Here is a 133,205-nt window from a genome sequence, read left to right as displayed (position 1 = left end):
GATAAGTCGTTGCTGGGCATCGGCATCCGACACAAATGGACCGGGGCACGCATGCAAAACCTCTGCAATCGCTTTCGTGACCTCGTAATCAGTTGCTTCGAAGTCTACGTTTCGAATGATGAACTCCATGAAAACGACAAGGGCACGCAAGAAGCAAGAGTAGATGGTTGATCGATAAGCTCAACCACGGGGTGCCACTGGAAGTACAATAAGTTCGGCTGCCAAATATAGACGAACCCTGGTAATCACTGATAACTAATGTGGTCTGAACTAACAAACGCGATCGAAACATCCCCAGCACTGAAATGTGGTTTAAGGCAAGACCGCAGGATAGGCCATGGCACATTTCTATCTCTAAGCTCGACAGTATCCAATGATCGACTCTTAAGTAGCATTTGCTACTTGTACGGTATACCTGCAAATGCCTCAGGTCCCAAAGGGATCGTATCAAGTATTCTTCCGACTTACCATTTTGTATCTGAGCAAATGACATGAGCATGTCTGTTGAATGATCGCAGGCAAGAATCACGTACCCGTTGGAACTCATCATAAGCTGTGCTCCTCACATTTTCATGAGCATTGCGGATGATTCCCATCATCCATTCGGCAGCTTGACGCTCATTCAACCCGAGCGCAAATCGATCTTTGAGCCGCTTGATGGTGGGTTCACCCTTGAACGACGGGAGACCGGTTCCCAACATGAGTTGGACTGTACTGACGAGCTGATCTGCATGAGGCCGGATGGCGAGAAAAGCCTTCACCGTCAGATGCTGAAATAGTTCGTAGCCTTGAGAATATCTGCCACCCATTAGAACCACCATCTCGTGGGTTAACTTGAAGGAGCTGGGTTCAAACTTGACTCCCTGCAAAATATAGTCAGAAGATAGATATCGTCGTCAAACGACGATAGGGACTCACTCCAGGACGTGGTTATACAACAAACAAAGTAAGCGAGCATGTCAGCGACCATGAAATGAAAAACTCATCTATATCGAACAGGAATCCAAAGTCTGTGATCAAGCTCAATGTCAGTTGCCGTACTCTTAGACAAGCAATACTTACCGATATGCACGATGTGCCCTTCGCCATCAATCATAATGTTCCCATTGTGACGGTCCTTGATTTGGAGGATATAGCAAGCAACGGAGTAAGCTGCCATAGACTGAATGAAATTAAGGCGAGCGCGCTGGAACGCAACGGTCTCTTCTCCGCCGTATTTTGAAGTAAAGAAGTCTAGCAAGTCATTTACTGTAGCTCTTCCCATCTCATCTCGAGATGTAGCATTCGGCACGACGTCGATGACACCGCACTATGATAGCACATAAGATTGGTCCGGTGTCAAAGAAAATAAGAATGTGCTCACTCCAGCGGAAGTCGCGGTAACCCTGTAGGGGAAGAGATAGAGGGTCAACCCGATACTAGTGAAGATGTTTTTGAACATCGCGATGATCTGTAAGGCTAATACATCTTGTCGGCAGTCGTCCCCAACTTTGAAGATAGCCTGTTGCCAAACGTCATATTCCTCGCGTTTCTCAAGTGCACCGTCCAAAAGAGACTCCGGGTCGGAATCAATGATGACGCGCTCCTTCTTCACTTTAAAAGTAGCCATAAACGGTGCCTTCGGTGAAGTTTGGTTGAGTAAAAAATAGGCGACATAATGGTGTACAAACCTTGGCATGGCTTTGAAGCGGGCGACCGGACTTCTTGTCGATGTCAATAACAATACCGTCTGGGTTACTGGGCAGGTAGACTCCGACGTCGACAACTATCTTGGCCATCTCTTCGTCAATTTTTGCCTGCGAAAATACATTAAATTATATCCAGGATGATCACTGAGGGTCTCACCTTTTTCTCTGGTTTCGACCTTTTGATGAAAGGCTTCAGCTTCCCAGAAATCGAGGTGACCTCGTTGAAAAATCCGAATTCCCGATCGTAAAAGGCGCGGGCACCACCAGACAGCGACTCCACCACCATATCAGTCATCCGATCTAGCGCAGGTTTCATAGGATCCTCCTGATCTAGCGTCAGCGGAGCAGAAATGAATACACGCGTCGAACTCACGATCTCGGCAGCATCGTCCTTGTAGCAATTGGCTTTCATGTTCCATATGATCTGGTGGCAGAAGAGCTGAGAAACCTTTGCGGTTTCGAAAATGAATTGTGCGATATATCCTAAAGCCACCATTCAGAAACCATAACAGCAGCAGGTGACATATACACACCAAGGTCATCAAACCGAAGAGCCTGGACGACTTGAGGAACGAAAAAGAATGTCAAATCGACAGGATGTTGCTTGAGGACTCGATGTGCATATTGTAACAAAAGCGGATCGTTGCCGTGCCGTCGCTCGAAGAAGGTAACAGCGATCACAGGAGTAACAGGCGCCCACGCAATAATATACTGACAAAAGCGTGAACTCTCGAATCACAACATAGCAGATAGGAAATCACCTTCAGCTCTCGTCTCTGTCCACCTCGGAAGTGATCTCCGATCAAAAATCGGAGAGCTTCTGGGGTGTCAACCACCTGGCTGGCGTTGGAACGAACCAGATTCTGCACTTCGGCATGAGCCGCTGGGCTTTTGAAGCGCTCGGTCAGATAGACCGCTATGGCTGGGTCTATCTCCCACACTGTTCGGACTACGCCAGGCCAAGTCGACTGTCGAAATTACGTGAGTCCCCATTCGCAGATTGAAGGAGGAGCTTACCTCAAGCGTATTACGCTCTAGCAGGGAATGAGGGTCACTGCCTCGTTTCGCTTCGTTGCTGGGATTGGCCCAGACCGTAAGCCTGAATATCTCATTCTCTATCAGAAGGCGGAGCGGCTGGTTGATGCTTTGTAAGCGCTTGGCATAGACTACATCTGATCAGTTCAACACGAGGAAAAGAACGATCGCTGTACTCACGGGACGTCTTCAAAGCAGACTGATGAGGAGCAAGACTCGAAAGAGAGGCCATATTCCTGATCGAGTCACCCTGCAGATGCACAAGGAACTCAGACAGGACTTTGATGTCAGCATCAACCTGCACTCGATTGGCTCCAAAGGACCACCTGAGCGGCATGAGCGTTTGCACAAGTACGGATTCAGGGACTATACTCACTGCGGACGAACAGCAAACCACGAATATGCCGTGTAATACAGACTTTCGCGCAACATACACTCACAGACAGCATCCAGATGAGAGCTCTTTAACGTTTCCAGTCCGAAAAGAAGGAACGTGTAGCGTAGCTCTCGAGCCAACGGATGAGTGCTGGAAGAACTGTCAATATGGCTGCAAACAATTAAAACTAATGAGGTACCTGAATAACTTGTGCGCTCGCGCAGATCGCAAAACAAGTCCCTGGATGAGGAACATCACAGTTGAGCGACAGTATCTAGCCGCTTGCAGTCGACTGAATAACATCTGTAAGACCAAGGTATGTGGCATGAGTAATCGACGAGCATGAGTCGTCGCTCGATCGATTTCGTCCTTGTCGGTTGGACTGTAACTGATGGGATGGTAGAAGGGGTCAACACAGCTGTGGAATGTCAATCACTCAGAAATTTAGAATGCACAAAATCCGACGCACTTGGAAGAAGCTGAGAACACGCCCTTCCGTTCCTTCACAGTCCCAAACCAAGACGTGAGCACTTCACACATAATAGCCACTTCCATGTTAGGACGCTCCGCGATGACCCACGTCCACGTCTCAATACCAGCAGCGATAGCAGAGGGCGTGAAAACCTCAAACGGCAGAGCGACGAGGAAATAGATCAAGGTGTAATCGCACTGCGAATAGTGAGAACAGATGCCAGAAGCATATCAATCATAGCCTCACCTTCTCCAGTGCTATGAGAATGGCTGCGCAACGGGATAAAAGACGTTTCAGATCTTGAACAGTTAAAGAACTGCGTTTATTCCGTATGTCGTTCATAGTGTCGGCCATCTTATCCTTGAAAGGCTGGACGCCAGTGCATTGCATTTGAGGAGCTACTTTGTCTAGCGAATCTTGATCTTGCAAACATTAAAAGCAATAAAGGCTCAAGGCAGATCGACTCACTTTTACGAGCCGCGAGTCGCAAACCAGCGACCTCTCCCGAAAAGTAGCATTTACTCGCAAGTTGACCGGCAAGAGCGCGGGCACGATCAGACTTCCAGTTTGATAAGCTACACAGAGAGGCTGTGATGTCAAAATGATCAAATACTGAAGCGTGATTTCAGACTGAACGCCTACAAAGTTGTCGGTGCACAGGACCAAAGGCCTTAGCAAACGTTACTGCAACAGAGGCTCCTAATTCAGCAGCATCTGCACCGATGAGTGGTTGCGTAGCTGCAAGATATTTCTGTACCGAGAACATGAGTGAAAAGGACTGCAAATGACAATGGTAAAAAACGAACCTGAAGCGTCGACTGGAGCTCGATGGGAGCCCGACTAAGTGCAAGTTCAAACCACGTGTTGGCATTGCGCTGCAGCTGCCCAAGGATGTCGTTTCGCACTTTATAGTCGTCCGTGAGCTGAAGCGTGATGCCGGTAGACTCGGAGTGGAACTCGTACACCGGGTTGTACTGCAATAAAATTTAACATTAGCTACTCGATCAATAGAATCACACTTTTATCACCTCGTCCGTAAACTCGTTTTCGCATGCGTGACGCAGAAGAGTAAGACACTCAAGGATTGCATACACCAGTGGCGGGTCGCACATGAGAGAAGGAAATGAGGTGATCAAGCTGAATAGGTATTTGGTCGCGACGTCCCGAGCACGAGATATGCGATGGGTGCTGGCTACAAGCAACTTGCGAAGCTCCTCCGAGAGGTGGGCTGGTAGTGCCTGTTCCAAAGCTTGGGCATTCATCTCCCCAATGCATCCACGAACCACCTGTTGACGATTCAGTTCAGCGTATTATATCTGAAGATGAATATTACCTTGTCCGCTACAGACTCCATGCATACACTAAGATGGCTCTGTTGATTCAGGCTACCATTTGTGAAATATGACACCAAAGACGACGGGAGACCAGCGGCAGACCGCATGCTTTCAACGTCATGCATCATCAGCAAGAAGATTACCTGTCCCGGGGACAACGAGCGTATTTCACTCGTGCGATGCGGAATATGGCGTGTAAGGAACGACCGATGCTTGGAAATGACCTGTCAAAAATCATTAAGTACACGCCCTTTCCAAACAACGCAGCACCAACAGAATGCGCATATTCATGCCGGATGACAGTGCTATACTCGATTTCGCTCGCTGCGTCATGAGCATTTTCGAGTACAAGAGTTGGCGTCTTTGTAGCAATTTTCGCCAGCGCAGGCATGAGCCACGTCATCGCGCTCCGCTCCTCACCAGATGTGAAGTAAAAGAGAACGCAGAGGAACCACATATTCCGGAAGAGGCCAGTAAGCTCTTGGGAAGCGGCCAGGTGTGGGGAGTAATCCGCATGGGTAAGAAGTGCTTCAATCGGCAACAGTAGAGAAGCCAGCTGCTCGATCATCTCTTCTGTCTGAATCTAAGGTTCAGCACAAGAATACAATGTATGAGCGAACTTACTTTGACATGTCGGTCGGACGTCGCTACGTTCTGGATAGCAACGCCTTTATCCCCGAAGAGAGTGAGCAACTCAACCAAGTATACATCATACAAATCTGGTCTTTGGTCTAGCTCCCGCGCAAGCCTCGTCTGGGCGGCTAACACCTGCTATCCATCAGCACGCGTACCACACACACACACGATCCCCTGCATACCATGTTATTCGAGAATCTCGGGTCCTCCAAGTTCGTAGCGCGATTAATGAGGGAAAATGCACGCGCAACGTCTACAAATGACTCTTCGGGAGCTACGAGCGCGAGGTCGACAAGGTTATATGCAATCGCAGCTTCGAGAGTCGCCTCCGAAGTCCGTAAACGCTGCAGCAGCATCGAGATTGTTAACTTAGTGACCTCCTCCTGGCCCGCCGTGTGGAACTCGAGCGCAAGGCGCGTGACAACGGAGATAGTTGTGATGCCGATGAGCCGCTTCTCTTCGTCTGAGCGGCCGTGCAGCCCTGTTTCGTCGCTCTGGAAAGTGATGTTATCGTTGGGAAAGGTGATCGAGGAGGTGTAGAGGGGGTTGGAAAGGAGTTGGTTGGAAGAAGAAGATTCGGTTATTTCTTTGGAGGTCGCAGCGATGTAATTGAGCAGAGAGTACATGTTGGACATGATAGAGTCATCACCAGGTGATAGCTGGGAAGGCATGAGTGTATTGACAGAACTGGGTAAGAAAAGGCGTACCTTAATACAAAGCGCAAGGCATTTGGCAGCCGCTGTCAGAGGTGGGGGTGCGCGCTTCTCGGTATTGAATGCAAACTCGAATATTGAAAGAGGCGAAGTGACGAAGCGGCGGAGATGGATTGCAAAAGACGGAGCGATCTCCGGGAAGCTGTAAAAGATGAGCTAGGGAAGCGCTGTGGGTGTCACAACCTGACTAACCTTCGTACAAGTACTGTAGTAGCTTTGAGCGCCGATTCCTGAACGAGATTGTCCAGGATGGGTGGACTGTCACTCAATAGTTGTGTCAGGCGAGTGTGTAGACTCTCATCCAGCTCTCGAAGCGCGACTGAGCAGACGGATGCTAGTTTCTATTCATGGATTATGGGTCAGATAACACTTGGCCAATTTAAGCAAGCGAAAAGCGCACCAGGCTCTCGGACATGGTTTCCCATGCATACGTATCAACAGGAGGTTCGGTGTCCATACCCTCGATCTGCTCCAGCAGATCACTAAAGCACTGCAGTGCATCCCTAATGACATTCGTCAATCCTTCCTTTGTCTCCTCATCGTTCTCTAGTCCCAAATCCTTGGCAGGGCATTTCATGAGGTTCACCCACGCTTTGTTTGCCGCCGCCGCTTCGCGCACCTGACCCTTGTGCACCAGAGGAGTACTCGCGAGGGCTTGGGCGAGCACAGTCCATTGCATCTCCATGACACAGCATACGATAAAATATCCGCTCAGTGGGCGTCCGAATGCAATGTACCGAGATATGAAGGTGTGGCAGAAGGCGATGGAGGTGGCGTCGGTGTCAGGATCGGCGTCGGCTTCTTGATGTATATCAAGTAGGAGACGGTTGATTCGTTCAAGGATGGGAGTCGCAACAAGGGATTGGAGGGAGTCGGAAAGAAGGCGCCATTGAGAAGCGGTCCATGGGTAGAGAGTAGAAGTGATGGCACGGTAGAGTCCGTGGACAGAAGGTGTGAGGTGTGTAAGTACATCTATTGCTATGGGGATATCAGAACGCCTGCATTGAAGGGTAGATGAAGTCCTTACAACCGGAATCCTTGAGATTTTGAACGATGTCAGCGACGAAATTGATAATGGACGTGACAGCTCTGTCCGCGTGTTCTGGGTGTGCGCCGCATATACGTAGAAGGGCAGAAACGGTAGAGAAGACCAGCTGGTCAGGGAGAGCCCACTCTGTTGGACGGTCAGGGGCACTAACCACAGTACTTGAAAGATGACATACCATCCCATGAGAGACATGGGTCAAAGTCTACGCGTGGTACGTCGCGCAAAAGATCCGTCAATACGGGAATGAGAGTATCAATGTAGTTGAAGATATGTTCCTTTGGAAAGTTCGCGACAAGTTCCCCAAAAGCAATGTTACAATGGGCCCTCGCCTCGGACTGCACCCTCATTATAAGTCAAGGCACAGAGATTGAGTGGACACGTACCATGAATGCGCGAGGTTCAACATCCATTTCCACAGAATCGCCATTGGGTAGACTGCGTTCTTCATCTGCCAGCTGGGCCTTGGATTGAATGAGTTCACGAGTAGTGAGGAGGTCCTCTTCTGTTTCCGTTTCAAGGGTAGCAAGGTCGGACAGAATTCGCTGGCGGATGTTCAACTCTAGGCTACCATAGCATTATCAGAGGAAGTATGAACGTGAAATTGAGTAACGCACCAGTCCATCGCCAGTCGTGCTGCAGTGCAAGAGTTAGAGTACTGACGAAATTGGAAAGTGTAATGTAAATGAGACAAACTGGTATCCTATGTTGGGCAGAGTCTACTCGAAGATAAAGGCACTATGGCCGAGTGGTTAAGGCGAGAGATTCGAATACGTGATATCTCTTACGGTTCCCGTGCGCAGGTTCAAATCCTGCTGGTGTCGTTTTTTAATTCAGAAATCTCAACCAAACATGCGCAAATAGTAGAGACGGTCAGATGACTCAGTGCGCCAATCACTCCAAGTCACAATCATGTATAGTACCTGCAGGCTGCAGCTGGTGAATGTTAATGACCTTTGTCCTTGCAATACTACGCAGCATGAGCACCACTCCACCGGTTCTTTGCACCCAACAACGGTCAGGTTTCTCGATGCCGTCCTTTTGTCAAATTAACCCACCTCAGCCGCATCGATAACATTCCATGCATATCGACGATATATCAGTCCAGCCAATCGATAATGGGCGCTTCCGAACGCGTGTTCGTCGTTTGTGTAAATATCCTCTGCGCGAACATGCGACAGCCGCCTGTTCGCCCTGCGTGCCATCCACCACTTTCCTCGTTCCCTTTTGCACCAAACAACCTCATATTCAGCCTCGTCCTTCCAACATATGACTGAGAATAATCCTCCTTGGAAGAAACGCTTGAATCCGTTGAAACTATGCCGTTCAGACTCTGATTTGTCAGGGGGGAGAGGCAGGAGGGCAATCAGTGATGTATGGACTTTCGTCTTTATAACCACACATTGTTTCTAATTTATACAGCCGTCCTCTCTCCCGCCTTCGAGGAATGCATCTCGCAACCGGATTTCCAAGTTCATCGGCAAGTTCACCAAACGTTCTGCTTCCAGCGCTCGACGTTCTCCCAACCCTGAAACCACGGCTGCAATTTCCACTCCACAGGATATCCAGCCCCTTGAGGTAATCAAGGCATGTGGAATCTTAACTCTGTGCATGCCCGTGTGCAATGATTGCTACTAAGTATTGCTACAGGATCCTTCACCACCCATTGCTCGCACTCCCGAACCAAATCATGACCAGTCTTCAAATACAGGCATTACCAAGGTGAGTTCGAGCAGCCTTGTCTCCGTCTTTCGATAATGTAATAATGCCTGTAACCAGGCAGAATCGCCACCTGACGTGAAGCTTGTGATAGAAACGCTCGCGCATGCCCAAACAGGTGTCGCAGGCATCGGCCACGTTCCAGCAATTGCCCAAAATACTTTTTCAGCGGCTAACAACTTACAATCTATTTCCGATACAGTCGACACATTCTCCGCATTGCTTGGACCCTTGAAGTTGTTCAATGACATTGCCAATCGCATTGGAGATGTACGTGCATCTATCTCTGTTTTGTACGCGACTAATACTCATCTGTAGGTCCATCCCTACGCGAAAGTGGCGTTGAGCATCTTCACTTGCGCGTCCAAGGTGGGTTTCTTTCAATACATTACCCTCACAAATTAACGGAGTTATTCGTGACAGATGATTCTCAATCAGGTGGACCGCGATGACGCTGTTTCCAGTCTGCTCTCGAAGATTTCTGAAGTGTATGCCTTCATCACGAAAGATAAGGAATTGGCCAGGATTCAATCCATGCTAGAGATATCTGGAAAGATTGCACGACAGACGCTCGAGTGTGCCGACTTCGTCGTCCATTACTCGGAGATGAAGAGTTTCTGTGAGTCGTTTCCACCACAGCGTCGCCCAAGACTCAGTCTCTTTTCACAGGGCAAAGACTTGGCAAGCACGTCTTCAACGAAACAGAGGCCGCGATTCAAAACCACAACGAGGTTCTTGATAATCTCATGCAACAGTTCCGAGATCGAATGGCTCTTACCACCATCGAAATTGTCCACCGTATCGGTACGATTAAGTTCAAGTTCTCTACGAGCCTTCTCTGAAATTTGAAACCTATGATTTAGCCGAGGACCTGGACGTTAGCGGCATGAAATGTGTGGATGGTGCTGGACGGAATTCCTTCAAGAATTGTCTCCCGGGCACCCGGGAAGACATTCTGTCCGAGATCAAGTGCTGGATTCGTAGCACGGGGGAGGACGTGCCGCGCGTCTTATGGTTGTCTGGCACGGCGGGGAAAGGCAAATCGGCCATCGCACACACCATAGCCAACTGGTCTCATGAGCGCGGGGGAATGCGAGCTTGTTTCTGCTTCGATCGCACAAGGGAAGCCGAGCGCCTTCACGACAGGATATTCACTACAATAGCACGCGACTTGGCCGATTGGGATATTACCATGCGGGGAGCATTAGCGCGTGCAGTTCATGATGTCAACGAGCTCAAGAACACCGTAGACATCTCAAGACAATGGCAGGAGCTAGTCGTAGGACCAGTCGGCGAGGCCTCAAAAGCAATCACTGCACCTGTCTTGATAATCATCGACGCGTTGGACGAGAGTGGCGACCCCAAATCCCGGGAACAAATTCTCCGTCTGCTTGGTGGCGACCCGGACACGTCTTCCGCCCAACCATCCCAACTTCCAGAAAACTTCCGTATCATCATAACTTCTCGTCCCCTCGAAGACATCGGGGATACCCTGTGTACCCCGTCACATGTTCATCATATTTCCATGGATGAAATCTCGGTCGAGTCCGCAGAACGTGACATCCAGTCTTACATCTCCACATTGCTGAAAGGCCCGCGCCTCACGTTTGACGATGGACACTTCAAGAGCCTTGCTGAGAAATCCGACGGCCTGTTTGAATGGGCTCGTCTCGCCTGCGATTATATCAAGCGTAACACAATTGGCTTTAGTCCGACCGAGCGGTTCGAGGCTGTGACTACTGGAACATCTGAAAAAGGAACACCTCTATTGGATTCTATATATACAACCATCTTGACAGAAATAATGCCAGAGCATGAGCGCGAGCAAGCAATCGCCAGGTTTCGCTCTGTGATGGCGCAACTTATTGCATCGCCTGAACCGGCCCCCATGGCGGTGTTGACCGCAATGCGGCAGCATTTTCCACGTGCGGAAGACCATTATGAAGTGGATTGGGTGATTAAGCCGATGGGCTCGCTTTTGACCGGGATTACGGATTCTCAGACTGTCATTCGTCCGCTCCATGCATCCTTCTACGACTATCTCACAAAAAATTTGCGGAGCAAAGACTTCTTCGTTGACACGACATCGGTACAGAGCGACCTTGCCTTCGCCTCCCTTCAGGTCATGGACTCGGAGCGGGGGCTTCGCTTCAATATCTGCGCCTTGGAAAATTCGTACTTGCCTAATTCCGCTGTCCCTGACTTGGAGAAACGAGTAAAAGAGTCCATTTCGGCCGAGCTATCATACTCGTGTCGATTCTGGGGGACTCACGTGGCAGCTACGTCCTTCGAAGCAACACTCGCTAAGGAAATTGAAGCTTTCTTCAATGGAGAGCGCCTCCTTTGGTGGCTGGAAGCACTGGCCCTGATGAAATGCCTCGGTGGCTCGGTAGATTCACTCTTGTCTATCGTGGGTTGGGTTGCGGTGCGTGTCTTAAGTTTATTCTTCGTGTAATAGATTCTTATGAGTGGTGGGGTGATCATAGGGTGATGCCGAGTACACGCATATCGGCGACGCTGCCAGGGACACGCTGCGCTTCGTTCGAACCTTCGCGACCGCCATTCTACGCAGCACTCCCCATTTATACCTTTCCGCCCTGCCTTTCGCTCCAACTCAGTCGAGAATATTTCGTCAGTTCGCCGCAAAGTTTCCTTGCACCCCGCGCATTGTTACTGGCCATGTCGCAAATTGGCCTCAGATGGAAAAGATACTCCACACGAATGACTCAGTTTACTCAGTTGCAATGTCGCCAGACGGAAAACGCATCGCGTGTGGTTTATTCTACGGAACGATCCAGGTGTGGGATACGGAGACTGGCGAGGCATCATGTGCCCCTCTCCAAGGCCATACTTACATCGTTCCATCTGTAATATTCTCGCCGGATGGCCATCGCATCGTGTCAGGTTCATGGGACAACACAGTCCGGGTGTGGGATGCGGCGACTGGCAAGGCATTGGGTGCTCCCCTCCGAGGGCACACCAACTGGGTCACGTCTGTCGCCATCTCGCCGAATGGAAATCACATCGTATCTGGTTCTCAGGACAAAACAATCCGGGTGTGGGATATAGGAACCGGCTTGGTATTAGGATCCCCTCTCAAAGGACACACTAGGCCTGTTACATCTGTCGCAATCTCACCGAACGGAAATCATATTGTGTCCGGCTCAGTGGACAAGACCATCCGGGTGTGGGATATGAAAACTGGCAAAGCGTTGGGGGTTCCTCTCCAAGGGCACACTAATGATGTTCAGTCTGTCGCAATTTCACCGGATGGGAAACACATTGTGTCCGGTTCAGACGACAACATGATCCGGGTGTGGGATATGGAGACTCGCGAGCCATTTAGTGCCCCTCTCCAAGGCCACACTTCCTCTGTTAAGTCTGTCACAATGTCGTCGGATGGACACCGCATCGTGTCCGGTTCTGACGACCAGACGATCCGAGTGTGGGATATGAAGACTGGCAAACCATTAGGATCCCCTCTCCAGGGCCACTCTAGTTATGTTAAGTCTGTTGCCATTTCACTGGATGGAAAGCGCATAGTCTCTGGTTCAAGTGACATGACGATTCGGGTGTGGGATGCCAACATCATTGCAGGGAAGGCATTGGTTGCCGCCCTCCAAAGCCACACTGACTCCGTGTACTCTGTCGCAATCTCGCCAGATGGGAAGCGCATAGTGTCCGGTTCAAGTGACAAGACAGTCCGGGTGTGGGATATGGGGACTGGCACGGCCTTGACTTCCCCTCTCGAGGGACACTCTGACCAGGTTTGGTCCGTCGCAATCTCGCGAGATGGACATCGTATTATATCTGGTTCAGCTGACAAGACCATCCGGATATGGGATATGAGGACTGGCGAGGCATTGAGTGCGCCTCTCCTAGGACACACTAGCGTTATCATCTCTGTCGCAATCTCGCTGGATGGACTCCGGATCGTGTCTGGTTCATTTGACAAGACGGTTCGGGTGTGGGATGTGGAGGCTGGCGAGGTATCGGGTCGCCCCGTCGAAGGGCAATCTGGCTATGTTCGGTCCGTTGCAATTTCATCGGACGGAAATTCCATAGTGTCTGGTTCAAGTGACAAGACAATTCAGGTGTGGGATATGGGTTCTGGCAAGGCTTCGAGTGCCTGTCTCCGAGGCCACACTGACCAAGTCCGCTCTGTTACAATCTCGCTGGATGGCCGACGCATCGTGTCTGGCTCATGGGACAAGACCATCCGGGTGTGGGATATGGGGACTGGCGAGCCATTGGGCGACGCTCTCCAAGGCCACACTGCCTCCGTTAACACTGTTGCAATCTCATCGGATGGCAATCACATCGTGTCCGGTTCAGCTGACAGGACGATCCAAGTGTGGGATATGGCAACTGGCGAGGCAGTGGGTGCCCCTTTCCGAGGGCACACTAGCTTCGTTATTTCTGTCGCAATCTCGCCCGATGGCAAATACATCATGTCTGGGTCATCTGACAAAACTATCCGGGTATGGGATATAGAATTTCTCAACCGGGACCACCCTTCCACGCTTGCAATATGTTTTTCACCTAACCCAACCCACGCTCTTCATTCTGCCTCCTCTTTTCGCCAAGACTCTTCCACCCCAGCCTCTTTCATTTCGAACGAGGAGGGATGGGTTGTCGGTCCCGAAGGCCGGCTTCTTCTCTGGATCCCACTCAATTTCCATCCGGTGATGTATGCGCCAGGCAACACACTCGTGATACCCAATCACGCCTCGCAGTTTGATTTGAGTTATCTCGCGCATGGCACATCTTGGCACGAGTGTCGGACACAGGACGCATGTGCTTTGTTAATTGACTGATGATCGTGATTCTACACAGATTTCGTACAACACATGTTTGCCTTGTTGTGGTACCGTCCGTTACGACTTTTTTCTGCTTCATTTGCTACTTACTCCACGATCATGTACTGTAGAACACTCGCAAAGTTCGAATTGATTGCGGTTTCATACTATTCTCCCCATGGTTACTATATCTCTAGGCTCGTTCTCCCGTTTAGTATCTCCTGGATCAACCATAAAATTACTGAAATTTAGCCATGTCTCTCGAGGACGGTCATTTTGTAATCAGTACCATTCTCACCATTTCTACCCTCGTCTGAAAAATTGCTCGCCGAATTCTTGAACGCACTCCCAACAGTCATAGATATCACCTATACGACGCTGGACAAATACTACTCACGAGCAGCTTAGGGCAAGCATAGCCGGCTGCTGGTCCGCAATCAGCCTCTCCCGAGATTCTTGTTGAATAACTCGCTCACGACGTGCGCGCACCTCAAGAATGAGTGGGAGGGAGAGCTAGGCGGTTGGGATCGGGTAGGAAGTGAAGCGCGCAGGAGGCCATCTGTGAGCAGGAGAAGGTGACGACAAAAAAGTATTAAGTAGGATGGTGTGCTTCGGGCATCGACCAGCGTTTGGAGTTTCGTTCCTGTAAGAAAATAGTGGTTGTAATATGATACGTTAAGACAGGGTGCAGAGCTTCGAGATGAGACCAATTGCAGTCACACATATCTTTGAAACACACAGAATCTCTGTCATGATGTTTAGTCACGCCTACTTCAAAGGTTAGTGGTGTAGCAACGTGATCAAGTTAGATTTCGATCTCGATAACGGGAGCAGTGGCATAGCAGGGTGGCTGCCGTATTCGATTGGTGCGAGGGCACGCTACGACAGATCCACATAACGTCTGGACAGTAAATTTGTTGGAAAGGGCATACACGATGGTATCGGCTCGTTCACGTCCCTATAATGTGAATGATACTTATCCCTGAAAGAATATCATCAGCCTCCATGCACTACAACTAGAAGAAATAGTGAAAGACGGCCTACTTACATCAGTGGTATGTGGTCCTGCTGCAAAACGGCACTTTGAGAACATGGGTCACACGGAGGAGCTAAGCCGTTCACTAGGGCACGCGTTCCCAGAATTCTCGAGTCCATCCTCAATCGGCTGAGAACGTTGCCTGTGGGATGGAAAGGCGAGGGAAACGAGCTCTTCTTGGCAGATGGTGAATCGCAAGCCCGCGAGGCAGGAATAGCCCGTATTTCTAGATGTGCTACAGATGGAAGGGATCAGTAATTTGGTCCTGAATGAAAGCTAGCGACGGCAGCGTCAGAATTAATCAAGGCAAACACAAACGCACCTACACGAAGCGGTCAAACAAGACTTGACAATAGGGGAGCTCAAAGTTGAACCCCAGGGAAAACTGGACATGGCCAAAACGGCTAGGATAGTGCAAAATATTGTTTAGACATATTAGTGGTACTCAAAATAAGATCCAAAACTTTTTGGAAACTCGCGTAGAGCACGGCTAAACCCTTCCAACACGGCTAAAGTTTAACAGAACATGCTCGGCACGAGTCGGCACAAAGTCGGACCTTTAAAACAACACTTGTGATTTTTTTCAAAGCGTGAATATACATAGGGGAAAGTGTACTTTAGAGAGAATAGAAAAAGTAACCGCGATCTAGTAGCTTCAAAACGAGTAGCAGATCCTCCAACATACTTGTATTTCAAATGGTAGTAGTAATACACTTGTAAAAAAAACTAAGGCCCCGCCCCAATGAAATCAGCCGTAGGTAGGGAGCGCCAGATGGAACAAAATAAGTGCTGAGGGGAAGAGCGGGGGGGAAGGAGAGGATAAGCGTTGGGAGGGATATGTGGGGGGCAGATTTGCGCTGGGCTAGGTATGCGTTTGAGGGGCGGATGCGTGATGGGGCAGATTTGCGCTGGGGGATGGGGCTGGGTATGGGCTAGGGGGCAGATGTGCGCTGGGGGCAGGTATGCGTTTGGGGGGGCGGATGCACGATGGGGGCTGGGTATGCGCTGGGGGCTGGGGCTGGGTATGGGCTAGGGGGCAGATGTGCGCTGGGGGCAGGTATGCGTTTGGGGGGGCGGATGCGCAATGGGGGCTGGGTATGCGTTGAGAGGGCAGATGCGCGATGGGGGAGGAATATCTGCATGCCTCCACGGAGACGCAAGACTGAGTGAAGGGTAGACTCCTTCTGGATGTTGTAGTCGCTGAGGGGGGAAGATCTGCATGCCTCCGCGGAGACGCAAGACTGAGTGAAGGGTAGACTCCTTCTGGATGTTGTAGTCGCTGAGGGGGGAAGATCTGCATGCCTCCGCGGAGACGCAAGACTGAGCGAAGGGTAGACTCCTTCTGGATGTTGTAGTCGCTGAGGGGGAAAGATCTGCATGCCTCTGCGGAGACACGAGACTGAGCGAAGGGTAGACTCCTTCTGGATGTTGTAGTCGCTGAGAGTACGGCCATCTTCAAGCTGCTTTCCAGCGAAGGTAAGGCGCTGCTGGTCAGGTGGGATGCGTGTGGGATCTGGATAAGAATAGACAGCGCGAGACGAAACATCGGAACTTTCCGCAACTTTTAAACTCCGCTCAAAACTGCGTCACATATACACGCAGATAGGAGTTTTGATCCCACACGCACCATAGCCCCCCACCATAACTATGCCTCGCCCATCCACTCGTAAAGACCTCCTGAATATTGTCGATCAGGCTGCACTTTCCGTGGCTAGGTTGCAGTATCAGGATATGCTGGACGACTGGTCGGACTTTGAGTCTGATACCGACTCCGACTCGAACTCGCTTTCTGCTTCAGGCGATGATCATGACGACTCTTTCAGCCTGTCATTTAGCTCCCCATCCCCCCAATCCCCCCTCTCTCCCATCTCTCCCATCTCTCCCCTCTCCCCTGGGACGGGGATTGCGGATTCTTCCAGTGACGAATCCGATGACATCGCTGCACCTTACGACAGGCTCCAGGACACCATCGCTGCTCTTCGTGATGAGGTCAAGAGGGCACGTGTACTCCACAAGCCTGATGAGCCTCCTCCGCGAGCATCTCAACTTCACATGCTGGTTCACCACGAGGAACATCGCCCTCACTTGTTTCGGCAGAAACTTCGTGTCAACCCGGAGATCTTCGATGATATCCTCGATCATATCTCTAATCACCCTATCTTCCAGAACCAGTCCAACAATCCTCAGCTCCCCGTCTCCATCCAGCTTGCCATTTTTCTTAATCGTGCAGGCCACTATGGCAATGCCATTTCTCTCGAGGATGTCGCTCAATGGGCAGGCGTGAGTGTCGGGTCAGTGGTCAATTGCACTAATCGTGTGATGGTCGCGGTGCTCGATGCCCATGATCAGTTTATCTGCTTCCCAGCAGGTGACTCTGAGGATAGTGACCTGGCTCGCAAATTTGCCGAGTCACGTACTTGTCCAGAGTGGAGAGGTGGTTTTCTAGCCATTGATGGCTCAACCATAGATCTGTTCACGAAACCGGGTTATTATGGTGAGACATTTTATGATAGGAAGTCGAAGTATTCCCTTGGCTGTCAGGTAACATTTTTTTTGTCATCTTCATGTGCAAAAATTAATTTGATTCTAGGCAGTCATCTTACCCCACAACCTCCTGATCGTTGATTATTCTCTCGGTCATCCTGGGAGCGTCCATGACGCATTCGCTTTTCGATCCACTCGCCTCTATAACGAGCACGCTGATCTTCTGCCTGATGGTCATTGGGTTTGGGCGGACAGTGCTTATCCATTGGAACCATGGTGTATTCCCCCTTTCAAGAAGCCTCGCAATGGACGGCTGACGAAGAACCAGAAGACATTCAATTATCACCTCTCTAAGGTATGTTTTTTTTTTGGTGGTTTTCAATTGATTTACATTTATTTAGATTCGTGTTCGTGTTGAACACACATTTGCTGTTTTGAAGGGACGGTTCCAGTCTCTTCGAGAGCTACGGTTCAGAATTCAGACCGAGAAAGACCTCGAGTTTGCTGTGCAGTGGATTAAGTGTTGTATCATCCTGCACAACATGATCATCCGCTTCGAAACCGACCATCACAAACAGGATGGAACATACGAGAGTTCTCTAAAGTGGGCTCGTGTAGAGGGCGAAGATTTCATTCCTCAAGAGTATGAGGCTCCAGATGGTGATGAAGTAGTTGGTGACAGGACATATGATGGCACTCCAGGTCAGGCTACTCGTGCAAGGCTAATGGATGAGCTCTTTGACAGTCCTCAATCTAATGCACAAAGGAGAGCAGGATAAGGATCACATTCACATGTACTACTTGACATGTACTACTACTAAATGTACAACACATATGTACCTATGTAACATCAACTTGAATCAGATACTAGTGTAGGAGAAAAACATACATGCAACAGTGAGAACACAAAAACAACAACAAAAGAAACATATGGTAGCAAGAACAAATGAAAAAAAAAAAAAACGAGACGAAAAAATCATACACCTCCATCTGACCTGTTGCCCTGTGTCATCTGGTGGAACTGGATCTTGAGGCGGAGGTTTTCAGCCTCCTTATCAAGCACCAGTGAATGAGCTTCGTGCACTCGAATGTCAGTCTCGCGAAGACGGATCTCAGCATCCTGCTTCTCTTGCTCACGCTGATGGTTGGCGGTTGCTAACGAGGCCTCATGCTCTCGCGCGCTGCGTAGATACTCATACTTCCTCGTGTCGCGATGGTGTTCGGTCTTGGCGTCGAGCTTCGCAAGGAAGCGCTCTTGCTTGTGGTCGTGGCGTGACCTCGCGTCCGAATGCAGGCTCTCGATCTCGTCATGGACGTGGTCGATCTGTTGAGCGACGTCGGACTTCGCCTTCTTCTTTTTGGAGCCGGCACTCGTTTGCTGTGACGTTTGCGGGGTGGGGGACATGTTGTAGTCAGACGAGGAGGTGGTGGTGTTGCGGGTTGTCGATGACGGTGTCGACATGCTGCGGGACATGTCGGTCGATGCCTTGCGTCGGCCCCCACGAGAAATCGGCCTCTGCGCCCCAAAGGCTGCCCGACTGTCGTAAAACGACGCCGGGGACTTCGGGGGCAATTCGAACGGGTGGGGGGGGTGAGGAGGAGGGGACGGGGAAGAAGGCAACTGGCGCTTCTTACCCGCAACCCGGGAAGGGCTGGTGTGGGTGCCAGCGTCAGCGTCCATCATGTCGTCATCGTCGCCGTCGATGGGGGCGGAAAACAGACCAGCGCTATTATCAGCGCGTCCGAAATCGTCGGTGATGTCGACGTCGTCGGAGTTGTCGAGCCCGGGAAGGTGGAACGGTGGGCACACGTTTTGGGGGGGGTATGGGTTGGGTGGCGGATCCGCGCTGGGGGCTGGGTATGGGTTGGGGGGCATATGTGCGCTGGGGGCTGGGGCTGGGGCTGGGGCTGGGTATGGGCTAGGGGGCAGATGTGTGCTGGGGGCTGGGGCTGGATATGGGCTGGGGGCTGGGGCTGGGTATGGGCCAGGGGGCAGATGTGCGCTGGGAGCTGGGGCTGGATATGGGCTGGGGGCTGGGGCTGGGTATGGGCCAGGGGGCAGATGTGCGCTGGGGGCTGGGTATGGGCTGGGGGGCAGATGCGCGCTGGAGGGGCCAGCCCCAGCAGAAGCACCAAAGTGCATGGAGGGGCCAGCCCCACCACGTGGTTGCACGAGGGAATATAGGGCTGCGGCGTGGTCCACGCCCGGCTTAGACAAATGTGTCTTTGCCGCCATGGCGGGATTGCCGTGCCAGATTGCGTCAAGGTCCTGGTACCATGGAAGGTCCGCACATACGACTTCTATAAAAATAAATCAGCCGTTAACTGGGGGGGGGGAAGACGAACTCACGTAGAAGATTTTGGGCAGATGGCCCATCAAGCGGCATGATGCCAGCGCCAGTCGCAGTGAACTTGTTCTTGTGCTTCTTGTACTTATTTCTAAGGCTTGATGTATTTGTTAGTGTATGCGTGAATAAAAAAAAAAAGAGAAGACTTACTTTGTGATGCGATTGGAGACCGAATCGCTGAATTTCTTCTGATTTTGGCGGTATGCGGAGCGGTACTTGATGTGATCGGCGAATATGAGGTGGGCGATGGCGCCATATACGTCCCCTTTGTCCCTGTTAGAGGGGGCGTCATTGTCGAGGGCCGCTTTCTTCTTCCCCTCGGAATAGAACAGGATCCGGCAGTCAGTGGGATGGGTGGTAAGGTAGTTCACCAGGATGTCAGTGAGGGCATGTTCACTTTGCCACTGGATTGACATCCTGGGTCCAGATGTTTCTGGAGGGAGTCCTTCGGAGGGGGATTCTTGAAGGTCCATCGTCGTTGAGCTCGCTCGAGTAACTCGAGCGTTGGCTCTGAGCCGTGCAGAACGGCGAACACGTTGGCGGGCAGCAGGCATGGATTAAAACTCCGCCGTGCCATGCCGGCCTGACTTTCAATAGTCATCAAGCCGATACCTTTAGCCGTGTTGGAAGGGTTTAGCCGTGCTCTATGCGAGTTTCCAAAAAGTTTTGGATCTTATTTTGAGTACCACTATTATTTATGCCACAATATTGTGTAATCTTCAGTGCCACTGTATCGTCTCCGATCACATCGTAAAATCATTACATCATCGTCGATTTGCATCGCGTTACTCGTGTCGTCGATCGCGTTTTTTGTCGACGCACAGTGTCGATGTTTTCACGCGTCGTTCGTCGTCACACAGCTTACTAATTTGTAGCACCCCAGAAGTTGAAATGTTTGGGGAATCTCATTGAAGTCCCCCCAAGTACTGTTCTTCTTCCCCACCATCATCTTTCCCGCAGCTTGTCCCGCCCCCGCCACCTTCCTCTATTGACAGTGAGCCCGTGGATTCAGGTATGTTGTCGCTGCTTTTCGGAAATGGTATTGCCTCACTTTTTTCTCTACAGGCTTACTACAATGATCCTGAGATTGTGCTAGGCTCTAGCCACCGGTGGTAAGTTTGATTTCACTCTCATTTTTAATAACTTATGTTCACTCGTAGCAGGATTCTTATTGCTTTCCTCATTTCGCCTGCCTCGTTGCCCCACAGTCATCTGCTCTCGCTCGCCTCATTGCCTCACAGTCGTCTGCTCTCGCTCGCCTGCTTTTGCCTGCCTCATTGCCCCGCATTTGTTCGCTCTCGCTTGCCAGCCTTGTTGCTGTGCTGTATTTGCTGCTGTCGTGTTGATCTGTCGTGTTTCGCATCGTCATCGTGCTTTCTGGTCGCATATTGAAGCATTTGTATCAGTAGATTATAGTACAATTCACGTGAATACAACCAATTTTATTTCACACATGCAACTGAAAGAAATGTGGTGAAATATGATATGAATATTTTCAACATACCCTACAATACTCGAGAAGATCACAACGGATGCAAAATATTCTATTCGTCTCCACAGCGAGTCTCCTATAGCGAAATATGTTGCTCCCAAATTCGTCATATTTCACGCGATTCCAACGGTTTAGGCTATATCCAGTTTTCCCTGGGGTTGAACGCTCACGTTTATGCTTATCGTTGCTTATGCTTACACCCCCCATCGCACGCCAAAGCTGATTATGTAATCCTAAGCAAATTTTGATCTCTGTGCAGCCACAGTGAGGCCGCTAGTACCATTGCACAAGTTCCATTGCATGATCAGTATCTCCATATCTGTTGTCCATGGTCCTCCGCACCCGAAACTTAATGAATGCAAGAACATATAATCCCTCGTACTCAGCAGATACAAGGAGAAATTTTTATTTATTTATTGAGTCTAAGTAAGATTAAGGAGGCATGTCTCTAGTCACATGAGGTAACCTACAGTGCCGCATCACCACACAGCGGGCAAAACGAACGCGAACATCTTGTGCTTTGACGGTGGTTGTACTGACACACAAGCTCGTGTTTTGGAATACCTGGTGATGACGGCGCCGGTACAATATGGCAGTACAATCCTCCATACCTGGAGGCAATGCCATTCAAATGGTGAGGGAGGGGGCTCATTTAAGGAAGCTCACCATCACCAAACAGCGGGCGAAGCAAATGGCATGGTGTTGACACCGGGAGATATACCTTAGCGCTTACAAAGTACGTGGCACGGTCTAACTGTCAACAGACTTCAAATGGACGTATTTTGACTTGTTTACTCAACAGTACAAATTAGTGATAATGGGGGGGTGTAAGCATAAGCAACGATAAGCATAAACGTGAGCGTTCAACTTTGAGCTCCCCTAGTATTGTGCTGGATGGCTGTACATGTTGAATTGTTGCTGACGTCCGCAACCAGGATACGTCAGTTATGAAAAAAGAAGGGGACAGCTGAAGCAAGAGGCATGCGACCCGTTAGTTCCAGAAGGACCCCGGCTGCTCCCTATACTGTATGTCCGCAAATTTTCAAAATTTTCCTTGTGGGGCGCACCACTTTTGAGGCTTGTGGGGCGCACTTCGGACATGCTTGGTTCCCAAAACATACCAAAAAAGGAAATTTTCCGCAAAACATTGCGTGCTACTGGATTCTAGCTATGTACGCCCACGGTTCTGCTTCTTGCGAGGCCGTACGGTGAACTGCGATGCAATAATATCGCGCACTGTCACCATACCAGCTGTTTCCCATCTACAGAGAAAGATAAATATATGTTTTACAGCATTTTGTAGAATAAAAACTTGCCGTTCAAAAGCCCACGGTTTCAGAGCGTGATATCGGCCATCTGAGACGCTCCGCGTGGATGTTCCGAGATTGTAGATGAGTTCTTTGATACTGGCAAGTGTTCATAAATGCCCTGAGCTCCTCCCAGTGGTCTGCGGAATGCTGAAGTGTCAGGTGCTTAACTCCGAGGATACTCTCAGATGCTGGTCCTTGATTACTGATTGTCAGAGCAACTTTTTTCAGCTCGTCTAGGATGTTTTGCCAGGTCATAGCACCACCTGTACCTGTAGTGTTGAAGCTTAAAAGTGTCAGATTAGACACAAGCCTTGATGCAAAAATGACTCTAAACTAGAGAGAGTGAAGCATCAAGTCAGAGACACTGCCTACCCTGCTAATCCCTTCCACCATGAAGCATCAAGCTGGAGTATTTTGGTATGTTTTATTCCGCAATTTTGACTTCCAAATGTGGTAATTCACAAAACATATCCTATTTTGGCCCTTCCTCATGTCTCACTTAAAAATAGATTGCTCCTGCCTTCCCACATCATTCCCACACCCCGCATTTTTGCACCTACTGTGGGAATTACCCCACAACACCAAAAACATCGCCCATTTTGGGAATCTCCACAATATCAATTATTCCCACACCCTTCCCACCTCATTACAGCTTCACCACTACACTACAATAGATCCCCTCTTGTATCTAAGTAGTAGTTTGGTATATATGTGTATAATATTATATAATAAACCACTTTTTTTATTTATTTGTGTGATAGGTTCCCCTCTAGAGTCCTTTCAAAATGATGTAGGATATAAAACATTTTCGCACTTTTGCTCCTTTGATAGGGAAGTGTTCTAGGGCATTCAGAACATGTCTAGGAGTGTATATGAAGAGATTCCCCTACCTTTTTGAGCCCCTGAAGCGCCCTACATCAATAGATATTGCATATGTGCAGGAAAACACACAATATGGTCCCATTTGTTTATTTCTAGGTGGGTAAACTTGGAAACATGATCCCCAGCATCTATTTAACAATAGGAAAAATGTATCAGGAGATCAGGACCATAGGACAAGACCTTATTGCATAGTGTACTCCCCCTCTCCTAGTGGTTTTCCCCTTGTGAAAATTTTTCTTGCAGGACCAGATCTCAAGGAGGGTAGGGGGACTATTTCTATGTATATCCTCAGTAGATACATCATATAACTAGCCCATGACACCTACAGGATCCTTCTACAGGAACAAAAACTTGACAATTCACATTTTTCACAAGTTTCATGTTTCTGACTATTCTATTCTTGCATAAATTCTCCAATCTGTTCATATATCATTAGTATAGGATATATAATTGCTTTTGATACCAGGATCAGCTCAAAATATGCCATGGTTCTGAGATAGTGTATATACTTGCTATGTATACTGATAAGGAGCCCATACCTTCATATCATCATCATTTAATGATCAGACCCCTGGACTACATTTTACATATATTCAGTATTGTAGACCCAAAGCCACAGCAAGATCCACCCAGAATTGAGAGCTAGGCAAGTGAAATAGATAAGAAATTGAGTGTGGGAAAATTCAAATGCCCAAAACATCGAAAATGGTCAGTAAGTGTATACATGGCTATATGCTACCAATTCAAACATTTCTATACCACATCCCTCCCAGCCGATGCTGTTGTATAGATATATCCTAACTGGACTATAACCCAAAAAGTCCGATACATCTTCTGGTATTGTCATCCACTATCCAACTAGATGTATCCCATGTGAGAATCCTCCTACGCTTACAAATTGTCGTTCTACGGGGGTTGAATGCCCTAGATGGACATTTGCCAGCTCACCCCCCATTTGCGTCCAGTGATCGCCAGCCGGCCCCTTCTCCCTTCTTCTTCCAGGTGGACATGATCTCAACAGGTGATCTTCTTAGACTTGTGCCTGTGCGCTTATCTCCGTGTCGGGGCACCTAGGCACTCGCGACTCCATACTACTACCATCAAACAGATGAGGCTCAAAAGTGATCTGTTGACTTCCGAAGTTCCGTTAAGTGTATGACAGTGTAAGCACCCTTATTTATGGTTTGATACTGACTTCAATGAGCATCCTGTAGACGTACAACACCATTTTTTTGATGTCCACCCACCAGAATGTTCTCGCGGACGTGAGTGGTGCATGCAGGAGCCAAATTCCTTTATCATGATGCAGCGAGTTTGTACATCAAAAGCACAAGTTCACACCTACAGGTGAGTAGTGTAGTCATAATACTTCGCGTGGAATAACACTCATTGTTATCATTTTGGCTCTGTGATAGGATCGGCTTCCTTGTTCGTTTTGATCAACTCGAGCCTATGTTTCAGTCTTGGTTCACGCTCATGGGCACTCTCGGCGGTGCACGCAAACCTCACGAGTCACAATATGAAAACCACAATTATTCAGTGTGTGTGAGTTCACTAAGTTGTCATCTCATGTTTGTCTACAGCGCAATTTTTCCTCACAGGTGGACATATAAATCACCACGACAAACCACTCTGTTATTTTTTCGGCTGCCTTCGGAACAATTCAGATGGCCCTTGAGCAACTTGCATGCTCATCCACAATTTCCTTGCAGTTGGTGCTCTCGTGGATCGTGTCTACATACACCAGAGGCGACAATTGAAACAGAAGGTGTATAGATAAGTAGTAGTGATTTGCTATTTCTCTACCCGAGCTAGATAATCCCACTTGCCCGTGCTTGTTCTCTACTATCAGAATGGGTTTGCACATCATCTAAATGTTATTTATTGGTGCCGGTGACTGTTAGCTTGAGACGACGCACATTTTCAAGGGCGAAGTAAGTCAGTAACACAATGACTTAAGGGCTATGTACATGATAATACAGTACATCAAGTTTATAGAAATCAATGAATTTTGCATAATGGCGCATAGGCTCTCATCCACGACATCCAAGTCAGAGAGTTGTGACGAGCTTGCAGTATCAATCATTTGTGATCATAACCCTAAAGCATTTTTGAATGAACTTTTGTGGGACTTTTATAGGACCGAAACTACTGCACCAAACACGGCACTTTGAAGCTTTGATTCATTGAAAGCATGTTCAACTTGGCCTAGGGAAACCTCACTAGTCTTTTTCTCCACACCATTAATTTGTTTTGCTTGCCCACTCTTAAACTTTGATGGTAGTGCACTTTTCTTTTATAATTAACGGCATCCCGGTCTAAAAACTCGAATTCTAGGCTGAACATCGACTGCTCATGCATCATAGGCCGTCGCTGACTACCATCCACTGGCAACCACACAATCCTTTCCAGTTTCCAACATCTTGATGTGCCAGTGCTCGTTGCTGGAATCCTGTTTTTCACCTCCACCCTCTCTCCCTCGGCCTGGCCTTCTCCAAACCTTCCTCCCCGAACCAACCTAGCTGCTACTAGTACCTCCCTCCTACAAGCGCCACCTCTCACCACATGCTGCTGCAGAGTCTCAGGTACTATGGCATAAGTCCAACTATTTGTGCCACGTCTTCAGTGTTCGAATGCCAAACCGAACGCGAACTGAACGCCCTGAACGCGTTCGAACACATCCAGTCCAACATTCACTAAAATCGCTGAACCGAACGTGACGTCCAGTTCAGCGTTCACCGATTTTGCTGGTGAACCGGACTGAACCGGACTTTTCCATCACTACTCGGAGTCAGTCGGACAGACCACACCCAGCAGCCTTTCATGTTTTTCTCCACCCATGTATGTTACCCTTTCTCACCTTTCCTCGCTCACTCTCACTCTTGACCACCTTCGCTGACCTTTCCTCGTGCTATATCCCTGTGCCACCTGCCGCTGCTTCATACCATCTATCACGACATTCGTTTGTCGCCCACTATCTATCACGCTGCATCCGCCTTACAACCACAGGCCTTCCTATACCCACCCAACAGCCACTTGCCTTCTTCCATGCCGGGCCATCACCTCCTCCGCCTTCCCGCAGCTAAATGGGAGGGAATGCAGTGCCGAAACCAAGCCATATCAAATAGTAGTATTTAATGACTAGTATACACACATCTGTGCCTGTAGTACTGATTGGAATCATATTCAACATGTATTCATAATACTACTATGAAGGTCCCCTTTTCTTTGGTGGTCCCAGAACAGATGCTCGAGCTCGCTGTGCGTGACAGCGAGCTCGAAGGTTCGGGCGATGGCCGTGTGCCGGCAGCATTCAAATGCATGTCACCAATACTGGTAGGCTGACTACCTTTTTTTCCATGCGGCTTCGAAACACTAACACCTAAGGCACGTCGCCGAGATCTAGATGCCCACTCCGGCGAGATATCCCTAGATAGTCATTGTCCTACAGTGGTTGAATGATGTATTACTATACAGAACAGATGTATCCTGTACAGTGGATAACTACAATATAGGATGTATCGGACTTTTAGGATCATGAGCCATAAGGATGTATCCTTCTACCTGTATCCTGTGTCCCTCCACCAACAGTCTACCATCAGGGAAGTATGTACTATAGGTTCCTTAGGTAGTCTACTATATATCCTACACATTTTTAATAAAATCTTCGACCTATGTGATATACAAATGTGACTTTGTGTGAAAAGATGTCAATTGTGACATTTCACACATATGTTATTTTGCTTGTCAATCAGTCAATCCTGGATGGATCATTCTAAAACTTTAGGGCTGTTATAAGGGGTATATAGGTGAGGTATCCCAGGTGTCCGATCACTGATGACACTCTGTATTACTATATGAGCTTCTTATCAGTAGAAAGACCCCCTTTACCTCAGATCCCAAGTTTATGCCATAGATCTTACTGATCCTTAGCATAATAAACATATATACATTGGAAAATGATTGTCTCTGAGCAGCTTAGATGATTTGTGTAAGAGTAGGATGGTAAACCACATCAGAAATGTCATAATTGTAATGTGTCAAGTTGTTGTTCCTATAGAAGGATCCTGTAGGTGTCATGGGCTAGTTATATGATGTATCTACTGAGGATATACATAGAAATAGTCCCCCTACCCTCTTTGAGATCTGGTCCTACAAGAAAAATTTTCACAAGGGGAAAACCACTCGGAGAGGGGGAGTACACTATGCAATAAGGTCTTGTCCTATGGTCCTGATCTCCTGATACATTTTTCCTATTGTTAAATAGATGCTGGGGATCATGTTTCCAAGTTTACCCACCTAGAAATAAACAAATGGGACCATATTGTGTGTTTTCCTGCACATATGCAATATCTATTGATGTAGGGCGCTTCAGGGGCTCAAAAAGGTAGGGGAATCTCTTCATATACACTCCTAGACATGTTCTGAATGCCCTAGAACACTTCCCTATCAAAGGAGCAAAAGTGCGAAAATGTTTTATATCCTACATCATTTTGAAAGGACTCTAGAGGGGAACCTATCACACAAATAAATAAAAAAAGTGGTTTATTATATAATATTATACACATATATACCAAACTACTACTTAGATACAAGAGGGGATCTATTGTAGTGTAGTGGTGAAGCTGTAATGAGGTGGGAAGGGTGTGGGAATAATTGATATTGTGGAGATTCCCAAAATGGGCGATGTTTTTGGTGTTGTGGGGTAATTCCCACAGTAGGTGCAAAAATGCGGGGTGTGGGAATAATCAATAGGTCCTGGAGAAGCCAGGAATTTAGAAGCTGTAGAAGAAGTATGGAAGCATATACTAGAAAAGGTAGTAGCCAGTGAATCCTTGGTGGATCCCAGCTCAAACATATTATGCATCGTGAGAAACCTTGAAGCATCAACCTACACATGTCAGAGAACTAGACATTTTTTGCATCAAGGCCTGTGTCTAATTGTACACTTTTATGCTTCAATCTGACAGTATAGCCTGTCGTGTCCGGTTCAAGTGACACGACGATCCAGGTGTGGGAGATGGCAACTGGCGAGGCAGTGGGTGCCCCTTTCCGAGGGCACACTGATTCTGTTTTTTCTGTTGCAATCTCGCCCGATGGCAAACACATAGTGTCTGGGTCATCCGACAACACCATCCGGGTATGGGATATAGAATTTCTCAACCGGAACCACCCTTCCACACCTGCAATGTGTTTTTCACCTAACTCAACCCACGCTCTTCATTCCGCCTCCTCCTTTCTCGAAGAAACACTATCCCCTTATGGTCCGAACGAGGAGGGATGGGTTGTAGGTCCCGAAGGACGGCTTCTTCTCTGGATTCCACTCAATTTCCATCCGGTGATGTATGCCCCAGGCAACACGCTGGTGATACCCAACAACGCCTTGCAGTTGGACTTAAGTTGCCTTGCACACGGCACGTCTTGGCATGAGTGTCGGACACAGGACGTAGCGTCATCTTCGTGATAAAGATCTGTCAGTCACTCCATGGGCATGTGCTTTGTTAATTGACTGATGTTCGTGATTCTACACAGATTTCGTACAACACATGTTTGCCTTGTTGTGGTACCGTTCGTTACGACGTTGTTCTGCTTCATTTGCTACTTACTCCACGACCATGTACTGTAGAACGCTCGCAAAGTCCGAATTGATTACACTTCCATACTCTTCTCCCCATGGTCACTATATCTCTAGGCTCGCTCTCCCGTTTAGTATCTCCTAGATCAACGATAAAATTACAAATTGACTTGAAATTTAACAATGTCTCTCGAGGATGGTCATTTTGTAATCAGTATCATTCTCACCATTTCTACCCTCGTCTGAACAAATTGCTCACCAACTTCTTTAACGCACTCCCAACAGTCATAGATGTCACCTATACGACGCTGGATAGATATTACTCTCGAGTAGCTTAGGGCAAGTGCGGCCGTCTGCTGGTCCGCAATCAGCCTCTCCCATGATTATTGTTGAACAACTCGCTCACGATGTGCGCACACCTCAAGCAGGGTGGGAGGGAGAGCTAGACGGTGGGGGTCGGGGAGGAAGTGAAGCGCACAGGAGACTGTTTCTGAGCAGAAGGCGACGACAAAAATGTGTCAAGTAGGATGGTGTACTTTGGGCGTCGACCAGCGCTTAGATTTCATTCCTGTAAGAAAATAGTGGTTGTAATAAGATACGTTAAGACAGAGTGCAGAGCTGCGAGATGAGACCAATCACCGTCACACATATCTTTGAAACACACAGGCTCTCCGTCATGATGTTTAGTCATGCCCACTTCAAAGGTTAGTGGTGTAGCAACGTGTCATGACCAAGTGAGCTTTCGATCCCGATAACGGGGGCAGTGGCATAGCAGGGTAGCTGACGTATTCGATTGGTGTGAGGGCACGCTACGACAGATCTACATCACGTCTAGACAGTAAAAACTTTGGGAAGGGAAATTGCGACGGGATTGGCTCGTCCTCGTACCTATAATGTGAATGATACTTATCCCTGCAAGCATAGCATTAGCCCCCGTACACTACAACTAGAAGCAGCAGTGAAAGACGACCTACTTACATCAGTGGTATGTGGTCCTGCTGCAAAACAACATGGGTTACACGGAGGAGGTAAGCCATTCACTAGGGCATGCGTTCCCAGAATTCTCGAGTCCATCCTCAATCGGCTGAGAATGTTGCCTGTGGATGGAAAGGTGAGGTAAACGAGCTATTGTTGGCAGATGGTGAACTGCGGGCCTGCGAGGCAGGACATCAGTAAACCGGTGAGACTTAGATATTACTTGATATTGTCAGATTTTGTAAGCCCAATGCTTCTTACCTGTATATTACGATACAAAGTAATATAAAGCAATCTAAAGCAATGTAATCGCCCCAATTCAGGATCAGTTCGGACCCATATATTGCTTTACATCACTTTACATTACTTTATATTACTTTGTATCACAATATACAGGTAAGAACCACCTCGGCTGGGAATATCTGAGTCTCACCAGTTTACTGATGGAATAGCCCGCATTTCTAGATGTGCTACAGATGGAAGGGATCAGTAATTTGGTCCTGATTAGAAGCTAGAGACAGCAGCGTCAGAATCAAATAATCAGGCCAAACACAAACGCACCTTCACGAAGCGGTCAAACAGGACTTGACAATCATCAGTAAATTCGCACAATTCTTGTGCTCGCTTGTTTCAAAAATTGAGACTTAATTTCACTTGTTCACTTGTGCCAAGTTACCAAGGAGGCGGATGTTGCACAAAAGCCGAAAAGTATTATAAAAGCACAAGTCGAACACACAAACATGAAAAGTAACTGATGAACGACAAAGTCGGCAAGTATAAAATTGTGTAGTCAATGATACCGTGCTACGAAGTAGTAGGCTGCGCAGCGGTCATGATGCTATCTCGAAGGCGTGGTGATCGGCGTATTTGTTAACGTAGAACGAGCGGAAAGCATCATAGGAGTGATAATACTTGAGGGAATTGGGAATGAAATCAGAACCATAGACAGGGATTAGATGTGCTGCGCGGTAGACTGTGTCAATATAAATCACGGCGAGGTTTGGGGAGTCGTCGTCATGAACACTGGGACGCACTATCCACATGCCAGTGTCCTCGTCAGCGCAGTCGCCGACCTTGTCAAACCACTGAACGAGAGCGCAGGGATATAATTCCCAGTCATGTTTGAATGAAAAGAAGGACTTGATTCTTGCAACTTCAAGTCCTCGCATCCCTTCAGCGCCTGGATCGGTGTTAATGAATACACAGTCGTTATGGGCGTAGACATTCCGCCAGAGTGGACACGCGCGAATCTGTTCACGTCGCATGCCGCCAACACCGCTCGGATCACTGGGGGCATAGAACGTTGCAGCAGCAGAATTGAAGACGTGGAGTTTGCCCTCATGTCGAGGGCAGCTAGCGGCAGGTACATCTTCGGGGTCTTGGGGATCATTAGGCAAGAGTTGAGAGAATAAGAAGTATCGGATGAGGCATTGGAGGTGTGGTACATCAACCTCCACTGCTAATTCTGCTACCGTCCGTGCCCGTTTACGTTCTGTGAAAATCGTGGTGAGTATTGAGAACAATTATATCGCAATATCACTCACGGGGGGTCTTTGCAAGCTGCACATCAGCAAGTACAGTCGGACCATCAACAGCTTCACCGTCGTCAATGCCGTCTTCTGTTGGCAGTACAACAGGAGGAGCACCTGCCAGCGCCGGTGGTTGATCTTCATGCCCTACAACTGTAAATAAGTATGCGAGAAGACAAGTAGATATGGAAGCACTTACCAAGAGCGGCCACAGCTCGTGATAACACTGAGCCAACGAGCATCCCTCGTGTCGCGAAGTCTACACGAGACGCTGCGAGCTTGTCGAGGCGTTGGTTGGTCAAAAGCATTTGACCGAGGGCGTTGTTCCTGCTGGACCACCGCCAGGGATTTTTCACAGCTTTGATATGCTTGGATTCCGTGATCGACGAACATAATCCGTTCGGGGCGCCATAGAGTCGGATCATGTCTGCATAATGGCACATTGAGTGCTGGCGAGGGAGCGAGAAGTGAGGGACTGTGCCCGTGGTTTCGAATATCTGGCAGTAGTGGTGAAACCGAACCAACGAATCTTGAATTTGAAGCATGGTACCTTCAGTGACGACGTTGCGCCGAACGAGATAGCAAAATTCTAATAGTGCGCGAAATGCACGCACCATATCTCGAGGTACGTGGCCTTCGATAGCCGGAAGGAATACCTTCATGAGTGATTTTGAGTCGTCACCCGTCCACTGTTTGAAGTCGCGGCCTTCAGGGAATCGCTGGAGGCCAGCAAACGATGCTACAGCAGCAATTCTGACTTTTCATTAGACAATATCATTAAATTAATTAGATGTCACGTACCTGCGATCTATGTCGCTCATGATCTCGTCTCCTCGTTTGGTCCTGTGTGTGATTCTAAGGTACTTTACTACCCAGTCCACGAGATGGTCCTTGAAAGCGCCTTTGATCAGTTGGTGGAGGAGATCAAAGGACAGCAATTTATAAATATCGGCCCGGGGGAAGTCGTTTGTGAATGGCTGCATAAAATAGATTAGTATGTAATTAGAGAGCAGGTGGTTCCACTCACGACGACAACGCTAATGATACCATACTCGTGCCATAACGTGTCTGAATGGACGTTCTCGTGTATCATGAGGTCGGTGTGTTCCCGACAGCGATGCATACCGCCGCCATCAAGGTTTGTTCGAATCGTGAGACATCTACAATAATAGTCAGTAAAAGTTGATAGTGAGTGCGGGTGATTGCAAGTTCAAATACTCACTTCGGGCACCAATTTTTGACGGTGCAGGATAGCACCAGTTGCTCCTCGTAGTCTGCTATGTAGGGTCCCAGACCGTATATGGCGCGTCGAAAATGACCGTCTGGACAGCGCACGACCTCGTAATCGGTCATCGCAGGCTTGAGACTGGCGAGAATTAGGGAGAGCGAGCGGTGGAACAACTGGCGATGAAAGGTACGAAAGTGTCGTCATGAGTATATTTCCTATTAGCTGTAGAATAGATTAGATGAAGAAGCAATGAGAATTCAAATGATGACACTTACTTTTGGGTATAGAGAGGAAGCCAATGATAACGAGAGCATCGCGGTGTGCGCGCCGCACATTGTTATGTACATTACCGATTGATGCATACAATGGATAGTACGCGTTGTTGCCTGTACCCACAGAGACGGTGGTCTTGTCGCTACCGAGAACGATGGGAACGAACATCGAGCCATGCGTGTTGTGATCGTTCGATATGTCGTCCTGACAAGACGTTAGTTAAGCCCAAGATATAACAACAGATCAAATACTCACAGCCTGCTGCCATGCCCAGTCTCCAGACATGAAATCTTTCCATCGGCGCGTGTTATCCGACGTGTCGTACTCTCGAAACGGCGCATAGTCAATCTCACCCTTGTAGGTAGGGTTTGCTAGCATATTATGCGCCATTGAGCGGGGGTCCCTATACCAAACTTCGTACTCTCTGTCCATCCATGGTGGGACATTGTCCTCAGGGCGTTCCCCCGCGTATTGAACTGAGAGACATTGCCAGGGGACATCGCCAAGTTCTGTGGCATCAATGACCTTGTGCAGATCCTTGTGATCTGCGAACGGAGGGGAGTCGTCGTGTTTTGCCAGCGTCACGGCCATTAAATCGAACAGGAAATCCGAAGCCGCATGAGACATATGACACTGCTTGAACATGAATTCCGTCGTCGCAAATTCTATGTCGTTGCGATACGGGCTCCAATCGTGAGGAGACTTTGGTGGTGGAAGAGTTGGTGGCACGCCGGGTGGCAGAAACACACCGTCGGCTGTGCATGGTCGTCCTGAGATCATACTTAAGTTGGAAGGAACAAAACAACAGACTGGAACGTACCATTGAGGAGCGAGTGGTACGTGCGATAGTATCGCCCACTTGCATCTGTGAACTCTGCCTCTGGGGGGTTTGGATCCTCGTCACCAGCCATTGGAACAGGCTGTGGCGGCGGTGAGAGAGGTGGCGGCGAGAAGTCTGGAGGTGGCGGCGAGAAGTCTGGAGGTGGTGGTGAGAAGTCTGGTGGGGGAGGCGAGAAGTCTGGTGGGGGAGGTGAAACGTTAGGAGGTGGAGATGGTAACTGGTGCGGTAGGGGAAGATCCTCATGGGGCGGTCCTAAAGCAGGCGCAACATTGTGATTTGGGCGGACTGCACCCATATGTTGAGTGCGGCCTGAACGGTTTTGAAACCAGCGTGTACAGCCGGCAAATTGACATTCAAGCTGAAAGATGTTGTGAGTAGGGCGGATACTAGGCATAGTATTGGGTAGTACCGTGAATCCAGGCTGGACTGTTGGGATGTAAGATACCTAAGAATTTCGAAGGCCAACAAATTAAATATTTGGCGCCCACCACTAAGATTAAATCTAGACTCACCTATAATTACATATGCCCAACCAGCGCCGTTGTGAAGGAAATGCGTGCCGCATAAGAAAGGTATGAATAGCCACTGGAATGGAAAGGTTTTGGTGAATATTGATCCCCACATTGGACCGGAAAAGTGTTGGTAAATATTGATACTACTCACTTGGACCGGAAAAGTCTTAGTAAACATTGATGTATCTGCGTTGGAAAAGTTTTAGTAAACATTGATGTATCTGCGTTGGAAAGGTTCTGGTAAATATTGATACTACTCACTGGACCGGAAAAGTCTTGGTAAACATTGATGTCTCTTCGTTGGAAAAGTCTTGGTAAACATTTGATGTCTCTGCGTTGGAAAGGTTTTGGTGAATATTGATCCCCACATTGGACCGGAAAAGCTTTGGTAAATATTGATGATACTCACTGGACCGGAAAAGCGCTGGTGAATATTGGTGTCTCCTCGTTGGAAAAGTGTTGGTAAATATTGATATCACCGCACCAGCAAGGCTTTGGTGAATGCGGGGGGTGGATGATGTTGCGCCGAGAAATTGCCGGTGATATTGATGCCCCAAGACTAGTACATTACATTTACTAGTAGGGTCAATGTATTATTCAGAGTCAGCTTTGGCTACAAATTTTGAAGACATGACAAAACTCACCTTTGTCTCGTACTCGTAACCCACCGCCTTTGACTTTCTTCAGCCTCCCAAGCCCTTCATCAGCATAATGTCCCAGTCTACCACAGTTCCAAACCGTATGGCGACTCGTGCTAAAAATGCTACTCAACATCCCGGACACATTGTGACTGCGGGTCGTGTAAAAAGACGTACCGTTGCTCAGAAAGCTGCTGATGACCAGCGTGAAAAAGAGGAAATGGAGGCAAGTGAAGCCGCTGTTCAGGAAGGTTATCAGCGTATTGCTACTTTGCAGGCAGATGAAGATGCTGCACGTGTTGATGCACCTAAGCCCAAGCGTCCCCGCGCTGTCTTCTTACTTGAGGGTCTTATGTGAAATCAGTGTAAAATGTAGTGACAATCACAACTACACTTAGATAAGACTAGAAGTTGCCAGCTCCTCAAGTTCATGGTCAACGGATTTTCTACTTCTCGGTTGATAACGTGTTGTTTGTGGGTGGTCAAAGAGTAAACAAGTTACCTTTTTGTCTGAAGAAACTATATGGACTGATTTCTGTGATTTTGTTGTGTATGAAAAATGATAGGTATGTTTCACCCTAATAGGTCATGTCTCAACCTATGAAAGTATGTCTCAACTTTGTCGTGTTCTCCTGTCTCGTATTTCTCTTCCTGTAAAAGAGAGATGTCCTTGATAAATATATGTAGAGCTTGGCTCAGTAGAGTAGTGATGAGTAACTTGGTTATTCTGGATAGCCTCCCTGTGGGCTCTTTAACCTAAAATTACTTTGTTGAAAATGATAGTACTTGCACCCTTACTATGTCTTGCCTTGATCTCACTCTCAGTTAGTGGGATAGGTTTAGAGTATAAGTTTTGTCTTAGTCTTACTTCAAGGCACTTGGTTTGCCTGCACTTTGACCATGTCTTGCCTGAATCTCACTCTCAGATTAGTGAATTAGGTTTAAAGTGGGAAGTTATCAATGTCTTCAAGGCACCAATGGCCTGCACTTATGTGTAAAGTGGGAAGCTATATTTTGCATGGGTGTAAAATGGGCTCCTTTTATACCTTTTTGGAGGCCAGATTACTAAGCATGATTCATCACATGGATTGGTAAGAATGTGCTTACAAATCCTACCATTTGGTGTGCTGAGTCAGCCTTTTTACTAAGTACATTATAAATACACTGTTATCTTACAAAGCATGATGAATCAAAGGTATGAGTCATCTCATGGATTGGTAAGGTGTGCTTACAAACCAAGCCTTTTGGTGAGCTGAGTCATCCTATTTACTAAGAAGATTATAAATACACTGTTATCTTACAAACCATGATAAATCAGTGACAAAACATGATGAGTCAGGCTTGAATCCTTACAAATCACCTCATTTCCCAGTCACATGACCTGATTACAAACATGATCAGTCAGCTAGTGAGAAAGTCTGATGAATAAGCCAAGGAAAATGGAAAGAAAGAGAAGGTTACAGAATAAAATAGAAATTCATAGAAATCCCCGTGTATGATACGAGAAATGAAACACGAGACATGAGACTTCAGAAACAGACTGATGAATCAATGAAAAATGATAGAATCACTTGGTGATATGGTAGGGTAAACCTTCCTTATCTTTTGTATAACACACATGTCATGGTATGGACTGCATACCATGCATGACAGCGCACGAGCTGCAAAAAGGGTGCAAAGGCCACAGAGACCTCAACATTAACCACAGATCTCGGGAAGCCTGGGGCAGGCGCAGAAATCGCTGCTGATAAGGTTGTTGCCACCAAAGGCAAGGCTGGTGGTGGGTGTGGAGGTAGAAAGGTAGCAGCCAGTGCTAATGTGGAACACCCTGCGAGTGGTGAAGAGTTGAACATGCCAGTGCCAGGGGCAACCAGGGGGAAAAAAAAATTCAAGCAGGTAGTGAGGGATGCGATTCAAGCAGTTGTAGACGCTGGTATCAGTATCAATGGATCAACGATAACAAAGGCACGTGATGGAGATAACACGTCTGATATGTGAGTGTCTTACCTTAACAGTCACAATGAAGCTCCTTCTGACTGAAACCGCACTTTTTTTCTTCAATCTTTCAATACTCAATGATGATGCTAAAAGCCCCAAAAAATTTGCACTCGCTGGACGTATCCCAGGTTGGAGGTCAACTATTCCGGCCACCATATCTGGGCCAGCCTCCAAGGCAAATCCATCTACTGGCATGTCTTCCATCCAGCGGTCCAACATATCCAGCTCCGCTCCCCTTTCTAAACTCACAAAGGGGAGCACTATGAGTAGCAACAGCGCACCCCCACTCACACCCATCAGTACTCCTGATGCCGAAGGCCACACAGGGTCTACTTACTCAAGTCTGTTTGCAGATGACGAGTTTGATGACGACGAGCCCTCAACAGCTTTTACGAACCAAGGATTTACGGTGAGTCTAATCCCATTTATATTCTAATTCAATGCAATTTTAACCCCACCACAGGGTATTCAAATTAGTTCCAAGGCCTTTGAGAAGGTGGTGCCTCTGAATGTTGCACATCACGACGCAATCCCGGTACCTGATCAGTTCGATGCCATCGAAAATTTCAACAATGACTTCCTCATGCATTCAGATATCGACAACGACTTCCTCACTGGCATGCATTCAGATATCGACGACAACTTTGGGGCAGATCCCATCGCGGCCGATTTTACACTGCCTACCTCCCTAGTAGACTACAATTCCGATTCCGACTCTGAGCTACATTCTTCAGCCCGTGAATCTGACCTCGAGCCCCCACCCCTCGCACAGAAACCCAACTCTCGTCGCCCTGTTTTAGCGGACTTCGGCTTGCAGCCAGCAAGTCAAAAGTGGAAACTGGCATATCTTGATGCAGACGACGACTTAATGACACCATCATCTGAAGTTGAATTTGTGGAGAGGCCCGATGCCATTATCCGAGTCAAGACCGAACCTACTGAACCAGTATCTCTGCACCGGCTGACGTCTGCGGTAGGCTTCTCATTCCTCATTAGTATGCTAACATTTTACTGACTATGATATGTAAGACTGGCGTCACTGCCACACTCAAAGCCCCTGCAGCAAAGCGGCTGAAGTCCTCCATTCCAGACACTCAGACCGCTACCCCTTGTACCAGCGCTGCGTCATCCAAGGCAACAAAGCCACCAGTGGAGGTCCTCCGTCGTTCTCTCTACAGGACGCGCCACCTTCCTGATGGATATTCGACGGGAAACAAGTGGAAGAGAGAGTTCGTCCCGACTGTCCTTCGCTGTGTTGGCGATCTCGAAGAAGTATGGACCATTACTGACATAGATTTATGCCATGTCCTGCAGTCAGTCTGGAATGGCGTCTACAAGGGTAAAATTCAACACACGGTCACTGTTGATGGGCCCGTTATCTCTGTGGTAGGTGCTTTTTTGGATGCTACTGAAATCTGATTGATTTTTTTTATTAGAGTCTCCAGCGGTTGTCGGATTGGCACAACGCCCTCTCCCAGTCTGCCCTCATTGTATACGCACTCTTCCTGATCTATCAGGACGATCTCACTACTGATGAGGACCGCCAAGACTTTTCACGCACCCTCATTAAGGACTATGCCTTCTTGTATGGGGAAATAACAGACGACGGAGAGAGGTTGTACCCATTCAAGTCTGATCTTATCTTGCAGGTCCTTGTGCACCACATGACTTCTTCGCTTAATGCCATCGACTTGACGCTGGATACTAATTCAGGCCTGGGGAAAGGCATTCTTTCTCTTGTCACGGCAGCAGTGTGTTTTTTTTATCTGCTCATATAGCTGGCTCATTCTCCGCGTTTCAGGTCGAACACGCTGTCAAGCTTTTGGCCGAGGGACGCATGATCTTGAGCGACATTGACACCACCCGCAGAGGCAGAGGCAAAGCTCCCCAGGCACATAACAAATCCACAGGCAAGGACAGCACTATTCCACTGGCGTTTTCAGATGCCAATTATGGCCAGATCACCCGGTCTTACTTAGCCGCTATCGAACATCAGCCAGAGTCGGTCCTTCTCGAGATCTCGGAGCTCGCACTGAGCATTGCCATGAAGAGGTCTGGCATGCCAACGGACATGAACGGCGAGGAATCTCAGGATGAGCGCGCTCTCATCTGCTAGATGCAAGTGGTGCGCTGTCCTTCATTTTATAGTCTAGCTCGCGGCTGACTATTATTTGTTATCAGTACTACTACTACTCTACTACTATGCACCCTCATTCTTCATGTGCTGTCTTGTCATCACCACCGCTACTGATATTAATATTGTCGTCATGCATCCCCTTCGTCACGCCGCATCTCAATTTCTCATTTTTCGCTCCATATTATGACCTTGCACTTAATCATACTTGGCAGTACTTGTTTTATACTTGCTTGCCCTTTTTTGCCTGTATCTTACTTTTCTGTGTACCGTTTAATTAGCTTGTCTGCTTGTCTAGCTTTAAATGCATTGTTTTCGTCATGTTTTCTCAAACCGAGTGTGAATTCAAGTACACGCAATTTTAATAAGGAGAAATAAGGTCACATGCTTGTGTCTACTTGCTACTACTTGCGCCGCAGTCCATTCTCTTGAGCAAGGGTGGAAAAAGGTAAAATAAGTACAAAAAAAGGTGAAACAAGAGGAAGGGGTCTACTTTCCGAGCTTGTGCAGCTTGTGACAAGTGGACATTACCTGTCCTTGTGCGCAGCTTGTCCGTCCTTCCGTGGGAAAATAAGTGGGACAAGTGACGGAAAAGGCAATCAAGCAATGTGAGAATTTACTGATGATGGTATTGGGTTGGATGGCTGTTGAATTGTTGCTGACGTCCGAAACCACATTTTGTTGGGATGGAGGATGTCGATGATATCGATGGGAGACGAGGACACGTCAGTTATGAAAAAGGAAGATAAATGATACCTACACGTTTGGACGGCACATTGAAGAATGCGAAAGACGGGGATAGCTGAAGATGACTAGAATGAAATTTGTCATCGACAGATATGATTCTATTATTATCCTGAGCTATACTTACTAGATGACGTTCACCAAGCGGGGGGCAGACATCAACGAGGGAGCGTAGTGGAAGGGGTTTCGGTGACAAGCAACGGCTGTACAGGTGAGCTGCGTCATATGGCTAGATTTTTATCTTAGATGTTTTGGTACCGTGCCACTACCCGCATCTCCTTTCTTGCCAGTTTTCCTCGCGATCCCAGACATTTATATCCAGCCATATAGTACTGTCATATGTATCAATTGATTGCGCGTGAATCGCCCCATTCACGCGTTCATGTGCATCTCTCAAATGTGGGAGGTGCCAACACGTACACTGATTATACCCTGAACTCTCGCACTGTACAGCCACGCGGACTGCACGTTGCTTGTCGAAGAAAAAAACAAATATGAGGAGCTTTCACACAGAATTCAACTGCGGGCCCGCAAGGTAAGAATTGCAGACGCAAGCCTGCATTTCCCAAATACATTAATGATTCAATCAAATCTTCCTCGGGGCATAAGGTATAAGTGATTTGGTCCGACTGCACGTTAATGGGTCAGAAACAATCAAACGAATATGGGACGCGATCACGCCTGCAAGAAGCGGCGCAATGGACCATAAACGGTATCACTTTGGTACCAGTTAAGATCGTTTTTGAATTGAGAATCCACGTCTTTAGACTTTGAGGCTGAACGACGGAAGACGACGGGAATGACGACAACCATCACATGTAGAAATAAACATGTGCTTCGTACATGCAACGTTCGGGTTTTACTAGCGAATGAATGAGGGAAGACCTGTGCTTTACGATCAAGTGCCAAGACACGTCAGATTTGAATGCGAAAACGATTGGACGGCGCGTTCAAGATGTGTGAATACATGAGAACGAAAGAAACCAAAGATCAGAAAGCCAAATATGAGTTACCCAACCTCCTTGATGATGGGGGGCAATATAATCCCTTCGACATGATGGGCATCAAGAACCTAGAAATCGAGCCATGCAAGTACCATGAGTGAATCAAGAATGCTAGTCGTCTTCTCCGCGCTCTAAAAATGTGACGGAGGAAGGGTGATCACTAACTGATTGTGAACCTACGGCGGCGCCTGCTGACGTCGTTCAGCAATGAGACTAGTTTTGGGTCAGCGAAATGAACTTGAAGAGGGACATGCAGACTTACGAATGTGGGAAGGATAGAGTGCAGATGGCGAGCGAGCATCGGGAATGAGGGTCAAGGGGAAACAGGATCTGTATAGCTGGTCAGTACGATTCTGCATACCGATGAGCCGGACCAAAAAGCTCATCATCGTAATGAATGCTAAGGGAAAGGAGGAGGGGCTCAAACTTACAAAGGCGTGAAGAGGATTGTGCTGCTCTTCTGCGATATCGGGAGGTGTTGCAGTTGGTATGCGGAGAAGAGAAGGGACAAAGAGAGAACGTAGGATATTGAACTATTGTTAGTAGATGCAATGAATGAGTGGAATATAGTAGAACGTACACGAGCCTGAGAAAGCCATGCAGGAAGTGTAGTAGACAATCACATCGAGACACTCTGCACGCGACCGCATTCAAATTGTTCACAGGAGCGTTGGTCTTCTGCGACTCGGGAGGTCATCGCATAGGGAGAAGTAGTAAAATTACACAGAATTAAACGTACATGACTAAGACACACACAAGACGCGTTGCACGTGACCGCGTTCACGTCAAGTTCAAATCAACTCTTCCTCAGATCCTGGTATTCATAAATTTTCTCAGAGTCTGCGCAGTGCGGCGTATGTTGCTACAACAACTTCGACTCTACTAGGATAATATCAAGGACCTTGTCGATCGTCTCCAGCTTCGCAGTCAGTCACAACAACTACGTTCCGGGGAAGACCATTTACGCCGCTCAATCGATGTCACATAGTTTTTATGGCAGTTCTTTTCCTTTCATATGTCAAGACCCATTCATACGCCACCAGTGGTTGAAGTCGTAGTCCTTACGCGAGTTTACTGTAACGTGGATCATCTCATCTCTCGTTCTTGGTTTGATAATCTGAGACTTACAACGTCTTGCTGCTCCAAATTACCAGAATACAGGAAAGACGACGACACTCGACGTCCGCCTATAGAGTAGCCTGCCATATCGCAGGACACAGCCTAAACAGCACATGGTTCGAATTAGTTGACATTGGTTCGTTCTCAGACGTACTGCATTCGTGCAAAGTGTACTTTTGCTCCTACTCATGCTGGTCTTATGGCAGGCTGAGGATACCTTTGCCGCGGCGAAGACGCTTGGAGCGTATTGAACAACTCCACCTGGAACGCGCAACCAGTAACGTTCATGATGGCGGGGCTCACATTTGTAGTCAGCTCAATGTACACTCATCTACCTGCAAACAATGATTTATAACTTCTGTACAGACTACGTCTGACATTACCAGAATATGCTGACTCTGTGCTCATGCATGTAGCCGACTGAATGGAGAAGTGTCCATGAGCCTGCTGGTAAGTGACCGTTGAACACCAATGGGATCGAGCTTCTATTCCCTGCCTTCCTTCCGAGCAATGAGAGAAGATACTGAGACGATGACGGTTATCAATCTACCAGTGAGTCATCACGCACTACGCGGGTGGTACATATTCATGATAGGATATCCCCAAAGATGAGTTCCTGAACACACGGACTTCGTGGCATTTGCTGGTGATACGGCAGGATTTGGCCGCTGTTCCACCACAAACCATCTGCACAGGTCGTGCGGTACTGCACCATGACACCAGAATGGGAAAAGTATCACAGCAAGGTAGTGCGTGCATAGAAAGTTCTGGAAGAACGTGTCATCTGCAAAAAACGGTTCTGTGATATGGACTCATCGATTTCGGTTGTGTGCACTACCCTCATTGTTGGCATCTTCAGGTTGAACTCATGCCAAAAAGTGGAGTAGACTGGTGCAAGCGCATAAACTCTTCCTCTCATTCGCACCAACTCGTCGTGTGCGGCTTCCGCTGTAACGCTGATCAAGCGTCCGTTCAGCATGTCTCAGGATCGCGTTCAATGCTATCTGTGAGTAAACATGTTCTAGGTACCTGTGATTAATGCAGCGGTCACGATCAAGCTGGCAAGGTTCTGCTCCCCATCACTCACACCAGTCAATACCCTGGCTCTGGCCCATCCTCAGCCACACGTCACATTCGACGATGCTCATCTGCTACCCACATAACCAAACACATTCCAGAAGCAAGCGTGTCAAGTGACTGGCAACAGTGACCTTCACGTTCGATAATGAAACTAGGGAGGTAGTGATCAGATTGAATGTGGTGCGAAAGACGACTTGTAAGCATTGAAAGCACGATGATAGTTCTTGTATAAACAGGCTCGCCAGTAACTACATGAAGCTTTCACTCACGCTTCGTGGTGCTGGAATTCTGTCCCTTGATTCTGCCCCTTGTTAGAAGCTGGAGGTAGAAATGTCAGAATCAAATAACTGAGCTCAACACAAACATGCCTACACGAAGCGGTAGTCTCAAATGGAAACAGGACTTGACAATGATATTGGGCTGGGAATTGTTGTGTTGACTTTCGATGCGACCAACATGTTGTCCACGATTAACATTGTCGCTATTTATACTGTGCATGTGGATGTTTCCCTCTCAAGGTCGTATGTGACTGACTATGATGCGTAGGCCCAGCCTATACAAATATTGAGCATTGAGCATCCCGATTCCTGCGTCCAAGGTATGCCTGTCCATATGATACCTTGATGACAGGCGATCAGCGTTGAGGCAGACTGCGGGTCTAGGACACGCACTGGCGAGTTGTTCTCTCTGAGCGTAGGGACTGCTGTTCACTCTGTCGTAATGTTGCCAGATAGAAAAGCTCGTGCGCTATTCGGGTGTTGAATCTGTAGTTTGTCAATTACTAAACAAATTAATTTATTGTCGATATCCAGCACGACTCGCAACACCTCTATTCTCTTTGAGGTTTGTTGTGCATGGCACGCCGTGGCGCACGGCTGGAGTTGGATTTATCTCGCAAGTCACATCTTGGGTGGATAAACAGCATAATCAATAGTTAGATTGAAAGCTGCATGTATTGAACCTATAAAATACGTGCAATACGTGATGGTGGCATTAAATATGCCCACTCCTTGGTAGATGTCGTTGGGCAGAGACTTTGTGTGGTGGAATCGTGTCTTGAGAATGCTGATTGGAAAGATAAACGGTCCAATACAGAGCACAGGAGAAGTTCCTACCGTGGCTGGAGAGTTTGTCGAAAGGCGGAAGGTAGTACTTCATGGAGAGTGATAAGCGTTGCAAGTGTGGGTTGAGGAGATGGAGGGCAAGTTCAGAGTGGTAGGCGGGACGCACCATGTTCAGGAGTGTTAGGTTGGACCCTGATGGGGATTTCGGTGCGGGAGAGGGGAGGGGTGAGGTCGTTGATTGGGACTTATTTGACTGGGGGTTGTGTTAATATGTCTGTGTACGGAATGAATTGGAAGAGGGGAACGTACCTGCAGAACAATAGAGGACTGTGGGCTCCATGAAATTGAGAGTTTAGACTCGAGATGATCAACGGAGGAAATGGTGATCAAAGATGTTCTCTCCGTCATCTCCACGAGCGACTAAGTTCGACGGCTGAGAAGAAGAATGAAAAGATATTATTGGTATACAGACCGTGGCAGGGTACAGGTCCGGAAGAGAGAACTGGATCTGAAGTCTGTAGCGCAAAGAGACTAATAATGAGCATCGACTCACCATGATCCATGTATTCGCCAGCCGAATTTTCATCATCTAAGTTATCACAGTGTAGTCTCAGTTGGGATGGCCGCTGCACTCCCCGCTGGCATCCGTCTTCTCGCATACTGCCTTATGCTTCTCAATCTACGCCGTGACCATCAGCAAGGAACTGGGAGAACACGTGGAAGTGTTTGTTTGGCGGCTGCACGAAGGGAATGAAGGGGCTTGATAAGGATGAGCACATGAATAAGATGGGGCTGGTATTCGGTGATAGAATCGGGAGGTGGTCGAATGTGATAATGAGAGGAAACGAATAGAGAGAACGGGATGATCGACTACGGGGGAGTGAAGTATACGCGGGGAAGTCAATAGGAAGGGAAGGGAATTGCGTTGAACGAAGACGGGGTATGTAACCCCGTGAAAGAATTGATTCCAAGGATGATGCGAAGAAGCCTTTATCGGTAGATGGGAGTCGACACGAGGCACCTAGGTCCATAATTCGAGGAGATTTGTTGGTGAGTGACGAAGTTTGTTAAAGTTCATACGCGTTTTCTCAAGATCTCGAGACGAGCTGCACGTGACCACGTTCATGTTCACGTCAAGCCGTTTGTTAGTACTTGCTATAGTCTATACTACTAGTATAGTACCTGCAGCTGGTGAATGACCGGGACCTTTGTCCTTGCCATACTGCGCAGCATGAGTACCACTCCACCGGCGCTTTGCACCCAACAACGGTCAGGTTTCTCGATGCCGTCCTTTTGTCCGATCAACCCACCTCAGCCATCGATAACATTCCATGCATATCGACGATATATCAGTCCAGCCAATCGATAGTGGGCGCTTCCGAACGCGTGTTCGTCGTTTGTATAAATATCCTCTGCGCGAACATGCGACAGCCGCCTGTTCACCCTGCGTGCTATCCACCACCTTCCTCGTTCCCTTTTGCACCAAAAAATCTCATATTCAACCTCGTCCTTCCAACCTATGACTGAAAATAATCCTCCTTGGAAGAAACGCTTGAGTCGGTTGAAACTATGTCGTTCAGACTCTGATTTGTCAGGGGGGAGAGGCAGGAGGATAACCAGTGATGTATGGACTTTCGTCTTTATAACCACATTTTGTTTCTAATTAATACAGCCGTCCTCTCTCCCGTCTTCGAGGACTGCATCTCGCTGCCGGATTTCCAAGTTCATCGGCAAGTTCACCAACCGTTCTGCTTCCAGCGCTCGACGTTCTCCCAACCCTGAAACCACGGCTGCAATTTCCACTCCACAGGATATCCAGCCCCTCGAGTCAATCAAGGTGTGTGAAATCTTAACTCCGTGCACGCCCGTGTGCGATGATTGCTGCTAATTATTGCTGCAGGATCCTTCACCACCCATTGCTCGCACTCTCGAACCAAATCACGACCAGTCTTTAAATCTAGGCATTACCAAGGTGAGTTTGAGCAGCCTTGTCTCCCTCTTTCGATAATATAATAATGCCTGTAACCAGGCAGAATCGCCGCCTGATGTGAAACTTGTGATAGAAACGCTCGCGCATGCCCAAACAGGTGTCGCAGGCATTGGCCATGTCACAACAATTGCCCAACATACATCTTCAGCGGCCAACAACTTACAGTCTGTTTCCGATACGGTCGACTCATTCTCCGCGTTGCTTGGACCCTTGAAGGTGTTCAACTCCATTGCTAATGGCATTGCCGACGTACGGGCATCTATCTCTGTGTTGTACGCAACTAATACTCATATGTAGGTCCATCCCTACGCGAAGGTGGCATTGAGCATCTTCACTTGCGCGTCCAAGGTGAATTTCTTTTAATATTATTACCTTGAGAAGTTCACGCAGTCATTCATCACAGATGATTCTCGATCAGGCAGACCGCGATGACGCCGTCTCCCGTCTGCTCTCAAAGCTCTCTGAAGTCTACACCTTCATCACGGAAGAGGAGGAATTGCCCAAGTTGAAATCCATGCTGGCGGTATATGGGAAGATAGCCCAGCAAACACTGGAATGTGCTGATTTTATCAGCCATTACTCTGAGACGAAGAGCGCCTGTGAGTCGATCCCGCCGCTTCTTCTCCTGACACTCAATGTCTCTTGCACAGGGATAAGGCTCGGAAAGAACATTTTCGACGAAACGGATACCACGATCAAGAGCTACAACAATGTTTTCGACAGCCTCATGCAGCAATTCCGGGATCGAGCCGTTCGAGACACCGTTGTCACGGTCCACCGCATGGGTAAGTGTTGATTTTCAGGTCTCGTTGAGCATGATTTGACATTTGATGATTCGTAGCCGAGAGTCTGGACCTCATCGGCATGGAGTGCGCAGCGGGTACCGGAGTCGACATGTCTAAATGTTGTCTGCCAGATACTCGACAAGACCTTTTGACTGATATCAAGGATTGGATCGGCAGCACCGAAGAGGGCGTACCAAGCGTCTTATGGCTGTCTGGCCCTGCAGGCAAGGGCAAATCAGCCGTTGCCCACACGATCGCCAACTGGCATACTGAGCGTGGCGGTCTCGGGTCGTGTTTCTGCTTCGATCGCACGCAGGAAGCAGATCGCCGCCAGGACAAGATATTCAGGACCATCGCAAACGACTTGGCAGATTGCAACCCTATCGTGCGGCGAGCCTTGGCGCAAGCCGTTCATGATAAGAACGGACTCAAACGCACCCCAGACCTCACAAGGCAATGGCGGGAATTAGTTGTAGGACCAACAAGCACAGCGTCAGAAGCCATGGCTGCACCCGTCCTGATGGTGATCGATGCGTTAGATGAGAGCGGCCCAGCAAAGTCCCGGGAACAAATTCTTCGTCTGCTTGCTGGGGAGCCAAACGCCTTTCCTTCCCAGCTATCCAACATCCCAGCACACTTCCGTATTATCATCACTTCCCGTCCACTGGAGGATATTCGCGAAGCCCTGGGCACTGCATCACATGTTCGTCGTGTTTCCATGGATGACATCTCGCCTGTGTCCGCAGAACGTGATATCCAGCTCTACATCTCCACCAAACTAGCAGGCCCGGACAGTCCGTTCGATGATGGGCACTTCAAGACACTTGCTCAGAAATCCGACGGCTTGTTTGAATGGGCTCGTCTGGCCTGCGAGTATATTAAGAGCACCAACATCGTGAGCCGGGGCCCGATGCCCCTTTTCCGCGCTATTTCTGAAACGTCCGCCAAAGGAGTATATCTATTGGATGAGATGTACCAACTCATCTTGGGAGATATCATGCCAAAGCTCAGGCACCAGGATTCGATCCCTATCTTTCAGTCTGTCATGGGTCAAATTCTTGCATCATCGGAACCACTTCCCATCACTGTGTTGAACGCAATGCGGCAGTATTTCCCATGCAAAGATGACCGGTACGACGTGAACTTGCTGATGGGGAAGCTCGGCTCCCTTGTCTCTGGCACCTCGGATTCTCATACTCCCATACGTCCCCTTCACACGTCATTCTACGACTTCCTCACAGACAAATCGCGGAGCCAAGACTTCTTCGTTGATACGTCATCGGTACAGAGCGACCTTGCCTTCGCCTCCCTTCGGGTCATGGACTCGAAGCGCGGACTTCGCTTCAATATCTGCGCCTTGGAAAATTCGTACTTGCCTAATTCCGCTGTCCCTGACTTGGAGAAACGAGTAAAAAAGTCCATTTCGGCCGAGCTATCATACTCGTGTCGATTCTGGGGGACTCACGTGGCAGCGGCATCCTTCGAAGCAACACTCGCCAAGGAAATCGAAGCTTTCTTCGATGGAGAGCGCCTCTTGTGGTGGTTGGAAACACTGTCTCTGATGAAAAGCCTCGGCGGCTCTGTAGACGCACTCTTGTCTATCGTAGGATGGGTTGCAGTGCGTGTCTCAAGTTTATTCTTCGTGTAATAGATTCTTATGAGTGGTGGGGTGATCATAGGGTGATGCCGAGTACACGCATATCGGCGACGCTGCCAGGGATACGCTGCGCTTCGTTCGAACCTTCGCGTCCACCATTCTACGCAGCACTCCCCATTTATACCTTTCCGCCCTGCCTTTCGCTCCAACTCAGTCGAGAATATTTCGCCGGTTCGCCGCAAATTTTCCTTGCACCCCGCGCGTTGTTGCTGGCCATGTCGTAAATTGGCCTCAGATGGAAAAGATACTCCACGCGAATCACCGGGTTTGCTCAGTTGCAATGTCGCCAGACGGAAAACGCATCGCGTGTGGTTTAGAGGACGGAACGATCCAGGTGTGGGATACGGAGACTGGCGAGGCATTGTGTGCCCCTCTCCAAGGCCATGCTTTCGTGGTTACATCTGTGACATTCTCGCGGGATGGCCATCGCATCGTGTCAGGTTCATGGGACAAGACAATCCGGGTGTGGGATGCGGAAACTGGCAAGGCATTGGTTGCTCCCCTCCGAGGGCACACCAACTGGGTCACGTCTGTCGCCATCTCGCCGAATGGAAATCACATCGTATCTGGTTCTCAGGACAAAACAATCCGGGTGTGGGATATAGGAACTGGCGTGGTATTAGGATCCCCTCTCAAAGGGCATACTAGCCCTGTTACATCTGTCGCAATCTCACCGAACGGAAATCATATTGTGTCCGGCTCAGGGGACGTGACCATCAGGGTGTGGGATCTGAAAACTGGCAAGGCATTAGGGGTTCCTCTCCGAGGGCACACTCACTGGGTTCAGTCTGTTGCAATTTCACCAGATGGGAAACACATTGTGTCCGGTTCAGATGACAAGACGATCCGGGTGTGGGATATGAAGACTCGCGAGGCATTTGGTGCCCCTCTTCGAGGTCACACTGCCTCTGTTGAATCTGTCACAATCTCGTCGGATGGACAGCGCATCGTGTCCGGTTCAAAAGACCAGACGATCCGAGTGTGGGATATGAAGACTGGCGAAGCATTAGGATCCCCTCTCCAAAGCTCTAGCTTTGTTCAGTCTGTTGCCATCTCGCAGGATGGAAAACGCATAGTGTCTGGTTCGGCTGACGAGACGATCCGGGTGTGGGATGCCGACGTGATTACGGACAAGGCATTGGTTGCTGCCCTCCAAAGCCACACTGACTCCGTCAACTCTGTCGCAATCTCGCCGGATGGGAAGCGCATAGTGTCCGGTTCAAGTGACAAGACAGTCCGGATGTGGGATATGGGGACTGGCAAGGCCTTGACCGCCCCTCTCAAAGGACACTCTAGGGAGGTTCTGTCCGTCGCAATCTCGGGAGATGGACATCGTATTGTTTCCGGTTCAGATGACAAGACCGTCCGGATGTGGGATATGGGGACTGGCGAGGCATTGAGTGCGCCTCTCCTAGGACACACTAAGGCCATTACCTCTGTTGCAATCTCGCTGGATGGACGCCGGATCGTGTCTGGTTCAGATGACCAGACGGTTCGGGTGTGGGATGTGGAGGCTGGCGAGGTATCGGGTCACCCTCTCGAATCGCACTCTAACCGGGTTTGGTCCGTTGCAATTTCATCAGACGGAAATTCCATAGTGTCTGGTTCAGGTGACGAAATTCAGGTGTGGGATATGGGGACTGGCAAGGCCTCGAGTGCCCGTATACAAGGCTACCCTGCTTCTGTCCTCTCTGTCGCAATCTCGCCGGATAGCCGTCGCATCGTGTCTGGCTTAGGCGACACCATCCGGGTGTGGGATATGGGGACTGTCGAGCCATTGGGTGCTCTCCAAGGCCACACTGCCTTCGTTAGATCTGTTGCAATCTCATCAGATGGAAATCACATCGTGTCCGGTTCAAATGACAGGACGATCCAGGTGTGGGATATGGCAACTGGCGAGGCAGTGGGTGCCCCTTTCCGAGGGCACACTAACTCCGTTAAGTCAGTTGCAATCTCGCCCGATGGCAAACACATCGTGTCTGGGTCAGACGACAAAACCATCCGGGTATGGGATATAGAATTTCTCAACCAGAACCACCCTTCCGCGCCTGCAATATGTCTTTCACCTAACAAAACCCACGCTCTTCATTCTGCCTCCTCCTTTCTCCAAGACTCTTCCACCCCAGCCTCTGTCACCGCGAACGAGGACGGATGGGTTGTCGGTCCCGAAGGACAGCTTCTCCTCTGGATCCCGCTTAATTTTCACCCGCTCATGTATTACCCCGGCAACACACTGGTGATCCCCAATCACGCCTCGCAATTCGATTTGAGTTGTCTCGCGCATGGCACGTCGTGGCACGAGTGTCGGACGCAGGAGGCAGTGTCATCTTCGTGATAAAGATCTGTCGGTCACGCCATGGGCATGTTCTTTGTTATTTGACTGAAGATTATGATTCTACACAGATTTCATATGACACATATTTGCCTTGTTGCTGGACTTCGTTATGACTTCGTTTTGCTTCATTGGCTACTAACACCATAATCATGTCCTGCAGAACATTTGCAAAGTTCGAATTGACTATATTTCCATACTCTTCTCTCCTCGTTACTCTATCTCTAGACTTGCTTTCCCGTTTATTATCTGCTGGATCAGCCGTAAAATTACAAATTGACTTGAGCTTGAACCACGTCTCTCGAGAACGGTCATGTTGCCCGAATCAGAACCATTCTCACCATTTCTACTCTCGCCTGAATATGTCACTCACTAACCTCCTTCATCCCTTGAACGCACTCCCAACAGCCATAGATATGACCCATACGACACTGGACAAAGACTACTCGCGAGCAGCTTAGGGCAAACGAGGCCGTCTGCTGGTCCGCAATCAGCCTCTCCCATGATTATTGTTGAACAACTCACTGACGATGTGCGCACATGTCAAGCAGGGTGGGAGGGAGAGCTAGACGGTGGGGATCGGGGAGGAAGTGAAGCGCACAGGAGGCCATCTGTGAGCAGGAGAAGGCGAAGACAAAAAGGTGTCAAGTAGGATGGTGTGCTTTGGGCGTCGACCAGCGCTTGGAGGTTCGTTCCTGTAAGAAAATAATGGTTGTTATATGATACGTCAAGACGGGGTGCAGAGCTGCGAGATGAGACCAATTGCCGTCACACATATTTCTGAAGCACAGGCTCTCCATCATGGTGTTTAGCCACGCCTACTTCAAAGGTTAGTGGTGTAGCAACGTGTGGTGATCAAGTCAGCTTTCGATCTCGATAAGGAGCACAGTGGCATAGCAGGGTGGCTGCCGTGTTCGATTGGTGCGAGGGCACGCTACGACAGATCTAGATCACGTCTGGACAGTAAATTTGTTGGAAAGGGCAATCACGATGGTATCGGCTCGTTCTCGTCCCTATAATGTGAACGATACTTATCCCTGCAAGCATATCATTAGCCTCCGTACACTACAACTAGAAGCAACAGTGAAAGACGACCTACTTACATCAGTGGTATGTGGTCCTGCTGCAAAACGGCACTTTGAGAACATGGGTTACACGGAGGAGGACCTTAAGCCGTTCACTAGGGCACGCGTTCCCAGAATTCTCGAGTCCATCCTCAATCGGCTGAGAATGTTGCCTGTGGGATGGAAAGGCGAGGGAAACGAGCTCTTGTTGGCAGATGGTGAATCGCAAGCCCGCGAGGCAGGAATAGCCCGTATTTCTAGATGTGCTATAGATGGAAGGGATCAGTAATTTGGTCCTGATTAGAAGCTAGCGACCGCAGCGTCTGAAAAAGAAGGGGAAGGTAGAATGAAATTTGTCATCGAAAACTATGAATCTATTATTATCCTGGGCTATACTTAGACGACGTTCAACAGCGTTCAGCTCAAACATCGATCCAAGTCATTCAACCCAAGCGGGCGGCAGAGCATCAACGAGGGAGCGTAGTGGAGGGGGTTTCGGTGACAAGCCACGGCTGTCACGCACTAGGTGAGCTGTATCATATGGCTGCTATATTTTCATCTACATCCTACGATCTATCACTGAAATCTAGATGTTTTTGATACTGTGCGTGACGTACGGCCACCACCCACTGATCTCGTTTCTTGCTGGCACGCGCAATCAAGTTATAAATATGACAGTATGTCATCCAGCCCTGCAATGTACACACGTAGTTCTGTTCAACTCAATGCTTTGACCTCGCTTTGAACTCCCGAACCCCTTTATCTTAAACTACTATGCTTTTGGTGGATCTCTGGTCAGAGTGACCAAACGCATTCCGTGGTTACATATGATGGACTATCGGGGTGTGGAGTGTATGTGGGGAAGCCAATAGGAAGGGAAGGTAATTGTGCTGGACGAAGACGGCAGATGTAACCCCGCGAAAGACGCCATTCGAAGGTTGATGAGAAGAGACCCTTATATGTTGTTGGTAGGGATTTTGACACGCGGGGTGCAGGTCCAGAATATTCGAAGAGATCTAGAGGGTCAAGTTTATACTGAAGATGAACTTGAAGCACTTTCCAAATCAATAATACCGATCATCGACCTCCTCAAGTCACTGGGCTGCAGATCTTGTGTCGCATGCAGAGGAGCTTTAGAAAGAGACCACAGTAAGTCTTGCTAATCCCGTTATCGTATCCAAGCACTTACTCTAGACAGAGATGCCAGTGGCTTAGCGCGAGTCGTTACGCTCTCGAGACCACTCATGTCTTCAACCGCCAAGGCAAAGACCACCAAGCTCAGTGAGTGTCCCTCTGTTCTCGACCTGTCATATATTCTCAATGTTTACTGTGTAGTCCGCACGCTTCTTAACCACTTCGACTCCATCCCTAAACTCAATTTGATGTCCTAACCGACAATATTGAGTGGTCAAAGCGCGAAAGCGCATATTCTTTAGCACAGCTTAGAAATTCGTCTTTTTCCCTGTAAGAACCACTCCCTCTTCTTATGACGATGCTTATTATTGGTACAGGCAACTTCAAGCACTGCAGTACAAGCTAGCCTTAGCGCGGATCGACGCACTCTTGACAGAGTTAAAAAGGCTTGATGATAAGATGATTCTCCGAAGTACACCTGCTCGAGAGCCGCGTCTACCGTGGCATTAGAAACCTCTCGAAGGCCAAGGTTATTCCTTCAGTCGTTGTCCCAGTTTATCCATTTTGTGCTCTTACGTCCGTCGAATGTATATGCTGCCATCACTTCCTCCAGGACTGCTAACTCGATATACTGTCCTCATCTTCACCCAGCGTTAGACCTCCAGTCCGGCATGCCGAGGACAAGGATTACACTACCACATACTCATACTCATACTTTTATGAAACTTTCGAGAACATATCATCGCAGGATGACCCAGCAGCGCTGAACACCCTCAAGTACATACTTTTGTGCAAGGTCATGTTTGAATATGGTGCGTTGTCACTGATATTCATTTGTTAGTCGTTCTTAATGTGCGTTCCAGCCCGAAGATGTAACATCACTCCTCTCCATCAAGCTCGCGGGATCGAGAATATGCATGCCATAGCGCTTGCACATCAGAACCGGAACCTGGCGGATTTCGAGAATGTCCTTCGGGACTTCAAACACGGTATGTTAGGCTCAGCTCACACAACACATTACTGACTTCTTATCGCTTCATAGAACTCTTGTCAAACCCTACCATTCGCTTGCATCTTGCAGCGCTTTATGACACCCTTCTCTAGCAGAGCCTCCTGCCCATTGTTGAGCCAAACAGGTCGGGCAAGGACGGCAGGACGTTGAGGCCAAGTGCGTGTTATACCTTTTCTCTGAAATAACAATAGCTGATGTCGTATTCCAGGCTATCGCAGATGATCTTGGACAAGGTGTTCCACGGCGTGCTAGATCAGGGAGGAGGGTGCCTAATCGTATTCGATGATCTAGAAGCAGATGTGGGTTTTTTCTGCCACTCATCTTTCAGAACACGTAGTATGGAGCAGCAATCGGGACTCTGGAGCAGGTTAGCAAGGTTGTGGATTCGTTGTATGCCAAAGTCCATCCATTCATTGTTTTTGGCCGCTGTTTTGTGCTCATGAATCTCATTCAGACTGTTAAGATTGCATAGACGTAGTTGTTTATGTGACATCCTTTCTATAGGTGAAACTCGATATAATGCATATAACTAAGAGGACGAAACGGCCTCACTGTCAAGGATAGATTCCGTGTCTGCGCTCACACTCACTAACCACGTCGTCACGCTGATATGAACAATATGTAAGTGGATATCACGGCCTGAGCTCGTGTCATTCTCGTATACATAAATATAGTCCAGAGGTATTGTTAGAAGAGATCATCATGTATTTGAATACCTGCCGCGATGGGATAACCACCGGTGCTGGGGATCAAGGTGAATATCACATGCAGGCCCACTTCGTGGATCGCCAATAGATCCATGTTCGTGTGCGCATTATCAAGAGCAGCCAGCTATACTTGCAGTTCCACGTCTCGGAGTATTTTCGGTGGACGACTCTGCTACTTGGGTGGACGACCAGGGAGCGAGGCGTCTGCTTCAGAAACAGGCAGATGACGTGGAAGGAATGTGGCTGATATACAGCGTCAAGGAAGAGCCGCAGCAGCTGCGAAGACGAAGACAAAAGCTAAACCTAGACTTGGTGCAACGTAGAAGTTAGATTCCTCATGTTTACTCATGCCTTGTTCAAGGACTGGAATGGTGTCCTCGAGACTCGGAATTGCTTGTAGAAATGTGCGTACATGTCGTCAAACACGTTGTTCTCTTTCGATGGATGTCTCTACTACTTGGGTGGAGGACCAGGAAGCGAGCGTCTGCTTCAGAAGCGGGCAGATGATGTGGAAGGAATTTAGCTTGTATACGGCGTTAAGGAGGAGTCGCGGCGGCGAAGACGGAGACGGAGGCTTAACCTAGACTTGAACTATCAAAGGAGGGCGGCATCGCGGATGACGATAAGCAGAAAAAAAATTAAATCTGCATTCAGCCGCCTTCTGTATTAGTGGTGAAGATGTCCTAAAGAATGATTGGACCAAGGTATTGGATAGTTTCAAGCACAAGAAAGGCGGTCATGGAAGGAGTTGAATGTAGCTTGAAAGCAAGCTGCCCATGCCGGCATGATGTGGAGAAACGATACCTGTACTTTGTCGATTGAAGCCTTGATAGTGAGCACTTGTTAATGGATCCCCTTTGGTGTAGGACACATTGCACGTGGAGGTGGTTTATTTGCAGTTGAGGGTGGTCACCTGCGCTGTGCGGAACTACGCTCGATGCCTCGTTGACTAATATTTGCCCTTCCACGCACACGACAAGACGTCTTCCGGAAAGGCAAAGATATCCTGATCAGCGTAAGGAAGGGAGCGATCAGATTTCTTGGGAAGAGAAGTTGAATGCGGTGCAAATGATGCGTATCAGCTATGTGGAATTTTCACTCGGTGACCCTTATTGTCCCTTGCTGCATGCTGTCAAACACGCACAAATAAAGGCGGGCAAGCGCTCAAGGCTGTCGGCGGACCATTCAGCTATTACTGACTAGTCGGTTTGTGGTGGTGAATGATCTCAAGTTGTCCTCCTGGTATCTGTGCACACTCGTGATTATCGCTCGCAGGCACAATACTTGCAAAGCACGATGGTCAGGTTTCCAGTCGATGCGACCTTTTGTCCCATTAACCCAACTCGGGCGCATCAATAACGTTCTGATATTAATAGTCTGATGGCGGCCAATCGATGATGGGCGCTAACTAGCGCGTGTTTTGCTGTTCATCATCTTCCTCCCTTTTGAGACTCATACTCAGTCTCCTCCCAACTTACTCGATGAGTGAAAACAATCCTCCTGGGAAGAAGCGCTGGGAGTGGCTGAAGCTGAAGCCAAGTCGTTCAGACCCTCATTTACTAAAGGAGAGGCCAACCAGTGATGTATGGACTGTCAACTTTACAAGTTCGCCACGTTTCTAATGTTTATAGACATCCTCTCTCCCGCCTTTGAGCAATGGATCTCGCGAACGATCCCCAGGGTTAGCTCGCAAAGTCTTTGGCAAGGTGACCAAACCCTTCTCTCCAAGCGCTCCACAGTCTTCCAACCCCACGGGTGCGAGTTCCAGCGCGAATATCCAACCTGTACCGGTACAGTCAATCGAGGTATGTGAACCCTCGGCTCTGAGTATGCCCATGTGCCAGGATTGCTACTAATTTGCCCTACAGGATCCTTCACCACTCATCGTTGCCACTTCCGAACCGAATATTGAGCAATCATCCAATCCAGGCATTGCAAAGGTAACTTTGAGCGACCTTGTCTCCCTCTTTCGATCAAGCACTAACATCTCTAATAAGGCCGAACAACCTGACCAGAAGCTTGTGAATGAAAGAATCACCGATGCCACCAACGTTTTTGCAGGCATCGGCCATGTCCCAGCAATCGCCCAAAATACCACATCAGCGGCCAACAACTTACAGTCTGTTTCCGATACGGTCGACACATTCTCCGCATTGCTTGGACCATTGAAGGTGTTCAATTCCATTGCTAGTGGCATTGCCGATGTATGGGGATCTGTCTCTGCTTTGTACTTAATTAACATCTTTATGTAGGTCCATCCCTACGCGAAGGTAGCGTTAAGCATCTTCACTTGCGCGTCCAAGGTAGATTTCTTTCAATATCATTACCTTCAGAAGTTGATGGAGTCATTCGTCGCAGATGATTCTCGATCAGGCAGACCGCGATGACGCTATCTCCCGTCTGCTCTCAAAAATCTCTGAAGTCTACACCTTCATCACAGAAGAGGAGGAATTGCCCAAGTTGCAATCCATGCTCGCGGTATATGGGAAGATAGCCCAGCAAACACTGGAGTGCGCTGATTTTATCACACATTACTCTGAGACGAAGAGCGTCTGTGAGTCGATCCCGCCGCTTCTTCTCCTGACACTCAATGTTTTTTGCACAGGGATAAGGCTTGGAAAGAACATCTTCGACGAAACGGATACCACGATCAAGAGCTACAACAATGTTTTCGACAGCCTCATGCAGCAATTTCGAGACCAAGCCGTTCGAGACACCGTTGTCACAGTCCACCGCATGGGTAAGAGTCGAGTTCAAAGTCTCGTTGAGCATGATTTGACATTTGATGATTCGTAGCCGAGAGTCTGGACCTCAGCGGTATGGAGTGCGCAGCGGGTGCAGGAGTCAACATGTCTAAATGTTGTCTGCCAGACACACGACAAGACCTTTTGACTGATATCAAGGATTGGATCGGCAGCACCGAAGAGGGCGTACCAAGCGTCTTATGGCTGTCTGGCCCTGCAGGCAAGGGCAAATCAGCCGTTGCCCACACGATTGCCAACTGGCATGATGAGCGTGGCGGTCTAGGTTCCTGTTTCTGCTTCGATCGCACGCAGGAAGCAGATCGCCGCCAGGACAAAATATTCACGACTATCGCAAACGACTTGGCAGATTGCAACCCTATCGTGCGGCGAGCCTTGGCGCAAGCCGTTCATGATAAGAACAAACTTAAACGCACCCCAGACCTCACAAGGCAATGGCAGGAATTAGTTGTAGGACCAACAAGCACAGCGTCAGAAGCCATGGTTGCACCCGTCCTGATGGTCATCGATGCGTTAGATGAGAGCGGCTCAGCAAAGTCCCGGGAACAAATTCTTCGTCTGCTTTCTGGGGAGCCAAACACCTCTCCTTCCCACCTATCCAACATCCCAGCACACTTCCGTATTCTTATCACTTCCCGTCCACTGGAGGATATTTGCGATGCCCTGGGCACCGCATCACATGTTCGTCGCATCTCCATGGATGACATCTCGCCTGTGTCCGCAGAACGTGATATCCAGCTCTACATCTCCACCAAGCTAGCAGGCCCGCGCAGTCCGTTTGATGATGGGCACTTCAAGACCCTTGCTCAGAAATCTGATGGCTTGTTTGAGTGGGCTCGTCTGGCCTGCGAGTATATCAAGAGCACGAACATTGTGAGCCGGGGCCCGATGCCTCGTTTTCGCGCTATTTCTGAAACGTCCGCCAAAGGAGTTTATCTGTTAGATGAGATGTACCAACACATCTTGGCAGATGTCATGCCAAAGTACACGCACGAGGAATCGATCCCCATCTTTCAATCTGTCATGGGTCAGATTCTTGCATCGTTGGAACCACTTCCCCTGAATGCGTTGAACGAGATGCGGGAGCATTTCCCATGTGATGATGACCGGTACGACGTGAACTTGCTGATGTGGAAGCTCGGCTCGCTTGTCTCTGGTACCTCGGATTCTTTTACTCCTATACGTCCCCTTCACGCGTCATTCTACGACTTCCTCACAGACAAATCGCGGAGCGAAGACTTCTTCGTTGATACGTCATCAGTACAGAGTGACCTTGCCTTTGCTTCCCTTCGGATCTTGGATTCGGAGCGCGGGCTTCGCTTCAACATCTGCTCTTTGGAGAATTCGTACTTGCCTAATTCCGCTGTCCCTGACTTAAAGAAACGGATTACAGAGTCCATTTCGGCCGAGCTATCATACTCGTGTCGATTCTGGGGGACTCACGTGGCAGCTACGTCCTTCGAAGCAACACTCGCCAAGGAAGTTGAAGCTTTCTTCGATGGAGAGCGCCTCCTTTGGTGGTTGGAAGCACTGGCCCTGATGAAAAGCCTCGGCGGCTCGGTTGACTCACTCTTGTCTATCGTAGGTTGGGTTGCGGTGCGTGTCTCAAGTTTGTTCTTCCCGCAATAGATTCTTACGAGTAGTCGGGTGATCATAGGGTGATGCCGAGTACACGCATATCAGTGACGCTGCCAGGGATACGCTGCGCTTCGTTCGAACCTTCGCTGCCACCATTCTACGCAGCACTCCCCATTTATACCTTTCCGCCCTGCCTTTCGCTCCAACTCAGTCGAGAGTATTTCATCAGTTCACCGCAAAGTTTCCTTGCACCCCCCGCATTATTGCTGGCCATGTCGTAAATTGGCCTCAGATGGAAAAGATACTCTACGTGAATGCCGATGCTTCGTCGGTTGCAATGTCGCCAGACGGGAAACGCATCGCGTGTGGTTTAGACAATGGAACGATCCAGGTGTGGGATACGGAGACTGGCGAGGCATCGTGTGCCCCTCTCCAAGGCCACACTAACTATGTTGCGTCTGTGGTATTCTCACCAGATGGCCATCGCATCGTGTCAGGTTCATGGGACGCGACAGTCCGGGTGTGGGATGCGGCGACTGGCAAGGCAATGGGTGCTCCCCTCCGAGGGCACACCAACTGGGTCACGTCTGTCGCCATCTCGCCGAATGGAAGTCACATTGTCTCTGGTTCTAGGGACACAACAATCCAGGTGTGGGATATAAGAACTGGTGAGGCATTAGGACCCGCTCTCGAAGGACACATTGACCATATTGCATCTGTCGCAATCTCACCGAACGGAAATCATATTGTGTCCGGCTCATATGACACGACCATCCGGGTGTGGGACATGCAAACTGGCAAGGCATTGGGGCTTCCTCTCCGAGGGCACACTAGCGGTGTTCAGTCTGTTGCAATTTCACCGGATGGGAAACACATTGTATCCGGTTCAGAAGACAAGACGATCCGGGTGTGGGATATAGAGACTCGCAAGGCATTTGGTGCCCCTCTCCAAGGTCACACTGCCTCTGTTCAATCTGTCACAATCTCGTCGGATGGACACCGCATTGTGTCCGGTTCATATGACCAGACGATCCGAGTGTGGGATATGAAGACTGGTGAAGCATTTGGATCCCCTCTCCAAGGCCACACTAGCGGTGTTCTATCTGTCGCCATTTCGCCGGATGGAAACCGCATAGTGTCTGGTTCATACGACAAAACGATTCGGGTGTGGGATGCAGACATTATCACGGGCAAGGCATCGGTTGCTGCCCTCCAAAGCCACACTGACTACGTCAACTCTGTCGCAATCTCGCCAGATGGGAAGCGCATAGTGTCCGGTTCAAGTGACGAGACAGTCCGGGTGTGGGATATGGGGACTGGGAAGGCCTTGACTTCCCCTCTTGAAGGACACTCTGCACCTGTTTGGTCTGTCGCAATCTCAGGAGATGGACATCGTATTTTTTCTGGTTCAGATGACAAGACCGTCCGGATGTGGGATCTGGGGACTGGCAAGGCGTTGAGTGCGCCTCTCCTAGGACACACTAAGGACATTCGCTCTGTTGCAATCTCGCCGGATGGACGCCGGATCGTGTCTGGTTCAGGTGACCAGACGGTTCGGGTATGGGATGCAGAGGCTGGCGAGGCATCGGGTCACCCCCTCGAAGGGCACTCTGACTGGGTTCAGTCCGTTGCAATTTCATCGGGTGGAAATTCCATAATGTCTGGTTCAGATGACAAGACAATTCAGGTGTGGGATATGGAGACTGGCAAGGCCTCGTGCGCCCGTCTCCGGGGCCACACTGGCTATGTCCTCTCTGTCGCAATCTCGCTGGATGGACGTCGCATCGTGTCTGGCTCAGACGACAAGACCATCCGGGTGTGGGATATGGGGACTGGCGACTCGGAGCCATTGGGCGCCGCTCTCCAAGGCCACGCCGACTCCGTTAACACTGTTGCAATCTCATCAGATGGAAATCACATTGTGTCCGGTTCAAGTGACAGGACGATCCAGGTGTGGGATATGGCAACTGGCGAGGCAGTGGGTGCCCCTTTCCGAGGGCACACTGACTCCGTTAAGTCAGTCGCAATCTCGCCCGATGGCAAACACATCGTGTCTGGGTCAGACGACAAAACCATCCGGGTATGGGATATAGAATTTCTCAACCGGAACCACCCTTCCACGCCTGCAATATGTTTTTCACCTAACCCAACCCACGCTCTTCATTCTGCCTCCTCCTTTCTCCAAGACTCTTCCACCCCAGCCTCTTTCATTGCAAACGAGGAAGGATGGGTTGTCGGTCCCGAAGGACGGCTTCTTCTCTGGATCCCACTCAATTTCCATCCGGTGATGTATGCCCCAGGCAATACTCTGGTGATAGCCAACAATCCCCTGCAACTGAACTTGAGTTGTGTCGCGCATGGCACGTCTTGGCACAAGTGTCGGGAATAGGAGGTTATCCTGTCTTCGTGATTATATATCTTGTATGTCGCACCTTTGCCAATGTGCTTGTTTGATTAATTGACGACGGCGATCTACAGGATTTTTACAATACACGTTTGCCTTGGTCAAGTTTTATTCCTGTCTTTTCGTCGTGTACAAGTTTCGCTGATACACAATGTTTTCATGATGCCCCGAGTCGTACTAGCTGTGCATTATGATTTCTACACGTACTACCGCTTCCTACGTTACGTTGCGAATCACATCTTTTTTCCTGTAGTCGTCGGAATAGTGGGCAGTGGCTTAGGCGAGAATCTGCTGGACAAGCCAGTATTACCATTACTTGTCCCTGTCATGTGTTGAGTGAACGCGAATGATAGTGAGTACCTAGATGATGCATGTTCGGTTCGATGACTCGCATCCACGCAAAATCCTACTGTCATTCAACGTGTTCTGCACCCAAAAATATGTTGATCCAGGGTATACGTGCGTTGCTAATGTACTACATCATTAATTGTACATCTCCTATGCTACACCGTGGGCGCAAAACCAGCTTGAGAAGCAGCGCAACCGGCAACTCTACTCATCAGTAACTGAGCGTCTCCATTATCCCATCCAAAATCCTAACCGCATCCGGCATGTTGAATTTCTCGAACTGCAGCGCAGCTGGAACGCTATATAAAAATGAATTCTGTCAGAATACGGTCAAGAGAGAGAGGGGGGAGGAACAGAGAAACAGGGGACGAGAAAAATAAAAACAAAAACACTTACTCCCACCCCGTAATCCTCCTCACAGGCGCCTCCAGCCTCAAAAAAGCTCTCTTCCCGATCTCAGCAGCAATCTCACCTCCAACACCGCCCGTCATGCCTGCTTCATGCACAATAACAAGCCTCTTCGTCCTGCGCACGCTCTCTACGACTGTTTCTACGTCCCACGGCAATATCGTTCGGAGATCGATGAGTTCAACTTTGGCGCTACGAAGGGATGGAGGGACGAGTGGTGCGAGGGAGGGTGGTGGGGAGTTGAGGAGACGGAGGGCAGATTCGCAGTGGTAGACGGGGGTGCCCCATGTTAAGAGTGTTAGGTCGGATCCTGGGATGAGAATTTCGGCGCGGGAGAGGGGGAGGGTGAAATCATCTATTGGGACTTGTTCGACTGCGGGTAGAATTAATATATGTATACAGGGAAGTAGGGAAAGGAAAGTACCTGCAGAACGATAGAGGACTTTGGGCTCCATGAATATCACTGGGTTGGGGTCGCGGATGGCTGAAAGGAGGAGCCCTTTGCATTGGATTGGAGAGCGGGGGATGACAACCTAGTGGTGCATGAATGCAATTAGAGTTCTCGTCGTCTAAATAGCAGTGCAATGGGACAGGACATGCCTTGAGACCAGATGCGCCCATGAAGAACCCTTCAGGGCTCTGTGAGTGGTATAGCCCACCATGGCCCACAGCCATAGTTGGAGTGCGCACAGTTAGCCCGCCAATAGAGAATTTTCCACCTGAACGGTAGCGGAACTTTGCGGCTTCGTTCACAAGCTACGTAGAAAATTCGCGGGGTTAATTTCAAATTTGAAAAGAAGCAGATTGAACACAGCGAACCTGGTCAAATGCGGGGAATATATAATCCGCAAACTGGATCTCTGCAATAGCTGTATGTCCCATGGACGCGAGGCCGATTCCGAAGCCTGCAATGCCTTGCTCTGTCAATGGGGTATTGAAGACGCGTTCACGACCTGCAGCACGATCGGTTATTTATATGACGTGGTATTATGGTTCAAGCACACCGAATTCTTCTGCAAGACCCTGTGCAATGCGTGAGTACCAATTGCGTATAAAGTCATGGTAACACATACCATTGTACACCTGAACACCCCGCCAAATGCTATATCCTCGCCAAATATGACGGCAGTATCATCCTTCGCAAGTGCAATACTGATGTCGTCAGCACACCTTCTGAGCGAAAAAAAAAATCGGGTTACCTGAGGGCATCCCGCACTGCCTGGTAGAGATTCATCTTGCGCGTCTCGCGACCGCCAACGATATTGCGATCAGACTCCTCATCTTGCCATGATATTCCTGGGGATCTGAGAGCGGATTCTCGTGTCATTCGAAGGAGCTGCGAAGATGCGACTGATGAGGGGTGACCGCCCGCAGATGGAGGGTCGACGGCAGTCGTGCTCGCTGTCGTCTGCCAGCGACGGGACTTGTTTTGGATGAGTGACACGATTCCGGAGGTTGGGATAGAGACTTACGAGTGCAGGAAATGTAGAGCGCAGACGACGGGCGAGCATTGAGAATGAGGGTCAGGGATAAAACAAGATCCGTGCCAGTTGGTATAGCAGGTCAGGACATTCTGTAGCCGGTGGGGACTCCCGAACTTAGTCTAATATTGATCGCGGATTGAATGTAAGGACATTCCAAATGGGGTCAAAGTCCGTCGGGTGCCGCTTAATGCTTACCTCAGCCTCATGAGCTTGCTTGAACACCGACCTAAGGGTCAAACCGGTCGGTACTCATTGTGATGCACTTTCAACCGGTATCAACAAGTTATCAGCCTTAGGATCATCATTCAAATATAAACCAAGAGATCGGGCGAATCGAAGCGCTTAGGTTGGAACTGCAATGACATTGGGTCCTAGCCCATTGGAGGCTCCGAGGCTTGACACTTTTGAAGCCAGCGAGGTCGCGCCCGGGTAGTACCCAGGTTGGCAGGGCTGTATATCTCATGCACACACGAGTGTACGGTATACCACACAGGCGTAACAGTTTGGAAGCGCCCACATGATCAGGCTCAACATTCATAGTCGCGGCTAGACCGCCCGAATCCGTCCGATAGTGCACGATTGTAGTAGTTATACAAACGGGATGGAATCATGATGGTGTTCTAATGATACTTGGTAGCCATGTTGATCAAGGAGTGAGGCGATGCCAGGGATGCGGAAAGACGCGTAAGAATTTCTCAAGGCCATACCCAATGTAGACTTGGTGGAAGACCCTCTCAGATCAAGATTTCGTTAAGAAGGTGTTTAGGATGGAGAGCGACAGCGCATTCGTTGCTCCTGAAGGCGTCTACTCCGTCACTGAAGAACACAAACCTCTCCCTGTCCCTACTCACTCTTCTACAGCGGCACATCCCATCTACCAAACTCGTCTTTCATCCATCACAGTCCGGTTTCCACCAAAGCATCCAACTTCCCCAGGGCTCGCTCAGTTTCTTGGCGCAAATCTCACAAAGGATCTTAAGAAGGAAAAGGACAAGGAGAGGGAGAAGGAGGCGGTGGTAAAGGAGCGCCCGTTGCTGGAGGAGCGGAGCATGTCATCCAGCGATACCCCAGAAGACAGCTTCACATCTCCAGATGTAGCCACCCCAGACCTCAACACCTCAACACCAGCCGAACCCCAGCACAAGCTCTTCTCCCACCCTACCATCTCAGGTGGTAAAAAGAAATCAAATGTATCACGACCGAAACACAACATGCGCACCACATCTTCAACATTCATTACCCGTCTCCAAAGCGTTGAAGGTCTCAACAAGACCCTCGCAGCCAAGCAGGGTGAGATCACGTTCTTGTTCTATAACACTGGCAAGGCCTTCTTGTGGATCGAGGTGGGGGCTAAAGCCAAGGTGCGTCATCTAGTCCTTGGCTGCGCAGAGGCTGCATGATTCTGCCAGGAACCGCTAACGAGGATTAGCTTCTCTGCATACCCGACCTGTCACGACGTAAACCCCTCCACCGCATCCTCAGAACGACTAGACGTCATCATAGGATTCAACACGGGAGACCTCATATGGTTCGGTATGCATCCCATCTCACGCTTGTTCCTTTGCTCACAGTAATTAATTAGATCCAATATCAAGCCGCTACTGCCGCCTTAACAAACAGGTAATCAACCAACCTCTCAATTTTATAAGCACATCTAACTCCCCGAATTCCAGGGCACTATTTCCTCCTCCATATGCACAGCCGTCCGTTGGGTCCCCTCTTCACCAACCCTCTTTCTCGTCTCCCATGCAGACGGAACCATAATCGTCTACGACAAAGAACGTGAAGACGGCTTGTTCACGGCTAGTGTTCCAAACGGACTGACTGCCCCGCACATAAACGTCAGCGCGAACGCACATCCTGTATCTCCCGTAAGTGATGGATGGGATCCCCTATCAACGATGTTTGTCACACCTCCCCCGTGGCATCCAGAAGCGGCAGGGCGGGGAGAGAAGGGCGTAGCAGCGAAGAACCCTGTAAGCCATTGGCGCCTGTGTCGGCGTGGTGTCGTCGGTGAGTGCCGCATTTTAACTCATCGCTCGGTTGGAAGCTGATGGTGTCTAGACTTTGTGTTCTCTCCTGATGTCAAATATGTAGCAGCCATTTCAGAGGATGGGTGTTTGAGGGTAATTGATCCACTTGCAGAGCAGTATGTCGTCTCCCCCTTTGATTGCTGAACAGAACTTAATATTAACTTGTCCAGGCTGGTTGATTGCTATGCATCCTATTTCGGTTCTCTGACCAGTGTTGCGTGGTCTCCTGATGGGCGCTTCATTCTCGTGCGTTTCTCCACATGCTCATAACTCAAAGAACGCCTTTGATTGTCCATTCTCAACCAGACTGGCGGCCAAGATGACCTCCTCACCATTTTCTCCCCTTGGGAACAACGTGTCGTCGCACGGTGTCAAGGACACTCCTCCTTCGTCTCAGCCGTCGCTTTCGACGAGCTCCGCTGCGATGGACGGACATACCGCTTCGGCAGCGTAGGAGAAGATAACAAGCTCATTCTCGTGCGTTCATTCTCAACAGCCATGAACGACCGATCATTGAACTAAATCTAACCAACAGTGGGACTTTTCCTCTGGCGCTCTTCATCGCCCCAAACACCTCGGAGCACACCACCCACGCATATCAATGTCGTCTAGCATTTCCCTCGCTTACCGCCGTGGTACGGGGTCGACGATCCAACTCTCTGCGACGCGGTATCATCCTGCGCCTTCGAGGAATGAAGTGTCGACTGTTCAACCTGTATTGGTGGGTCTTCCTCGTTGTCTTCTGATCCCCTTTGCTCTGTGATTTCCCCCTTGTGAATGCACGTGACTGACTTATAACGCACAACAGGTAAAACAACTCGATGCCGACCTCCTCACCTCCCTCGCCTTTCTCCCCCGTGCGCTCATAACAGCGTCGAAAGCGGGCCACGTTCGTCTATGGGTGCGGCCATTCGTCATGACTAATGCTAGCCCTACTAGGAGAAGGCATACGCGCGGGATGTTGTCTGTGACAGATTTTCAGGGGGTAGTTGCTTGAATAGGATTCGTAGTGGTGGTCAGAACTCGAGGTGGTTGGATGTCGTTGGGAAGTGGTGATGAGCGACAAGGATCTAACTTATTTGTGGATTATGTATATCTGTCAAAGTAGATCTCGGATGTGCACGTACCAAGATTTAACGATACCACCTACAATTCTATCGTTTTGCTCTGCCCTGCCCTGCCCTGACTCGATGTGCATAATGTATCAGATATCGCTCGACCTCTCCTCCAAGTCATCCGTCATATCATTCGCATCCTCCGCTTCACTCGCAGTCCCCGTCTCACCCTCCTCATCCATATCTTCCATGCTTGCGTCCAGATCAGGTCCTGAGTCATCGTTCTCCTCGCCATCCTCGTTGATCGAGGGGCCACCGCCCGATTGGCCAGTATCTGAGCCATCGGAGTCGTCTTCTGCCTACAAACACATCGACAAAAGTTCAAGCACATCGGCGATAATTTGAAAACAACAAATCAAATGAACAAATAAAGAGAACCCAATCCAAAGCTACGCACCTCGTTCTTCTCCTCCAACTGAGTCGTATGCCGCCCAATAGGAATGAGCCACTGAAACCCACGATTCCTTATCGCCAAGTTCTATTTTGCGGTATTTCACGCGTCGTCACGGAAATGCATGTCATGTGTGTGGTATGCGCCCGGTCAGTTCATCGCCGTGACCGTGCAGATTCTGGGTGAAATGAAGAAAAGAGCACGTACAGCGTCTTCGAGTTCGTTTTCCTCATCTGAGAGATCGTCGATTTCGCGTTGGAGATCGCGTTTGTCCATGCGTCCTGGGAAGCGATCGTGTTTTGGGAGTGGGGTTGGGTTTACTTGAGGGGCGCGCGGAAGGACAAGGGGGATGATTGGAGGACGGGGAACGAGTGTTGGGGATGTGATGGGCATTGTGGTGGTGGTCGTAGGCTAGAAGAATCAATGAATAATATATTTGGCCATCTAAGCTCATGTAAGCTCAGGTACCTCGATGACCCAAGTAGGAGCAACTTCAAGTTGAATATCTCGATAAGTCCATGATTTTTCACTATGTTTGCTAGAAACGCGCTATGTAGGTCACCGGCGGCTCGACAAGCCCACCGCGACTGGCAGCACTCTCATACCCCATCTCATTCGCGGAGTTGAATCGCAATTCATATTATCGCCCTGGGGCGCACGCGCACATTTACGACCGCGGATTATGCGTTTTTGCTGGTGTGCAAAAGCGTAAGAAGTTCGAGGATTCAAAAGACCCTCCGCTTCCTAAATCGTCCGGTTTCAAGACTCAGTGAACTGCACCATGCCTCCCAACTCCCAAGCACCCAGTACCACCGTCATCATACGCGATTCACTGACCCAACACGCGTGTACCCGTGACCCATACGCGCACTATCATATATAGCGCTCACTGCAGTCGCAGAGTGACCCCAAGAATATATAGGCGCCCGCATGCTATAAGCAAAGCAACCCCGGACTGCACGGTTTGCTTGCCTAATGATTTTAGTTCATTAATGTGTAATGGGGTATGACTCGGACAGGATATGACCGGCGACCGTCGGAAGCATTGAGTCTTCCGGTCTTCGTGGTTTCAGGGCTTCGAAGTTCCAGGCACTTGATGGAGGAGTTGGCGTGGGTAGTTGAAATAACTAGAAATGCACTTTCAATGAAGTTCGTCCTATCTCTTTCCGCACCTCCAATCAGTCATGTTACAGCTCCCTGACCTGCGCATTTCTGATAACACGCAGCTCGTCCTCGGTGCTGCGGCTTGTGCTGGAGTAGTAGGAGTGACTGTCCGGGCTTACCTTCGTAAATCGGCTAGCGGCCTGCCTCTCCCACCTTCTCCTTCCACTTGGAGACTGCGAGGGCACTTCCTACCCTATCAGAAGTAAAGTGTAACATTGACCTCTTCGTTTCTGTAATTTAATCGTACCTCATTCTTGATCAGCGCATTTCTTACTATAGCGCAGTGGATTGACGAGTATGGTCCTCTGATTACTATCCGCTCAGGAACCCAGAATGTCGTCATTATCGGCAGGCACAAAGTGAGTCCCCTGACGCTGAGCTGTCATCTCCATACTCAACATTCCGTGGTAGGCCGCAGTGGATATTATGGAGAAGCAGGGTGGACTCGTAGCTGATCGACCTCGCCTTGCTGCTGGAGAAATCCTCAATCGTGGACTGGGTATCGGTTTGTCACCCGCTGGGGATAGGTTCCGTCGGAAGCGTAGGTTAGTTGCCGCGATACTGCAAAGGTTCAAACAGCCCCCATCTTACTTTCAATGTGATACAGAGCACTTCATTCACATCTCCAGCCCAAAGCAGCTGAGGCGTATCAGCCTCTGCAGATGTCGTACGCGAAGAGCGTAGTCCTCAACATTCTTGACGATCCAGACAACTTCCAGAACCATGCGGTAACGTAAGCGCCTGCCTGCGTGCGAGGTATGATAGTATACTTACAGGCACTTTGAAGTTATGCTTCGGCGACGATCATGAAAGTTGCATATGGGAAGACTACACCTACGTCCGCAACCGACCCCGAAATCAGAGAGATACGCCAGCTCTTTAAGAGATTTCGTTTCATCCTGCGCCCTGGTTTTTACTTGGTGGACTCGATACCGTTGCTGAGGTACCTCCCTGGGTATGCTCCAGAATTAAAGGATGAGCGCGAGAGGACTACGCGACTGTACACTGACCAGCTGAATCGCGTGAAACAGCAAATGGTATACATTACCTTACTTGCCTCTCTATGATGTCTGAGTTGTTCCACAGCAGAGCGATGTGGATATCGGCCCTTCGTTTGCGAAATATATGCTAGAAAACGAGAGTGTCTATGGATTGTCAGAGATCGAGATGGCGTATCTCGCTGGTGCCTTCTTTGGAGCTGGCGCGGCGACGGTGAGAGGTCTCTCTTTCCTCCCGAATACATAGACTGAGATGAGGTGTCAGACCGCTATAGCAATATGCACGGTGCTAATGGCGGCCGCGCGTTTCCCCGAAGAGCAAGCTAAAGTCCAGGACGAGCTTGATGCGGTTATTGGAAGGGAGCGAGGTAGCCCAATTTCACATTGCAATTTTTTCAATTGAATGATTTCTCTGCCAAAGCGCCAACCTTTGCCGACAAACAATCCCTTCCTCGTCTAGAGGCCTTCATCTCTGAGGCTTTGAGATGGAGACCGTTGGCTCCTGAAGGTTGGTCTTTTAATCGTGGGTACTATACTTGAAGTTTATACGGTTTACCCTGCAGGATTTCCTCACCGAACGACTCAAGATGTGATTTGGGTACGTCCTCTCTGAGGGGTTTGTCGTCTGGACGATAATCCGACGTCCGCCTACAGGAAAACTATTGCATTCCCGCCGGTACGACGGTCACTGGCAACCATTGGTAAGCCACTTTGCTTCAATATACGAAGTATTTCACTGTCATCACCCCAGGGCCATCTCTCGAGATCCAGAAGTCTACCCTGAGCCTGATGCGTTCAAGCCTCAGCGCTGGATCAATGACCAAGGTCGCTTGAGAAGTGATCTCTCATTCTTTGTATTTGGGTTTGGTCGCCGGTAAGCACCGTCTCTTACGATATACTTTCTTTGACTGTCCTTCCTTCCAGCGTATGCCCAGGTCAACACCTTGCGAACAGGTTACAATTCCTTTCCACGCGTATTGTTATCCGATCTCATTCCAAGTTTTCCAGATCGGTGTTCATAAATGCGCTTCTTATTCTTTGGGCCTTCCAGCTCAGTCTGGATCCTACGAAGCCGCAGGATGACATGGGGTTCACCAATGCGTCAATACCAAATGTCCCGTGCGCTATTGAATTTAAGACGAGGGTTCCTGAAGTGGAACTCAGGGCCATGATGCAGGATCATTCTGAGGCTGAGTAAGAAGCCTTGACGTCTCTGTCGGATCGCCCCTAGGGGGCGGGGATGAATTGTCAATTCGATCATCCCTGTAGGACTCTCATCACGATTTTAACTGTTTCTGACTCGTGTAATATAGTCAACTATGCATCTTCGCTTCTTCCTTAACGTCCGGCTCACTTTGAGTACTTGTGTGATATAGTCTTTCGAAGTCCTGGCCCGTCTGTTACATTCTGCATCGTACAATTATGTATAAGAATGGGCTGTGACAATATGTGGGGAAGGTGCAAGCTGAGCTTTCGGGTAATACCAATAGGGAGACTTTGAACAGCCGTTTATACTGGAAGAGAGGAAACGCCCAGCATTGCCTCAAGGCAGATCCATTGATGGCTATTCTGATACTGTATCAGATTTCTTGCTGCAGGACAAATCCCACACTCTGCGCTTGTGGATAGAACGAGGCGCTAAAGGTGTTCACGGGCGCATAATATTAGACAAATGTAGACGGCCATGAGGAAGAACCTTCACTAGTAGGCGCGAGAATTCTGCATGCCAAATGCTTGCAATGACTGTATTAAAGCTGACACAAGTTTCCAGCAGGTGAATGTCTATTATTTAAGCATTGAACTTCACCTCGTTCGTAAGCTGCATAGACATTTAAAGTTGTACAACGGTAACGAAACTCGGAAGTTAACGGATACCATATACTCATTGTGTCACGCTGACTCATATTATTAGTACAAATAAAACTGATGTTAGATGGACACCTACTCTTTGATTTGATGGATTTCCGCAGCGCTTCCATCGGTTCAGCCCTGCATTATCTGATAGACGCCTTCAGACACTGATTGTGACATCAAACCTGGGCGCTTGAACCGCGGTGATCGGACATCCATGAAGTCGGCCATTCCGCGCGTGAAAACCTCCTTTTCACCGTGTCACAATCTCTGGATCTGATGTTCTGACATGGGCGCTCAGATTTTTGATTTACGTTTCATGTGAACAGGAGCGCAGCAAATACAGTGAAAGATGACTCACATAGCTGTAGAGTCATTGCAGAGGTCATGTACGTAGCTGTCGCCAGTCGTGGTAAGAGTTGACGATGAAGTAGCGGCTCATGCGTTGCCGTTCGTGCTGGTTAACGAAGAGGAGGCTGAGGCAGGCCATGTCAGGGATGTGGAGCTGGGTGAGGGGTTGTGGAGGAAGGCGGTTGCATTAGTGCACGTCAGGGTGCCAGGGAAACAATACCTGATGGATAGTTAGTACTTATTGCGGGAGGTTGACTGAACAAAAAGATGGTGAGTATGCACTTGTTAAGACGTCCCTGAAAATTTCCTCCAACTTCCATGCATGAAGGTGGTGAATCTGACAGAGGTAGTAGCAGATGGACCTAATGAAGTACTAGTGCAGTGGAGACGACATGTTCAATGTCGTCGCGTCGCATGGATGAACCAAACAGGCAAAAATGAAGGCGGGCACATAGTACCAGCATCTCCCTCGATGATTGTACTTCCAGTGGCACATCATCAAAATTTCCTCCCTTCTAATGCTACGCTCCCTCGTTGTAATGTGTCGGCCGCCTAAATTGAGGATCTGCAGGGGAAAATCTTCCACGACAAGATCGAAGCAACTAAAATGAGGGCAGCATCCGTAGAGGAGCAAGCGAGGTTGCAAGCTAAACAAGAGTCTACTGAGGCCACACTGGCGAAAGAAACGGCCGAAAAGGAAGAGGAGGCAGCCAAGAAGACATCAGAAGATGGTCGGCTGGAAAAGAAGCAGGCGGATGATCAGGCGAATGCACATAGGGACCACAAAGCTGGAGCTGACGATCAGGCAAAGGTAGTCTGTAACTGCCTGCATGCAAATGGGTCAGATCAATAATAATATCAAGAACCAACATCCTAGCTGTACGGCTGCTCGAGTCCCTATGAGGAGCTGTTGAATCATCCCTCCAAAAGAAAGATATATGCCACATCGCGCAGCTCCTGCGACCTACATACTGTTCCTTCTCCTTCAGAATAATCTCGAAGAGAAGTCAGGCAAAACACAGAATACGAGCTGTGTTGCTTGTATGAGAACAGGAAGAAGGGCACTTCGTTTGAAGCGTTGGTGCGGGTTGAGACATTGCGGACCAACACCTGAATGTTGGCCTCTGAACCACATACAGTGAAGTTTTCATCCAACGAGATTACGACAGACTGGAGATGGTCTGCGCTTGGACAGGGCACCAAACGCCGTACCAGCCTTCCTGAGTCACCTGCCATCAAGATCTCGCCATCAACCGAGGATCTGAAAGCGCACATGCTACACGGAAATGTCAGATAATCAGTGTGCCATTCTCGTAAAGATGGATCTGCATTCGCACGAAGGTCAGTCACATACAAAGAGAGATAAATGCCTGTACTATCCGCAATCCGGTCAGCAAAGACATATGACGTGGGGTATTACGGACTGTGGAAAGTATGCTAAATGCATTGAATGAATCCGATGTTTCTGGGTCTTGAAGCCTGCAACACCATTGATGGCATCTGCCACTATTTATTTGTAAACCGTTATAACACGTTGAATGCTTCGTCTAGCCAGCAAAAAAATACACATGCTTACCGTAACGCGATATGTAGACCGAATCCGATAATGGAAGAAGCTCCACCTCAACCACAGCTCTAACTTAACAACCAACACCAACGCACGAATTTGAGGGAGCCTCATGAGGAAGCCGTCGCAGATGAATCTGAATCGTCTTCTTGCACGACATCATTCAAATCCTGAGTGACTCGTTCCAAGTGAATATGCGATAAAGGAGACTTTAAATGTCGGGGAACCACAAGCGAGCGAGGGCGGGAACATAAACACATTCGATGGAATGGAAAGACGAAATGACAAAAGCAAATTGAGAAATGATCGGCACATCTAAGAATAGCCTGGAGTGAGTCTAATAATAGACTCGCTCTCAAATTTCGTTGACATCTATTATCGATCACGTCGTCCTTCTCGATATCAGCGCTCAGCAGCTGCAGAGGCCTCCCAAGCACTTGTACTATGCTTGCAACACTCGAAGCCGCAACTTCAACCAAACATATCTTCGGTGGTAGTACTTGATGGAAGGTCACGGTTGGTGGGCATGAGCGAATTGATCCTACCGTGACATTCATAATATGCACGCACACAGCCAGACGATGATGGTATCATGGTCTCCTGGTATACATCACCACCAAGCACTTTTGCCAAATGAGTACCGTAGTCCTCTCTTCTCTCATTCGTTCTACTCACAACTGACTGCCTTCGGGTCATATTAGCACTCACGGCCTTTAATCGCTCTCTCACATGCAATTTCAAAACATGCTGCTGCACCCCTTCCTCGATTATGTTGACGTTTAGATTTAGCTCAATGCTGCGCACCATCCAAACTGTTTCCTACTTCTGTTTTCGTAACTGACGTCACAGGTGGGATCCTCGACATGCACGAAGTCTTCCTCCCATCTGATCACCACTCACATGATCATTGTCCCCATCCTCCTCCGGGGCTCGTCCTCAATCCTCAAAAATGTGGATTTGTACGTCAGCGACAAGTCCTGTTTGCATTCAAATGCTACTGATTCGTGTAAGTGTGTTTGTGTTTACACCAGGACTAAAATACTGATCCCCGCCCTCTGCAACGCATCTAGAAATGCGGGCTATTCTTGCTTTGCGGGCTCACTGTTCACCAACTGCCAGCATGTGCTCATTTCCCTCGCCTTGCCATCCGCAGGTGGCGTTCTCAGTCAAGTGGGTATGGACTCGAGAATTCTGGGAATGAGTGATCTGGTGAACGGCTTGGCATGTTGTCGTGCAGCAGGATGATTACCACGGATGTGGTAGGTCGTCTTTTAATACTACGGCTAGTTGTAGTGCATGGAGGCTGATGATATGCTTTCAGGGATAAGTACCGTTCGCATTATAGGGACGAGTCGCTCCCTTCCCAATTTTTTTAACTGTCTAGACGTGATTTAAATCTATAGCAGCGTGCCCTCGCAAAAAACGAATATATCATCCACCGTGCCATGCCATTATGCCCCCAATATCAAGATCAAAAGCTAATTTGTAAACCAAAATCTGAAGTAGGTGCAGCTAAATATGAGGACGGAGAGCCGTGTGTTTCGGAAATATGTGCGACGGCGATTGGTCTCGTCCCGCAGCTCTACACCCCATCTCAACATATCATATTAAAACTACTATTCTCTTACAGAAACGAACCTCCAAGCGCTGGTCGATGCCGCTGCTCACGAGTGGTTTTCGTCCAGCGTCGTGTGGGAGATATCCATACTGTTGAGTAGTGTGTTCAAGGAGTGAAGGAAGTTGGCGAGTGACTTATTCAAACAAGTAGGATTGGTGAGGATGATGCTGAATACAAATTGACCGTTGTCGAGTTGATCTGGGGGAGGATTAACGGGAGGGTTAGTCTAGAGATAGTGTGACGATAGGTGAAGGGTATGAAATCGTGGTCTATTCGACTTTGCAATCATTCTGCAGTACACGATCATGGAATAAGTAATGAATGAAGCAGAACAAAGTCGCAACGAAGTACTGCAACAAGGCAAATATGTGTTGTACAACATCTGTACCTGTACATCCGCAAGCCCATTAGCGACGGAATTGAACACCTTTAGAGGTCCAAGAATCGCGGAAAACCTATCTATGGTATTGAGAACGGATTGTATGTTATCGGACGCTGAAGCAGTATTTTCGACCATTCCTGAGACATGTTTGACACCTTCGAACTCAGTTTTGGCATTCACGAGAGGGAGAGAGAGCGTTGCTTTCACAAACTTTGGGTCGGGTTGTTCGGCCTGATGAAGGAACTTAACAGATGACTGATGAAAACATTGCGAACTGCGATAGTCGAACTCACCTTTGCAATGAGTAAATCAGAAGACCGGTCAGGCTTTGGTTCGGGATTGGTGGTGGTGAGTAGTGAAAGAACCTGCGGCAGTTAGATCACACGCAGAAGGTACCAAGAATTGCATAGACCTGGCTTGTCTGAGGATGTAGGAGGACTGTCGAACGCTTGAAGCAGAACGGTTGCCAGTGGTGACCTTGCCGATGAACTTGGAAGCCACCAGCGAGAATCGTCTGCGAGATGCATTCTTCGAAGTGGCCGGGGGAGAGTGTATGACTAGTCACAGCATATCGGAAGTTCATTCACCTCAACAGACTACATAGTTTGATTGCAGAACTCCACGAGTTTCAGAATCACAAGTCCTGAGATCGACCGGTCAGGTTTAGGTTTGGATTTTTTCACGAGTTATACGGGCTCCGGCAAGGCTCCGGGTAATTTATTGCCGGACCACTGCCGGCGGCAACAAGTTCAAGTTGCCGCACCCTCAGGGCTACTAATGTTGCCTATAGCATCGCATCACTTTCATCCAGATAGCCTTTACTTCATTCACCGAGACGAATCCCAATTCATATTATCGTCTGGAGCGCGCACCCGTGCACACATCGACGACCGTGGATATGCAGCGTTTTTGCTGGTGTACAAAGTGTAGTTCGATGACTCAAAAGACCTTCGCTGCGTAAAGTTTCAATACTCAGTGAACTGCGCCATGCTTCCCGACTCCAACTGAGCGCCCAGCACCACAGTCGTCACACGTGATTCACATACCCCACACGCGCATACCCGTGACCATAGTACCCGCGCTGTGTCCCATACCCGTGCTATCCCCTATATACTAATAACGTTCACCGCAGTCGCGGAATGACCCTAGATGGATAGGATTAATGCTTTCCCGTGCCCCATGTGTTTCCACCCACCTACTGTATCAGCAAAGCAACCCCGAATCGCACGGCTTCCTTCCTAGATGATTCAATTTCAGTCATGTGTAATGGGGCATGACAAGGTATGACCGGTTGACCGGTGACCCTCGGAGACGCCGAGTTTTCCTGTATTCATTTCAGGGCTTCGAAGTTCCAGGCACTTGATGGAGGAGTTGCAAGCGTGGGTAGTTAAAATAACTAGAAATGCACTTTCAATGAAGTTCGTCCTATCTCTTTCCGCACCTCCAATCAGTTATGCTACAGCTCCCTGACCTGCGCATTTCTGATAACACGCAGCTCGTCCTCAGTGCTGCGGCTTGTGTTGGAGTAATAGGAGTGATTGTCCGGGCTTACCTTCGTAAATCGGCTAGCGGCCTGCCTCTCCCACCATCTCCTCCCACTTGGAGGCTTCGAGGACACTTCCTACCCCCTCGCAAGTAAAGTGTCATATTAGCCTTTTCTTTTTTTTGCATTCTGATCATACCCATTTCTATTAGCGCATCACTCGCTATAGCGGGGTGGATTGACGAGTATGGCCCTCTTATTACAATCCGCTCAGGAACCCAGAATGTCGTCATTATCGGCAGGCACAAAGTGAGTCCACTGACGCTGAGCTGTCATCTCCTGACTCAACATTCCGTGGCAGGCCGCGGTAGATATTATGGAGAAGCAGGGTGGACTGCTAGCTGATCGACCTCGCCTTGCTGCTGGAGAAATCCTCACCCGCGGACTGGCCATCGGTTTGTCACACGCTGGGGACAGGTTCCGTCGGAAGCGTAGGTTGGTTGCCGCGACTCCGTAAATGTTCAAACAGCCCTCATCTTACTTTCAATATGATGCAGAGCACTTCATTCACATCTCCAGCCCAAAGCAGCTGAGGCGTATCAGCCTCTGCAGATGTCACACGCAAAGGGCGTAGTCCTCAACATTCTTGACGATCCAGACAACTTCCAGTACCATGCGGCAACGTAAGCGCTTTCTTACATGCGAGGTATGATAGTATACTTACGGGCACTTTGAAGTTATGCTTCGGCGACGATCATGAAAGTTGCATATGGGAAGACTACACCTACGTCCGCAACCGACCCCGAAATCAAAGAGATACGCCATCTCTTTAAGAGATTTCGTTTTATCTTGCGCCCTGGTTCTTACTTAGTGGATTCGATACCCTTGCTCAAGTACCTTCCTGGATATGCTCCAGAATTACAGGATGAGCGCAAGAGGACCAGACGACTCTACACCGACCATTTGAACCGTGTGAAACAGCAAATGGTACGCATTACCTTGCTTACCTTCCCGTAATGTCTGAGTTGTTCCACAGCAGAGCGATGTGGATATCGGCCCTTCGTTTGCGAAATATATGCTGGAAAACGAGAGCGTCTACGGCTTGACAGAGATCGAGATGGCGTATCTTGCTGGTGCCTTCTTTGCAGCTGGCACTGAGACGGTGAGATGTCTTTCTTTCCTCCCGAATACATACACTGAGATGAGGTGTCAGACCGCTGTGGCAATATGCACGGTGCTAATGGCGGCCGCGCAATTCCCTGAAGAGCAAGCTAAAGTCCAGGAGGAGCTTGATGCAGTTATTGGAAGGGAGCGAGGTAACTCAATTTTGCATTGCAGTTCTATCAATTTAATGATTTCTCTGCCAAAGCACCAACCTTTGCCGACAAACAATCCCTTCCTCGCCTAGAGGCCTTCATCTCTGAGGCTTTGAGATGGAGACCGTTGGCTCCCGAAGGTTGGTTTTTCAATTGTGGTTACTGAACCTGAAGTTTACACAGTTCACCCCACAGGATTGCCTCACCGAACGACTCAAGATGTGATTTGGGTACGTCCTCTCTGAGGGATTTGTCGTCCTCAGAATAATCTGACATCCGCCTGCAGGAAAACTATTGCATTCCTGCCGGTACGACGGTCACCGGCAACCACTGGTAAGCCCACGTGCTTCAAGATACGAAGTATTTCACTGTCACCTGCTCAGGGCCATCTCTCGAGATCCAGAAGTCTACCCTGAGCCTGATGCGTTCAAGCCTCAGCGCTGGATCAATGACCAAGGTCGCTTGAGAAGTGATCTCTCATTCTTTGTATTTGGGTTTGGTCGCCGGTAAGTACCCGTCTCTCTCTCAAGATACACTTTATTTGACTGTCCTTCCTTCCAGCGTATGCCCAGGTCAACACCTTGCGAACAGGTTACAATTCCCTTCCACGCATATTACTATCCGATCTCATTTGAAATTTTCCAGATCGGTGTTCATAAATTCGCTTCTTATTCTTTGGGCCTTCAAGCTCAGTCTAGATCCTACGAAGCCGCAGGATGATATGGGGTTCATGAATGCGACAATACCAAATGTCCCGTGCGCTATTGAATTTAAGACGAGGGTTCCTGAAGTGGAGCTCAGGGGCATGATGCAGAATTATCCTGAGGCCGAGTGAGATGCCTTGACGTCTGGGTCTCGTCACTAGGGGACGGGGGAGTAAATCGTCAATTCGTTCAGCCTTCTAGGACTCTCATCACATTTTTAACCTGGCTCTGAGTCTGAATCGTGTAATATAAACTATGCTTCTTCGCGCATTTTGTTCCTTGACGTCTGGCTCACTTCGAGTACATGTGTAGTGTAGTCTTTCGAGGTCCTGGCCCATTTATAGTTCCGTGGATCTGTTATATTCTATATACTACAGTCGTGTATACTGAGTTGCATAACTGTACTTGAATATCATACCTCGCAGTTTCATAGAAACATTTTGAACAGCAGTCTCAGCGGGAACGAGAAATATCAGGGCCTGTTGGTCGTGATCGTGAGAGACACGAGAAGCACCTGGCAAGGCTCGCCAAGCAGCTGACCTCCGCAACACGTTCAGTGCCTAGCAGGGCAGGGGCTCCGCTAGTCACAGTATGAGCAGCTGTACTTGTGGTCTGCAAGGTCGCAGGGTCAGAAGCGTGGGCTTGCTGGCGAGGAGGACGTGGTCGCTGCACCAGATGCCTTTTCCCGCTGATGGCATTAGCGGTGCGCTACAGGGCCTTGTCATCGACGAGGTGCGTGCAGAAGTGTAATCAAACTTACATATTTACCTCGTGTTGCGGAGATATCCACGGTGGGGGTACTGCGGCGGCGGGGAGTATGAGTATGATCCTGAGGAGTAGAAGAGCCCAACTTGAACAGGATACGGTTCATGATATTCTTGATGCGGGAGCCTGTGACGTGATGCTGTGAAGCGGTGCGGGTATTGTGTTGAGCGGGGGAGCGCGTATCATACTAGAACATGGTCAGAAGGGTGTGTGTACTGTAACGGAGGACTCACTCACATCATCGAAGAACCCATTCGGTAGTTCAGAATCTTGTAGTCCTGAATAAAAGCGTGGCATATTGTCCTGCAGGGAGCGAATGCAAAGGTCAGGAACCATGTAAAACACGGCTGTGGAAGCGTACCTGAAGCACTTTGTGTGCGGACTGTAGTACATCTAAGCATGAAGCACTGAATGATCGTGATAGAATTGACTCGCCTTCTCTGACTCGCTCTGAGGAACTGTCCATGTGCGAACGACTGTATCCCCGCAGCCAGTCACGATGAGCTTGCTGTCCTTGGAAAAGGCCACACTTGAGACCCAGTCAGGGTGCTCGAGGGGTTCGCCGACGGGTTCGAAAGTGGTCAGGTCAAAGAACCGCGTAGTCTGGTCAAATGAGGTGGTGGCGAATTTGGTACCATTGGGAGCAATGGCGAGTGAGAGAAAAGGTTTGGTGTGCGCGTCAAAGCGTTTGATGATGTTTCCGGTGCTAGCATCTGATATTTGGATGTCATTCATGTTTCCACTGACCAGACGGAGACCATCTGGAGTGAATGCGACTCCCCATGCACGCTGTTGTATCTTTAACAGTTCTTTTCCGTTTACTATACTCCAAACGATGATGTGTGAGTCCGTGCCTGCTGCTAGTTTGTTACCATCTGAGGAGTACGACACCGAGTTTGCTGGGCTCTCCACTTGGAATGGTCCAAGGATTATTTCGCCCGTCTCCCTCTTCCATACGCAGACCGTCTCGTCCCATGACGCGCTCGCGAACGTCTTGCTATCTGGTGCAAATATGACGCCATGAACCATCTTTTCATGACTTTCGAATGCGCGCACGCTTTTGTTTGTTGCAACTTCCCAGGCTAGGATGCTTCCGTTCGATGCTCCACTCACAATCCACCGCCCGTCGGGGGACGCTGCAACTGTCCTGACTTCACCATCATGACCTGATAAGGGCTCCCCCACTTGTTTCCCCGTGTCCATATCCCACACCCGAAGACTTTTGTCGTGGGAGCAAGTGACAAGGAGGCGGGTACTGGGGATGAAAGCCACCCCTCTCACCCAGCGTTGATGACCCTTGAGCGTCATTTTGGCCTGAGATGTTTCTCTTTGAGCGGGCTGGGTGGGCGTTTTGGAGGATGTGTCATCTTCGTGGGTGGTGGGCGCCATTGAATTTTGTGCTGTTTTTCGTTCGGCAGGAGCGTTATGGGGGAGCAGGCACTTACATGCGCTGTGATGAACGATGGCCAAGGTGCATCTCTGCTAGCTTGCGGTTGAATCCGCATGCGTGCCTTGCTGTTGACATGTACGTGGTTCTCCTCAAACTTTCTTGCTCACAAATTCGGTCCGTGCTACCGTTGTTGACGCACTCCAGTGAATGAGATTGTTTCTGTGATGCGCAGATGCCAATTCAAGTCGCCCTCTTGCAAGTTTCGGATACTTTGAAATAAGTCTGAATCAGCATTGCAGCAAGTGTTTTGCTCACATCCTAGTGTTCGGAAACACTATATGTTGGCTGGTGCTCGAGGTGCGTCGACCCTTCTCAGCATTCTCTTCCGGTCTGGGGAGCGCATCTTTGTTACAGGCACGGTGCCTGCTTTTTGCTGTGCTTAATGGCGGGATCCCTGACTTCAATTGATATGGCCAAGAGATATACATAGTGACCGTCATGAGCAGTTGGTGTCGTATGAGTTTTGATGTGGTGTTTGCACCTCAACGAGATTCGTCAAGTCAGAAAGTGCGATATGATTTGGCTGGTCTATGTAGACTGGACGCAGATTTCGTGACCACTGACAGCATCTGTCTCAGGGCTGTTGGTGGCTGAACTCCGCCGGACATTGCCGAAATTGCTTCAAAGTACACTCTCTACCCAGTGACATTCGCAAGGGCCCTCCGGGCATACCTGTACCCTTTGTTTGTTGTGTCGTCTGTCGTCTAACGACTCTAACTCCCAAGCACGTCGGAGAGGTGAGCGAAAAAGAAGGTAATCTCTACCTCGTTATCGTCACTATCTCAATTGTTTTCTACTGGGATTGACTCAAGCCCTCCTTTTCACAATGTCGGACTGCAATGGAAACGTTTCTTTATATTGAACGTATACGTGTTAGAAATACATATAGTTTAGCTTGACATACATGTACACGAAGCAGATCACAAACACAATCCTTTCGATCGGATGAAGACACATAAATGAGATGTGCGCTCGCGATCTCTGCATATTACTCTTGATTAAGCATCGGAAAATTGTCCACAACCATCCTAAGATGCGGTGCCACCACAGGCAACAACACACCGGCAGGATATTGACTACACATAGGCAAACGCTCGCGAGAGACCTCGAAAAACGTAAAGAACCTGCGCAAGACACACGACGACACAACAGACGTCCCATCGTCTGGAAGCTCGCTATCGGAAAGTATGAGGGCCCGTATTGGACAAAATTCCAGAGTTTGGCTTTGAGCTTCTCAAACTTGATTTCGCCTTTGATCTTACCGAATAAGGAAGGTGTGTCCTTGCGACAGCGACATCGACCTTGACTTTGACTTCTGCTTCTGCTTCGTCGTAACCATAACTCAACTCTATGTGATTAATACAGCTTATGTTGAATTACAGCCAATTCCCCTCGAGACCGTGACTGTTAAGCCCAAGGATGTGGGCGCTAATATTGGTAAAATCGTATTTCGTCGCTGTTTCCCACGCTTGCTCGCTGCGTGCCACTAGTGGCACACGATGACGACGACGACGACGCAAGCACACTACGAAGCACGACATAAGACAACTTAAAAAGTTGCACAGATCATTCATATTACAGCTTGCCCATGTCCTCATATACCTGGTAAATCTATCCATAGACCAATTCTGTTGCGTCACAAAAAAAATCAGAAGAGGACGAAATATGTTAGCATTTGATCACTCGCCAACTGAGGAGTAGGACAAGGACACGCCACGCCGTCCAAGCGGCATTGTCAATAAGAACGCCACGGGCGTGATCCGTTAATATACCATCTGATGCACGGAAGTAAGTTTCATCACTATTGAAGCCAGCTTCGAGCATAGCAACATAATTAGGAGAAGAGGATGTAAATGCGAGTTGCAAAGCTAGCGAGAGACCCGCTCGAGGTAGCAGAAGGGCGACAGCCGACAACGCGATGAGCACTGACGTGAGGATAATGGAGTACCATCGAGGCTGCTTGACGGCACAGTTCTGACACCATCCCGAGGGCGAGGACGTCTGTGAGATCGAGATGAAGAGCGATCTCTTGCCAAAGCTCGAGAGAGTTCTCCTTGTCCATCGTTGACCCGGGCCAACGGCAAACCTCCATGGCACGCACAAAGAGTGCAGGTTCGATGCGATGACCAAGACGGGTAAGAGCAGTGATGCCCGGCGTAGAACGAGAGTCTGAAGAGAAGGCCCGTAAAAATTGGAGAGCCACCATATGACTGAAAGTTGTCGTGTCTCTATCTTTCACAACTTTCACGAGTGCACAATGGTAAATGGAGAATGCGACTCCAAAGTAATCACCAGGAACGTCCTTGTGCTCCAGGATTGTAGTGATCAGGCGCGAGATGGAGGCTGCAGGCATTGCTCGTCATCTAGATGTGACGCGATGTAAACGACAGTGTCTTCGCAGACCCATGTGAACTCCTTTCTACTCAGCGAACGGTGAACGATCCCGGATGAGAATAGCTGAGGAACAAATGCAAAGTTGGCCATGGAGCATGCGCCCAAGCATTCTTCGTCCGTGATTAGATTGTGATTGGATAAGAGCTCGAAGTCGTAGAGCACAAAAACCATGGTAATCCAAGCCAACCGGCAAGCTATGTACGCTGCAGCACCGAGTGCCCAATTCTAGCCCGAACCTGGCACGCCTGGTGCGCAAGGATTGGAAAACCTGGTGATCCTGCAGAATAATAAAATCAGACAGCACTTAATAATTCTTAAAGAGATGGAAACATACTGCAAGATTATAGATATAGATACAGCATTGAAGTCGTAGAATGTTTGTTCAAGAATGTGGTAGAAGGCCATGAGCGGATTAGCGCTAGCCTGGGCAGAATGCCTCGGGTGAGGGGGGCTCGAACACTCCTACAGAGGATGCCGGTGCAGGCGGCCTCTTTGAGAGCCAGGAGGGATAACCTTCTAATATTCTCGGATGAGCAGAAGAATGGGAGCTGCGTAGAGACCAGAGTCGATGAAAGTGGGTTCGAGGGCCTTGGTAGCACCCGCCCTGGCAAGGGCGACTACAGCATCAGCTGCACCGATTTTTTGTCGGCAAGATCCTCGCCCTCGCCTCAATCATCCTATCCCGCTGCTCCTCAACTCTCCTCTGTGCCTCCCATGCCCAGCCCTACCTCTCCTTGCGCTTCCGATTCTCCTCATCCATATTCTGTGTAAAGCTAGCGTTGTCTTCCGAGGTATACCGCGCCTGGAAGTCGTCTAGACTTGAGTCGATATCATACCGCGGGCGTTTCGTCACTGGCTCCCCGCGTGGCGTGCGTAGCGGTGTCTCGGATGGACCAGCACCATAGGGCGTGGCGGATGGCGTCTGCCACGGTCGTCCTCGGTAGGTGGCGGGGGTATTGTCAACTTCTTGCAATCTGCGCACGGAAGCGCTCGTGACGTTTATCGGAAGCGGGAAGCCCGGGTCTGCCCAGGTGGATACAAGTCCTGTGCGTCAAAGTCTGGTGAGTCAAGCTCAACACATCAAAATCAAAAATCAAAACATCACCATAGTAACGCGGAAGCTCAAGTCAAGTTTCGCAAAGTCAAAAGCGAAAAACAATTTGTCCAGTACGGTCCCTTATAGGAAATCACGAATGACACATGCGGAAGAAGTGACACAGCTTGATTGACGCCAGAGACAGAACTGGAAGCCATAAGTTACAACGAAGAATACAGGAGACGACGAAGAACAAATTCTGGAAGGTTCGATCAATGCTGACAAATATTCTGAATCAGGATGAGAAACGGACCGCCTTGATGCTTTGGCGGGCCGGTATGATCGTGCGGACAGAGAAAATTTACCCCATACCTGTACCCTCTTCTAGGGTACAGGAAAAGACGTTGCGGGGAATTCAAAGATTCATGTGTAGACATCTATTCTAGCGTTAACGTTAGCCGAATGCAATGATTTCTCGCGAATTCCGTATACTGGTATGGGTGTTATGCGTTCACCTAGCTGGCATCTACCTATTTACAAAGGGCTTCCTCCTCACCCGACTCGCACTGCCCGACAAAGGAACATGTAGCTCAGACGCCTGCTCTTCGCTTGCTACCCACAAAAGAGCAATCTTGCTCGTTATAGACGCGCTCCGATTCGATTTCATCGCAGAACACCCGCCAGAACCCACCTCCCCTTTCCACCACAACATCCTGACCCTGCCACGCGAATTGACTGCCGCTCGTCCTGGATCATCATTTATATTTAACGCGTACTCAGATCCACCGACGACGACTCTTCAGCGACTCAAAGGCCTTACCACAGGCTCCCTACCCACCTTTGTAGATGCTGGGGAAAACTTTGGAGGCTCTTCCATTCACGAAGATTCTATAATACATCAGCTAAGCGCTGCGGGCAGAAAGGTATGTACTTGCTTCTTCTTCCCACCCCATTTCACTGATACATTCCCAAGGAAAGATTGCTCTCGCCGGGGATGACACATGGCTCACACTTTTTCCAGATGCCTTTCAACCAAACATGACATTTGCCTTTGACTCCTTCAATGTCGAAGACCTTCACACCGTGGACGAGGGCGTCATCGATAATTTATTACCCTTGATGCGACATCATAAAAACTCGTGGGATTTTGCCATCGGTCATGGTTTAGGCGTCGACCACGCTGGTCACAGAGTCGGGCCAGACCATCCCATCCTCAGAGAAAAACTGGAGCAGATGAATGATTTTTTGCGCGATGTCGTTGCAGCCATGGACGATGATACGCTCCTAATAATGCTCGGCGATCACGGAATGGATCGGATGGGTAACCACGGTGGTGACAGCGTCCTAGAGACAATGTCAGCTCTCTGGATATACAGCAAGATCCCTCTTTCGCTTCCCGAATACCCAATTCAAGAGGCCATTCTACCGATGATCACATTCCCAGAAGCCTCAGTTCCGCATCGCCATGTCCAGCAGATAGACCTGGTGCCAACTATCTCCTTACTCCTAGGTCTTCCCATCCCATTCAATAACCTTGGGAGCATCATCCCAGAACTTTTCAATCGAGGCGATTCATCTTTGCAGAATGCCATGGAACTAAACGCAGCTCAGATTAGGCGCTTTCTCGACGCTTATCGATCTAGTTTGTCTGGACAGGAGCTTGACGCTGCCTGGCATGATTTCTCCGTCGCCTGGGCTGGCACACATGCGATAGACGGGAATAACCATCTCGTTGCATTAAATAACTTCACTCGTTTGGCACTATCCGCTTGCCGTGTTCTCTGGGCTCAGTTCAACCTTTTTCTGATGGGCGCTGGATTGGCGGTCATTGGTTTGAGCATTGTCGCTTGCTGGGCATTGTACTCCAAACTCCGAGATGTTGGGGATGACGAGTGGGAAAAGTGGGTGGACGACAAAATCTTTTGGTCGTTCAGCGCCTCCGCTGGAGGATCTGCCCTAGGGTTCCTAACGCACCTTATGTTGCATGAATATTTGGATGGTGTCGCCATGCACCAAACCATGCTCTTCGCTGCAGCCATTTCATCATCGTTCATCATGGTAGTTGCAACTCGCCCCACGGTCACCTTGAAAGCTATCACGGCACTCCCCATCTTCCTCGTTCTCCACACCTTGTGTCTCGCATCAAACTCATTCACAGTATGGGAGGATCGCATCGTGCCCTTCTTTCTCATCTCATCCATCGTTCCCTCAGTCATCACAGGTTTCACCGCTCCAACCTCCCAGCTGCGCTACCGTATACTGGGCTTTTCTGCTCTCTTTGCAGTATGCGCCCGACTCATGGCTATGAGCACCGTCTGCAGGGAGGAACAACACCCCTACTGCACCGTCACTTTTTACGCGTCCGAGTCATCATCAGCCCCACCAACCACATCACTCCTCCTCGCCTTCCCTATTGCAATCGCAGTTCCCCGCGTCGTCAGTCGCGTACTCAAAATCTCCAAATCGGACTCGGGTCTCGCTGCAACATTTATTCCTCTGTTTCTCGCACCATCTTTGATCGCTGGCACGATGTTCTGGATGCTCGAATGGGCAGACTCTGCGCAAATCCTGGGGTATATGGGTGATAGCTTAAGGGTGACGAGGACGGTCTTGGCGAGGACTAGTGCTGTTGTAATGTTGATCGGGGGTGTTTCGGCGTGGTGGACGTCGCCTGTCTGCCTTGCTATTTCGACAAGCCAAAGCCCGTCGAGTTCTGCATCTACTGCACAAGAAAAGACTGAAGTAACCGTGCTAGGCTTCGCCAACGCCTTCGGTTCTCCATACCTCATTTTCTGGCTCATCTTTTTAAGTATCGTCTGGTTGATGACCCAGCTCTCAGGACAGATCATCATCGGGCTCTCCTCCATTGCGCTACTATCCTACCTAGAGATTATTGACAGCGTTCGGGACGTCCACAGCTTAAACGCAGCCTTCACCACCCCACCACCTCCCCCAAACCTAGCCAACAATAACATAAACCGCGAGCTCCTATTCTCCGACATCGTACCCCTAGCGCTCCTAGCGACGCACACATATTACAGCACAGGCCACCAATCGACCTTTTCGTCCTTGCAGTGGAAAAGCGCGTTCGTGTTTGGAAAGACGCTTTCTTTCCCTCTTTCGCATGTTTCTGTGGCTGTTAATACGTTTGGGTCGTTTTTGCTTTTAGCGCTTGCGGTGCCTTTGGTCGTATTGTGGAACCTCCCTCCTGTCCCGCATCCCCGCCCCACAATAGGAGCATCAGCGCTTAGAGCTGCACTAGCGATGTCCTTGTATTTCGCGGTGTTGGCGTTCGGGGCAGCGGTGTGTGGGGCGGTGTTGAGGAGGCATTTGATGGTGTGGAAGATATTTGCGCCTAGGTATTTGGGTGCTGTTTTTGAGCTTTGCGTGGTTGATTTTGGGGTGTTGGTTGGGGTGGGTGTTGGTGTTGGGAGGGTTGAGAAGGAGATTAGGAGGGTTTTTGGGAGGGTTGGGTGAGGTCGTGTCTGTGGATTATGCGTGCTAGGTGCAACAAGTCAGCAATCTCATTCACGATAGCCATTTGTATTGATCAGGGAGCACACGCATACACATTCACGACCCGGAATATGTTTTTCTGACGTACAAAGTGTACGAAGTTCCTTCATGCTGAAGGAGACTGCTCGTCTCCATATTCTCGGGCAACACGGTGGTCAGTGCAGTCAGGAATTCCAAGGCTGCCAGGCTTGCATTTCCCAACTGCATTAGCCACTTTTACAGGGCTATCGAGGAAACATCGTCACTAATGTCGACTAACGGGTTTCTTGTAGTTGATGCACAATTTATCTGCCATTGCAAAACCTTACTTTTGCCACGTTCTGTCAGCTCTGCCCACACCGGGGCCGTAGGCGCGGGAGTACAACCAGTGACCAGTCGGATGCACTGCGTTTTTCCTGTCTTCGCTCCGGGGCTTGATTTGGTCGCTGGTAAGCACCGTCTCTCCTTTCATTCCTTGATAGGTTGTTCCTCGACTGACCCTGAAGCAGAATGTATGATCCCTCTGGTGCCTGGCTGTAAGCAGGTTGTTCTTGTCGGTTATCACCAGCAGCTTGGTCCGGTAATCATGAACAAGAAAGCGGCACTCTGACACAATCACTTTTCGAACGTCTGGTTGTACTTGGCAACAGACCCATTCGTTCGCAAGTCCAGTACCGTATGCACCCTTGCCTGTCTGAATTCCCCTCGAATTCCCCTCGAATATGTTCTATGAGGGCACACTGCAGAACGGCGTCACTGCTCCCTAGCGTCTTCACAAGAACGTCGATTTCCCATGGCCCGCCCCAGACACCCCAACGATCTTCTACCAGAACCTTGGTCAGGAGGAGATATCATCCAGTGGAACTTCGTTCCTTAGCAGCCTGTCGGTATCTTCAGGTTATTCCTTTTCTTCACAGCAAACCAGCGGTTGTCGTGCGACAATCTCGTCGTCGCGTGCGCGAATGCTACGGCACACCCGTCTGTTTGCATTGTGGTCTGCGTGCTGCTCTCCGCGTACGCGGTGTTTGACTTTTGAGTACTTTATGCTTATGCTGGGGATGTGAAATTAGGACATGCGATGCACCAGTCTATAGATGGCTTGTCAATATACTAGGTTGACCATCCGAGCGACGTGACACCATGGGGACGAAGTAAGGTATAGTGGCATCATTTCACAAAGTCGTTGAGAAAGTCATGACTAGTGTCTGAACATCAATGAATGCTACGTATGGTGACAGGCGTCTATTGGAAGCAACATAAGTATCTTCAATACATGCAGTAGTTGGTATTCTATTCCGACGAAAAAGTTGTGAAGGGAATGACCGCTTAATGGGTGCGGGAGGCAGTCAACTGCGTGAAAGACACGGGAAGCACCTTATGAGAAGTGAAAAGCAGCTAACGTCTGGAACATATTCAATGTCCATCGGAGAAGGGGGTCTGTTGGTTGCAGCAGAAGCACTGGTACTTCCAGTCTGCAAGGTTGTTGAGGTAGTTCCATCTGTCACACTGGATGTGCCCACTTGGGGTGCGCTGCTGCTTGAGGCACCAGCATTCGATACACCAGCGTTAGGAGCGTGAGCTTGTTGGGGAGGGGGACGTGGTCGCTGCACCACATGCCGTTTCCCGCTGATGGCATTAGCGGTGCGCTGCGGGATTGTCATGAAACGGGATCACGGATTGCCACAGCTCGGGAAACTTACGTATTTGCCTCGAGTTGCAAATATATCCACAGTGGGGATCCTGCTGGGGAGGGGAGTATCACCCTGAGGAGTGGAGGAGCGAGAAAAGAGACGGTTCATCATGATTTTTATTCGTGAGCCTTCGGCATGGCGCGTGGTTGTAGTAGTGCCATTGTTGCACCCAGGCGGGGAACGCGTATCAAACTACAAACGGATGGTGAGATGTGCATTGAGACTATCGTACCGTATGAACTTACATCATTGAAGAATCTAGGCGGGATTCTACTGTGTTGTGGGCGAGGCTTTTGGCCTGGGATGGTCTTCTGCAAGACTGAAGTTAGGGATGGCACATGACGAGGAGAAAGGGAGCGTACTTTAAGAATTTTCTGTTCAGACTATATGACAAGTCAGCATGAAACAGGACATGAGATAATTTGCTCGCCTGCTCTGATTCACTCTGAGGAGCTGTCCATGTGCGAACGAGCTTGTCGTAACAGCCAGTAGCGATGAGCTGGCTGTCTTCGGAAAAGGCCACACAACGGACGGCATCAGGGTGCTCGAGTGGCTCGCCGATGGGTTCGAATGTGGTCAGGTCAAAGAACCGCGTTGTTTTGTCTGGGGATGTGGTGGCGAATTTGATGCCATTGGGAGCAATGGCTAGTGAGGTAAAGGTATCGGCGTGCGCGTCAAACTGTTTGATGATGTCTCCAGTGGCAGCGTCTGAGATTCGGATGTCGTTGATATTTCCACTGACGAGACGGAGACCATCTGGAGTGAATGCGACTCGCCAAGCCCGCTGTTCTATTTTGAGTAGTTCTTCTCCATTTTCTGGATTCCAAACGATGATGTGTTCTTCCGTGCCTGCTGCTAGTTTGCTTCCATCGGGGGAGTATGCCACCGAGTTTGCCTCACTGCCCACTCGGAGTGGTCCGAGGACTATTTTGCCCGTCTTCCTCTTCCACACGCATACTGTTTCGTCTTGTGACGCACTTGCAAATGTCTCGTTGTCCGGTGCAAATTCGATCTCCCAAACAAAACTCTCATGTCCCTTGAACGGGACTGGCACTCTCTTGTTTGTCTCGACTTCCCAGACCAGGATGCTTCCGTTGATTGCTCCACTCACAATCCAACGCCCATCAGAGGATGCTGCAACCGTCAGGACTCTATCATCGTGAACCAACAAGGGCTCCCCCACTTGTTTCCCTGTGTTCAAATCCCACACTCGAAGACTTTTGTCGTAGGAGCAAGTGACGAGGAGACGTGTACCAGGGATGAAAGCTACGCCGCTCACATATCCTTCATGACCCTTGAGCGTCATTTTGACGCAAGGTAGTTCCTTTCGAGTCGACGATGCTCCATGAGTAGTTGTTGCCATTGAGTCTTGTTCAGCGACTCGGTCAGCGAGAGGATTGAGGAGATAGCAGTCACTTACATGTTCTATGGTGAGTGGTTGCTAAATTACATCTTCTACAGGATACTTACTATCGCTGAATCCACATGTCAGCATTGCTGTAGACACGTGGTGTCCCGCATATAGGTTCCACGTTTAGCGCTTCTTTCTGCCGTTTTCTGCTAGTAGGCGCTCACTGTGCTTCAAGTTGTCGTGGTTGATACAACCTCTCTGCCACATCAGTCGACAAGAGATGTTTCATCGCATTGATCTTGTAGTGATGGCTGACCAAGTAAATCGGTTTTGGTTGGCTGCGGTACTATCATCACCTGAGGGAGAACCAGCGTTTCGGTCCTGTAGGCATCATTTGGTCTTTCAAAGGCTGGAAATCACCTTCTCAGTATGCTTGGTTATATTGCTTCTCCTCACTACTATAACTTGGTTCCGCCTACAGATTTTCACGCACAAGTTTGACCACCATGCGGACGCATAGCTCCACGTGTTGGCTGGCCCATATACACGCGAGATTCAGCACATCCTTAATCGATATGGTACGACATCTAATCAAGCGATGACGGGCACTACTCTTGGACGCATTCTCATCGAGCCCACTGATATCAGATGCTTCCCACATAACGCGATACTTGCAGCTGTGCTAGGCTCCACGAATTGTGACGAAGATATGATTCCCTCGAATCGTGAGCCTTCGGCGTGGCGCGTAATTGTTGCGGTGTGGTTGTTGCGTCCAGGTGGGGAACGCGTGTCAAGCAGGAGACGGATGGTGAGACACGCATTGACACTACCATACCATATAGACTTACATCATCGAAGAACCTAGGTGGGATGCCAGCGCGTTGTGGGCGAGGATTTGAGCCTGGGATGGTCTTCTGCAAGATTGAAGTTAGGGACAGTACAACACGACAAGCATGTATGCGTACTGCAAGAATCTTCTGTTCGGACTATATGACAAGTCAGCATGAAGCAGGACATGACAAAAGATTTTGCTCGCCTGCTGGGCCTCCTGCTCTGGTTCACTCTGAGGGACTGTCCATGTGCGAACGAGCTTGTCCGAACAGCCAGTTGCGATGAGCTGGTCGTCCTCGGAAAAGGCTACACCCCAGACGGTGCTCGAGTGGCTCGCCGATGGGTTCGAATGTGGTCAGGTCAAAGAACCGCGACGTTTTGTCGTTGGGAAATTTGGAACTATTAGGAGCAATGGCTAATGAGAGAAAGGCTTCGACATGCGCGTCAAACTGTTTGATGATGAGTCTCTACGAGGGTGCTCGTGTATGTGGTCGGTAGAAGAACTTGCCAGCATTACGTGGTATCATGACGTTGACAACCCGAAAATAGACTACTTGGACTTAGTTTGCAGAATGAGACCTTTCCCGGACAGTCGTCACGGTGCCAAGACATGTCCTCATTCAATTGACTGACATTGGGCCCGAACTTGTTAACATAATTTACGGTAATTGCTGCTCGATCGCTTCTTCGGTTCGCCTCAATTGTTCGCGAGAGTGCTTAAAATTTGAACGCGCATGAGTAGATGAGGTCCGTCCTATCCCTTTCCGCTCCTCTGATCAGCCATGCTTCAGCTCCCTGACATGCGCATTCCCGATAACCGTGACACGCAGCTCGTCCTCGGGGCTGCGGCTTGTGTTGGGGTAATAGGAGTGATGGTCCGGGCTTACCTTCGTAAATCAGACAGTGGTCTTCCTCTCCCTCCTTCTCCTCCCACTTGGGGACTTCGAGGACACTTGCTACCGGCTCACAAGTAAAGTTTTGTATCGGTCTCTTTGTGTTTGTAATCTAATTGCAATTTGTACCCCATTTCTGATCAGCACATCTCTCACTGTCGCGCGGTGGATTGACGAGTATGGCCCTCTCGTTACTATTCGCTCAGGCACCCAGAACATTGTTATTATCGGCCGGTACAAAGTCAGTCCCTGTATGCTGAGACGTCATTTACAGGCTCAACATCTTGTGACAGGCCGCGGTGGACATTATGGAGAAGCAGGGTGCACTGCTAGCTGATCGACCTCGTCTTGCTGCTGCAGAAATCGTCACCCATGGACTGGCCATCAGTTTATCACCCGCTGGGGATAGGCTTCGTCGGAAGCGCAGGTTCGTAGCTGCGACGCTCAAATGTCCCTCATCTTACTTGGCAACATGATGCAGAGCACTTCATACGCATCTCCAGTCTAAAGCAGCTGAGGCGTACGAGCCTCTGCAGATCTCACACGCAAAGGACATGGTCCTTAATATTCTCGATAATCCAGACAGCTTCCAGGACCATGTGGCAACGTTAGTGCTTTCCTATGTCGGGGACATGACGGTATTTACGGATATTTTGAAGTTGTGCTGCGGCGACGATCTTGAAAGTTGCATATGGGAAGACTACGCCGACGTCCGCAAGTGATCCTGAAATCATAGAGGCTCGCCAGCTCGTCAAAAGAATTCGTGTGGTCCTTCGCCCCGGCGCTTACTGGGTGGAGGCGATACCGTGGCTCAAATACCTTCCTTGGTATGCGCTAGATTTAAAGGACGAGTTCGAGAGGACCAAGCGGCTCTTCACCGGCCAACTGAACCGCGTGAGACAGCAAATGGTTCGCATTGCCTTGCCTTGAGTATCTCGCATGATATCTGAATTATCCACAGCAAAGCAAAGCAGATATCGGCCCATCGTTTGCAAAATATATGCTAGAAAATGAAGATGTCTATGGCTTGACAGAGACTGAGATGGCGTATGTTGCTGGCGCCTTATTTGGAGCTGGAACCGAAACGGTGAGTGGTCTTCTTTTTTTCAAGTACATACACTGAGATGAGTATCAGACATCTGTGGCGATATGCACGGTGCTAATGGCAGCCGCACATTTCCCTGAAGAGCAAGCTAAAGTCCAGGAGGAGCTTGACGAAGTCATCGGAAGGCAGCGAGGTAACTCGATTTCTCATTGCAGTTCTGTCACTTCAATGATTTCTCTGCCAAAGCACCGACCTTTGCTGACAAACAATCCCTTCCTCGCCTGGAGGCCTTCATCTCCGAGGCTTTGAGGTGGAGACCGTTGGATGGTGGGCAACTAATTATCAGTCCCGTGCCTGAAGTTTAAACAGTTCGCATTGCAGGGCTGCCTCACCGAGCGACTGAAGACGTGATATATGTAAGTGCTCTCAAGGATTTGCCGTCCACATGATAATCTGACATCCTCCTGCAGGAAAACTATTGCATTCCCGCCGGAACAACGGTCACCGGCAACCTCTGGTGACTCACTGTCTTGCAAGATACGAATTATCTCATTGTGACCCTTTAGGGCTATCTCTCGAGATCCAGAAGTCTTCCCTGAGCCCGACGCGTTCAAGCCTCGGCGCTGGATTGACGACGAAGGTCTTGTGAGAGACGATCTCACATACTTTTTATATGGGTTTGGTCGGCGGTTAGTACCATCCCTCAGCATACCATACTTTGTCTGATTGTTCCTCCCAGCGTATGCCCGGGTCTACAAGTTGCGAACAGGTTACAATTCCTTTCCACACATAATTTTCCAATCTCATTTCAAGTGTTACAGATCAATATTCGCAAATTTACTTCTTGTGCTTTGGGCCTTCCAGCTCAGTCTGGATCCTACGAAGCCGCAAGATGACATGGGGTTCACGAACGCGGCGATGCCAAACGTCCCGTGCGCCATTGAATTCAAGACGAGGGTTCCGGAAGTGGAGCTTAGGCGTATGATGCAGAATTGTCTTGGGGACTGATGAGAAGATTTGACAAGTCTGGGTCGGATCGCCACTAGGGAGGGAACAAAGAACCAATTGGGAACAAATCATCAATTAGTTCATCTCTCTCGGACACTCGTCACAATTTCAGCTTGACTCCGCGTCCGCCTCGTTTCAGTTTAGTTGGTTATGCATCGTTGCGTATTTCTTTCTTGTGTTCGGAGTTCCTGTTTGACCGCGCATTGATAATTGTGTTCTGTTGATATGCGCTCCGTAATGTCGGGACTCGTTATCTCCTCCACCGAGAATCATGAAATTGGCCCACTTGGAAGTCAATGGTAGAACAGTGAGGTATGAAAGGCTGAGTGCAAGATGGGCTGCGGCAAGACGTGGGGAAAGCCAGGTGCAAGCTGCTAAGCTGTCGTGCACTGAATGATAAATACATCTGCGAAAAATCGTTCCGGGCCTTCTTGATCATTGGCTGCAGGTATACCTTATCGGGCCTCCACACGCAGATCCTCAATGTCAAATTTAAAGTCACGTGTAGTCAGAACCTTGAAGTTCCGTCTCGTCCGCTAAAATACGAAGTTCCAAATGTCGTCCTGATAGTTACACATATGCCGCCGACATGCAAATCCTCCACGAACGACGGACATACACTCTGTTCCAACATCGCGTCAGGTATGCATACCTCACGTCACCCATGATTTTAAGTTGTAAGCTGGCCGCTATCATCTCCTCTGAGTCGATATACATGACGATGCTGTTGACCGGGTCAGGGAAAACGGACGAGATCAAGTCAGCACCTGTGCTATGCACATCCGATATAATCCCGCAAGTGCACCTGTCAGAAGGAGTACTAGTGTCATTCTCGTGTGATCCGGTTATGATTTTGATTGTCAACTGCCCCATAAACGCATTGGAGGAAGAGCCAAACTACTGTAAGTCTGAGATCTATACATAAGTACCGGTCCACACTCGTTAAGTACCACCTCAATTTATGGGTATCACGTAGTGCCTTGACACACTAACGGTGACTAACCGGATAATGCATCTGCCGCTCGCTTCCTCAGTTCGCCTCAATACACTAGCGTGGGGTTGGCGCGAGGTGCATAAAAATTTGAACGCACCTTCGATGAGCTCCGGCCAATCCCTTTCCGCTCCTCTGATCAGCCATGCTTCAGCTTCCTGACATGCGCATTCCCGATAACCGTGACACGCAGCTCGTCCTCGGGGCTGCGGCTTGTGTTGGGGTAATAGGAGTGATGGTCCGGGCCTACCTTCGTAAATCAGACAGTGGTCTTCCTCTCCCACCTTCTCCTCCCACTTGGAGACTTCGAGGACACTTGCTACCCGCTTACAAGTAAAGTTTAACATCGGCCTTTTCGTTTTTGTAATCTGATTGCAATTTGTACTCCGTTTTTTTTATCAGCACATCTCTCACTGTCGCACGGTGGATTGACGAGTATGGCCCTGTGATTACTATTCGTTCAGGAACCCAGAATATCGTGATTATCGGCCGCCACAAAGTCAGTCCTTGTATGCTGAGTTATCATCCCCAGCCTCAACGTTTTGTGACAGGCCGCGGTGGATATTATGGAGAAGCAGGGAGGGCTGCTAGCTGATCGACCTCGCCGTGCTGCTGCAGAAATCCTTACCCACGGACTGGTCGTCGGTTTGTCATCCGCTGGGGACAGACTCCGTCGGAAGCGCAGGTTCGTCGCCGCGATGTTATAACGGCTCAAACAGCCCTCATCTTACTTGGCAACATAATGCAGAGCACTTCATACGCATCTCCAGTCCAAAGCAGCTGAGGCGTATGAGCCTCTGCAGATGTCACATGCGAAGAACCTTGTTCTCAACATTCTTGACGATCCATGCAACTTCCAGAACCATGCGGCAACGTAAGTGCTTTCCTTAGTGCGGGATATGATGGTGCTTAGGGGTAATTTGAAGTTGTTCTGCGGCGACGATCATGAAGGTTGCTTATGGGAAGACTACGTCCACGTCCGCAAGTGATCCCGAGATCAGAGAGGCTCGCCAGCTCATCAAGAGAATTCGTTTTGTCATGCACCCTGGTGCTTACTTGGTGGACTTGATACCGTGGCTCAAATACCTTCCTTGGTATGCGCCAGAATTAAAAGACGAGTTCGAGAGGACCAAGCGACTCTACACCGACCAACTGAACCGTGTGAGACAGCAAATGGTACGCCTTGCCTTGCCTTGCCTATCTTCACATGGTGTCTGAGTTATCAACAGCAAGGCAATGTGGACATCGGTCCTTCGTTTGCAAAACATATGCTAGAAAAAGAACAACTCTATGGCTTGACAGAGACTGAGATGGCGTATGTTGCTGGCGCCTTATTTGGAGCTGGAACCGAAATGGTGAGGTATCTTTCTTTTTTTCCGGATGCATACACTGAGATGATGTGTCAGACCGCTATGGCAATATGCACGGTGCTAATGGCAGCTGCGCATTTCCCTGAAGAGCAAGCTAAAGTCCAGGAGGAGCTTGATGTAGTCATCGGAAGGAAACGAGGTACTAAGCTCTATTTTTCATCGCAGTTGTGTCAATTGAATGATTTCCCTGCCGAAGCACCGACCTTTGCCGACAAACAATCCCTTCCTCATCTGGAGGCCTTCATAATTGAGGCTTTGAGGTGGAGACCGTTGGATGGTGGATAACTAATTGTCAGTCTTGTACCTGAAGTTCACACATTTCGCCCCGCAGGATTGCCTCACCGAACGACCGCAGATGTGATTTGGGCGAGTGCTCTCTGAAGTCGTTTGGTGGGTAATCTAACATCCTCCTGCAGGAAAACTATTGCATTCCCGTCGGAACTACGGTAATCGGCAACATCTGGTGAGTCACTGTCCTGCGAGATACGAAGCATCTCATTGTCACCACCTAGGGCCATCTCTCGTGATCCAGAAGTCTTCCCTGAGCCTAATGCATTCAAGCCTCAGCGCTGGATTAACGAGCAAGGTCGCGTAAGAGACGATCTAACATTCTTTGTGTATGGGTTTGGTCGGCGGTAAGCAATGTCTCTTGGGATGTACTTTCTTTCATTGTCCTTTTTTCCAGCGTATGCCCAGGCCTACATCTTGCGAACAGGTTACACTTCCTTTCCACACATCATTTTCCGATCTCATTCCAAACGTTACAGATCGCTGTTCATAAATTTGCTTCTCATGCTTTGGGCCTTCCAGATCAGTCTAGATCCTACGAAGCCGCAGGATGACATGGGTTTTATGAACGAGGCGATGCCAAATGTTCCATGTGCTCTCGAATTTAAGACAAGGGTTCCAGAAGTCGAGCTCAGATATATGATGGAGGATTGACCTGAGGCTGGGTGAGAAGCCTTGACGTTGAATCGGATCGCCACTTAGGAGGGAACGAAGAACCAATTGGGAATCTCTAGGACATTCATCACCAGCTGATTCCGAGTCGCAATATAGTCAACTACGTTGCGTATCTCTTGCTTGTATTCGGAGATCCAGTTTTACTGCGCACTGATGACAATTAGTATTCTGTCGATGTTATTTTTTGAAGGAATGCACTCCCTGACGTCCGGTCATTGAGTACTTGGATAATGTTCATGTATATATATTGTTTCATTTCCCTCGAAGGTCCTCGCCACGGTGATTTACGTGCACTGCCTACAGATAAATCGATGCGGTATAATAGCAACAGGACGTCTGAAAATGTACTCTTATTCTGAGGAGACATAGCGGGAACGAGAAACAACTGGGCCCGTTTATCGAGTTGCAGTATGATCAATGATCTATACTTGTGGCCTGCAAGGTCGCGGATGGTTTCGGATGTCGCCCTGACACCAGTGTCAGAAATGTGGGCCTGTTGGCGAGGAACATATGATCATGGACGAGGTGTCATTCCACTAGGTTCCCATGTAAACGACCACCATTTAACAGACATTTAGCAGCTATCCATCTATACGCATAAGAGTCAAGGTGGTATGAACGCGGCTATGACTAGGGTATAACCAGCCGTCGGTGATAATGATATACTACAAACATGCTTTATGTTTCTATCGATACCATCACACAATCGGACTCGCATCCCTGCTAGGCTCTGCATCCCACATTTTGGACATCGCCCCTCCAAAAGCCTTCCCGAGAGCTAGAGCCAATGGTGTAGGTACCGCATTACCGATCTGTCTGAATTGCTGTGGAACGCGTCGGTTATGGGACGTCACCACCTGAAGCAAGGACTCACATCATCGATAGCCTTTGCCATCGCCTTCCCCTTGTTCACTGAGACGAATTCGTAGCTATCCGGGAACCCTTGCGCACGAGCACATTCACGGACCGTAAGGATGCGTTTTTGCTGGCATATAAAGCGTTAAAGAGTAAGGCTCCAAACGGCGATAACTGGTATACATACCGAAGGATGCAATACTTGACCGCTTTTATTATTCGGCAGCACCGTGGTCAGTGCAGTCGAGAAGTACATGTCCGCATCCAGCCGCTGGTAGACAGCTGTCGGAGGATCAGCCAATGTGTTTGAATACGTACATATTGCGTCTTGCCTTTGTATTTTGTCCTAGCGTTCTCGTGCTTCGAGAGTCCGGTGTGCAGCTCCATGGGCAGGTCTATGGAATTCGCAGTAAATTCCAAACCGCCAACAATCCTGTAGCTCGACTTACCGAAATGATTAGCTCCCACTCTCAGAGGCACATTTAAAGTTCTGTGTTCGAGTTTCAGTGCAGAAACCAATCCAGGATAGACACCAAAAACTTACCTTTCAATGACGATATCCCCGAAGCGTTTGGTATAATGATACTGAAGCTTTTTGCTTCCCTGTCGCATGAGCTTCTGGTAGCGGGATAGTGGCCCACTAGGATATTGACATGGCTTCGAGTAACCAGCGTACGGGTCTGCTGGAGTTCTTGCAGAATGCAGCGCGGAAAAAGACGGGATCCCAAGCTCGTCTTTGCGCTTGCGCTCCACCGCTCTATCAGCAGCAGTTTTCGAGATGGTGGTGTGTGGGTTTACCCTAAATGCAAGTTCGAATAAGCTAGGGTCCCCAGATTTGGGAAAGGTGCATACCAGTCGAACGGAGGCTGCAAAATAAGTGGGAGTGAATAAGTCATCAAAAAGGCGATTTCTGGACCATACCAAATCACCAATGGCTTCATGGATCGTCACGAAATGCAGCGGAGCGGAGAGGTCAGCTTTGTTGTCGCCGTACTTCAAGCGCGTAACAGGTCCTAAGTATGCACCAGTAGGTAACTTGACGCGCTGTACTTTTGTGTGAGGAAAGAAGTGTGTCGGGATTGGGAACTCCGGAAGGGCGACTCCTTGCCTGGCCGCCACGAACAGAACCCGCCTGCGTGCTTGGGGCGCGCCATAGTTTCCTGCGTGAAGAACATTATATTCGATCTGGTAGCTGCCAAAAATAAGCATCAAACAGCGCAAATGTATCAAATCGTACTTTAAGGCAAGGAGGGCGGCGAGAATGAATTTCACAACGCCCGAAGCCACAGTTTTTCCCTTCAATGCATGTTCCAGGATTCCGCCAACGTTCTCCAAGAGGAAGTACATCGGTCGGTAGAACTCTACGTATGCAATCATGTTGCAGACGAGCGTGGACCTATAATACATCGTTAACACAGATACACACCAACCCTACGTCGTGTTCACCGTATGTCATCATCTCTCTAGGAAACAGATTGTCACTATCGTAAATGGAAAAAAAAGTCTGATCTTTACCTTCGCGTGATTCAGCTTTGAAAAGGACTGGCATGGCGGACCTAGCAAACAGTAAACACGATCAACATCACCTCTGATGACATGAATCCTACGCACCACCATAGATGAAATCAACTTCGCCCGGCTTAGGCATCGAGGGTAGGCGCTTCTGATCTCCCAGAGAGAAGAGGGGGTCGGGATTATTCCCATCAGCGACATCAATGGCGTGCTGGAGGCATATGTTTGTGCATTGATTGTATACCGTCACATCAGGGTGATTTTGCCTGAGATAACATCAACACAAGCGCATTGAGCATGAAGCGAAGCGTAATTGACTTGTAAGTTTTCGCTGCTCCTGGAGAAAACTCAACCGCGTATCTTGTCTCCACGAAGCCAGACATATCCAATCCAGTTCCGAGGCCACCCGCACCTTCAAGTACACGTTGGGATCAGTCACAGAGCAACAAAAAATAAAAGCAAACCAGCAAACAGTTCCAGCCCTCGAAGCGGGCCGAATCTCTTCAACTGTTGAGCCCGGCGTGTTAGATGAGCTTGGTGCTCTTCGTGGCATTCAACGCAATGCCAAAAATGATTTCCTGACCACGGTTGTAGGTCATCGAGCGAATGTATGTCGAGGGAATCAGCGCATTCGTTCACGTAGAAGTGATCGTCGTGAGTGACCCAAGCATCTATAGCAGTGTTGTCCGTTTCATGAATGACGAAACATTGTCCTCTGACATTGTCGGGTCTTGTTTTCTCCCGGCTCTGTGAACGAAACAAGCGCCGCTACGAAATATGAGTTAGAGAGAACGTAGGATGCAGGTGGTGCCCTTGCCTCATCAGAAGAGGCTCCTTTTGGCTTATCAATGCCATGTCCGACTTTCCGGGCAATGTCATCGTAGCGCCCAAAGAGTCGAATGATGACCTCGGTGCACTTGCCCCTTTTTATTTTGAAATCCTCCACTTGGCCAATTTGATAGACACTGTTATGGCCCGTTGAGATATACGCAAAGTCTCCCTTATGGTAGTTTACATCGTTATGAGAGAACCCATCTCGAAGGGCTCGTGAATCAGTGAAATTCGACGCGCGTTCCTTGTAACCGCAAGCGAGGCACTGCTTATGGTCATCGCAGAAACTGAGGAGTGTTTGAGTTTCTAAGTCTGAGAGGCGAACGAAACTGGACTCGAGGCTGTTGAACATAAGTCTGCGGGTCCGTTCTCAGTGTTACATGAAGCACTGCTGTAAGAGTCTGCATACCCAGAGTGAAAATCGTTGTCGTCGTCAAGAGTTGACTCGTCTGGTTGGAAACTGTCCATTGGAAGTTCACGAACATTACATTTTTGCGAGATGGCGTCAATTTCAACGTCGCTGCAGTCGGAGAGCATCAGATAAAGCGCATGTGAATGTCCCGCTTCTTGGAGCAATGTCTTCGAGCTGTGAGTGAACCACTGCGCATGGAACTTCTTGACGCCCTCATCGTCCTCGAAAAAGTACCGAATCATGCAAAACCTTTCGAGGTAAGCCTATCACAAAAGACAAAGCAGGCGCACGAGGTCACGACCCACCAATAATCGTTTGCAAGTTTGTTCGTCGACTGGGAGGGCTGGTACTTGTAGGATTTTGCACGAGCAGTATCCTCGTCTTCTCCAGGTACGACAATGACAGCATCTCCGACCTGACCCGAATAAGATACATTTTTGTCGAGAAACAAAAAGAACTTACTGAGTACTTTACGCCGTCCACGCGAACAGAATTATAGAAGTCGGTATAGCCATCCACGGCATCCAGCCACTCCACAGAGTTCGGGTTAGCGGCATGTATTTTAGAAGGATGTCGTGGCGTGTCGTCCGATATATCCTTGCCCTCGTCCACGAGTTGTCCAGCAATCTTGATATTTTCGAATAATCGTTGTGCGACCCTTCCGACGACGGGTGTTGTGACGGTTTTGTTCCTGTGCTTGAGAACTTCTTTCTCGATGTTGTTAGAACTCGACGAACGACTCTGGGGCGGCCGCTGGGTACGCGAGCGGGAGGCGGGAGCAGTTTCCTCCATCAACTGATAAGACATTTCTTGTCCGAGGATGTCCTTCACCACCGGAGTGCGCCCAACACGGATTTTGTCATCGCGAAGCTCGTCGAGTGTTACAAAAAGATAAGTTTTCTGTCCGAATGTCAGAGAGTGATGCGAAATACAAACCTAGATATACATACAATGTCATCACACTGTATGTCATTCTCATCGAGCTCACGCCCGATGATGGTTAATGCAACAGAAACTTCTTCAGGCGAGTCAGGAGTTATGTGAAGGGCAGAAACAAAATCTTTATAAGTCAACCGTGGGTTGGCCAGGGCCATAGACACAAGAAGATGGGCAACTCGATGCTTCAGCCACAAATCACGGAAGAAGGGGACGTATTGTTCCGAAGGACGATCGAGAATATACCAAGCATGGTTCGTTAGGATATACAACTTGCTGAATATTGTCAAATGAGTTATAAACTAAGCTGCTATCATGGATAAATACTTACTCGTCAAGTTCTCTAGTGCGCTGTCGTATGTCGTGAATCGTGAACTTCCGTATCTCTGTCAAACGAATCCGTTGGAGGCAATCCTCGTCGTTAGACATACCATTTCCGTCATCGTCGTCGTCGCAGTCATCGTCGCAGTATTCATCCTCATCCATATGGGATTTTACGTAACCGGACGCTCGGTACATATTGTTGTTCACCGCATGGTTGACGTTAATTAGCTCACCGATTGGCACTAGCTGTTGTGTCGTGCACTCGTATATGGCGAAATCTGTTAATATGCGTACAGGTACATGCGCAGAATTGCCAGAGTCGGAGAGTTCAGCGGGGTCGGTTTCGCCTATAACCTGAAAATTCTCATCTTCGTCGTATTCGTCGTCGGGGGGTGCATAGATCAGCGTTTCTAAAGCGAATGTCAAGGAGTCGAGTCGAGACATTCAGATGGATGTACCTTTAGGCAATGTGAGCTCTTTTGGCTCAGAAGGCTGTGGCTGTGCCGCGACGTTGGGCACGGACGAGTCGTGTACGGTTGATTCCTCTGACGCGTCTGAATCCATCTGTTTGCAATCACATTTCGATATCAGCTTGGAATAACCGAGTGGCTGACTTACTACGCGTGAAAGTAACCTCTTCCTTCTTTTCTTTCCGCCGCGCGAGGACTCGTGCTCAGGTTCAGGCTCTGCAACCCTCTTTAAGGGCGTTTTCGAGGATGATGCATGGGCGGACATAGGTCCAAAGTGCCGTTTCTTCGACATAAATTATGTTTGGTGGGTCACCGTATGAAGATAAAGGCTCAGGAGTAACAATACCAACAAGGGATACTAAGGGGATCTATACTTAACCAATGTTTTAAAGTTTAGGAACAAAACAGGATGATTTGGGGGGTCGACTGTGGTCGATGATCTTTCCATTCGACCACGTGGCACGAGTACTAGTATTGTCGTAGTCGCGCCTGGTCCCTACCTTTGTCAACAACTGACATGCGACTACCCCTCGCCCTCCTTCTTGCTTTTTTAGTTCAACAATGCGTCCACGCTTCACCGCCAGCCAAGCGTTCTTATGCAACACACGATTATTATGTCCTCGAGCATAACCCTTCCGCAGGCGCAACTCTAAATGAATGCACGGGAGAGCTTGGAGTGGAGCTTGTCGAGCAGGTCGGGGAACTGCGGAATATATGGCTAGTGCGCTCCGCAAAGACCATATCCAACTTTGCTCCGAGGGCAGCATCAGATAGAGTCCTCGGCAGGTTCGAGGATTTGGTCACTCTTTCAGCACATTCAACTAGTTTATACCCACGAGCGGGTCGTCAAGCCCGTGCACACCGCATATTATCGTCCATAAAATATTTATCACCTCAGGTACCTCGCCAACGGACAAAGCGAGACAGCTCATTTCTAGAACGTGCACCGCCTCCCGTTAACCCTGGCGACCCTCAACCGAAAGCATCTGAAATCATAGCAGAACGCCTTGGATTTGTGGACCCCCTATTTACTCAGCAATGGCACATCGTTAACGACCAGTACCCCGAGCATATGATGAACGTGACGGGTGTGTGGGAAATGGGTATCACAGGAGAAGGTGTCATTACTACACTGGTGGATGATGGATTGGACTACCGGAGTCGGGACTTGGCCGAAAACTTCGTACGCTATACGTTGTGTGATTCATTTTGATGCTGACTTTCTCAAAGGATGCTGAAAATTCATATGATTTTAACGACCACACCGATTTGCCCACCCCCGTTCTTTCAGATGATCACCACGGCACGCGCTGTGCTGGTCAGATCGCCGCAGTCAAGAATGACGTCTGTGGCGTCGGACTCGCTTACAAGTCAAAAGTCGCTGGCGTACGCATATTATCCGGACCTATAACTGATGTGGACGAGGCAGCTGCCTTGAACTACGGCTTTCACAACGTGTCCATCTTTAGTTGCAGTTGGGGACCACCTGATGACGGCAGGTCGATGGAAGCGCCAGGATATATCATTGAAAAGGCTGTCGTAAACGGCATACAGAATGGTAGGGAAGGGAAAGGATCGATATTTGTCTTTGCCAGCGGAAACGGGGCCGCACAGGGAGACCAGTGCAATTTCGATGGGTACACCAACAGCATATACTCCGTCACCGTCTCGGCTGTAGACTTTAAAGGCCTACACCCATATTATTCTGAACCCTGCTCTGCGAATATGGTTGTAGCATACAGTTCAGGGAGCGGTCAACATATCGTAAGCATGCGACTCCGCACGCCGCAGCCAACTGAGGTTATTTGAAGGTCACTACCGACCTTGACAATAAATGTTCCAGCGGCCACGGTGGTACCTCCGCCGCCGCCCCTAATGCAGCTGGTGTATTTGCTTTGGTACTTCAAGTTCGGTGAGACTTGCGTCCCTTCACAGAATTCACACTGATCAAATTTTCATGACAGGCCTGACCTGACGTGGCGAGACATACAACACCTCTGCGTGAAAACCGCTCAGATGATAAACTCCGAGGATCCCGACTGGGAACCCATGGCTTCGGGACAAATGTACTCGTATAAATACGGCTTCGGGCAGCTTAATGCCTACGCCTATATCCAAGCAGCGCAAGATTGGCAGCTTGTCAAGCCACAGGCGCGGTTCCACCCTCCTGCCATGCAAATCAACAACGGCACTTTACTCACGGAGAATGGGGACATGGAGGGCGGGCAGTCGATTATCCCCGGGGGTGTTATGAGTTCGTTCACGGTGACGCAGGACATGCTTGACACGCACAACTTCGAGGAGTTGGAGCATGTGACAGTCAGAGTGTGGATCTCGCACACCAAGCGCGGGGATGTCGAAGTTGAGCTCACGAGTCCTGGTGGGATACGCAGCGTTCTTGCAGCTAAGCGTGATCACGACCGTTCTGAGACTGGTTTTAGAGGGTGGAGATTTATGTCTATCAAGCACTGGTATGATCATTGTTGTTCCCAAGACTCCTTCAAATTGCTAAGTGTTTTGTAGGGGTGAAAATGCGATTGGCACTTGGACACTCAAGGTTTCTGACCAATCATCCGAAGGGCATAGCGGAACTTTCCATGGCTGGCGTCTCATGTTCTGGGGCTCCACTGTTGATCCCACTGTCTCAACAACCTACGTTCTCCCACTTTCAGAGTACCAGCTTCCTTCCACAGATAACGATGACGCAATCAACATCCCCACATCGACATCTAGCAAATCCCACCCCAAGCCCACTTCTGGTCTTCCGGACGACCACGGGACTGCCGAGGGCGAAGCCAGCAAGCCTGCGTTCCCATCCCCAACTCTGCCTCCGGCTGCAACAATGACGCCGACACCAGACGAAGGCTGGTTCTCAGACATGTCCAACCTCGTGTCTAGCCAGAAATGGTTCTTCGGGGCTATCGGCGCAGTAGTGCTCTTCGGTGTGGGTGCAGGGGTGTTCTTCTGGAGACGCCGTGTGAAGCATCGAGCGTACGCTGCGCTCAGCGCGGGTGATGAACTGCAAATGAGTTCGGTCTCAAGGCAAGGCAGGCCCCGTGCCAAAGAGCTGTACGATGCATTTGGGGAGGTGTCGGATGACGAGGATGCGGATGAAGAGACCCGGTTGCATGGCTTAGGGTTCCACTCTGGGTTCTTGGACGACGAAGACCCGTCGTCTGCTGGCCCTGCCCCCGTGTACAGAGACGAGCCCAGGAGGGGGCATGATGCTAGCCCTGGTGTTAGATCTGCAAGCCCAGAGAGCGGCAGTGGCAGTGGCAGTGGCAGTGGTAGTGGAGATGGGAGCTGGGAGCATGCTTCCCAGACACATTGATCTGTTTCGATATATATACGTACTTTTTCATTTGTTAGTATTTCTTTTATGTGCATTGAGGATTATTGGGCGCATCTCGTATCTCTTTAACACATATATTACATACCACTGGAACATTATGGAGACAAGTCGCAGGACGTATTCTGCCAACAGGACAGCCTTCGTATAACAAAATCTAGAACAAGAACATAATGAAACAAGTTAGGGCACATCCCGGTAGCAAAGTGCCTACGTGGAACCATTTCCACGACGCGTCATAAAACATGCAGGGATGATGATGTGCAATCGTGACATCAGATTTGGTATCCACACATTTGAGATTTCAATATTTTGCATCTTGCAAGATTTCAATTAAAAGCGGATCTAGACCTGGCTAGAGCACTCTAGATTACCTCCCGAATGGTGAAAAAAGGCGGTGAGATGCCAGTTTTCCCCGCTGTGCCATATGCATAGAAGTTTGAGATCAAAGCAGTTGTTCGCAATGCAGACGGACACAGGGGGTGATCAAGGAATGTAAGCGAATGCACAATCTAACTGTGAGTGTCAGCGTCACCACCACTATTCTGGTGTGACGATTGGTCGGACTCCAAGTCCCATCGCGGAGACATCCTCAGGCTGCCATAAGACCAACACGAGAGACGGTAGTGCACGTTCGGGATTGAATCAGCGTAAGACATATGGTGAGTCACTGCGCATCATTTCGTGCGACACGGCAGGCTCCTCTCTGGGCGGATTGTCGTTGACTTTCTTGTAATGGGGTACGGAACCAGTAACGACGCGCTGTAGAGCACCTGTCAGCAAAGAGGGGCAGAAACGCCAGAAGATTCATGCTACCTCGGTGCCACGTCCAGCCGCGACCTCCACGACTGGCTAAATCTCGACCAACGGAAGGAGTAATGTTGCCACAGGAACTACGTGACGCCTTGAGAGCGGCGTCGAGGTTCCTCCTGGGACCGTGCTCGCTCTGATTGCCTGCGAAATGGTAGCGATTTACTAGATCCTTGATGCGAGAGTGCTAGTGGGAGTTCGTATGGGATGCGGTAGGAGTGGTGGGGCAGAAAACTTATGTATCTTCTCTTGCTGTATTCCAAACGATGATGTGTGTCTGGGCGCCTGCTAGTTTGCTACTGCATCCGGAGAGCACGATACCGACGTGTCTACTTGGAGTGGTCCAAGGACTATATCGTCTGCAGAAAGCCTCTTCCCCACGCACACCGCCCCGTTAGCTGATGTACTTGCAAACGTCCCGCAGTCCAGTGCAAATTTAATTATCTCGACGTGTTTGTTGTTCGTTTGTTTACCAATAGCCTTAGATCCAAACAAACCACAACAATTTCAACACTACCAGCAAATTCTTGAAGGGGGCGCCGCGTCGATGACAATGACCATAGAGCCACCCTTGGATACACCAGACAATGTTTCTCAGAAAATCGGACAAGTTCCCCTGCGAACAGGTCCTCCGACAAGGGAAGAGCTGCTCGCGTATTATCCAGCCAAGTTCACATGGGACCAGCTCAAGACCTTCGTGAATTCCGGGTACTTATACTTTATCGTCAATACGAACAAGGCCGACGACGCTGACTCTGGGACGTCGCTTAAGGGATCTCGGGCTGGTTAAACGTGACAGGGCACAACACAAGAGATATAAAGCATGGTCCTTAGGGATTGTGAAAGAACACGGTTCAATGGGTGGGTAATGTAGAGTCAGGATATAGAGATCGCTCAACGGCCTGAAGTGAACTACCTTATCAACCACCGTCTCCAATGGGGAAAGCCAGATACCCTTTCACTATTACCCTCAGCACTCAATAACGATACCAGATTCAAGGACGTACCCATCTCACCATCTAAATCCGATCGGCCACTCCCGGCGCTTCCCCCAGACGCACCTGAATATTTTAAAGCTGATATGCCGTTCGACTCAGAGTTGATCAGCATCATTCAGAATGACTGGCCTTACCCCGTCCCTATCGAGATTGAACACACGCTCATCTGGTCGCGAGTGCCTATACTCCATCCGGATCTCATCCCAGCGGAAATCCATGCACGGATACAACAGGATGGGCTGTGTGGGTTTACGGGCAACGACGAACCTCCACCCTCACCGTCCACCCTGCCGCAATGTCTGCCTTCGCTGGCGGAGTGGGGAATTACAATGGAGAATCTAATTCGCAGCCCAAAAAGCAATCCAGAAATCGAAGAGTTGGTGAGGAATGCTGGAAGGGAAATAAATGGTTTTGTGAAACGAAGATGGGTGGAGAGCGAGTGGGAAACCGCATGGTTTGTCAATCCCCCAGTGAGTGAACCAGCCCGTGGTTTTACTGCGCTAGATGCTGAGCGTTTTGCAGAGGAAACAAAGTGTTCGCGATCTAGCGCATATTCACGTATTTGCGAAGAAGAAACAAATTTGAAATAGACCAATATTAGACATACTCGTACAACTTTATCGTTTGTGGTCTTTGGGAATAACTTTCATTTTGTCTAACACAAAGATTGAGGAGCCTGACATTGATGTTTGGTCTGGTGTGTGCTTAACCTTTTGGTTTTTGTTCCTGTGCGTAGATGTCAAACACACCGAATAACGGTGTCGAACTGTCTGGTGCGAATGTAATTTGAGTTCGGCGATGTACCAGCCTTTACCAGGAGCTTCTGATCGTGGGCCGTAGCTACATGTTTTTAGCTCCCGTGTGCCAACGGATTCTAGTGATGGGGCTACCGAGCTCATCAGAATGAATTTGATGAAGGGTAGGTGTTTTTACCTGCATGTGGGGGCCACCACATCGGTCCGGCGGCATCAGAACCCACCTAAACAAGTTGACAATGTTCCAAACGTTCACTAGTTCTCGTGGAAGACGGGAGACGGTGGTCTAATGTCATACTTGAGCATGTTTCGCAAGACTATCAGTCAAGTGATGTGTTCTTCAAGGTATGAACCGTTGAAAATGATGAACTAGTATCAGATTTATCAACCATACTGTGTTCCGGACAACCTTCTTTTTTCGTCAGAGGTGCGTCGTCTTGTCTGGTTTTCGATGAAGCAAACTCGGCCGTGCCACGTCTGTTCTGGATTTCTGCCGTTTGAAAAATCTTGATAGACTATTGGGGCAGTGACAAACGGGTCGGTGTGTGAGTCGAACCATTTTATGAAGTCTCCATTATCTCCAAGGTCTCGCTGCCTGTTGTGAATTATCTGCCACCCGGTAGGCAGACCCAATGAGTGTACCTTCTCTTAGTAGTACGTGTAAACAAACATGCTCTTTATGTGTGAACGTTCCTTGGCACTTCCCAAGGTCATCGAACTCGGTTTCAGTATGATATTAGACGCATTCGCTCCAGAAATGCGCTTTGCTCGACCTTCACGTAAACGCATATCTGGGGCCCCAGTACGTATAGCGTGTAAGCGTGGCCAAGAACGGTGTTACGCTCGCTAAGACATATAAAAGACTACTATAGCTAATTTAGCCCCTAGCTACAGTAGTCACTACCTATTCCTTTTTCTTCCCTCTTTATCCCTACTCTTCCCGATCCCCTTAGTATAAAAGCCGGTTCTGTTCACTTAGATAGAGTAGTTGATCCTTCCTACCCAAGTAACAAGGGCATAGTTCAGACAGTTCTCTCTGTTGCTATTCCTAAGTCTACCTCAAGAAGTCAGCTTCCCGTGTGAACGTTCCTCGAACGCCACATATTTTGAACTTCGAATACTACCGCTCCTCTCTACTCCTCTCTACGGTCGTTGCACTAGGGGACTGATCACCCTCTAAATCTTCGACCCTTCTACCCCCTACCCCAAAAACCCATCTCTATCGATAGAAAACCATGTCTGCCAGCGCAACAGACAATCCTACCCCTCTTAGCTCGGCTCCTGCGAGTTTGAAGAGTGTAGACGCAGGCACCCTCGAACTTGGAGTTGAGAGTGCCTGGACCCGTGACAATACCTTCGTCACGGGGGAGACTGGGAGTGAAAGCGTTCGCGCCGAGCCTCCGACAAATGGGCACAGCACCCTGCTGGACATAGACCAGTTGCCTAGTGGCACGATCCCCGGAGCATTTGACGTCCCGCCCGTAAATAGACCCTTATCAGTAGCTGATAAAGACAAATTAGAAAAACACTCGCCTAGCATCCGTGGAGGAGCTAGTTCCGTCGCAATGAGCTTGAGCCCGCCGCTAGGGCAACCAGACGTAGCGTACCCAAAAATTGGACTATTGGATAGTTTGCAATATCAGCGAGCCCGCGTTGCTAACCCAGAAATAAGAGCACATACCCCTAGACTGACAGAAGTGTTCGACTGGGCTGACAGCCCTAACGACGAGGAACTGGGCGAGGTCCCAGAATTCCCAACACAGGCACCCAACCGAGACCAACGCAATGCTGTCTCGGCTACCTCGACGCCTCGTATAGCAACTGAGCTAAAAGGAAAAGAGGTTGACCCACTGGAAAAGAATAAGGGAACCAACACAAACCCGCCTAAAGATTGGCTGGCCCAGTGGTCAGAATTTGATGAAGGGATGGCTGAAGCCAACTGCCCAGGACCAGATGATTCTGACGAGTCCCTGAAGAACCTCTGGGACGACGAAAATAGACGAGGGTCGATCCAGATCCAGAACTTGGCTCTACGCCGGTTCCGCAAAATCGCCCGTGATGAATTGAACGACCAGGCAAACGTTGTCGACGAGCTGCGTGAGAGGGTACGCGAGCTTGAAATCCTGGTCATCCAAAGTCAGACTCGTGAAGACGAGGCCAGGAAGCAAGTGTCGGAAGCCCACAGGGCACCCACAATTAGTATCCAACAGATGACTGATGAGAAAAGGGGTCCCCCTGCACCTGAAATGAATAGCCAGCGTACAGGTAAACACCCTGTTAACCTGGGAGGTAAGCCTCCAGCTGAATCACTCCATCGATTCCAGCGAGCGTCTTCCGTTTTGCCAGCGGGGAGTTCAGTGAAGCGGGCCATGACAGGTCCACTTCACGACGCCAATGACCCCGGACCCGACGACTCGCAGTCCTCCTCAGATTCATCTAGTGATGATGACGAGGAGTCGTCGACTGAGTCGGATGAAGTTAGTAAACCGCCCAAAGGAAAACGGCAACGAGAACGCTCACCAAGGACAAAGGCCCTCACCCCGGAATTTGGGGTTGATTTCTTGGCCATGGAGCCAGAGTCCGAACATGATAGCGACTCCGCTGACACTAAGAGACTTAAGCGCCGTGCCAGGAGAGAGTATCGGGCCAAACTCAACCTACTGAAGTATCAGCAAGGATTCATCAAAAATGAGCCCCCGTTCATCTATAACGGTGAAGCCAATGCAACCACGTTTAAGAAGTGGGTACGGGAGGTCCGTGAGTGGAAAGACCGAGCGCAACTCACCACTGGCCAATCTCTGAGAATGCTGGGTAAGTACCTAAGTGGTCAGGCCTACAGATTCTTTGAGCGTGATATACTTGACCTGCGAAAGGGTTACTCACTCACGGAGTTCTTCGAGCAGCTGTTCGATTATGTATTCCCGCCCGACTTCCGGATGCAGCAGCGCCAACGGTTCCTTGATTGCCGACAAGACGGAAAGCAGTCAGTTCGCGACTACCTACGCCGTCTCCGGGACTTGGCGGATATGGCAGGCGATGTGGATGACCGGGAGATAGTCCGTCAGTTCTGGACGAACTGCAAGCCCTACCTTAAAGCCTCACTAGTAGATAAGGGCTATGAGCCAAATACCGTTAGTTTAGAGGTCATTGAGAAGAAAACTTTACGCACCGAAAGGGCGTTCATAGAGAACTCTCGCGACCCCAGTATCCTTCTCGCCCTGAACCCCACTGCTGCCGCCAGTGTCATAAACCAACCATCCGGATACGAGCGAAGGGCTGGAAGAGATCGTGATCAGCCCCATCGACGACGTGATCGACGAGAACGCACCTCATCCCTGTCAGCAAATGCGATCTCGAATAGTAGGCCTCACCAACCTAAACCTCGATCATCTAACCCATCCCACCCTGTCCACGACCGACCTAAGAAAAGCGCTGACGAGATCAGGCGACTTAGGGAGCGTGACCTTTGCTTTGAGTGTGAGCAGAAGGGCCATATGGCCAAAGACTGTCCCAGGCGTCATAAGCTCCCCTACCGACCGGGAACTAAGCTTGACTCACTACGATCTAGCGCCGTTGGAGTTACCAGCGCTGATATCCGAACCGCTGCGATAGAGGAAGGCGTGGTGAGAGGACTATATGGAATGGCAATTCAAGTGTCAACTAACCCCGAGCTAGATGATGCACGTCACTCACTGGTAGTCGAACGATCCCTCGCTCTACTTCGTCTGGCCGTACCCCTCCCTACCGATGAACTTGTCGACCCAATATACGACCCGTTCGCGTTGGATCGCTTTACTCTTGACCACTGGGGGGGACCGGATACATATCTCCTGTCAGATAAGCATAATTATGACTCTTACATAGTATATTATGATCAGCTCAGCTGACACCGAATTTGACGTAGTGAGCTGGTTGACTGACCTGAAACTCGTCAACTATCCTGACCTCATAACGACTAAATCCTCGTTTCGCCCATCAGTGGAATGGGAGCGTGGTAGACCAACCGGACCCCAGCTCCAACCCAGCCTACCAGCCCTCCAATGTCTCTGGCAACCCTTGTCAGTACGGACAATGAATCGTGTCCCGAGCTACTCACCTGCGAGTCTTCGTCAGAGAGTGACCTAGACGAAGGACAGGAAGTACAGACAGACGAGGTCCCCGACCCAGGTGATGATGATTCGTCTCATGATGAGAATGAGAATAGTCAGTCGCTATACTGCGGCGGGACTAAGCCAGACTTACCTGATGTTCGTTGCCTGTCCCGCAACGCGTCCAGACCCAAGTCCTCCAGTCGAATCCTCCCGCGAGCCCTGATCGTGGTCATCCAAGTCAATGGCCACCCTTGCAGGGCCTTACTTGACTCTGGGTCTCTGACGGACTTTCTGTCAACAACAGTCGTTGACCAACTTAAGCTCCCATACGACTTACTTAATAAGCCAATCCCTCTTCAGCTGGCTGTCTCTGGCTCGCGCAGTGTAGTGAAGGCGAGTGCGACTGTGGAATTCGCGTACCAGGACGTGTTGGGACCACGAACGTTCGACATCGCTAATCTTGAGTCGTATGACGCGATACTGGGAATGCCGTTCCTATTCCAACATCAAGCACTGTTAGGATTCAACCCCCCTGAGATTAAGCTAAGAAGCAACTTACCTTTGCCGATCAGGGGTGCTCAAACCCAAGTCCTCGAACTGCAAGGTTCGAGTCCTGACGTCGATCGCGTCGAGTGTCTTCGCACCGAGCTGTTAGCATATGCAAAGGATATCTGTAAACAAGCAGTCGAAACCCCCTTGCCCCCTCTGAGGGCAATAAATCATGTCATACCTCTCATCAACGACAACCAGGTTTATGCCTGGCGGCAATCCAAATGTCCTGAGGCCCTGCGTCCCATCTGGCGTGCCAAGCGGGACGATTACGTACGGACGGGGAGATGGGAGTTTTTCAGTGGTACGAACGCGGTGCCTATGATTATGATGAGGAAACCTACCAAGGATGGATCACTGAAGCTACGTACCGTGCTCGACACCCGTCAGCGTAACAAGAATACGCGTAAGCTAGCATCCCCGCTGCCAGACATCGACACGATCCTCAGGAACGTGTCGAGTCATCCGTTCCACTCCCTGCTGGACGGGAAAGACGCCTACGAGCAGATACACGTAGTACCGGAGGATGTGCCGAAAATGCTGTTCGCCACTCCTGATGGTACCATGATAAGTCACGTTATGCAAATTGGAGACTGTAACGCAGGCGCGACGTACCAATCGATTATGAACCATATCTTTGGTCCTTACATAGGCGCCTTTATGGATGTATATCTTGATGATATTGTGATATATTCTGACTCTGCTGAGGAACACACCAAGCACGTAAGGATTGTGATTGATACACTGAGGGAAAATCACTTCTACCTTGGTGAAGACAAGATTCAGCTCTTTAAACCCGAGCTGACCATTCTCGGGCACGTCATTGACGACGAAGGAATCCGACTCGACCCCCACAAGGTCGACAAAATCTCCAACTGGAAGACACCGACGTCGAAGGAACTGCTGATGCAGTTCATAGGGTCAGTAGGGTACCTGGCAGCAGGCTGTCAAGGGGTTAGGGTAGACATGCAGCACTTGTCGAAAATCGCCGCACTCACCACTAAGTGGTCGTGGTCTCCGACAGACCAATGTGCGTTCGATCTCGTGAAGGCCTGCGTGGAAGCGCATCGTGACATCAGTCGCAAAGCCCTGGACTTACCTTCCGCCATTAACGGGTCCCTACCCGTCAACCTGACCACTGATGCCTCTCTGACTGGAGCCAGTGGGATATTGTCCCAGGGAGCTGACCACCGGACCGCGAACGTAGTAGCATTCTGGTCAGGAAAATTTAATTCCGCCCAGCAGAATTACCCTGTCCACGAGCAAGAATTGTTAGCAATCGTTGAGTCATTAAAACGATTCAGGCACTTACTGATTGGCTACCGTTTTCGCGTCTATACCGATCACAAGGGGTTGGAGTGGCTAGCCACACAAAGCCGGCTCTCCCCTCGTCAAGCACGATGGCTAGAAGCACTCAGCGAATTTGATTTCGAGTTAGTATACGTACCTGGGATAGAGAACACCTTTGCGGATGCCCTCTCCAGAATATATAGCCACGAACCTAAGGGAACTGTGAGATCAGCCAGCGAATATGTCAGCGTGGAAGAAGAGGACATACCTCGTAATCTATTACTGAATTTCGTCACGTCTCCCGTGTACACAGGAACACCGCTGTTCCTAGGTGCTACTGAAGCACGGAGATCAGCCAGGATTGCGTCCCAACGGACTGAAGTAGCGCGGCCCGACACGCCGAAACGAGAGCTGAGCAGGCAGACAGACGGCACAGGTGTTGTCCCCCGGTCTAAGGCGCCAAGGGCGGTAAACACTACCATTGGGAGCACTGACCACAGGAATCCACTACAGGTCAGGCCCTCAGGGAGCATAGCGAGCACTGACGCACCTACTGGAGACTCTGCACCATCCGCGAGAAAAACCCTGCCAATATGGCCAGGTACCACTGCAACTGGCCAATATGGGCGGAGGTCCCCCAGCGCTGGGCCTACACCCCCTGCTAAGACTAGGAAAGTAATCCTGAGGGTTAGCGACCCTAAACGATCACTAGAGGGCGGGAGCAGTGAGAGCATGACCCAGTATGCACCAAAATCCACCAAAGACGCACCCGCTAGAGGACCAACGGTCAGCACTCAGGAAAGGGAACCAGTCACTACAACTGGTCAACCTGACCAGAGGACTGGTGTCCTACCACGGTGGAAGACCTGGGATGAAGACAAGGCCTTTAATAACAATGTCAACTCAATACACAAGGACCGACACGTACCCTGTGACGACGGTTCAATTGTCGAAGTTCGACCAACCATTGCTTCCGGAGAAGTCCGATCATCAACTGATGGCGAAGTCCGATCAGCAATACAGAAGGACCCACAAATCCACGTACCTGATGACGACAAATCAAACGGTAAAGTCCGTGACGACAACCCAATCGGTAAAGCCCGATCATTGGCACACAAGGACCAACAAACACACGTGACGCGTGACGTCACCCCTGACGAACCTCTCCCAGGCAAGGAACCGAGCAGAGGAAATGAGGCCGACAATATCCTAGAGGCCCCACTTCTCACCGAGGTTATCTCACTGGGCGACCCACTTGTCGACATCCACGAATGTCTGATAGGCCGCTACCTAGAAGACACGTTCTTTAGCAAGATCCTGGATAACCCCAGTGCGTTCAAGAACTTTGAAGTGAGTAATGGGCGTATCTATCTCAAGGATACTCATAAACGATCCCTCTGCATCCCCGATATCACGATAAACAAGCGACGACTTCGTGAAATCGTCATCTCACACGCTCACTCAATACTGGCACATCTGGGACCAGCCAAGACCCTCCAGTACCTAAGAGAGAATGTGTGGTGGAAGTCTATCGCTGCCGATGTTTGCGACTTTTGTGAGTCGTGTCCCACGTGCCAGACAGCGAAACCTTCTAACCATCAGCCCTATCGTCAACTCGAGACTCTAGACGTACCGTCTAGACCCTGGGAGACCATAGGGATTGATTTCGTAGGTCCTCTGCCAGAGTCGAAGACCTTGAGCGGGACGTTCGACATGATATTGGTGGCCATAGACCACCTTACGTCTATGGTCCACCTGGCCGCCACGAAGCAGACGTACCGCGCCAGAGACGTCGCTGAGGTCATGTTTGACATGGTCTATAAACTCCACGGTATGCCCTCCCACATTGTTAGTGACAGGGATTCCCTCTTCACCAGCACCTTTTGGCAGCGCATCCACCAGCTTACAGGGGTGGAACTTCGCATGTCCACCTCCTTCCATCCTCAGTCTGACGGCGCCACTGAACGGGCGAATCGGACGATCACGCAGATGCTCCGCTCTCTTGTCTCTCCCCACCAGAAGGATTGGGCCTCCAAACTCCCAGCGATCGAGTTCGCTATCAACTCAGCCTGCTCCAGCGCTACTGGATATCCCCCCTTTGTCCTCAACTATGGACTACTTCCCCCGCCACTCATCTGGGACTCCAACTCGGAATACCCTGGAGTTAAGACCTTCCTCCAACGGATGAAAGACGCCACCATGGCTGCCCACGACGCGGTCATCGCTGCTCGCGTCAAGAGCACTACTACAGCCAACCGTAAGCGACGAGAGTCCCCATTCGTCGAAGGCGACCTCGTCTACCTCTCCACGGAAAACCTTTCCCTCCCCAAGGGACGTGCTCGAAAACTTTCCCCGAAGTTTGTCGGCCCGTTCAAAATCCTCAAGGACTACAAGAACAACTCCTTCCTGTTGGACCTTCCCTCCGAGCTCAAGCAGCGGGGAATTCATCCCGCGTTCCACGCTCACCTCCTCCGACTTCACGTCCCAAATGACGACAGGCGTTTCCCTGGTCGCCAGCTCCAACAAATTTCGGATATGGGCACGCCAGAGGAATGGTCAGTCTCCAAAGTCTCCGATCATCACGGAGTTGGAACTGACGCCATTTTTAAAGTGGACTACACGACTGGAGACCATGTATGGCTCCCTTACTACGTGATATCTCGACTAGCGGCACTCGATCAGTATCTCGAGGCCCTGGGCGTTCCTGGGATCCGTCACCTTCCCAAGAAAATATCCCCGACTCAATCCAATATCCCGTTCGCAACCGTTGAGTCATTCGATTCAGCGCGCGATATTGTTGATACACTAACGAGCCGTCTACTCGAGGACCTTCCCCAGTTGGTTAGTCCGACTAGGTCTGCTAGCCCTGGTATAAAAGGGAGCCGTCCACTCCCTGCTTCCATGACTCCATCCCCCCCTCATCACGCCATGTCCTCTCACCCTGACCTCACCACTAGTCCTGACTCCATGGTCATAGACGAGGCCCCACCCCAGGAGCCTGGGGAACTGCCTCCCACCTCTGCTCCCTCTCAATGTTCCCACCGGAACCTCCGCCGGCAGAACTGGAACAGAGGGCGCGCTCCCCCTCATCATCGTGAATCTCCTAACCTTGACGCCATGAGCACATTCACTCGCTTCTTCCGTGCGGAGGCTGAGGCCAAAGAACTGGCCACCCGCAAAGAAGCCTACGCTTTTGAGCAGTCCATTAGGTCTGAGCGCCGAGATCGCCTCCTTGCGTCCGTTCCCCGCAACCTCACACTTGACAACCGCAGAACGACTCAGCGTGGTCGTGGTACTACCACCCGTCCCTTCTCCAGACCTACTCCCCCGTCTGCGGGTTGTTCCGCCCCCAGGGTCACTCCCACTTCACCTCCTGTCCCCACTACCGCCTCCCAGCTTATCGCCTCTATCAACGAGGAAGCGGCATCGTCTCCCACCTCCGTTCCCCCTCCTTCCGCTGTTAATGTCCCTGAACGAGGTCGAGACGTCCTGGACATTATCGCGGCTGCCGAACGCCTTGACCTTGAACGCGAGGAAAGGCTTCGTGCTATCCCTGAGGGCGGATACTTTGGTAAGCTAGTGGTTCTTGGGCTCCTCACCCACAGCTTCCTCACCTTGGTTGTGTCCCTAGCTGCTATCAGTGCCCTTGGCGCTTGACTTTCGAGAAGATCTCACTCCACAAAGAATTGTTGAGGTCCCCCGTGATGGTTGACCTAGAGGGCGTATGTTACGCTCGCTAAGACATATAAAAGACTACTATAGCTAATTTAGCCCCTAGCTACAGTAGTCACTACCTATTCCTTTTCTTCCCTCTTTATCCCTACTCTTCCCGATCCCCTTAGTATAAAAGCCGGTTCTGTTCACTTAGATAGAGTAGTTGATCCTTCCTACCCAAGTAACAAGGGCATAGTTCAGACAGTTCTCTCTGTTGCTATTCCTAAGTCTACCTCAAGAAGTCAGCTTCCCGTGTGAACGTTCCTCGAACGCCACACAAGGAGTCGGGCGACGACAAACTTTTACGGCAACGCCCGGTTTCCACGGAGGATAGAGATGCAACTCACTAATCTCGCCTCTCTTTCAACATACAACCCTTGGTCACAATCCCAGACCAACCAACGCTAATAAAGCCACTGCACCGTACCAGTACGCCCCCTAGTAGGTTACGTAGTGACCTTGCAGCTAACTCACGACACCCTCCACGCATGACTGGATCGATCTGATTTATCATGAAGCAACATTGGAGGGTGGAAGCGTTAGCGAGAACTTAAATTTATCGACGCAAAGAGCACATGCTCTTTCCCTGCTCTATTACATGTCTGCAAATATAGTCCCATTGAATTAGCCTGGGGTTGGTGGCATTTGACTCTGGCCTGTCTTCATATATGGTGGTGTTCCAACTTCAAGTTCTGTTGCAATCGTAGGTTTTTTTTCAGTGGCTGAGCGGCTTTGAGCCGAGTCACATGTGGTCTGTGGTAGTACTTACGACTACTTACACGAGCGCTGCCAAGTACTAGACGAAATAGAACAGGAAAATGATAGCCGGTCCCTCTTTATGACGATTCATAGTTCTACCCAACAATCCAGGAAATCGATACCAGGTGAAATTTGGTAAGCCTACTCCGAACATACTAGTGTCACAGCGCCCATGCCAAGTGACTACTGTCAACATTAGGCTAGCCTACGACGACAATAAAAGGTTGTTTTTTTTTTTAGGAAAAAGCCAAGTGACTCATGTGTAACCGAGGCAGAATCATCCTAGCAGTTTCTTAAGTGAAACATTTGACGTTATATAGCATACACATTTCATACAGAAGTACATGTCTGACTGGGCATGTCTGACTGGGAGACTCATCCGAGTTTCGCGACGTAGCACTTTGACGGATCGATGGCGTATAAGTTATTGAATGGAATAACAGAGGCACAAAATTAATTTAAGTTGAAATAGATCTCAGAGGCTCTGTCCAGAATCTGCTTCGATCCTGCGCTAATAAGTGAATTGTCACAGGATTGTAGAGACATACCTAATGACCGCCCGGGTCCACTGTGCTTATGGCGCAACCTGGCACTACTACCATGTCAATGGACGAAAACGCACACACCTAGACGACACAGGACGCAATGGTTTATTCAGTTCATCTTTATGCACAGAGTTGGATTGGTTTTAGAGAGGTCAGATTGGTTTTGGAGGGGTTGGATTGGATGAGATGGAACGAAATCCAGCAGAAAGCGCAAGACAGGGCTAGCGGGTCGTGGCGGGGAGATGCAACTGTTGCAAATATCATCTACTACGGAAAATTCAGCGTTCTTGAAGTCAGATCTCGTGAAAAGTCAAGCGGTCTCAAAGTGGCGCAGGGCACTGCGCAAAGTGGTCGCTGGGAAGTTGGACATGAGTAACTCTATTTTGCCCTTTATCGTTCAAGGGGTAAGCAATCCCGGTAAGATAAATAAAACAATTCTCGGTCCTCGTCGTTTCTGGCAGATTATTCTGCTATATGTTGGCCAGCGGCTGACTTAGTCTCGCCCAGGCGTTCCAGGAATGGTCCCATCATACGTCAATGCAGGGCCTGGGATCAGTGCGCGAGGAACGGCTAGGTTTAGAGGGATTACAGTTAGCGAATGGGGTACTTTTATCTCTCGCCGAGGTGTTTTAAGAAAGGTTCCATCATCAGGGTCAAACTCGACGCGCAAAAAAACGGCTAAAGTTTAGAGCGATCACAATTAGCGAATAGGGAACTTATTTGAATGGGGAAGATAACAGCCGTACCTCAGGTAAAATGGTCATGCTTTATGCGATGAGCACAGGAAATACGCAAACATCAACTAAAACCGGTTATCATTCATATAGCCAACAATGTGGGTTTTGAAAATCGACGAGATAGAACTACGCACATCATTAGCATAGTGGTGTAGTGTATCAGTTTCTCTGCATATATCCTCTATAGGCCTATTGGAGTTCGTGCCACCATCGAAGGAACAGAAGACGGATACCACGATCGTCCAAAAAGCGTTTTTTAAGACCGGGTCATGATGATCACCGTGAGAAGCAGGGGCAACAACTTGTCGGAACGTCTTCGTCGCTTGTTGGGTATGTTATAAGCGGAGACTTCCTGATTTGGCAAATAATGGCGAATCTCGACCGATGTCGTCGCCATGCAATGGCCAGTTTAAACAAGCCGTGAATCCTAAGGCACTATAAAAATTGTTACAGGAGAAAATGACAAAAAACACTTGTGTTAGTAAAATCACTAAGCAGCAAGCCAGACAGTGAAGACCGCCCGAAGAGGGCTGCCATGATCCTCGGTCATGCGAGCGCTGACACCGACCCATGATAGTGTTATGCAAGAAGCAAGGTAGTCTGTTGACTCTCGAGCGCGAGATCAGAAAGCACCGATGTCAAGGCTAGATTATTAGGTGCTGTGGCTCGTTACCTTGAAGTCTAATTGACATGCAAGCACATGCCGCAAGCCCAGGAGCTCCAGAAGCAACCGCTGCCAAGACTACACCGCACAGTGCTGGCGACTGGTGCAGGAAATCACCATGGTGCGAGTGGTGGAGTGTGGTTACTGATCATGAATTCGAGGAGATAGTTCGTTCGTGGCGACGAGCTGACAAAGCTACGGATAGACAACCGTTCACTGATCGACTCTTCTGCAGCTGAGGGGAACTACACTTGGATCGCTGGCAGAGTCTTCAGCAGTCCTAACCATTGCCACTCCATTAAGAGCGCTTTATCGCTATATGACTTGTGGAGGTAAATGTGACAACCCAAAAATTGCAGGACAATGGGACTTTGATGAAAGAGTGAGTTGCCACCTGCGAATAGCAATAGCGATCGGTCAATGTACATACTGTTTCCCAGCATGCCATCACACTTTAATGTGAGGATTGCCCCCGTGCTGGTCTCCAGTAAACACCCGCGGTGACCCGCCTGCACGGGGCCTTTCAAAGCAAAGCCTTCGTGTTTGGCGTCAGCTTTGTATATGGACCAACAGGACAGAGGCCTTACCAGATGACGTGGAGCTGATCTTTCAGAGCTGGCTGAGATCGACAAGGATCAATGAAATCCTAAACTATTGTGAGTTTGCCTTATTCCAAACCTTTGCTGTCATGGATGACAAATCCATCATTCTGTTGTGAGATGAACTCGGTGTTGATGTTAGCCTCGCCTGACTTATCATGCGAAGTGAGCTAGGGGCATAGGCGTTAGCAACTCATTTTAATGCCATGCCAGGCAGCCCACTCCAAATGCATGATTGATTGATGTGCCAACGCTGGTCTGTTGAATTTAAATGCACGTTGCGCAGACGTGAGACCAAAGAAAAGATACCTTTCTTATTATCAGAATTCTGAGCCTTGGCAGTCTCTTGTTTCAACCTGAAGCATGGTGCTTCATGGTTGTCCTAACTCACCATGGACAAATCTGAATGATCTCATCAGTGGTGGGCTGAAGCTCCGGGTTTTCACTGGAACAGACAGGTTGGGCAGCTTGCTATCTATGATTGAGACGAGTTTGGATGTGACAAGAGGTGGATCCTTACTTCAGTTGTCATATTCCCGAAAATCTTGATGTATTCTGTTCACGTCGCAATGGGTCTGTCAGTGGTCAAGGCGAGAGCGCAACAATGACTGCTTGAGTTTTACCTTGTGTCTCAGGTCCTCCTCTTGATTCCAAACCTCTTGTGCCGTACACTGTAAGGAAAACAAAAGCTTTCTGTGACAAAAACACATCATCTGAATCGAGCGCTCACATGAGTGGAGACAAATGTATGTCGCAAAGTCATTCCTGCTGCACGCTCAACCGGCGCGTACTACTATTTATGCTTAGTGGCGAATCAGCGCAAGCTAAGATTCAATCAAGGGACATGGGCAAATCGACCGACGAAAAAGTCGCACGGTTGAACAGCCGATGTCCATGAGAGCATGCGACTCACCGAAGTAACCGGAACTTTACCAACATGGTTGGGTAGAACCTTGACGCCGTGCAAGTTGGTGCTACTAGTAGCGCTGTCCTTGGTTCCTCTATCAGTTTGTCTCTTATAAGGCGTGCAAGTTGTCCTCTTCTAACCAAGACGGTCCCACAGGTTGATTTTAATCGAACCTGAGTGTCTGAAATGTCCCAGCTTCCGGTGCCTGAACGGCGCGTCCTCTCATTACACACAACTCTAGGCTCAGACCCAGTCGAACTCAAGTGTTCCACACTGTACTACCCCGTATCCTGCGCTAAAGACGGTCTCACCCTCGTGTTCACCCATGGAATCGCTAGTCGTGAGAGCTTCCGATGTTCAGACCACATCTTGGACGCTGACCCAGAATTTGTTTCAGACAAGGAACAGTACGACCCTACTATCGTTCGCCTGCTCTCACATGCTCAAACTCGCGCTATAATCCGAGATATATGGGTACTCGACTTCCCCAATCATGGTCAAACAGCACTTCTCAACCGTCCCGTGCTTGATGCGCGCAAGGCAGCTGGGAAGGCGATGTGCAGTACGTTTTTGCTCCTCCTTCCCACCGTGCATTACTACAGTAAGACTAACATCACCTCAAGCAACGGCAGATATCGCACTCTACCTCCAAGCCTTCCTCTCCACTCCCTCGCTCAAATCCAGCACAGTAGTAGGAGTCGCACATTCAGGGAGTTGTACGCTCTGGGTATTTGCGCTCACATCCATGCCCCCTTCTCTTACGCCCTTTGCTCTCATAATGGTCGAACCCACATTGATGTTTCCTTCTCTCACTCCCACCGACCCTCGTGCCATCCACGGAGCCGCAAACGTCCGTGGCTGCCTGGCTAAACGCGACCGCTGGACGGAAAGAGAAGCGTTGAAGAGATGGTTGGTAGGTGGGAAAGGTGTTTGGAGGAAGTGGGATGAGAGGGTTTTGAGTGGTTATGTGAAGTATGGATTTGAAGAGGTGATTGAGTCGGAACTTGATGCAGGGAAGAGGAAGAGTCACGTTACGCCTACATTGAGGAAAGACGAGGAGAGCCCGTTGTATGCTTGTTTGTCGCATACGGTTGAGCCTGAGTCTCTTGGGCGGGCGTGTAGGGCGGTGGAGGAGGCTGGGAGGGGGGTTCATGTTGTTTGGGCTGAGTTTGAGGAATTTATGTGCGTTCATTTTTTCCTTTTTCTTTTCGTTCGTGGTCGAGGAGTGACGTGACGGGATGTGTGTAGATCTAAGACGGCGAGGAAAGAGATCTTGGACGCTGCAGAGCACAGGGTGGTGTCTCAGCGCACTATCAAGGGGGCAGGTCACTTGGTACGTGGGCCTCGTCTCAATTTACCTTGTCAAGTTAGTTTATGAAATATTGCTTCCCCAAATCTATCAGGTCCCTCAAGAGAAGCCCGATGCACTCGGAGAGGCACTTGTCGAGATCCTGGATGAGATCGTGCATGGTTCGGGAGACACAAAGGCGAAGATGTAGAATTGCAAGTAAGTCTTTTTCGCTACCGTTACTAGCTGGTTGAGGACGTTTTGTTGATTATACATCTATAGATAGGATCTCATCAATGTCGCTTGCATGTAAAAATTGTAAATTTACCGAAACGAAAACCGTACGCGTTGAGAGATCAATATTTCAAGAGCGCTTCGTCACTATGTATGCGATTTACAAACTTGAGGCTCTTGGTGTAATAAATGACAGCTTAAACAAGCTATTATCTATTACACGAACGATCTCTAAGGTGACTTCTTTCATAACGAAGGTCGCTTTCCGTCGGTTCGTACGCTCACAAGGTCTCATAGCTAATCGTTAAAACGGCCAGGAAGCGCACCTACCCGCGAAGAAACAAGCTGCGGTTGGTTTCAAATCTCATCATGTGGAACCAAGATACGTTGCAGCTGATGGCTTGCTTGCTTATGGTTCATGAGCTATGCGTACAGTAACAAAGGTTTGACCTTCACAAATAATCAGCTACGGATCAATCCTCATGAAGAAGTCGAGCATACCTCCGCCATATTTTCCGCCGCGGTCTACCTTCAAAGCCATGTAGCCTCAGAACATTAAAGCAAGCTCCCGTGATGTCGAGAAGTCACCAGGACGTGGTGAGGTTCGGACACACATGACGGTCAAGAACGGTGCCTCCGAACCATGGGTAGACACATATGTCGAAGGCCTGAGCTGGCGGAGGGTGCTATATGGCGACCTCGGGTGCAGTTTTTCCCAATTTGCTCATAATACGACATGAAAGACACGTTCTTGACTTCCCGTTATTGACGGGACACCAAATGAGTTTGCTCTTCACAATACTAAATGCGATGATGAGGATGATGAGGAGCTGGATACTATGAAATTCGAAGGTGTGCTCTCACTTACGTCGCTTTGTGTGCATGGATGACAACCTCTGTCGCGCAAGGAGAAAGCGTAGTTCGAGGAACGGGTGAGGGACTTTCCGTGTGACTTTGGATGGGGGGAGGTGGGTATGCGTGGATCGGTCGGGGGAAAAAAACGTAGGTGTTGAGGTTATTGGCGTTCGAGCCGGCGGCCACCAAGGCTGCGTTACTGAGTGTTTGATTTTCAGATTGCTCAAGGACAGTGGAATTTGCCCAGGAACACATCAACTCAGTAATGGATCATGTGATGTGGTGATTGTGGCCTGGCCGGTGGCCCTTGTTTACGCTCCGACCGGTCCACAATTCATGAGGCAAGTATTAAAGGCAGGGTTCCTTCAAACCAGCTTCGCATCTTACTCGCACGTCATGAAGCCTATTACCACATTTCCATTTAGTTACCTCCCAGTTGAGCTTGTCCTCATCATCCTCAGATATTACATGCAACCCACCTTTGATCAGACTGCTCCATATTGCTCTAACAGTCCATATTCTAATGCACGCGCCCTCTGTCATTTCTCCAGAGCTGTCAGGCGGGCGGTACTTCCACAACTCCTCCATACCATACTGCTTGGGGACAATGACACAGTGAGAGTGTTCGTGCATGCTCTACATATGCAAAAAATGTACGCGGAGAAAGCAAACCACCTCCGTTTCGACTACATTCCCCATGTGCACAAGATCTGGATCGGACCCCAGTGCCAAGTCCCATGGGCCTATACACTGATTGAGCGTCCGCTTTCCATCAGCCTCCTCTCTCCGGTGCTACTCGCTGCACCATCCATTGCCCTTGACTGGACAAGTATGGACCTTCTTGAAGGATGTCTGGAACATGCATGGAAGTCCCGTGCAGCCACACATGCCAACAACGAACATTCCCCACCTCCCTGGAACACCCAAACCCTGATCCTGTCGCATGAGCCCCCCACCAGCGGCGCACGGTGGGGGTGCCTCACGGACACTCCCCAGGGATCTGCATTTTTGGCATCAATCTCTCACCTCTCAACCACCACATCCATGCTCTGGTCGAGCGCATCATCCTACCGCATGCCTCGGTGGATGGAGGTCACTCCATGGGCTTCTTTCAAAAGCCTTCAAATTGTCTCCCTGCCGTACTTGCTTGCTTACGTCGAGCTGTTGACATTGCCTGCATCCCTGCTAAGGGACCACCGCGACTGTATTCCCAGTTTCATGAAGAAAATAAAGGCGTTGGATCACGGAGAGGAGATTATTCAATCAGATGGTGTTCATTTAAAGGCGCTCCCTTCTGGCATTGTGCTCCCTTCTGATATCTACTGGCTTACTCTTGATTGGCAGCAGAAAGTTTGGGCAAGCATGTTGTAAAGTGGACTTGGGGCGTTATGATATGATTGGTATTATGAATCTGTACATATATCCACTTCTCGGCACCCTATGGACATTCTTTATGTACATACATAGTAAACGCAACCTTCCTAAAATTACCGCTACTTTGTACTACTAGCGAGTCTCATCGTCCGACTTCTACGATGAAGTTCTGGCTTCAGTGTACATACTAAAATTTATTGATCCCGCATGGAATCGAACCGGTGTTCAATTGTTTGCTTTGTTCACCGTCTATCAGTGTTGCTCGCGCACCTGAAAAGGCACACGGTTGTTCATCAAACCCACCCCCGATAGTTCAGATATGAGCTTGTATGAGCTGTGTTCGAATTGGCTTCCTCGAAGGCGGAGGTTCGGGAGACGAAACTCAATGATGTTAAAGTAGGTTCCTCTCTGTCGGTTGGCGCCGGTAGTGATGTGCCAGGCCTGGCCTGGCCTAAAAGCCCTGGCTTGGGCCTGGCTTCAGAGGGCTCGGGCCTGGCTAAAACTCAGGCCAGGCCCACCCAGAGGGCTTGGGCCTGGCTCGGGCTTGGCTCAGGCCTGGGCCAGGGCTTCTGATATAAAAATGTGAAAAAGCTATATTTTTCTATTCTAATACCTAGACTTCAAAATCAGACTCCTCTGACAGCAAGACATCACCACCCTCTCCAACCAGTTCCATCTCTAACTCAGCCTCCAGAACAGAAGTAGGAGCAGGCTCACGAAAAATCAAGTCTTGCTGAAACATAAAGCGAAGAACTTGAAGGGCCTCCACCACATCAGGCTTTAAGCGATTACGACGCTTCGTAATTGTCATTCCAGCTGCTGAAAAGGCTCGTTCACTGGAAACTGAGGAGGCCATAATGCAGAGATAGTCACGAGCCAATGAGGCCCAGACAGGATAGCGCTGAGAATTGATCTGTTGAACTCACTTAGTAAGGCATCATATATGAAATCAAGCACATACCCCCCACCACTGGACAATAGACATGTCTTTCGGGACAGTCTCAGTGGTGTTAAGATACAAGTTGAACTCTCGCATCCAAGGTGCCTTGGGATCAACAGGATCCTCGGTCTCGAACTCACTATCACTGTCCCCCTCGTCACTTGACAGCTCCCGAAGGATATTGGCCAACTTCCCTGACCCTATCTTCTTGGGTGACACGAGAACCTCTGTCTCCCCAAACATCTGGATATGGCACTCCTTGAACTACCAATAATTATGTCAGACTAGACTTAAAAATTACAAGTGGAAATCTCGACTCACAATTTTTTCGGCATGCTGGAGAGCCTCCTGGTGTAAAGCCTTACCCCAGAATCGCTTGAAATGACCATCCTTGTGGTTCGAGTCAAGTACTTAACATGTATGAGCAGAAGATTAGACAGTAGAAAATATCGACGTACACATTCCAATGATATAGGCATCAGATTCTGCAGATTTCTCGTAGTATTCCTGGATCTTGTCAGTAGCAGCTGTGAGTCCAGCATGAAAAGGAGCATATTTGGGGTTGTTCGAACGAGACACCCAAGCCTTGTGAAGACCTTCGAGAGCTGGGAGGGCAAGATGAAGGGAGGGTCCAGTGTCAGAAGAGAAGGCTTGTTGTGCATTGTCTGCATGCTGTTTGACTTGATCACTGAGTGATGAAGAGAAAATATAACCAAGGGACAGACCGCGAGCAAGTTCACGAATAATTTGACACGTTCCCATTCATCAGGCTCGAGCTTGAGTGCGTCAATCTTCGCCCGTTTCGTGAGGTTCGTCTCCTTCTTCCCAAGTTCGTAAACAAAGGTATCAACAAACTAAATGACATTATTTTAATACTGGTTCAAAACACAAACTCAATAAACTTACATGCTTCTTCTTCTCGGCTCGGTCCAGCATCACATATGTGGATGACCAACGAACAGGCATGTCGAGAAGAAGCTGGACCGAGGTAACACCCTCATTTGGTGGACGGGCCTGAATATCTTTGAAAAGCTGCTTTTGGGATGCAGAGGAACGTTCCTAGTAAATTGTCAGTCATTACATAGTAGTAGGCAACTGTTAGTACACCACCTTGACAGAAATAGCACGAATGAGACCTATCTCGTCCCGTCGGCCATCCTCGATGTGAATAGCAAGTTCACCTTGTGCAGGATCATAATATGCGGCCTTGCTGTATGTTGATATCAGGGCACGAGTGGCGAGATGGATAACATGGGCAAGACACCTGTCACAACGTGAATATCTGAATAGTATACATAGCGAAAACCAAACCTGATGCGGTGTTTCTTTGGTATGAAAGTCTTGCCATCACGAGCCTTGAGTCGAAGTCGAAGGGCAAACTCGTTGAGCATTGTATTGTTATTCGAGGCATTGTCACATGTGACATAGCCAATCTGTTAAAAATGTAAACACGAACAATTCTGCTTCAAAAAAACAAACCTTGTGGGCAATTCCTACTCGATCAACAACCTTGAACAGTGCCTGTCCCAGTCGTGCACCATTATGAGCATTATTGAGAGGGGTGAACCTGATCACGGCACTTTGAACTTCCCAGACACCAACTGACGGCTCCTCGATCCAATGCCCAGTAACGGCAAAATAGGCCTCGACGTTCTCGGCCTGCCATGCATCACACGTCAGATTGACAGCGCCCGTCACGAGTTTTCTCTATAAAACATCAGCAGACACTTAATTTAATCAGTCAACAAAACCTACATTCAACCGTTCCCTCAATTTCGTCAACTGCTGCTTGAACATGTTAATAATCTCACATCGAGTCGTCTTTCGGTTGGGCACGATAACACCCATTGTTGCACGTGAAGCGATGTCGACCATTTTCTTGAAGCTCGGATGTTCGACTGCTTGAATGGGCTGAGAATTATGTCAGTAATATGACATTGTCGTGTCGAGGAACAAACATACCTGGTTGGTAGACGCAAGCCACTCGATTGCAGCCTCACGAAAGAGTTTGTCGGAGTATGGAAGAACCCGTTCGGTGGGATTGAGCTCACGGAGATGGTTGTCGAGACTCCCCTGCACTGCATTAGCAACGGCAGCAGCATTCTTTCGATCCTTAACATCTTTTGGCAGCATTGAGGTAAATGTGTTCTTCGTGCACCATGTATGATATGCAGGCTAGCATGTATTGAAATTAGCACATTGAATAAGTTAGAACAGATTCACGTACCGCATGTAAGTAGGCCAGATGACGACGACATGTTGAGGTGTCATTAATGAACTGGTGTGGTCGTCCGCTTTTTCTGCAACATATAAGTGAAATAAAATTACAATGTGCGAGAGCGAGTACTCACTTGCATAGATCACAATCTCGCACGTTGCGAGTCTTGCCATCCTTGGACTTGTGAGTTTCGGATTTACCAAAAAACGCGCCAACGTCACGGCTCTTGTCCTCTCGACGAACTGTGGTGGCTTCAGAAATATCCTGGACATTGACATCTTGCAAAAGATCGTCGTCGTCAACAGGCGTGATGTTACCTGCGCTCGAACTCGTCAGTAGTCAGTAGGTACCAGAGAATACTAAAAATATGTACCGTCAATTGTGTCTGTAGCATCGAGGCCATCAGACGTGTCATTAAGACCTTCTAGATATGGTCACATCAGTGAACCCGTGAGGAAAGTAGAAGGCCATACATTACAATATATAGTACATAATCACGAGAATTAGCATAATTCTGCTATGGACAATTACATTGTTATGTTTGGCCTTATAGAGGTAAGATGCTTGCCTGATTTTCCTATAAATTTTTATGATCGAGAGAAGCGCGTGATTTTGCTCAAACTCCAAAGGCATCAAATAATTGACCCGAAATTATAAAGGTTTACAAAGCTTTGTCTAACCGTCAAATTTATATGGTATCTGTCAAAATGATACTACCCGGAGTAAGTTAGACAGAACTACCAAAAGCGCCAGCATGACAGATTGCTTGCAACTACCTGCCATTTTATCACCAGCACCAGATAATTCTCAACCTCAAACACTCATTTTGTGAAGAAAATCAATTTTATTTATATTGAAATACATATGTAATTACAGGACACAAAAAGAAACAGGGAAATATAGTGGAGAGGGAATATCACAAGAGGGAGAGACTAAGGCCAGCAAGGAACCACGAGAAAAAGCCAACGAGGAACCACGAGAAAAGGCCGGCAAGGAACCATGAGGAAAGGCCAGGGAAGGACCACCACGAACGGCCAGGAAAGGCCAGGGAGGGACCACCATGAACGGCCAGGAAGGAACCACCAGGAAAGGCCAGGGAGAAACCACGAACGGCCAGGAAGGAATCACGAGGAAAGGTCAGGGAGGGACCACCACGAACAGGAGGAACCACAAGCAAACAGCAGATGCTGAGCTCGAGTCTCGAGAGGTGGTGGTTGTAGGACCACCACAAACAGGAGGAACCACAAGCAAACAGCAGATGCTGAGCTCGAGTCTCAAGAGGTGGTGGTTGTAGCTATAGCGGTGAAACAAGATTGAAAGGAACTTAGCGTGAAAATTTCTGTCTTGCACAAACAACGACAAACCAATTTCAACCACTTGCGCTGGTCACATGATTTGAGGTTATCCGATAATACTATAGTAAAATTTGAGGCTGAGGTGATGGAGGGTGATGGTCACGTGTATGATCTTATATGACATTGTAATTCACGCAATATTTGAATCGACTTGTAAGTCAAATATAAATGAAGGAATATGATGTTACTCACCAAACGTTACCTAATTACACGAATTCATGACCTTGTCGGAAATTCTCATAAGAATATATTTTAGGTTACAAGTGCTAAAGGTGCTTTCCACCATAAAGTCTTATATCACCTTATATCACTTTGTAGTTTAAAACATAAATGAAGGGATATGGTATGAGTCAACAAGTATGACTTAACGATGCTATTGTACATTAATCGCTGCGACGGCGCCATGTCGTTATCTTGTCGCGAACTCCTCATGGTAAAATGAATTTTCAGACATCTATTGCTATGTACTGATCACTAATATTTCTTGCCGTATACATAGGTTTATTCAGCGGTAGCAAAATTATTTTACACTATATTTCTCACAGCTACCATATCACGGACTCCTCAATTCTCTGATGCAGTAGTAGCAAATAGAAAGAATGATTAAAACATACCTATGCGGGAATCTAATGACACGATAGAATGTGTGTCATCTGTGAATGATGACTCGCCTGATCGTCGAAGGCGTTTACCTGTGATACGAGCAAAAATACATGTGAGCAAAAACCAAAAACGTGCATTTACACACCTTTCGTTTGCTTGCTGTTGCCATCTAAATCTTCGACATCTGAAGAACTCAGACTCCAGTCAGCATCCATTGCACTGCGCTTGGGACATGTCTTTGCTGGCTGGACTGTTTGTTGAATATGTTTGTGACTGGTGAGTTCCGGAGTCGCGCTGTTGTTTGAATCAACGAGGCGAGAAGAAGGTATGATCGTGCGTCTGGAACGGGTGGTGATAAGCGCTATGTCGTCGTCGTCGGACATGACTGTGGGAGGCATCGGAATCAAAGCGGTCCGTTCTTGCAGGTGGTTCTTACTCAAAACGTCCAGATGTGCAGTGGTCATTAACTGTACAGTACTGGGAAAAAAATACTTGCCGCCAGCATTCCTTATTTGGAAGCCAGGGCCTGGAGGCCTGAAGCCAGGCCTGGCACATCACTATTGGCGCGGTACTGAAACCACGGGGATGCTTGCAATCATGTCGCTAGCAAGTAAAGCACTTGCTGATACTACTGAAGCAGTACAAGCAGCGCAAGCGCCTCCGATGGTTGCAAACATCTCCGTCGTGCGAGAGAACGCGGTCAGTGTGGTAGGGCCTTACCGTTCATTATCTGAACCGACACACATTAATGGGTTGGCATACAATATCGGTGATTACACGCGTGAAAATGAGTGTCAGATCAGCTTCAGCGCAAGCAAGGAATCGCTGTCTCGTAAGTACGACGTTGGGCCGAGCCGTGCCAACTGGTACCGTGACTCCCGGGCGTTGCCGGAAGTTCAAGTTGACTTTGTTTGAAAATTAGACAAAGCCATGCATGGACGTCGCGATGATGATAGAAAGAAGACAGGCCTTCATTCTATATATCGGTCTGCCTACGTATACGGGAGACAATCGAGGTGGCTAATTTGGAAGGGATAGGAATCTTACTCAGCATCATGTCCATCATACAGGACGTCGGTGCTGCAGACTGAAGTGTATATCCTGCTCCTAACTTTTTCAAGGTCGGCTTAGTTCCCAAGTGTTGGGTGAGTGTCTTGTCGCCAAAGCCCGTGGACTCAGGCAAACATCATGGTTTTCACCTGCCTCAAGGACGTACATTCTCTTGTG

General features: G+C 49.2%; 31 protein-coding genes and 1 non-coding gene across 32 annotated transcripts in view; 20 read left to right on the top strand and 12 right to left on the bottom strand.

The window, feature by feature from the left end:
* The window catches only part of DEU56DRAFT_810617 (RNA dependent RNA polymerase-domain-containing protein), a 4,441-nt gene extending 4,264 nt beyond the window's left edge, over positions 1-177 (bottom strand). Inside the window, exon 1 of the mRNA XM_041353522.1 lies at positions 1-177. This exon is cut by the window's left edge and continues 304 nt beyond it. Coding sequence (XP_041207302.1) covers positions 1-129 — 129 coding nt within the window. The 5' untranslated portion in view covers positions 130-177.
* Positions 178-7,941, bottom strand: DEU56DRAFT_810613 (uncharacterized protein). The gene is made up of 33 exons (XM_041353521.1): positions 7,917-7,941; positions 7,686-7,866; positions 7,478-7,637; positions 7,282-7,428; positions 6,655-7,232; positions 6,447-6,595; positions 6,249-6,396; positions 5,724-6,200; positions 5,530-5,673; positions 5,180-5,482; positions 4,905-5,129; positions 4,600-4,857; positions 4,378-4,545; positions 4,214-4,322; positions 4,040-4,159; positions 3,818-3,993; positions 3,569-3,768; positions 3,299-3,517; positions 3,100-3,249; positions 2,904-3,049; positions 2,706-2,854; positions 2,450-2,656; positions 2,222-2,399; positions 2,062-2,171; positions 1,846-2,013; positions 1,671-1,796; positions 1,364-1,618; positions 1,063-1,309; positions 987-1,010; positions 919-926; positions 534-863; positions 469-478; positions 178-415 (listed from the first exon to the last, which is right to left on the bottom strand). The coding sequence occupies exons 1-33, from the start codon at positions 7,922-7,924 to the stop codon at positions 399-401; spliced, it is 5,895 nt and encodes a 1,964-aa protein (XP_041207301.1). The 5' UTR covers positions 7,925-7,941; the 3' UTR covers positions 178-398.
* Positions 7,942-8,033: 92 nt separating this feature from the next.
* On the top strand, positions 8,034-8,123 carry DEU56DRAFT_t70. The gene has a single exon. It is a non-coding gene; the product is annotated as a tRNA-Ser (tRNA).
* A 5,388-nt stretch (positions 8,124-13,511) lies between these two features.
* DEU56DRAFT_720963 (uncharacterized protein) lies at positions 13,512-13,799 on the top strand (the record flags this gene model as incomplete). The annotated part of the gene is made up of 1 exon (XM_041347688.1): positions 13,512-13,799. A coding segment is annotated over one exon (288 nt), but the record flags the coding sequence as incomplete, so codon positions are not given.
* Positions 13,800-26,579: 12,780 nt separating this feature from the next.
* On the top strand, positions 26,580-28,859 carry DEU56DRAFT_950551 (WD40-repeat-containing domain protein; the record flags this gene model as incomplete). The annotated part of the gene is made up of 2 exons (XM_041359132.1): positions 26,580-26,705; positions 28,345-28,859. 2 exons carry the CDS (start codon positions 26,580-26,582, stop codon positions 28,831-28,833), a joined length of 615 nt encoding a protein of 204 aa, XP_041207299.1. The 3' UTR covers positions 28,834-28,859.
* A 1,890-nt stretch (positions 28,860-30,749) lies between these two features.
* DEU56DRAFT_913876 (uncharacterized protein) lies at positions 30,750-34,184 on the bottom strand (the record flags this gene model as incomplete). Its single annotated transcript, XM_041357570.1, has 10 exons — positions 30,750-31,411; positions 31,464-31,595; positions 31,648-32,201; positions 32,250-32,425; positions 32,476-32,608; positions 32,671-32,814; positions 32,867-32,891; positions 32,952-33,153; positions 33,205-33,719; positions 33,770-34,184. The coding sequence occupies 10 exons, from the start codon at positions 34,182-34,184 to the stop codon at positions 30,750-30,752; spliced, it is 2,958 nt and encodes a 985-aa protein (XP_041207298.1).
* A 4,555-nt stretch (positions 34,185-38,739) lies between these two features.
* Positions 38,740-39,054, top strand: DEU56DRAFT_738943 (uncharacterized protein; the record flags this gene model as incomplete). Its single annotated transcript, XM_041348690.1, has 1 exon — positions 38,740-39,054. A coding segment is annotated over one exon (315 nt), but the record flags the coding sequence as incomplete, so codon positions are not given.
* Positions 39,055-40,888: 1,834 nt separating this feature from the next.
* Positions 40,889-42,129, bottom strand: DEU56DRAFT_913874 (uncharacterized protein; the record flags this gene model as incomplete). The annotated part of the gene is made up of 7 exons (XM_041357569.1): positions 40,889-40,951; positions 41,017-41,033; positions 41,083-41,150; positions 41,182-41,201; positions 41,252-41,353; positions 41,949-42,041; positions 42,094-42,129. The coding sequence occupies 7 exons, from the start codon at positions 42,127-42,129 to the stop codon at positions 40,889-40,891; spliced, it is 399 nt and encodes a 132-aa protein (XP_041207296.1).
* Positions 42,130-43,819: 1,690 nt separating this feature from the next.
* DEU56DRAFT_902144 (uncharacterized protein) lies at positions 43,820-45,173 on the bottom strand. The gene is made up of 4 exons (XM_041356587.1): positions 44,637-45,173; positions 44,556-44,614; positions 44,393-44,503; positions 43,820-44,336 (listed from the first exon to the last, which is right to left on the bottom strand). The coding sequence occupies exons 1-4, from the start codon at positions 44,740-44,742 to the stop codon at positions 44,013-44,015; spliced, it is 600 nt and encodes a 199-aa protein (XP_041207295.1). The 5' UTR covers positions 44,743-45,173; the 3' UTR covers positions 43,820-44,012.
* Positions 45,174-50,208: 5,035 nt separating this feature from the next.
* DEU56DRAFT_888838 (WD40-repeat-containing domain protein) lies at positions 50,209-50,850 on the top strand (the record flags this gene model as incomplete). Its single annotated transcript, XM_041356254.1, has 1 exon — positions 50,209-50,850. Exon 1 carries the CDS (start codon positions 50,275-50,277, stop codon positions 50,848-50,850), a length of 576 nt encoding a protein of 191 aa, XP_041207294.1. The 5' UTR covers positions 50,209-50,274.
* A 499-nt stretch (positions 50,851-51,349) lies between these two features.
* On the top strand, positions 51,350-55,094 carry DEU56DRAFT_757091 (uncharacterized protein; the record flags this gene model as incomplete). The annotated part of the gene is made up of 16 exons (XM_041350096.1): positions 51,350-51,460; positions 51,660-51,676; positions 51,903-52,162; positions 52,312-52,437; positions 52,502-52,515; positions 52,711-52,792; positions 52,884-53,060; positions 53,106-53,192; positions 53,247-53,295; positions 53,423-53,482; positions 53,703-53,857; positions 53,909-54,034; positions 54,174-54,213; positions 54,266-54,424; positions 54,732-54,811; positions 54,853-55,094. 16 exons carry the CDS (start codon positions 51,350-51,352, stop codon positions 55,092-55,094), a joined length of 1,785 nt encoding a protein of 594 aa, XP_041207293.1.
* Positions 55,095-60,947: 5,853 nt separating this feature from the next.
* Positions 60,948-61,903, top strand: DEU56DRAFT_810536 (WD40-repeat-containing domain protein; the record flags this gene model as incomplete). Its single annotated transcript, XM_041353520.1, has 2 exons — positions 60,948-61,525; positions 61,583-61,903. A coding segment is annotated over one exon (546 nt), but the record flags the coding sequence as incomplete, so codon positions are not given.
* On the bottom strand, positions 61,882-63,881 carry DEU56DRAFT_810534 (thiamine diphosphate-binding protein). The gene is made up of 9 exons (XM_041353519.1): positions 63,737-63,881; positions 63,464-63,687; positions 63,338-63,416; positions 63,269-63,287; positions 63,084-63,217; positions 62,865-63,020; positions 62,689-62,797; positions 62,253-62,637; positions 61,882-62,155 (listed from the first exon to the last, which is right to left on the bottom strand). Exons 1-9 carry the CDS (start codon positions 63,773-63,775, stop codon positions 62,068-62,070), a joined length of 1,233 nt encoding a protein of 410 aa, XP_041207291.1. The 5' UTR covers positions 63,776-63,881; the 3' UTR covers positions 61,882-62,067.
* Positions 63,882-64,515: 634 nt separating this feature from the next.
* On the top strand, positions 64,516-67,077 carry DEU56DRAFT_950535 (WD40 repeat-like protein; the record flags this gene model as incomplete). The annotated part of the gene is made up of 9 exons (XM_041359131.1): positions 64,516-65,109; positions 65,158-65,281; positions 65,331-65,368; positions 65,422-65,761; positions 65,813-65,897; positions 65,952-66,027; positions 66,088-66,258; positions 66,317-66,502; positions 66,590-67,077. The coding sequence occupies 9 exons, from the start codon at positions 64,516-64,518 to the stop codon at positions 66,776-66,778; spliced, it is 1,803 nt and encodes a 600-aa protein (XP_041207290.1). The 3' UTR covers positions 66,779-67,077.
* DEU56DRAFT_757088 (uncharacterized protein) lies at positions 66,986-67,680 on the bottom strand (the record flags this gene model as incomplete). Its single annotated transcript, XM_041350095.1, has 3 exons — positions 66,986-67,195; positions 67,294-67,374; positions 67,495-67,680. The coding sequence occupies 3 exons, from the start codon at positions 67,678-67,680 to the stop codon at positions 66,986-66,988; spliced, it is 477 nt and encodes a 158-aa protein (XP_041207289.1).
* A 791-nt stretch (positions 67,681-68,471) lies between these two features.
* Positions 68,472-70,867, top strand: DEU56DRAFT_888830 (cytochrome P450; the record flags this gene model as incomplete). Its single annotated transcript, XM_041356253.1, has 13 exons — positions 68,472-68,653; positions 68,714-68,810; positions 68,863-68,996; positions 69,059-69,184; positions 69,239-69,488; positions 69,538-69,663; positions 69,715-69,817; positions 69,871-69,957; positions 70,013-70,047; positions 70,104-70,150; positions 70,201-70,323; positions 70,374-70,403; positions 70,458-70,867. The coding sequence occupies 13 exons, from the start codon at positions 68,472-68,474 to the stop codon at positions 70,645-70,647; spliced, it is 1,530 nt and encodes a 509-aa protein (XP_041207288.1). The 3' UTR covers positions 70,648-70,867.
* A 4,124-nt stretch (positions 70,868-74,991) lies between these two features.
* Positions 74,992-75,865, bottom strand: DEU56DRAFT_810483 (uncharacterized protein). The gene is made up of 3 exons (XM_041353518.1): positions 75,631-75,865; positions 75,512-75,583; positions 74,992-75,461 (listed from the first exon to the last, which is right to left on the bottom strand). Exons 1-3 carry the CDS (start codon positions 75,799-75,801, stop codon positions 75,063-75,065), a joined length of 642 nt encoding a protein of 213 aa, XP_041207287.1. The 5' UTR covers positions 75,802-75,865; the 3' UTR covers positions 74,992-75,062.
* A 789-nt stretch (positions 75,866-76,654) lies between these two features.
* On the top strand, positions 76,655-78,852 carry DEU56DRAFT_888826 (cytochrome P450; the record flags this gene model as incomplete). The annotated part of the gene is made up of 13 exons (XM_041356252.1): positions 76,655-76,853; positions 76,914-77,010; positions 77,063-77,196; positions 77,259-77,384; positions 77,439-77,688; positions 77,738-77,863; positions 77,915-78,017; positions 78,071-78,157; positions 78,213-78,247; positions 78,304-78,350; positions 78,401-78,523; positions 78,579-78,608; positions 78,663-78,852. Exons 1-13 carry the CDS (start codon positions 76,672-76,674, stop codon positions 78,850-78,852), a joined length of 1,530 nt encoding a protein of 509 aa, XP_041207286.1. The 5' UTR covers positions 76,655-76,671.
* Positions 78,853-81,969: 3,117 nt separating this feature from the next.
* DEU56DRAFT_757083 (uncharacterized protein) lies at positions 81,970-82,479 on the top strand (the record flags this gene model as incomplete). The annotated part of the gene is made up of 3 exons (XM_041350094.1): positions 81,970-82,210; positions 82,302-82,373; positions 82,427-82,479. 3 exons carry the CDS (start codon positions 81,970-81,972, stop codon positions 82,477-82,479), a joined length of 366 nt encoding a protein of 121 aa, XP_041207285.1.
* On the bottom strand, positions 82,313-83,527 carry DEU56DRAFT_415605 (uncharacterized protein). Its single transcript, XM_041346117.1, has 4 exons — positions 83,360-83,527; positions 82,821-83,299; positions 82,624-82,711; positions 82,313-82,564 (listed from the first exon to the last, which is right to left on the bottom strand). Coding segments are annotated over exons 2-4 (558 nt in total). The 5' UTR covers positions 83,290-83,299; positions 83,360-83,527; the 3' UTR covers positions 82,313-82,563.
* Positions 83,528-84,824: 1,297 nt separating this feature from the next.
* Positions 84,825-88,210, top strand: DEU56DRAFT_859098 (uncharacterized protein). Its single transcript, XM_041355302.1, has 2 exons — positions 84,825-85,289; positions 85,345-88,210. Exons 1-2 carry the CDS (start codon positions 84,834-84,836, stop codon positions 87,841-87,843), a joined length of 2,955 nt encoding a protein of 984 aa, XP_041207283.1. The 5' UTR covers positions 84,825-84,833; the 3' UTR covers positions 87,844-88,210.
* DEU56DRAFT_810458 (uncharacterized protein) lies at positions 88,178-88,489 on the top strand. Its single transcript, XM_041353517.1, has one exon. It carries the CDS (start codon positions 88,262-88,264, stop codon positions 88,469-88,471), a length of 210 nt encoding a protein of 69 aa, XP_041207282.1. The 5' UTR covers positions 88,178-88,261; the 3' UTR covers positions 88,472-88,489.
* Positions 88,490-92,421: 3,932 nt separating this feature from the next.
* On the top strand, positions 92,422-95,044 carry DEU56DRAFT_415318 (cytochrome P450). Its single transcript, XM_041346115.1, has 13 exons — positions 92,422-92,704; positions 92,772-92,868; positions 92,921-93,054; positions 93,109-93,234; positions 93,287-93,536; positions 93,589-93,714; positions 93,763-93,865; positions 93,919-93,999; positions 94,054-94,088; positions 94,143-94,189; positions 94,239-94,361; positions 94,412-94,441; positions 94,494-95,044. The coding sequence occupies exons 1-13, from the start codon at positions 92,517-92,519 to the stop codon at positions 94,678-94,680; spliced, it is 1,527 nt and encodes a 508-aa protein (XP_041207281.1). The 5' UTR covers positions 92,422-92,516; the 3' UTR covers positions 94,681-95,044.
* Positions 95,045-95,684: 640 nt separating this feature from the next.
* Positions 95,685-98,275, top strand: DEU56DRAFT_981490 (cytochrome P450). The gene is made up of 12 exons (XM_041359839.1): positions 95,685-96,004; positions 96,074-96,170; positions 96,223-96,356; positions 96,420-96,545; positions 96,598-96,847; positions 96,901-97,026; positions 97,078-97,318; positions 97,373-97,407; positions 97,458-97,504; positions 97,554-97,676; positions 97,727-97,756; positions 97,809-98,275. The coding sequence occupies exons 1-12, from the start codon at positions 95,817-95,819 to the stop codon at positions 97,981-97,983; spliced, it is 1,572 nt and encodes a 523-aa protein (XP_041207280.1). The 5' UTR covers positions 95,685-95,816; the 3' UTR covers positions 97,984-98,275.
* A 254-nt stretch (positions 98,276-98,529) lies between these two features.
* DEU56DRAFT_810409 (S-adenosyl-L-methionine-dependent methyltransferase) lies at positions 98,530-103,732 on the bottom strand. Its single transcript, XM_041353516.1, has 22 exons — positions 103,493-103,732; positions 103,333-103,438; positions 102,882-103,284; positions 102,565-102,826; positions 102,077-102,514; positions 101,920-102,029; positions 101,612-101,863; positions 101,189-101,558; positions 100,836-101,139; positions 100,690-100,783; positions 100,471-100,637; positions 100,375-100,415; positions 100,306-100,322; positions 100,097-100,255; positions 99,781-100,051; positions 99,712-99,725; positions 99,404-99,658; positions 99,309-99,349; positions 99,192-99,254; positions 99,047-99,141; positions 98,879-98,989; positions 98,530-98,828 (listed from the first exon to the last, which is right to left on the bottom strand). Exons 1-22 carry the CDS (start codon positions 103,634-103,636, stop codon positions 98,703-98,705), a joined length of 3,843 nt encoding a protein of 1,280 aa, XP_041207279.1. The 5' UTR covers positions 103,637-103,732; the 3' UTR covers positions 98,530-98,702.
* A 129-nt stretch (positions 103,733-103,861) lies between these two features.
* Positions 103,862-106,675, top strand: DEU56DRAFT_738948 (peptidase S8/S53 domain-containing protein; the record flags this gene model as incomplete). Its single annotated transcript, XM_041348691.1, has 5 exons — positions 103,862-104,527; positions 104,575-105,108; positions 105,156-105,256; positions 105,309-105,815; positions 105,868-106,675. The coding sequence occupies 5 exons, from the start codon at positions 103,862-103,864 to the stop codon at positions 106,673-106,675; spliced, it is 2,616 nt and encodes an 871-aa protein (XP_041207278.1).
* A 1,489-nt stretch (positions 106,676-108,164) lies between these two features.
* Positions 108,165-109,161, top strand: DEU56DRAFT_810404 (uncharacterized protein). Its single transcript, XM_041353515.1, has 3 exons — positions 108,165-108,364; positions 108,412-108,971; positions 109,024-109,161. Exons 1-3 carry the CDS (start codon positions 108,361-108,363, stop codon positions 109,084-109,086), a joined length of 627 nt encoding a protein of 208 aa, XP_041207277.1. The 5' UTR covers positions 108,165-108,360; the 3' UTR covers positions 109,087-109,161.
* Positions 109,162-110,491: 1,330 nt separating this feature from the next.
* DEU56DRAFT_913853 (uncharacterized protein) lies at positions 110,492-113,143 on the top strand (the record flags this gene model as incomplete). Its single annotated transcript, XM_041357568.1, has 1 exon — positions 110,492-113,143. One exon carries the CDS (start codon positions 110,492-110,494, stop codon positions 113,141-113,143), a length of 2,652 nt encoding a protein of 883 aa, XP_041207276.1.
* A 9,140-nt stretch (positions 113,144-122,283) lies between these two features.
* Positions 122,284-123,048, bottom strand: DEU56DRAFT_902129 (uncharacterized protein; the record flags this gene model as incomplete). Its single annotated transcript, XM_041356586.1, has 6 exons — positions 122,935-123,048; positions 122,828-122,875; positions 122,725-122,779; positions 122,596-122,675; positions 122,482-122,560; positions 122,284-122,374 (listed from the first exon to the last, which is right to left on the bottom strand). Coding segments are annotated over exons 3-6 (261 nt in total), but the record flags the coding sequence as incomplete, so codon positions are not given.
* A 249-nt stretch (positions 123,049-123,297) lies between these two features.
* Positions 123,298-124,610, top strand: DEU56DRAFT_738842 (Alpha/beta hydrolase fold-1; the record flags this gene model as incomplete). The annotated part of the gene is made up of 5 exons (XM_041348686.1): positions 123,298-123,451; positions 123,509-123,673; positions 123,735-124,293; positions 124,360-124,444; positions 124,515-124,610. The coding sequence occupies 5 exons, from the start codon at positions 123,298-123,300 to the stop codon at positions 124,608-124,610; spliced, it is 1,059 nt and encodes a 352-aa protein (XP_041207274.1).
* Positions 124,611-125,396: 786 nt separating this feature from the next.
* DEU56DRAFT_888805 (uncharacterized protein) lies at positions 125,397-126,925 on the top strand. Its single transcript, XM_041356251.1, has 2 exons — positions 125,397-125,634; positions 125,707-126,925. Exon 2 carries the CDS (start codon positions 125,825-125,827, stop codon positions 126,857-126,859), a length of 1,035 nt encoding a protein of 344 aa, XP_041207273.1. The 5' UTR covers positions 125,397-125,634; positions 125,707-125,824; the 3' UTR covers positions 126,860-126,925.
* A 5,014-nt stretch (positions 126,926-131,939) lies between these two features.
* DEU56DRAFT_757072 (uncharacterized protein) lies at positions 131,940-132,442 on the bottom strand (the record flags this gene model as incomplete). Its single annotated transcript, XM_041350093.1, has 3 exons — positions 131,940-131,947; positions 131,990-132,067; positions 132,124-132,442. 3 exons carry the CDS (start codon positions 132,440-132,442, stop codon positions 131,940-131,942), a joined length of 405 nt encoding a protein of 134 aa, XP_041207272.1.
* Between the last annotated feature and the right edge of the window lie 763 nt (positions 132,443-133,205).

Source organism: Suillus clintonianus (assembly GCF_016758775.1).
Source record: "Suillus clintonianus strain FC179 chromosome Unknown DEU56scaffold_47, whole genome shotgun sequence".
In the NCBI taxonomy this organism is placed as follows: domain Eukaryota; kingdom Fungi; phylum Basidiomycota; class Agaricomycetes; order Boletales; family Suillaceae; genus Suillus; species Suillus clintonianus.
Note: the sequence above shows the minus strand (reverse complement) of the source record. Positions and strands in the feature narration are given on the sequence as shown.

Bases quoted from the DNA above. Each gene is read 5' to 3' on its own strand.
- DEU56DRAFT_415318 (XM_041346115.1), top strand. From the start codon at position 92,517: ATGCTTCAGCTCCCTGACATGCGCATTCCCGATAACCGTGACACGCAG. The intron at 92,705-92,771 runs GTAAAGTTTTGT...ATTTCTGATCAG, and splicing joins CACTTGCTACCGGCTCACAA to CACATCTCTCACTGTCGCGC. The intron at 94,442-94,493 runs GTTACAATTCCT...CAAGTGTTACAG, and splicing joins GGTCTACAAGTTGCGAACAG to ATCAATATTCGCAAATTTAC.
- DEU56DRAFT_810483 (XM_041353518.1), bottom strand. From the start codon at position 75,801: ATGAACTTCCGATATGCTGTGACTAGTCATACACTCTCCCCCGGCCAC. The intron at 75,584-75,630 runs GTCTATGCAATT...TAACTGCCGCAG, and splicing joins TACATCCTCAGACAAGCCAG to GTTCTTTCACTACTCACCAC. The intron at 75,462-75,511 runs GTGAGTTCGACT...TCATCTGTTAAG, and splicing joins CTGATTTACTCATTGCAAAG to TTCCTTCATCAGGCCGAACA.
- DEU56DRAFT_888805 (XM_041356251.1), top strand. From the start codon at position 125,825: ATGAGGCAAGTATTAAAGGCAGGGTTCCTTCAAACCAGCTTCGCATCT.
- DEU56DRAFT_902144 (XM_041356587.1), bottom strand. From the start codon at position 44,742: ATGCGAGAAGACGGATGCCAGCGGGGAGTGCAGCGGCCATCCCAACTG. The intron at 44,504-44,555 runs GTCTGTATACCA...CGTCGAACTTAG, and splicing joins CGGACCTGTACCCTGCCACG to TCGCTCGTGGAGATGACGGA. The intron at 44,337-44,392 runs GTACGTTCCCCT...CACAACCCCCAG, and splicing joins AGTCCTCTATTGTTCTGCAG to TCAAATAAGTCCCAATCAAC.
- DEU56DRAFT_859098 (XM_041355302.1), top strand. From the start codon at position 84,834: ATGATTTCTCGCGAATTCCGTATACTGGTATGGGTGTTATGCGTTCAC. The intron at 85,290-85,344 runs GTATGTACTTGC...TCCCAAGGAAAG, and splicing joins TAAGCGCTGCGGGCAGAAAG to ATTGCTCTCGCCGGGGATGA.
- DEU56DRAFT_810458 (XM_041353517.1), top strand. From the start codon at position 88,262: ATGCACTGCGTTTTTCCTGTCTTCGCTCCGGGGCTTGATTTGGTCGCT.
- DEU56DRAFT_415605 (XM_041346117.1), bottom strand. From the start codon at position 83,289: ATGCCTGCAGCCTCCATCTCGCGCCTGATCACTACAATCCTGGAGCAC. The intron at 82,712-82,820 runs GCGGGTCTCTCG...TCCGTGCATCAG, and splicing joins TCGCCCTTCTGCTACCTCGA to ATGGTATATTAACGGATCAC.
- DEU56DRAFT_981490 (XM_041359839.1), top strand. From the start codon at position 95,817: ATGCTTCAGCTTCCTGACATGCGCATTCCCGATAACCGTGACACGCAG. The intron at 96,848-96,900 runs GTACGCCTTGCC...AGTTATCAACAG, and splicing joins ACCGTGTGAGACAGCAAATG to CAAGGCAATGTGGACATCGG. The intron at 97,319-97,372 runs GTGGATAACTAA...TTCGCCCCGCAG, and splicing joins GAGGTGGAGACCGTTGGATG to GATTGCCTCACCGAACGACC.
- DEU56DRAFT_810404 (XM_041353515.1), top strand. The intron at 108,972-109,023 runs GTGAGTGAACCA...AGCGTTTTGCAG, and splicing joins CATGGTTTGTCAATCCCCCA to AGGAAACAAAGTGTTCGCGA.
- DEU56DRAFT_810534 (XM_041353519.1), bottom strand. From the start codon at position 63,775: ATGCTCGCCCGTCGTCTGCGCTCTACATTTCCTGCACTC. The intron at 63,417-63,463 runs GTAACCCGATTT...TGACGACATCAG, and splicing joins GCAGTGCGGGATGCCCTCAG to TATTGCACTTGCGAAGGATG. The intron at 63,021-63,083 runs GTTCGCTGTGTT...TTTTCTACGTAG, and splicing joins TATTCCCCGCATTTGACCAG to CTTGTGAACGAAGCCGCAAA.
- DEU56DRAFT_810409 (XM_041353516.1), bottom strand. From the start codon at position 103,636: ATGTCGAAGAAACGGCACTTTGGACCTATGTCCGCCCATGCATCATCC. The intron at 100,638-100,689 runs GTCAATTACGCT...ATGTTATCTCAG, and splicing joins GGAGCAGCGAAAACTTACAA to GCAAAATCACCCTGATGTGA. The intron at 99,350-99,403 runs GTAAGTTTTTGG...ACTCGAACACAG, and splicing joins GGGGATATCGTCATTGAAAG to AACTTTAAATGTGCCTCTGA.
- DEU56DRAFT_810613 (XM_041353521.1), bottom strand. The intron at 7,429-7,477 runs GTATGTCATCTT...ACCGTCCAACAG, and splicing joins CCCATGTCTCTCATGGGATG to AGTGGGCTCTCCCTGACCAG. The intron at 4,323-4,377 runs GTTCGTTTTTTA...TTCTCGGTACAG, and splicing joins AGCTCCAGTCGACGCTTCAG to AAATATCTTGCAGCTACGCA.